The sequence below is a fragment of the Grampus griseus genome, assembly GCF_964374135.1.
Source record: "Grampus griseus genome assembly, chromosome: 8".
NCBI classification, from domain to species: Eukaryota; Metazoa; Chordata; class Mammalia; order Artiodactyla; family Delphinidae; genus Grampus; species Grampus griseus.
The window spans coordinates 18,438,317-18,582,495 of NC_139002.1; the positions used below are offsets into that span (position 1 = coordinate 18,438,317).

The following is a 144,179-nucleotide window of genomic DNA, read 5'->3' on the forward strand; positions in this document are numbered from 1 at the left end:
AATAAATAAATAAATTACTTTTTTTTATTAAAAAAAGCTTTTGCACAGCAGAGGAAACCATAAACAAAACAAAAAGATGACCCTCAGAATGGGAGATAATATTTGCAAATGAAGCAACCGACAAGGGATTAATCTCCAAAATATACAAACAGCTCATGCAGCTCAATATCAAAAAAATGAACAACCCAATTAAAAAATGGGTGAAAGACTGAAACAGACATTGCTCCAAAGAAAACATTCAGATGGCCAAAAAACACCTGAAAAGATGCTCAACATCACTAATTATTAGAGAAATGCAAATCAAAACCACAATGAGGTACCAACTCACACTGGTCAGAATGGCCATCATCAAAAAATCAACAAACAATAAATGCTGGAGAGGGTGTGGAGAAAAGGGAACCCTCTTGCACTGTTGGTGGGAATGTAAATTGGTAACAGCCACTATGGAGAACAGTATGGAGGTTCCCTGAAAAACTAAAAATGGAACTACCATACGACCCAGCAATCCCACTCCTGGGCACATACCTAGAGAAAACCATAATTCGAAAACATACACGCACCCCAATGTTCATTGCAGCACTATTTACCATAGCCAGACAAGGAAGCAACCTAAGTGTCCATCAACAGAGGAATGGATAAAGAAGATGTGATACATATATACAATGGAATATTACTCAGTCATTAAATAAAGAACAAATAATGCCATTTCCAGCAACATGGATAGACCTAGAGATTGTCATACTGAGTGAAGTACAGACAGAGAAAGACAAATATCATATGATATCTCTTACAGGTGGAATCTTAAACAAAGCGTACAAATGTTATTTACAAAACAGAAGTAGAGTCACAGATGTAGAAAACAAACCAGGGGATAAGAGGGGGAGAGATAAATTGGGAGACTGGGATTGACATATACACACTGCTATATATAAAATAGATAACTAATAAGGGCCTATGGTATAGGACAGGGAACTCTATTCAATACTCTGTAATGACCTATATGGGAAAAGAATCTAAAACTGAGTGGATATATGTGCATGTATAATGGATTCACTTTGCTTTACAGCAGAAACTAACACAACATTGTAAAGTAACTATATTGCAATAAAATTTTTTAATAAAAATAAAATTTCTAAAGATATGGTAAAGAGCTAATATTTTAAGAAATAAATAGCAGACTACAAAGCAAAAAGAAAGTAGAAATTATAAGTAGAAATTATATATATCCCCTGATATTACTTTTCTCTTCAAATATTGACACATATCTTCTCCTCTTTGTACAATACCTTCTTGAAAATGTCCTCACTACCTCCTCTTCTCTGTTACAACATATCACAGTTGGGCTTATGTTCTACATTGCTCTTGTTGAAGTCATCTTCATATTGTTCATCCCAATGGCCGCTTCTCTATCTTCATCCAGTTCAGCCTCTCAGTAGAATTTAACCAAGTTGAATAAACCTTCTTTATTTAAACCCTCACTTTCCTTTTTTGTGAGACATGACTCTTTCTGTGTTTTCCTCCGGCCTCCCTGGAGGCTCCCTTCCACTCTCCTTTGCTAATTCCACCTCTTGGCCTCTAAATTTGGAATACCCTGGGGTTCAGTCCTACCACCTGCTTTGTTCTATCTATGCTGTCATTCTGGGTGATATCCACTCTTGGGTTTACATACTACCTGTATTCAATGACTTCTAAATATGTGTCTCCAGGTCTGATCTCTCCACTGAGTTTAGGACTGGCATATCCCACTGCTTAGGACTTGCATATCCCATTGCTTACTTAACTCTCCATTTGCCTGTCTAGGAAGCATCTCAAACCCAACATGATCAAGATGGAATTCTTGATTTATATTCCAGAACACATTTGTCCCCAGTCTTCTCCAATTCAAAAAATGTTAGTAAGATCCATACAGTAATTAGAAGCTATCCTTGATTCATCCATTTCTTTCACTCATTCCAAAGTCCTGCCATATTTTCTTAAAATATATGTAGAAAATCTGTCTCTTCTTTTCTACTTCCATTGCCACCATCCTAGCCCAAGCTATACCACTTCTTTCCTGGATTTAGGAAATGACTGGTCTTTCTGCTTATAATCTTGGCACTTCACAAGTCAATCTCAACAAAGCAGCCAGATTGATCTTTTAAAATGGAAATCAGATTATTTCATATCCTTAGGTGAAATCTTTCAATGGCTTCTAAATTTCCTTCCAATGATCCACAACGCTGTCTTCTTGTCAGTCCAGTTTCCAGTCAACTATCTCCTGAGAGATCATTCTTCCTGACCACACAATACAGAAGTAGCTCTCTCCATCTCTCCATTAGTTAATTACTTGGCCATGTTCTCTTTTCATATGACTATGTATCACTATCCAAAATGCTCTCATTAAGTTAGGTCATATATGTGATTTTTACCTGTTCTACTCAATGCTAGATTCTAAGCTCCCTAACTGTAAGGGCCTTGTGTTGTTCACTAGATGCTTTGCCCACAGCATCTAGAACAATGCCCAGAATATATCAATAGCTCAGTTTATATGAGCTGAATAAAATAAAGATTCCTTTCACATTTGCCAGGGAGGAAGCGAGATGCAATAGCTGCTAGTATCCACCTATTTAGAATTAGGAAGAGGTTTATGTATAAAATGACACGGCATGTAATAGAGACATATTCTCTTTTAGGACAATAAATCCATGATATGACACAGAGCCTCCAAGATTCATCCGATCTGCCAAAGGCCATGAGATGTGTGTCCCAAAATATTTTGATGCTCTGACTTAGAAATGAAGAATTTAGGGACATAGATTGTATTTTTCACCTTTATCTATTGATGACTGCAGCCTTAAAAAGGAAAAGAGAATATGGACATATGAGTTGTACCCTTTGTGTTGCCAGAAAAGATTTGCTCCTTTGGAATATAAACAATGATATTGATAAAAGTGGTTACCGTAAAAGGCTTGACAAACTTAGAAAAACAAGAAAGAATAAGATTTGATCCCTGCCCAGAAGGTACTCACAATCCAACCGAAGAGCAGAACATGTATAGAAATACCTTACAGGGGGGACCTTCATGATGGCAGAGGAGTGAGACGCGGAGATCACCTTCCTCCCCACAAATACATCAAAAATACAACTACATGTGGAACAACTCCTACAGAACACTTACTGAACGCTGGCAGAAGACTTCCCAAAAAGCAAGAAAATATCCACATACCTGGGTAGGGCAAAAGAAAAAAGAAAAAAAAGAGACAAAAGAAGAGTGACAGGACCTGCATCTCTGGGAAGGAGCTGTGAAGGAGAAGTTTCCACACACTAGGAAGCCCCTTCACTGACAGAGACCAAGAGTGGGCAGGTGGGAAGCTTCAGAGCCATGGAGGAGAGCACAGCAACAGGGGTGCAGAGGACAAAGCAGAGAGATTCCCACACAGAGGATCAGTGCTGACCAGCACTCACCAGCCTGAGAGGTTTGTCTGCTCAACCACCAGGACAGGTGGGGGCTGGGAGCTGAGGCTAGGGCTTCGGAGGTCGGATCCCAGGGAAAGGACTGGGGTTGGCTGCGTGAACACAGCCTGAAGGGGCTAGTGAGCCACAGCTAGCTGGGAAGGAGTCCAGGAAAAAGTTTGGAGCTGCCGAAGAGGCAAGAGACTTTTTATTATCTTTTACCACAGCTGACCACTTCCTTTACTGGAACCTCTCACGTCTCTTAGTCTGTATTTTTATTTTAACATCTTTATTGAAGTATAATTGCTTTACAATGGTGTGTTAGTTTCTGATTTATAATAAAGTGAATCTGCTATACATATACACATATCCCCATATCTCCTCCCTCTTGTGTCTCCCTCCCACCGTCCCTCTCCCACCCCTCTAGGTGATCACAAAACACCGAGCTGATCTCCCTGTGCTATACGGCTGCTTCCCACTAGCTATATCATAAATATCATTTTATCTAGGCCACACAACTGTTAGAATAAAGAGAGAACAGTTTTTTGTTTTTGTTTTTTCTGCTTTTAAGGCTCTATCAGTACTGTTACTCAGAACTCAGTCAAAACTGAGTCCAGCATTTAAAAACTAACCGAATGCTGGGGGAGACCTTCAAGATGGCACAGAAGCAAGATGTGGAGATCACCTTCCTCCCCACAAATACATTAGAAATACATCTACATGTGGAACAACTCCTACAGAACACCTACTGAACGCTGTTAGGAAACTTCAGACCTCCCAGAAGGCAAGAAACTTCCCACTACCTGGGTAGGGCAAAAGAAAAAAGAAAAAACAGAGACAAAAGAATAGGGACAGGACATGCACTTCTGGGAGGGAGCTGCGAAGGGGGAAAAGTTTCCACACACTAGGAAGTCCCTTCATGGCGGAGATGGGGGTAGTGGGGAGGCAGCTTCAGAGCCATGGAAGAGAGCGCAGCAACAGGGGTGCAGAGGGCAAAGTGGAGAGATTCCTGTATAGAGAATTGGTGCTGACTAGCACTCACCAGCTTGAGAGGCTTGTCTGCTTGTCACTTGCTGGGACAGGTGGGTGCTGGGAGCTAAGGCTTGGGCTTCAGAGGTCAGATCCCAGGGAGAAGATGGGTTGGCTGCATTAACACAGCCTGAAGGGGGTTAGTACACCACAGCTAGCCGGGAGGGAGTCCGAGAAAAAGTCTGGACCTGCCTAAGAGGCAAGAGACCATTGTTTCAGGGTGCACGAGGAGAGGGGATTCAAAGCACCGCCTAAATGAGCTTCAAAGATGGGCATGAGCCACGTCTATCAGCTTGGACCCCAGAGACAAGCATGAAATGCTAACACTGCTGCTGCAGCCACCAAGAATCCTGTGTGCAAGCACAGGTCATTATCTACACCCCGCCCCCCAGGAACCTGTGCAGCCCACCACTGCCAAGGTCCCGTGATCCAGGGACAACTTCCCCAGGAGAACACATGGCATGCCCAAGGCTGTTGCAACATCATGCCGGCCTCTGCCACCACAGGTTCACCCCGCATTCCAATTATAACTACCGTACCCCTACCTACCCCCCTGCCTGAATGAGCAAGAGCCCCCTAATCAGTCACTACTTTAACCCCCTCCTGTCTGGGTGGGGAATGGATACTTGAGGGCAACATACACGCAGAGGTGGGGCCAAAACCAAAGCTGAACCCCAGGAGCTGTGTGAACAAAGAAAAGAAAGGGAAATTTCTCTGTGCAGCCTCAGGAGCAGTGGATTAAATCCCCCCAATCAACTTGATGTACCCTGAATCTGCAGAATACCTGAATACACAATGAATCATCCCAAAACTGTAGCGGTGGATTTGGAAGCAACTGGAGACTTGGGGCTTGCTGTTGGCAACTGATTTGTTTCTGATTTTTATGTTTATCTTAGTTTAGTGTTTAGCACTTGTTATCATTGGTGGATTTGTTTATTGGTTTGGTTGCTCTCTTCTTTTGTTTTTTTATTATTTTTTCATTTTAATAATTTTTTTTCAATTTATTATTATTTATTATTATTCTTTCTTTCTTTTTCTTCTCCCTTATCTTCTGACCCATGTGGCTGACAGGGACTTGGTGCTCTGGCCTGGCGTCAGGCCTGAGCCTCCAAGGTGGGAGAGCCAAGATCAGGACATTGGACCACCAGAGACTTCCTGAGCCCATGTAATATCAATCAGTGAGAGCTCTCCCAGAGATCTCCGTCTCAACACTAAGACCCAGCTCCACCCAACAGCCAGCAAATTCTACTGCTAGATGCCCCATGCCAAACAACTAGGAAGACAGAAACACAAACCCACCATTAGAAGAGAGGCTGCCTAAAATCATACTAACTTCACGGAAACCCCAAAACACACCACCGGACATAGCACTGCCCACCAGAAAGACAAGGTCCAGCCCCACCCACCAGAACACAGGCACCAGACCCCTCCACAAGGAAGTCTACACAACCCACTGAGTCAACCTCACCCACTGGGGGCAGACAACAAAAAGAAAGGGAACTATGAACCTGCATCCTGCAAAAAGGAGACCACAAACACAGTAAGTTAAACAAAATGAGAAGACAGAGAAATATGCAGAAGATGAAGGAGCAAGGTAAAAACCCACCAGACCAAACAAAAGAAGAGGAAATAGGCAGTCTACCTGAAAAACAATTCAGAGTAATGATATAAAGATCATCCAAAAACTTTGAAATAGAAGGGAGAAAATACAAGAAACATTTAACAAGGACCTAAAAGAACTAAAGAGCAAACAAACAATGATAAACAACACTATAAATGAAATTAAAAATTCTCTGGAGGGAATCAATAGCAGAATTACTGAGGCAGAAGAACAGATAAGTGACCTGGAAGACAAAATAGTGGAAATGAGTACTGCAGAGCAGAATAAAGAAAAAAGAATGAAAAGAATTGAGGACAGACTTAGAGACCTCTGGGACAACATTAAACACACCAACATCCAAATTATAGGGATCACAGAAGAAGAAGAGAAAAGAAAGGGTCTGAGAAAATATTGGAAGAGAGTACAGTTGAAAACTTCCCTAACATGAGAAAGGAAATAGTCAATCAAACCCAGGAAGCGCATGGAGTCCCATACAGGATAAATCCAAGGAGAAACACACCAAGACACATATTAATCAAACTATCAAAAATTAAATACAAAGAAAAAATATTAAAAGCAGCAAGAGAAAAGCAACAAATAACATACAAGGGAATCCCCATAAGGTTAACAGCTGATTTTGCAGCAAAAGCTCTGCAAACCAGAAGGGAGTGGCAGGACATATTTAAAGGGATGAAAGTGAAAAACCTACAACCAAGACTACTCTACCTAGCAAGGATCACATTCAGATTTGACAGAGAAATTTAAAAAACCTTTACAGACAGAAAAAGATAAGAGAATTCAGCACCACAAAACCAACTTTACAACAAATGCTAAAGGAACTTCTCTAGTCAGGAAACACAAGAGAAGGAAAAGACCTACAAAAACAAACCCAAAACAATTAAGAAAATGGTAACAGGAACATACATATCGATAATTACCTTAAATGTAAATCGATTAAATGCTCTAACCAAAAGACACAGACTGGCTGAATGGATACAAAAACAAGACCAATATATATATGCTGTCTACAAGAGACCCACTTCAGACCTAGGGACACATACAGACTGAAAGTAAGGGGATAGAAACAGATATTCCATGCAAATGGAGATCAAAAGAAACATGGAGTAGCAATTCTCATATCAGACAAATGGACTTTAAAATAAAGACTATTACAAGAGACAAAGAAGGACACTACATAATGATCAAGGGGTCAATCCAAGAAGTAGACATAACAAATGTAAATATTTATGCACCCAACATAGGAACACCTCAATACAGAAGGCAAATGCTAACAGCCATAAAACAGGAAATGGACAGTAACACAATCATAGTAGGGGACTTTAACACCCCACTTTCACCAATCGACGGATCATCCAAAATGAAAATATATAAGGAAACACATGCTTTAAATGACACATTAAACAAGATGGATTTAATTGATATTTACAGGACATTCCAACCAAAAACAACAGAATACATTTTATTCTCAAGTGTTCATGGAACATTGTCCAGGAGGGACCATATCTTTGGTCACAAATCAAGCATTGGTAAATTTAAGAAAATGGATATCGTATCAAGTATCTTTTCTGACAACAACGCTATGAGACTAGATATCAATTACAGGAAAAATACTGTAAAAAATACAAACACATGGAGGCTAAACAATACACTGCTAAATTACCAAGAGATCACTGAAGAAATCAACAGGAAATAAAAAAATACCTAGAGAAAAAATGACAATGAAAACACAATGACCCAGAACCCATGGGATGCAGAAAAAGCACTTCTAAGAGGAAAGTTTATAGCAATACAATCCTACCTCAAAAAACAAGAAAAATCTCAAATAAACAACCTAACCTTACACTTAAAGCAATTAGAGAAATAAAGAACAAAAAAAAACCCCAAAGTTAGCAGAAGGAAAGAAATCATAAAAATCAGATCAGAAATAAATGGAAAAAAAATGAAGGAAACAATAGCAAAGATCAATAAAACTAAAAGCTGGTTCTTTGAGAAGGGAAACAAAATTGAGAAACCATTAGCCAGACTCATCAAGAAAAAAAGGAAGAAGACTCAATCAACTGAATTAGAAATAAAAAGGAGAAGCAACAACTGACACTGCAGAAATACAAAGGATCATGAGAGATTACTACAAGCAACTATATGCCAATAAAATGGACAACCTGGAAGAAATGGACAAATTCTTAGAAAAGCACAACCTTCCGAGGTTGAACCAGGAAGAAACAGAAAATATAAACAGGCCAATCACAAGCACTGAAATTGAGACTGTGATTAAAAATCTTCCAACAAACAAAAGCCCAGGACCAGATGGCTCCACAGGCAAATTCTATGAAACATTTAGAGAAGAGCTAACACCTATTCTTCTCAAATGCTTCCAAAACATAGCAGAGGGAGGAACACTCCCAAATTCATTCTATGAAGCCACCATCACCCTGATACCAAAACCAGACAAAGATGTCACCAAAAAAGAAAACTACAGGCCAATATCACTGATGAACACAGATGCAAAATTCTTCAACAAAATATTAGCAAACAGAATCCAACAGCACATTAAAAGGATCATACACCATGATCAAGTGGGGTTTATTCCAGGAATGCAAGGATTATTCAATATACATAAATCAATCAATGTGATATGCCACATTAACAAATTGAAGGATAAAAACCATATGATAATCTCAATAGATGCAGAAAAAGCTTTCAACAAAATTCAACACCGATTTATGATAAAAACTCTCCAGAAAGTAGGCATAGCAGGAACCTACCTCAACATAATAAAGGGCATATATGACAAACCCACCACAAACATCGTTCTCAATGGTGAAAACTGAAACCATTTCCTCTAAGATCAGGAACAAGACAAAGCTGCTCACTCTCACCACTATTATTTAACATAGTTTTGGAAGACTTAGCCACAGCAATCAGAGAAGAAAAAGAAATAAAAGGAACCCAGATCAGAAAAGAAGAAGTAAAACTGTCACTGTTTGCACATGACATGATACTATACATAGAGAATCCTAAAGATGCTACCAGAAAACTACTAGAGCTAATCAATGAATTTGGTAAAGTAGCAGGATACAAAATTAATGCACAGAAATCACTTGCATTCCTACACATTAATGATGAAAAATATGAAGGTGAAATTAAGAAAACACTCTCATTTACCATTACAACAAAAAGAATAAAATACCTGGCAATAAACCTAACTAAGGAGACAAAAGACCTGTATGCAGAAAACTATAAGACACTGATGAAAGAAATTAAAGATGATACAGATGGCGAGATATACCATGTTCTTGAATTGGAAGAATAAACATTGTGAAAATGACTATACTACCCAAAGCAATCTACAGATTCAGTGTAATCCCTATCAAACTACCACTGATATTTTTCACAGAACAAAAAATTTCACAATTTGTATGGAAACACAAAAGACCCCAAATAGCCAAAGCAATCTTGAGAAAGAAAAACGGAGCTGGAGGAATCAGGCTTCCTGACTTAGACTATACTACAAAGCTACAGTAATCAGGACAGTATGGTACCAGCACAAAAACAGAAATATAGATCAATGGAACACGATAGAAAACCCAGAGATAAACCTATGCACTTATGGTCACCTTATCTTTGATAAAGGAGGCAAGAGTATACAATGGAGAAAAGACAGCCTCTTTGGTAAATGGTGCTGGGAGAACTGGACAGCTACATGTAAAAGAATGAAATTAGAACACTTCCTAACACCATACACAAAAATAAACTCAAAATGGATTAAACACCTAAATGTAAGGCCAGACACTATAAAACTGTTAGTGGAAATCACAGGCAGAACACTCTATGACATTAGTCACAGCAAGATCCTTTTTGGCCCACCTCCTAGAGAAATGGAAATAAAAACAAAAATAAACAAATGGGACCTAATGAAACTTAAAAACTTTTGTACAGCAAAGGAAACCATAAACAAGATGAAAAGACAACCCGAGAATGGGAGAAAATATTTGCAAATGAAACAACTGACAAAGGATTAATCTCCAAACTATACAAGCAGCTCATGCAGCTCAATATCAAAAAAACAAACAACCCAATCCAAAAATGGGGAGAAGACCTAAACAGACAGTTCTCCTAAGAAGATATACAGATTGTCAACAAACACATGAAAAGATGCTCAACATCACTAATCATTAGAGAAATGCAAATCAAAACTACAATGAGGTATCACTTCACACCATTCAGAATAGCCATCATCAAAAAAACCTACAAACAATAAATGCTGGAGAGGATGTGGACAAAAGGGAACCCTCTTGCACTGTTGGTGGGAATGTATATTGATACAGCCAGTATGGAGAACAGTATGGAGGTTCCTTAAAAAACTAAAATTAGGACTACCATATGACCCAGGAATCTCACTACTGGGCATATACCCTGGAAAACCATAATTCAAAAAGCGTCATGTTCCACAATGGTCATTGCAGCTGTATTTACAATAGCCAGGACAAGGAAGCAACTTAAGTGTCCAGCAACAGATGAATGCATAATGATGTGGCACATATACGCAATGGAATATTACTCAGCCATAAAAAGAAACGAAATTGAGTTATTAGTAGTGAGGTTGATGGACCTAGAATCTGTCATACAGCGTGAAGTAAGTCAGAAAGAGAAAAACAAATACTGTATGCTAACGCATATATATGGAATCTAAAAAAAAAAATGGTTCTGTAGAACCTAGGGGCAGGACCAGAATAAAGATGCAGACATAGAGAATGGACTTGAGGACACGGGGTGGGGGAAGGGTAAGCTGCGATGAAGTGAGAGAGTGGCATGGACTTACATATACTAACAAATGTAAAGTAGATAGCTAGTGGGAAGCAGTCACATAGCACAGGGAAATCAGCTTAGTCCTTTGTGACCACCTAGAGGAATAGGATAGGGTGGGTGGGAGGGAGACGCAAGAGGGACGAGATATAGAGATATATGTATATGTATAGATGATTCACTTTGTTATAAAGCAGAAACTAACAAACAATTGTAAAGCAATTATACTCCAATAAAGATGTTAAGAAAGAAAAAAAAAAACAGAACAAAAAAGGTACATGCACCCCTACGTTTATAGCAGCACTATTCATAATAGCCAAGACATGGAAAGAACCTAATCTTCCATCAATAGATGAATGGATAAAGAAGCGGTACATATATATCAATACAATGGAATACTAGTCAGCCATAAAAAAAAGAATGAAATAATGCCATTTGCAGCAACATGGATACAACTAGAGATTATTACACTAAGTGAAGTAAGTCAGAAAGAGAAAGACATATAACATATAGTATCACTTATATGTGGAATCTAAAATATGATACAAATGAACCTATCTATGAAACAGAAACAGAATCACAGACATAGAGAATAGACTGGTGGTTACCAAGGGAGAGGGATGGAATGGGAGGTGGGGTTAGCAGATGTAAGCTGTTTTATATAGAATGGATAAACAACAAGGTCCTACTCTATAGCACAGAGAACTATATTCAATAATCTATAATAAACCATAATGGAAAAGAATATTTTAAAAAGAATATATATAATATACATATATAATGGAAAAGAATATTTTTAAAAGAATATATATAATATACATATATAATGTACAGTGAATCACTTTACTGTACAGCAGTAATTAACACACACTGTAAATCAACTATACTTCAATAAAATTTTTTTTAAAAAATGCCCAGATAGAATTGTGGCTCACACCCCACTGACTACACATGGCTGGACAGAAATGTGGGTTTGCACTCCATTTACAGCTAGGGTACAACCAACTGCTGCCAGCTCTCAGGGCAATTGTCTTTCTTTCTCTTGGTTATCTTTGAATTTGGGGAAAGTAGTATGTTTTGCACCCTCTTTGGGAACACTTCTTATGTCCATGGAGTTGTTCAGTACGGTCAGGAGTAAATACTATTTGTCCTGGCTAAAACCTAACAAGATATTTGAAAGGATTTTTTAAAGTAGCTTTATGGTGAGAAGTTGGCCAATTTTTATTTTATTTTATCTTAAAATAAAGCCACCACGTGGCCTTGCAGGATCTTAGTTCCCTGACCAGGGACTGAATCCAGGCCCAGGGCAGTGAAAGCATGGAGTCCTAACCACTGGGAAATTCCCAGAATTTGACCAAATTAAAAGCTGATATTCAGAGCCTAATAGGAACTTTCCTTTTTGGCCATGCCCCTAATCTAAAATGAAACTACATGCCCAGAGGGAAAGAAAAACATTCTGAACCCTTTGTGGGAGGATTTACTGAAACATTACAAAGAGAACCTAGGAACCTTTTCACTTCTATCTTAGCTGAAGATCTTCGGCTAAATATAAAGAAGCAAATTGAAGATAATGTACTCTTTTTTTTTTTTTTTAAGATTTTTTGATGTGGACCATTTTTAAAGTCTTTATTGAAGCAATTACAATATTGCTTCTGTTTTATGTTTTGGCTTTTTGGCCTCGAGGCATGTGGGATCTTATCTCCCCAACCAGGGATTGAACCCACACCCCCTGCATTGGAAGGCAAAGTCTTAACCACTGGACCGCCAGGGAAGTCCCTCAACCCAATCTTTGAGGAATTAAAAACTGTCTGACAAACTGAAGACAACTTGTACAACTTGTCTTACAAATTGAGTCTTTAGAAGAACGAAAAATCTCCGCTATCCTTTTTTACCAATCCCCAAACATCCCGTCTTCATCTCAAAAGGCTTGTAGGTATTGAAAAAACTCAGGCTTTAGGAAACAAAAGCCCTTCTTGGAGAAACTTATATTCTTTCTCTGTGCCTTTGAGATATATTTAAATGTTCTACCCTGTCTTCTCTAGGAAATGAGGGCCATCTCTTTAAAATGCAAACTTCAGGGAGGTCATTCTTATCAGAAGGGGAAAAAAAAGAGAGAGAAAAAAAAGGCTATTTGGAAACTAGGTGAATAAAAAAAATCTTAAAAACCTTCATTACCAATATTAGTGAAAAGTTTAAGCCACCTGAGCAAGTAACCTGAACTTATTCTACCTGCCAGATACACAATTTGGATCCAGCTGTTCTTTTATAAACTAGTGAGTTTTGCATTATCATATATGTGTCATGGCTAAAATTTTTAAATGAAAGCTGTAAGATCTCTGCTTGCATCTGTCTGTATGTTTATGTATGTCTATGTATGCATGTTATAGATATGTGATATTTTTCTACCTCTGGGTGGTATTGCCAAAATGAATTTGTAAAGAGCTCTGTTTGATTGACTTAAATTAAATATACTCTCAGGAATATAGAAATTACTGAAATGTTTTTCAGGTTCATGTGATCTAGGATAATCTTTAGTAAATAAAAGCTAGTTTAAGTTTGTTGGTTTAATTAAAACAGGAAGTTTTCGTATTCAAATATAATATAGATATACAACTTCTATTCTACCTCGGTTTACTAAAAGTTAAATAAGCTCACATGATCTCTGTTACATAATTTGTCAGCAAGAAAGATAAGATGATGATTAGCATTTAATGTCACGTGAAGCTTTCATAAGTAATCTAAACATGATTGCCAAGAATAAGTAAATTAAATACATATAAAAGTTTATTAATGAAATTTTCAACAGTAATTATGCTTTATGATAAGTCTACATAAAAATTGTTTCTAAATCTTTTTAAAAACTTGAAATGTTAAAGTTATATTGAGATAAGTTAAATGATGACTATTCATCGAATAGCTAGATCATTTTCAACTAAGATAAAATACTGAAACATTAATTACTGAACATAGGTTTAACCACTTTTGGCTTCCTTTTACAGAGGAACTAAAGATATTTGGGTTTATTAGTAAACATGTTTTTTGAGGCATTGAAAAATTTACTATAAGGAAGAATATACATCCAGAAATTATTAAATGTATTTATAAATTTGGCAATTATCAGAATGCTAGCGTGACCAACAGTCCACAATTGCTAACCTCTTAGTTTCCACTTGGACTTAAGGACTCTAAGTGTTAAGAATTCCAATCAGGGGGAGATCAAGATGGCAGAGTAGGAGGATGTGGAGCTCACCTCCCCCCACCAACACATCAAAAATACATCTACATGTGGAAAAATTCTCACTGAAAACAAACTGGAGACTGGCAGAAAGACTCTTGTACAACCAAGGCTGTAAGAAAGATCCACACAGAGTTGGGTAGGAAGGGAAGAGAAGCAATCAGGTCAGGACCGGCACCCCTGGTAGGGGACAAAGATGAGGAGGGGGATTACACAAGCTCAGAGATCCTCCCTGAGGATCGAAGGATCTAAGGTAGAGACACATATTGGGCAACCCAAACCTGGGGGTTTGACATCAGGAAGATGAGTCCCCTTAGCTGGTTTGAAAATCAGTGGGACAAACAAGAGGGCTGTAAGAAACCTAGACTCTGCTCATGAAGAGCACACACACACTTGCTTACTCCCAAAACAAAGTGGAGGAAGCTGACTGAAATTGCACAGGACTCTGGCCAGTTTCCTACAACCACCCCAGCACAAGCCCCAGCCTGAGTCATGCGCCCACTCTAGCCCCATGGCAAAGCTCCACACTAGAGCAGCAGCTGTAGTGGCTGAGGGGAGTGTGCAGTTGTGAGGGACAGAGCTGGCTCAGACCCAGAATGGCATCTAAATGGGGCAAGAGTGGCCATTGCTGACACTTGTGGAGGCAGCACATAGGAAGTGGTCTGGAACTCTGACTGAGGCCAGGACTACCACAGCTCATGCCTCTACCCACACCAAGTGCCCACAGTAGCCCCTCTTGCTCCAGCATAGCTCACCTCTAGAGCAAGAATGCTGCTGCTGAGAATGGGGAGAGCACACACTTAGAGGGAATGGAACCACCTCAGACCCAAACCTCAAGGCATCTGCTCTAGTAACTAGGGAACAGACCCCACCCCTAATAGGGAGGTGGTGGCGACTGAGAAGAGGAGAAACCAAGGCTCACACCTAGCTCCAGTTCTAGTCCTTCAGTCTCCAGCCCCACCTCCTACCAAGGCGATAGCCGCCAGCATGCCCTGGGGGAAGACATGATTCATGCTTATGCCAGATCCAGCTCTCCAAACAAACTCACTGGGAACACACAGACTGTGTAAGGATGCTTCCACATAAGGATACTGGTTCAAGATCAAAATAGGTAATATTTGACCTAATGTCATAGAGAAGTTAAGCAAAATAAGAAGACAGAGGAATTTGTTTCAAATGAAAGAACAAGAGAAAACCCCTTTAAAAAAAACCCCACTAATGAAACAGAAATAATGTACAAGATAAGGAGTTCAAAGAATTAGTAATAAGAACACTAACAGAATTAGGTAAAAGTATAGATGAACACAGTGAGAATTTTAACAAGGAATTGGAAAATATAAAAAAAGAACCAGTCAGACCTGAAGAGTACAATAACTGAAATGAAAAACACACTGGTAAGAATTAACAGCCGACTAGCTCATACAGAAGATGCATAAGTGGTCTGAAAGATAGAATTATGGAAATCACCTAATCAGAACAACAAAGAGAAGAAAAAATTAAGAAAATGAGAACAGTTTAAGGGACCTGTGCCACATCAAGAATACTAACACTGGTACTGTAAGGGGCCCAGAAGGAGAAGAGAGAGAGAAAAGGATCAAAATGCATTTGATGAAATTATGGCTGAAAAGTTCCCAAACATGAAGAAGGAAACATATCCAGGTACAGGAAGCACAGAGGGTCTCAAACAAGATGAACCCAAACAAACCCAGAACACAACATATAATTAAAATGGCAAAAGTAAGAAATAGAAGAATTCTAAAAGTAACAAGAGAAAAACAAACAGTCACATACAAAATCAGCTGATTTTTCTGCAGAAACATGGCACGCCAAAAGAGAGCACCATGATATATTCAAAGTACTGAAATGGAAAAATCTGCAATCTAGGATACTTTACCAGGAATATTATTATTTAGAATTGAAGGAGAGATAAAGAACTTCTCAGACAAGCAAAAACTAAAGGAGTTCATCGATACTAAATCTACTTTAAGAGAAATGTTCAAGGGTTGTCTCTAAGTGGAAAAGAAAAGGCTACAACTAGAAGTAAGAATCTATAACACCGAGGACATTTAAGTCAAGGGTAGAAGAGGAAGAGCCCATCTGAAAAGATGCTATTTTCTCCCCAGGAGAAAAATAATGGGGGAAAAAATTCTTTTGTAAAACATTATCTCTGCCATCTTCAAGCCCCCTCACAAAAAATTTCAAAATGCTTTAAGTAAAATCTCACTAATACAGTCAAAAAAAAGAATCTATAGGAAAAGAAAAATCCCACTAGGAAAGGCAGATATATAGTAAAGCCTGTGGATCAACTACTTAAGTTAGTACAAAGATTAAAAGACAAAAATTTGTAAAATCAACTATAATTAAAGTAAAGAGTTAAGGGATAAACATGAAGATATAAAATATGGCATCAAAAACACAAAACATGGGTGAGGGGAGTAAAAATTATAGATCTTTTAGAATATGTTTGAACTTAAATGACTACCAGTTTAAAAGATATAGTTATAGGTTAACATATATTAAACCCCATGGTAACCACAAACCAAAAACCTATAATAGATACGTAAAAACTAGACAGAAAGGAACACAAGGATACCACTAAAGAAAATCATCAAACCACAGGGGAAGAAACTAAAACATGAAGAAAAGAACAGAAAAGAACTACAAGAACAACCAGAAAACAAGTAACAATATAGCACTAAGTACATACCTTACAATAATCACTTTAAATGTCAATGGAGGGACTTCCCTGATGGTGCAGTGGTTAAGAATCTGCCTGCCAATGCAGGGGACATGGGTTCAAGCCCTGGTCCGGGAAGATCCCACATGCCATGGAGCAACTAAGCCTGTGCACCCCAACTACTGAGCCTGTGCTCTAGAGCCCATGAGCCACAACTACTGAGCCTGCACGCCACAACTACTGAAGCCCACACGCCTAGAGCCCATGCTCTGCAACAAGAGAAGCCACTGCAATGAGAACTCCGCACACCACAACAAAGAGTAGCCCCTGCTTGCTACAACTAGAGAAAGCCCACATGCAGCAATGAAGACCTAATGCAGCCAAAAATAAATAAAATTAAATCTTAAAAAAATAAAACTCAATGGACTAAATGTTCCAAACAACAGACATAGTGTGGCCGATTAAAAAAAAAACAAAAAACAAAAACCCAAGACCCACGCATATGCTGCTTGCAAGAGACTCACTTCAGAGCTAAAGACACACACAGCATAAAAGCAAGAGGGTGGGGAAAGATATTTCATGCAAATGGAAACAAAAAGAAAGCAGGTATAGCAATACTCATATCACAAAAAATACTTTAAAAACAAAGACTATAAAAAAAGACAAAGAAGGGAATTATATAATGATAAAGGAATGAATACAAGAAGAAGATGTAACACTTATTAACATACATGCACCTAACATGGACCACCTAAATATATAAAGCAAATATTTACAGACATAATGGAGAAATTGACAATAATAGCATAATAGCAGGGGACTTTAACACCCCTAATTACATCAATGGATAGACCATCCAAACAGAAAATCAGTAACGTAACAGCAGTCTTAAATGACACGTTAGACCACTGGAGTCAACACACATCTACAAGGCTTTCCATTAAAAAATAGCAGAATACACATTCTTTTCAAGACCACATGGAACATTCTCCATGACAGATCGCATGGTAGGTCACAAAACAAGTCTCAACAAACTCTGGAGGACAGAAGTTATATCAAGCATTTTTTGCAATCACAGTAGCATGAAACTAGAAATTAACTACAGGAAGAAAAACGGAGAAAACACAGCATGGGGTGACTGAACAAAATGCTACTAAAAAACCCATGGGTCAGTGAAGGAATCAAAATGGGAATCAGAAAATACCTCGAGACAAATGAAAATAAAAACACAACTTTCCAAAATCTAGGGATGCAGCAAAAGTACTTCTAAGAGGGAAGTTTACAGCAATACAGGTCTAAGGTCTACGTAGAGAATCCTAAAGATGCCACCAGAAAACTACTAGAGCTAATCAATGAATTTGGTAAAGGTGCAGGATACAAAATTAATGCACAGAAATCTCTTGCATTCCTATACACTAATGATCAAAAATCTGAAAGAGAAATTAAGGAAACAATCCCATTCACCATTGCAACAAAAAGAATAAAATACCTAGGAATAAACCCTACCTAGGGAGACAAAAGACCTTTATGCAGAAAACTATAAGACACTGTTGAAAGAAATTAAAGATGATACCAACAGATGGAGAGATATACCATGTTCTTGGATTGGAAGAATCAATATTGTGAAAATGACTATACTACCCTAAGCAATCTACAGATTCAATGCAATCCCTATCAAATTACCAATGGCATTTTTTACAGAACTAGAACAAAAAATTTTTTAATTTGTATGCAGACACAAAAGACCCTGGATAGCCAAATCAGTCTTGAGGGAGAAAAACGGAGCTGGAGGAATCAGGCTCCCTAACTTCAGACTATACTACAAAGCTACAGTGATCAAGACAATATGGTACTGGCACAAAAACAGGATAGAAAGCCCAGACATAAACCCACACACATATGGTCAGCTAATCTATGACAAAGCAGGCAAGGATATACAATGGAGAAAAGACAGTCTCTTCAATAAGTGGTGCAGGGAAAACTGAACAGCAAATGTAAAAGAATGAAATTAGAACACTCCCTAACACTATACACAAAAATAAACTCAAAATTGATTAGAGACCTAAATGTAACACTGGACACTGTAAAACTCTTAGAGGAAAACATAGGAAGAACACTCTTTGACATAAATCACAGCAAGATCTTTTTTGATCCACCTCCTAGGGTAATGGAAATAAAAACAAAAATAAACAAATGGGACCTAAGGAAACTTAAAAGCTTTTGCAAAGCAAAGTAAACTACAAACAAGATGAAAAGACAACCGTCAGAATGGGAAAAAATATTTGCAAATGAATCAACAGACAAAGGATTAATCTCCAAAATATATAAACCACTCATGCACCTCAATATTAAAAAAAACAAACAACCCAATCAAAAAATGGACAGAAGACCTAAATAGACATTTCTCCAAAAAGGACATACAGATGCCAAGAAGCACATGAAAAGCTGCTCAACATCACTAATTATTAGAGAAATGCAAATCAAAACTACAGTGAGGTATCACCTCACACCACTTAGAATGGGCATCATCAGAAAATCTACAAACAACAAATGCTGGAGAGGGTGTGGAGAAAAGGGAACCCTCTTGCACTGTTGGTGGGAATGTAAATTGATACAGCCACTATGGAGAACAGTATGGAGGTTCCTCAAAGAACTAAAAATAGAATTACCATATGACCCAGCAATCCCACTACTGGGCATAAATCCAGAGAAAACCATAATTCAAAACGACACATGCAGGGCTTCCCTGGTGGCGCAGTGGTTGAGAGTCCGCCTGCCGATGCAGGGGACACGGATTCGTGCCCCGGTCTGGGAAGATTCCACATGCTGCGGAGCGGCTGGGCCTGTGAGTCATGGCCGCTGAGCCTGCACGTCCGGAGCCTGTGCTCCGCAACGGGAGAGGCCACAACAGTGAGAGGCCCGTGTACCACACACACACAAAAAAGACACATGCACCCCAATGTTCATTGCAGCACTATTTTACAATAGTCAGGTCATGGAAGCAACCTAAATGCCCATCGACAGACGAATGGATAAAGAAGATGTGGTACATATATACAATGGAATATTACTCAGCCATAAAAAGGAACAAAATAGGGTCATTTGTAGAGACATGGATGTATCTAGAGACTGTCATACAGAGTGAAGTAAGTCAGAAAGAGAAAAATAAATATCGTATATTAATGCATATATGTGGAACCTAGAAAATGGTACAGATGAACTGGTTTGCAGAGCAGAAATTGAGACACAGAAGTAGAGAACAAACGTATGGACATCAAGGGGGGAAAGCGGCGGGGGGTGGGGGTGTGATGAATTGGGCGATTGGGATTGACATGTATACACTGATGTGTATAAGATGGATGACTAATAAGAAAATAAATAAATAAATACATTTTGTGAGGATGGCCAAAAAAAAGAAACAATGTGGTATTAGTACAAAAACGTCATATAGATCAATGGAACAGAATAGAGAGCCCAGAAATAAATCCACACACCTGTGGTCAATTAATCTTCGACAAAGAGGCTAGAATATACAATGGAGAAGAGATAGTCTCTTCAACAACTAGTGTTGGGAAAGCTGTACAGCCACATGTAAATCAATGAAGTGAGAACACTTCCTCACACCATAAACAAAAATAAACTCAAAATGGCTTAAAGACTTAAATACAAGACATGATGCCGTAAAACTCCTAGATGAGAACATAGGCAAAACATTCTTTGACATAAACCATAGCAATGTTTTCTTAGGTTAGTCTCCCAAGGCAATATAAATAAAAGCAAAAATAAACAAATGGGACCTAATCAGACATATAAGGTTTTGCACAGCAAAGAAAACCATCAGCAAAATGAAAAGACAACCTACAGAATGGGAGAAAATATTTGCAAACGATGCAAGTGACCAGGGCTTAATTTCTGAAATACACAAATGCTCATACAACTCAGTAACAAAATACAAACGACATAATCAAAAAATGGGTAGAACACCTAAATAGACGTTTCTCCAAAGAAGACATACAGATGGCCAACAGGCACATGAAAAGATGCTCAACGTCACTAATTATTAGAGAAATGCAAATCAAAACCACAATTAGAAATCACCTCACACTTATCAGAATGGCTATCATCAAAAAAATCTACAAATAACAAATGCTGGAGAGGGTGTGGAGAAAAGGGAACCCTCCTACACTGTTGGTGGGAATGTAAATTGGTATAGCCACTATGGAAAACAGTATGGAGGTTCCTTAAAAAACTCAAAATAGAGCTACCATATGATCCAGCAACTCCCGTCCTGAGAATATATCTGGAGAAAACTATAATTAGAAAAGACACATGTGCTTCAATGTTCACAGCAGCACTATTTACAATAGCCAAGACATGGAAACAACCCAAGTACCCATCAACAGATGACTGGATTAAGAAGAGGTGGTATATGTATATAAAATGGAATATTACTCAGCCATTAAAAAAGAATGAAATATGGCCATTTGCAGCAACATGGATGAACCTAGAGAATATTATACTTAGTGAAGTCAGAAAAAGACAAATTTATATGATCTCACTTGTATGTGGTATCTAAAAAATAATACAAATGAATCTATACACAGAACAGAAACAGACTCACAGACATAGAAAACAAATTTATGGTTACCAAAAGGGAAAAAGAGGCAGGGGGAGGTATAAATTAGGAGTATGGGATTAACAGATACAGACTACTGTACATCAAACAGATAAGCAACAAAGACTTACTGTATACCACAGGAAACAATATTTGATACATTGTGATAACCTATAATGGAAAATAATCAGAAATATGTAGGTAGATAGATAGATATAACCTAATCACTTTGCTGTATACCTGAAACTAACACAATATTGTAAATCAACTATACTTCAATTAAAAAAATAAATACATAGAATTTTTAAATTATTTGAGGGAAAATTAACAAATTTATAATATTAGGCTCTACTACTTTTAAAAATGTTAAAGCTTTTCATTCAAGGTCTTTTAAAAATGTTCTTTAAAAGAGTTTTCAAAATGCCTCCAACAAGGTCAGAGATTATCTCCTATTGTATTTTCCAGTGATTATTACTGGTATAGATAAATGCTATCTTTACAAGTTTATTTTGTATCCAGCTCCTTTGTGACTCTGTAAATGCTAACAATTTGCTAATTCTGGTGGGGGTTTTTTGGTGGACAATAACAACATCTGCAAAAAATAAAATTAAAAAAGAAAAGAAAAATGAAAAATAAGACAGTTTGCTTCTTCCCTTACAATTCTCATACACTTGTTTGTTTGTTTGTTTTGTTTTATTGTTCAGGACTTCTAAAGTGGATAACATTTTTGTCTTATTCCTGACCTCGAAAGGAACTTGGGTTCTGTTCATTTTTATTTTTAATTATATCTCATTTTCTTGTTTCTTGTCCCTTTTGATTTACTCTATTGCTTTGTACCAACCACGTGGGTCTTATTGATTTTATTGCTGGGGTGCAGTGGACCTATTTTTTTTGTCTAAGCTTTACGTGTGTTCTAAAGTACAAAAGCGTTGACAACCACCAGTCTATAACCATTGTTCTCACAATTACCTGACTTGATTTCATGTGAGGCTTTTGAAAAACATAAACTCTCGGGCAAGGCATTTAGTGATTATGATTCAGCTGATCTGGGCTGCAGCTTGAGAATCCATATTTTTAGAAAAGTTTGCAGGCACTTCTGACTATCGATAAGATTTGGAAATTACTGAATTTGAGAACCTATAAAAACATGATCTAGTGCTAAAAGGATAAAAAGGAACCTCTAAGGTTCTAAAGATTTTTCAGTAAGAAGTTAACAGATGTTTAGGTGGTTTGGGGGAAAATGTGGAGGTGGCCAGCCATCCTGGAAGAGGTGTATTAATAAAGAGTGAGAACTGAAGGAAAGGAAGGTCAGCTCCAGAAAATAAAAACAGTTACTCATTAAAATGTATCAATAGAATGCAAAAAAGGAGTGGCAGGAACTAGAGAGAGTTAAAAAAGAGGTCATAGCATAAAGCCATATCAAAATTAGACTTTACCCTCAGGGTAATGAGAAGCCATTGAAGGGATTTAAGCAGGGAGGGACGTGAAGAGAGTTTTGCTTGAGAAGGACTGATTTAGCAACAATGGAGAAAATTAATTGGGGAGAAAGCGGAACTGAAGCTTTGACCCTTGGAATGACTTCTACAATTCAGGAAATAAACAATGGTGACTTGAACTATAATACAGTTGGGGAAGAAAAGACTATTAGACAAGGGTAAAAGATATACATAAGTAGAACTAACAGAAGGTAATGATGACTGGTGATAAGATGTATAAGAAAAGGAAGAGTAAATGCACTGGAATCAATTTATTACTCATAAGTATTCTCTGAGCTCTCTATTTTGGATTTAATATATTTATCTACAACTGTTCAGGCATTCTCAAAAACACTGAGGTTAAAGATAAACGTGTAGTATACATTTTATTCAAAATTGTCAGAGTTTAAATAAAATTGATGATAATATGTAAATAAATATTCAAACACAGAAGAAGTAAAAATTATTTGGACAGGTTCATTTCATAGTATGTCTCATTCCTTGCCCCTTCAGTTTGGTTCACTCTAACTTACCCATTTCCCTCCGCCACTGGAACAGCTCCACAAAGTCCCCATACCCTAAAACATCACCGAGCCTGTCAAAGTCACCAACAGAGACTGAGCTGAGAATAAAGGGGATCATGGATCCCAGCTGACCCCACCCAGACCCTTCACCCACGTGAGCTCCACCACCAAGCGCCACACACAGCAAAGCCACCCTCCTCAGCCCTCGAGACACATACTGCAGGGAGGATCAGCTAGACGTCCTGCTGGAGGTGAGGGACCACTTGGGACGCAGGAAGGAATATGGCGGGGGTTTCCTGAGGGCCAGGATGTCCTCCCCAGCCCTGAAGGCAGGCGTTTCGGGAAAGGTGACAGACTTCAACAATGGCACCTACCTTGTCAGCTTCACCCTGTTCTGGGAGGGCCGGGTGTCTCTGTCTCTCCTGCTCATCCTCCCCAGTGAAGGGGTGTAGGCTCTCGGGAGGGCAAGGAACCAAGGCTATGACAGGGTGATCTTCACGGGCCAGTCTGCCAGTGGTACCTCCCATGTCAATACTGTTTGTGCCCTGGTTTTAAATTCAAGTGCTGAACTGTGTGAGAACCTGGATACTCGTGTCCAAGAATTCTACTTTCTGACCTCAACACACACTCTGTGAGGCCCTGACTGACATGACCACCAGGAATGGAGAAATTTCTTATCTTACTGTCAAGGAAGAAGCTTTTTTTCACAGCTAAGTATAATTTTAGATACCCTGAGAGGTGCCCACAGGCAGAGCTACATTGCCTACCTCAATTAATATTGAGCATGGGGCTTCCCTGGTGGCGCAGCGGTTGAGAGTCCGCCTACCGATGCAGAGGACATGAGTTCGTGCCCCGATCTGGGAAGATCCCATGTGCCGCGGAGCGGCTGGGCCCGTGAGCCATGGCCGCTGAGCCTGCGCGTCCGGAGCCTGTGCTCCGCAACGGGAGAGGCCACAATGGTGAGAGGCCCGCGTACCGCAAAAAAATATATATATATATTGAGCATGACCCTCTCAGATGCCTCTTTAAGGTCTGATCAGGTATGCGGCATCTTCCTGAGCCCCCTGTTCATGACTCCTACCACCAGGGTTGGCATTCTCACTCAGATGTTCAATAAAAGAGGGCTGCCCAAGGTGAACTATATTATATATGCCTGTCCTCCATGATGACCGGTATTCTCAGATTCAGTCATATCTTTTACTGTAGACCTAGGTTTTACAAAATATGTTCAACGGAAAAGTATTCTGCTGTGTTAGTTAATAGATGTTACACCAGAAAAGGATTCCTTGATAAGTGTATGGTAACATCCATGCTTCTTCATCCCCCATATCATATTCTGTAGATTCTACCTCTTAAGTATCTTTTACATTTATCCATCTCTCTCCATGATTACTGCTCTTACCTGAGTTCAGATCATCATCATCATCTCATCTAGATTACTTGTCACAGATTCCTTTCTGCCTAGCCTACCCTCTCTAATCCATTGTCCACACTGCAACCTGAGTCATCTTTCCAACGATCCAACTCCTTCCTACTGGTCATCCCCAATTGATCTCAAGATCAGGTATTCTCAGATATTCTCAGATATCAGGTTGGAGGAGTCCTCCATACTCCCTGAGTTGTGATCTAGTGATTTTCGGAAGCCTCCAGTTGAACAGACCTCCATAAACTGGGGTGTAAGCATGTTTCTCATATCAATCATGGCAGTGTCAATGCCAAGATTTTCTCCCATTCCTCACAAACATACTTACTTCCTGGTCTGCCAGCTCTACCATAAGCTGCAAAACACTTCATGAGTCACTTTGGGAATTTACAAAGGATAACTTATATGCCACCACAAATCCCAGAACCTGTGGGCCAATCCCTGAGACAACCTATCAGTTCCAGACTCTTTGGCTACTTTGCTAACTTTCTGTAAGTCTCAATCCATTTCCTTTTCCCTTTCCATTCTTTTTTTCCCCCTAGGGATCCATTTTTTTTCCTGGGAATTCACTTTCCTTAAGCTTGGCCATAGAGTGGAATGCTAGGTTCTCAGCAACCCCTTTCTCAGCAGTTTTCTAAGTCAAGCTTACAGTCTCTTCCCCTTAAGCTTCCAAAAAATACGCTAAGAGGAAGTAACGTATGGATAGCAAACATGGAAAAATAACATGCATTTCAGATCTTACAGAGTTATCCAAGTGTTGGCTTCTGATCAATAGTCTTTGATTCCCTTCTGAAACAAGTAAAAGCACAGTTGGGTTTCTGTTCTTTCCCTTTGATCTCTGATGGTACCCCTCACCAAATCTCTTCCTACCCAGTAAGTGTCCTTATGCCTAAGTCCCAGTAAGGATGAAAATGTGTTGATCCCTTCCTTTCTCTGGATTGAACCTGAAGAGACATCCATAGTAGCGAATCAGGTACCACTTATATCCATTGTACTACCTGGCACCTGGGTCCCCATTCCCCTGTGTCCCCTTTCTGCCTGCTACCGCTTACCTACACATGTACACAGGACTGGAACAAAGAGTGAATCAAAGGGAGCGTAAGAGCTTTGAAGTAGGAGAGTCAGAGAGTCTTTCATCAACTGGAGGAAAGAAATGCAGTGTATATTTATTCATGCATCAGACTGAACATGACTTTCTGCCAGCCACTTTGTGAGGTATTAGGGACACAGCAGTGGACCAGGCAAATATATTACCTTCCTTCATAAAGATTACAACCCTCGGAAAGCAAGTTTCTAGGAAAAATGGAAGGTAAACATAGCAGAAAACATATATAAAGAGGGAAGCAGGAACCCTGTGAGAAGAGGTCTTCATGCCAGGCTAAGAAGCCTGAACTCCTTAGGTAAGTGATGGGGATTTTAAATAAACAACTTTAAAATAAAGGATTTTAAGCAGTAATGCAGTTGCATTTGCAATAAGAAAGGATGCTCTGGCAGTTGTGTTGAAGAATTTAGATGGGATAAAATTGAGACGGCCTGGCTAGAGGCTGACAGTAATCTGAGAAAAATACTGTATGAACTTGAATAAGTGATGTGTAAGTAGAGAGAGAGGAGGACTTTCAGATTAGATAAATACTTTGAAACTAAAATTCCAGGACACACTGATTGCATGTGACAGAAGAGCAGAGCTGCCCTGGACTTCAAGGTGCTCCCAGAAAGGTAAATAGTTTTCCTAATGCATATACAATGGATATACAATAAAAAATCCTAATTCATATACAATGCCCAATAGATACAATATTTACAACAACCATAATAGCTTGCAGTTGTAGAAAATTTTAAATTATCCTTCACTCACAAGCTTCTATTACCTGTATTGTGTCAACAGACAGCAGGGTAGTTTGTTGTCTTATATTTTTGAAGGTCCAGTATAGGAGTTGAAACGATGAAACATCTTAACCACATTGATGTCTCCTGATATAACAGTAAGTTTGCTTTGTCCTGTGGTAGGTGGTGCTTGGCATGGATCTTCTAAGAGACATTCTGACACAGAGGAGACTTTATCAGAATCAACCCTAGCAATCACGATTTTCCAGGAAAACCATTCCTAGCAGGGGTCTGTGGTGTCAATCACTGTGGATTTTAAAGAGAGAAATCAATTCAAGGAAATTATTTCAAACTCTTTTTATAACAGATTTCATCTCAATTTATCCCAAAGGGGAAAGTATTCATATCCTACATCCATATTTAAACCCAGGAATGCATCTCCTAGAGTCAGTGATTCTGTCTGGGGGACATTCTGTACAAATCTCTGATGGATACCCACAGCTTCAGAGTAGAAACGTTTTGGTTTAGTTAGCCGAATTCTCTGTGGGCATACCTTCCTAACCTTTAGTGGATGCACTTAGCAGTTTTATATGGAGTTTTCCGTTTCATTAAATGTGTTTTAGTGTTAAACACAAAGCCATGTTACTTATGAAAGAACAATGTTTATACTTAGCTTTAAAATAACTTTCTTTAAAGCCTAAGAGTTTACCAATAACAATCATTTTGAGATGTACCTCAACTGATTTATTGCCTAATATTTATTCATTTATTCAGCAAATGTTTATTGAGATTCTAACAGATATGAGGCGTTATGGGCAAATGGAGAAAAATAAATGTTCAGCAAGGCTGCAATCTGAAAGACATTTAACCTACCAATTCTATGAAGGAAGTAAAAAGGCAGAAGGGCTTATGATAAGGTGGTATTTGACTTAGCCCCAAAGGATATCTGTAGACAGGGAATGAGGTGAAAGAGAAAACTCATAAAGATCATGAGTAAGGTCGCCAGGTTTAGCAAATAATAATACAAAGTGTCAGTTCAATTTCAGTAATTCCTAATTTCTTATGCATATGACATGAGATAAAGGGAAAATATTGCACGAGGAATACTGACACTAAAAAATTATTGCTCCTTAAAAATAATTCAAATTCAATTTAGTATTCTGTATTTTTTTAATCTGATAACTCTACTCAGGAGCAAAATCGTCACGAACTTTGTTCAACAGCCCAAAGGAGTGAGAGCATTTGGTGGAATGTAGTGAAGCATGAGGCTAAAAAAAGGAAGAAGCTAAATCATGGAGGCTCTCAAGTACAAAGCTGAGGATTTTAGTGTTTATTCAGTAAGTTTTCGAAAGCTACAAAAAAAACAATGAAGGAAGAGAGTGATGCAATCTGCTTTGTACTTTAAAGAGCTAATTCACAATTTAACAAAATGTGCATGACCTACAGAAAGACAATTTAAATTGCTACTAAGTGATATAAAATAAAATTTATACAAATAGATGAAAAAATACTGTTTGTTTCTGGGTGGGATGACTTGATACTGAAAAAAATGTCAATCATCTCTGCGTTATTTTCTTATTGTTGCTGTAACAAAGTATCTTGAACAACAAAAATGTATCATCTTGAAACAACAAGAATGTATCACCTTGCAGTTCTGTAGTTCAAGAGTTCAACATCAGTCTCACTGGGCTAAAATTAAGGTGTAGCAGGACGGCATTCCCTTCTGGAGGCTCTAGGGCAGAATCAGTTTCCTTGTCATTTCAGGCTTCTGGAGGCTGCCCACATTCCTCGCAGCCCCCTTCCTCCTTTTTTACAAAGCTACAATGGTGGGTCAAGTCCTCACACCACATCTTTCTGACCCATTTTTCTGCTTCCCTCTTCCACTTTTGATGACTAAAGCCCCACCCAGATAATCCAGGATAATCTCCCAGCTCAAAACCCATACCCGTAATCATATCTGGAAGTCCCACTTGCCATGGAAGGTAACATATTCACAGGTCTCAGGGATTATAAAGTAGATATTTTTGGAGGGCCATTAGTCTGCCTGCCACAAGCCCTAAACTAATCAATAAATACAATGGAATCTTAAAACTATTACTAACATACTCTTAAAAATATTCAAGCCTATTCTAAAATTATCAAGTAAAATAAACATGTAAGACTGATCATAAGAGAATTTGCTATATATTTGAAATAGTCCTGCAGAGCGCTTAGTTTGACACTTGGCAAAAATGAATACCCTGACACATTAATATTATACAAGATATGGTTTATGATAATAAACTCAAAGGCTATCTTTCTCACCAAAGTATGCCAGTGCATTATTAGGATGGGTAGAGCAATGTTAAGTTTCCACGGTTATGATATTCAGCCATCCAGGATGTGATGATGTCAAACATCATAGAAGGTCAAACATGTCACATGGAAATTCCAACACAGGAATTTCATAGGATTATGAAAACTCTCTTTAGCAGGCCAAAATCTCCAGGACTTAACAACTCCTCCAGGTCATCAAGGAATAGCTAATCCAGAATTTTTCCAGTTCTGCAATCAGCACCATTTTGCCATTTGTCCAAAGGTTACATGCACAGAACAACCATGTTGATGACTATTATGTGGACATTGGCAACCAGAGACCACAAGGCCTACATGGGGCTAAGCACGGAAAGTGAAGCAGGTGGTCTCCCAATATCCGTTCCCCTCTCCCTCTTTAGTAATTGAACACCATAATTTTAGCTGGGTCCATTGTCACAAACTAAAGGCCACAGCCTTCTTTCAGCTAGTTAAGGCCATAACTAGATTTTTGCCAGGATTGTGAGTGGAAGTGATAAGGGAAACTTCTAGGTCATGCGTTTAAAAGTAAAACAACTAGCCCTCCCCTTCCTACTGGCTGAACTGTAGATATAATGGTAAGAGATGAAAGAGCCATGTTAGACCGTGGGATTGAAGTCATAGGTTAAGAACAGCACCTTAATTGTGGTGATGGCATCATGGGTTTATGCACATGTTCAAACTCATCAAACTGTACACGTTAAGTATATGCGTTGTTTTGTACACCAATTAAATCTCAGTAAAGTTGTAAAAGGAATAATAAAATTAAGAGTATCACACCAGCCCCCCTGAAAAAAGAAAAGCAGAACAAGCAGACAGAAGGAACTGGAATCCCTGACACCATGCAACATCATATTAGTCCTGGCTTGCTCACTATATGACTGTTATATGAGGGATAAATAGGTTTGTATTTTTAAGTCATTATTATTTTCTTCCTATCTAATACAGAATATGATATTAGTACAGAAGTGCTGATGTAAACAAAACAAAATACGATGCACTGGTCTAGTGGTAGGAGAGTGACACAGCAAGTGACGAGGAAGCATGACAGGTAAGGAATCTGATGATCTCTGTTACCCCATAGCAAAACTCTTGGTGCACTGCTACCTGAGATACATTGGAAGACAGACCATGTGCCAAGAGAGCTTGTAATTCTAATGGAACTCACTGGAAAAATCTAAGAATATTGGTTTGTGTTGCCTGCTGCATGTCACTTTTAGCAAAATCCTATTTAAAAATATGAATTCAAGTTAGATATTTTAAGCTTTTTTGAAGTTTTTAAAATGTGGATATGTTATTTTTAAGCTATTTTTAAAATGTTTAAAAATATTCCTATGAAAAAAACGTTCACAGAAAAAATAAATTATTGCTTCGTTAATTGAACAAGGGTAAGTGATTTTATACAAGGACACCAACTGTCAGACCAGTGATATTCAGGTTAGAGACCAAGGCCTAAGTCAGCACAGCATCAGCAAAGATGGCAAAGAAATGATAGAACTTCAAGATTCAGTTAATACAATTAAGATAAATGGATGTTTAAAAGGAAAACTCATTTACCTCCTGGGAGACTCTACCCTGTGGTAGTGGACGCACTACCTACTCAAAGTTGTAAAAAGTATGTAACTATTTTATATTCTTTTAGAAATTCAGGCTGGTATAAAAATACTTTTAATAAGTATTTAATAAGTATTAAGTATTTAATAAGTATTAAATTCAGGCTGGTATAAAAATACTTTTAATAAGTATTTAATAATACTTTTAATAAGTATTCTCTCATTTTGGCTGTTTTATTTTCAACTTCACTTATCTTCCTAGATTTGAGCCTTTTAATTTAGAATATATTGTATTCCCTCTCTCAGAAGAAATGTTGTTCCTGTTTATAAATTCCAATGAAAACTTTACATTTTGATTGACACTTCACACGTATGAACAGGTACTCTACCCTAGAGAGTAGGGAAGATCCAGTCAGAAATAATCTTGATGGGTGAGCATTTGAAATGGTAGGATATTCTTTTTAAAAATATTAATCATGTCCTTCTAGTTAGAAGGTTTATTTATTTTTTTATCAGCACTAAAATTTTTTATCTTCACGGAACTAGAATTTTTAAGAAACAATTTCCTCTGGATACAGAAAGACAGACACATTCCGAGTCAGTGGGGAAAATATAGCTACCCTTTTATCACTTTCCTATTCTGTGAAAGATGAGGATTATATCCCAGGAAACTGACCAGATATCAGCCATCATCATCAAAGAAACACAGCCATCACCACATTTGGCTAGCACTTCAGACCCTTCCGCGTTGACATTTTCATTCGCAGGGCCATCAGTGTCGGAAAGGCTATTGAATGACTATTCCTAAGAAGCCCGGACACTAAAATGATCCTTAAAACAGAAAACATCAGGGAGATACACATAGACACAAAGAGGTTTGGAGACATCCACGGTTAACATTCAATATCTTACCAGGAAGGACATTTTCAAAAATTTCAATGTAGGTGTCATTGATACCTAGGATAGCACCATTGCATATGGCACCAATAGTATCCACACACCTGATCATATGATTGGAAATCAGACTAATATGTACTTAAACTACATTTGTTAAAACAATATACAAAATCCCTAGGGACCAATCGGCAAATAATCCTATTTGTATTGTCAGAGAAGTTTTACTTATTTTAGGGACAAAGAAAATCAAATTTAAAAGATTCCATCTGGGCAGGGAGGACACTTAAGAACAAAGACAACCAATATAGGCTGCAAAGCCAGAAAAACAGACATGAAGAATGATTATGCCATGCCCAGAGCTTGTCTACATGTGAATGTTTTTATTCTGTAAGTAAAATTTGGGTCATGATTTCTATTACTTGTGGAGGAAAGCATCCTATCTGATACTTTAGTAGGGTAAAAGAGAATAAAAGTGATCATCATGATGGTCTAAAACAGGGGTTATCTAACTGTTTCTGTAAAGGGCTAGATAGTAAATGTTTTAGGCTTTGCAGGCCATTACCTCTGTCACAATTGCTCAACTCTGCCATTGTAGCATGAAAGCATAAATGTAGCCAAGACAACATGTAAACGAATGAGTATGGCTGTGTTCCAATAAAACGTCATTTATGGATATTGAATTTTGAATTTCATATAGTTTTATTCTTCTTTTGATTTTTGCCCAACTTTTTAAAAATGCAAAAACCATTTTTAGATGACGGGTCCCCCCGCAAAAAGTGGTAAAACGTATTTGACCTCTAGGCCATAATTTGCCAGCACCTAGTTTAAAACAAAAATCTTGATAGACTTGAACACAAATTCTTTGGAGGTTGAGGGGAAAACTAGTAACAAACTAGGAAGAGAAGAAAGCTCCCATAACTTAAAATTTATCTACCAGAAAACTACAATAAACATCACTTAGTGAATGAAACATAACAAACGTTTCTTACTAAGGTCAGGAAGAAAACATGAATGCCTGTCACTATTTCTATTCAACAGTGTCCTGGCTGTATGTGTCAGAAAGAACAGAAGTAACTGTTCTGGTTATCTGATCACTCACTTTAAGAAACATTCTCTTTAAAAAAAAAAATTCTCTTTAAAAAAAGAGCTAAATATAAAAATTTAGGGGCTTCCCTGGTGGCGCAGTGGTTGAGAGTCCGCCTGCCGATGCAGGGGACACGGGTTCGTGCCCCGGTCCGGGAGGATCCCACATGCCGCGGAGCGGCTGGTCCCGTGTGCCATGGCCGCTGAGCCTGCGCGTCCGGAGCCTGTGCTCCACAAAGGGAGAGGCCACAGCAGTGAGAGGCCCGCGTACCGCAAAAAAAAAAAAAAAAAAAAAAATTTAGAAGGTGACCTAATACAAGCTCAACATACAAAAATTAATAATTTCCCTCATAGTAGCAATAGATTAGAAAATATAATTAAAATCCCATGGTATCTTATGTTGTATTATATTTAATTTTAGAAATTTGGGACTTTTGACTTATTGTAAATGCATGTTTTAAAACCATCACTATTGTAAAACATAACAATATATTTAGGAGTGTACACAATACTTAAAAGTACAACTCAGTGAACTATCAAAAACACTGAGTAACCCAAAAGATAGGAATAAATACAACAATGTGTAAGATACACACACACACACACACACACACACACACATACCACTCTCCAGCCACAAATTGAAAGACTAAACAGACCTATAAATGCAACACAATTCCAAACAAAATCTGAACAGGTTGTGTGTGTGTGTCTATCTGTGTGCACATGCATAATTTGACAATATGATTCTAAAATTTCTAAGAAAGTTCAAAGGGCCAAAAATATCAAGATACTTCTAAAAAAAGAAGGTTACAGAACTTACTTTTCCAGATATCAATACTTATTTTAAAGCTATTTATAGAATTATGACAGTGTGGTACTGGTGCAAAGAGAAACATGACAAATGAAACAGAATACAGAGAACAGAACTCTTGGCTCCTGACAAATAGACCATTGCAGAGCAGTGAGGGAAGCAGTGAGTGACCCTTTTCAATAAATAGTTCTGGGAAAACAGGGTACCCATATGGGAAAAATAAAATTGGACCCCTACAGTCCTTGGGAGATCATAGACATAAATGCGAAAAGCAAAGCAATAAAGCTTCTCGAAGAATACATCTCACACTCTCTGTAGTAAAGAGCCACGTTTTTGGACTTCCCTGGTGGTGCAGTGGTTAAGAATCCGCCTGCCAATGCAGGGGACACAGGTTCAATCCCTGGTCCAGGAATATTCTACATGCCGCGGAGCAACTAAGACCGTGCACCACAACTACTGAGCCTGTGCTCTAGAGCCCGCATGTCACAACTACTGGAGCCCGCGTGCCTAGAGCCGGTGCTCTGCACAAAAAGTCACCGGGATGAGAAGCCTGTGCACCGCAACGAAGATTAGCCCCAGCTCGCCGCAACTAGAGAAAGCCCATGCGCACAGCAACTAAGACCCAATGCAGCCATAAATTAATTAATTAATTTTTTAAAAGAGCCATGTTTTTAAAAATATCCAAAATCTCAGATGCCTGACTCACCACATGAGTTCAATCACACCAGAACTATCAGCAAGATGAGTCCTCTTGCACGTTATGTAATGTCACATCACCATAAAAGTTTCTGAATGCATACTCTCAATCTCTGTACTTATCTCATCATGGACCAGTAAAAAAACAGTTCAGAATTAGCACAGGTCCTCAGAGCATAGTTTGATCAGCACAGTAATAAATAGTTCCTGGACTGTTGAAAATAATATAAGAAAATAACTTTATGACTTCCAGGTAGAATGTTTTCTTAGACTGAATTCCAAAGACACTAATCAGAAGGGGAAATACTGGTAAGTTTTAGTACATTAAAATCAGGAACAGCTATCAAAAGACACCATTAAGAGAGCAAAACAGTAAACCAAAAACTGTGAAACGACACTTGTAATACATAGAATAAAGTACTTTCTCTTTTCTCTGTGTCCAGATAACTTAAAACCCCAGATTGATAAGTCAGACTATGTAAAAATAAAAACATTTCACATTTCCCCCCAAAAACCATAAGCAGAGTCAAAAGATAAGTTACAGGGCTTCCCTCGTGGCACAGTGGTTGACAGTCCGCCTGCTGATGCAGGGGACATGGGTTCGTGCCCCGGTCCGGGAGGATCCCACATGCCGCAGAGTGGCTGGGCCCGTGAGCCATGGCTGCTGAGCCTGCGCATCCGGAGCCTGTGCTCCGCAACAGGAGAGGCCACAGCACTGAGAGGCCCGCGTACCGCAAAAAAAAAAAAAAGATAAATTGCAAATAGAGAAAAAACACTTGCAACTTACATCCTTGACAAAAAACTATTATGCCTATTATATAAAAAGTTCTTAAAATTGAAAAGAAAAAGGCCCAGATAGAAAAATTAGAAAAAGATAAGAGTAGGCAATTTAGTTGAAGAAATGAAAATGGCCCTTAAACACAGAACAAGAAATATATATCTAAACTACACTGAGATACCATTTCTCCTCTATCAAGATGACAAAAATTCCAAAGTTTGAAAACATATGATATTGATGAGACTGTGGAGAAACAGTCATTCTCAGACATCACTGATGGGAATTCAAAATGGTACAGCCCCGGTGGAGAGAAATTGGCAATATTTGGAAAAAGTACATATGTATTTACCTTTTGACCCAGCATTCTCAAAGACACTAACAAAACTATGAAACAACTCTACACAGATTATTCATTGGAGCACTGTTTGTGATATCAAAAAGTTGGAAAACAAACAAAATGTGCATCTATAGGGGACCAAACAGATTATGATACATCTTCTCAAGATAACACAATGCCACCATAAAAAGGAATAGGGAGAGCTCTACAAACTAATGTTGTTAGTCTCAGGATATACTGTAAATGAGAAAAGTTGCAGTACATAGTGTGCAACCTCTTAGGTAATTAAAAGGGAAGGATAGACACAGCTGTATTTGCTTATAACTGCAATAACAACAACAGAACCACTGGATGAAAAATAAAAAGTTAATCCATAAAGGCATGCAGAATTCAGAGTAGAAGGGACATGTATAGAAGCAAGACTCTCTTATACTTTGTTACATAGTTTTGGTTTTGGAACCATATATATGATTTATGTATTAAAAACATTAAACCAAAAAGAAAAAAATTCCTAAAAATGAAAAAATAAGTAAATAAATAAACCTAGCTGTAAGTCAAGTTGGTGACACAAAACTATGTTTTTCTGTGTTTCAGAGACTTAAGAACACAGCATTTTGACTGTATTTCCATGGTTGAATATATTCTAAGAATACATAGAGCTAGAAAAAAATCCCAAGTTTCACACAACAGTCTTTTTATTAGAACTAATACTGATATTATTATTTTGTAACTGTTTTTTACATTTTATTGGATAAGGCAAATTTTTATGTTAGTGATATCAGGAAATGGAGTTTTTAGTGAAAAAGAAAAATGCAAGTAAAAAAAATTAAAGACGTTAAAACAAACTTTTCAAAAATTGAATTGGAAACATCTGTATAAGTTCATGATTCTTTTTATTTTCAAATATACGTATTTCCTAGGTCTATCCAGTGAAAAGGCCCAGAAGCAAAAATAACCCATTAGCAATAATCACCCCTAGCACCTAGACTGTGGTCTCTAAGAAGCCTTCCTCACTAAAAGGAACCAGGGATCCTTGGAGAAAAGAGTTGAGTTTTCTCCAAAAATTTACATGCAGCCACTTGCAATGCAATCACCTTGTCTTTGATTTCCCTCCTTTTGATTATGCTAATGACACATACTGAGAACCTAAAAGATCCCCATCAAGAAGATATTGAGGGACTTCCCTGGTGGCACAGTGGTTAAGAATCCGCCTGCCAACGCAGGGGACACGGGTTTGAGCCCTGGTCCGGGAAGATCCCACATGCTGTGGAGCAACTAAGCCCGTGTGCCACAACAGCCTGCATGCTAAAGCCCGTGAGCCACAACTACTGAGCCCGTGCACCACAACTACTGAAGCCCTCACGCCTAGAACCTGTGCTCCACAACAAGAGAAGCCACCGCAATGAAAAGCCCACGCACCACAATGAAGAGTAGCCCCGCCTCGTGCACAGCAACGAAGACCCAATGCAGCCAAAAATAAATTAATTAATTAATTTTTTTTAAAAAAAGAAGAAGATATTGAAGCAACTGTAGGAAGAACGAGGTTCTGCTCTGAGAATCATTCATTAAATGAACACTTGTTTACTCAACAACTATTATATGGCGGCCTCGGGGTGTGGACGTAATGTTAAACAAGAGAGAATACCAGTCAGTATCAAACTATTGCAATACAGTGTGATACCTGCTACGAAAGGATGCTAGGGGAAACAGAGTCACCCCCCAGCATTGAGTCCAGAGAATGCTTCTGGAGGAAGTAATATCTGAAATAATACCAGAAAATGAGTAGAATTCAGGGACGCAAAAGAAGGGTTACAAAGGGAGCAACCTAGAGGGAAAGCGTTCTGGAAGGAACAGCATGTACAAAAGGGCTCATCTTCCATGTGCCTTAGTATGCAGGCCCTCCCTTGTCTGCTTTGTTTTCAAATAAGATGATTCGTAAAACACTGCTAGCACCTATATTAGGGCTACATGTATGGATCATCTTTACAACTGAAGAATTCCACAAAGATTTTTTTTTTTTAAAGGTTCAGGTTCTGCACTTTCTCAATAAAACCTCTCTCAGAATTCAGCCTATCCCAGGTCAGACCAAGAACATGGCATTAAATTGCCTGGTGATATACTGAGGGTGGGAAAGTTTTTTTAATTGGGAAAGATTTAATATTCCCTCAGTTGTTAACACCCAATTTTGTAACTTGAGAGACTAAAGTAAATGAGATGGATAGAGTTAAACTTACTTTGCCTTAACCTGTGTCCCCAACTAAATTTTATATTACTCTTGAGTAGAGATCTTGCTTTGAATGCCCCTTACTATGCCTAGTAAAGACAGATTCTAAAATGTCTGTTGAACAAATGGATAAATTGTCCAGTACATTTTAAAGAAATATCACAGTTTCTGAAATGCCTAAGAGTTTCAAAAATTTTTCAGTCTCCTCCCCTTGCGACCCAGCTCAGTCTTAGGGGATGAGGGTAACTATGGAATGGAACAGTCTCCTTCTAAACTATACATGCAAGACAGACTCCAGAGCTCCCTGAGCTGCCCTATAGGACAGGCTCTGGTTGATGTGACCAAATCTAGGAGTATCATGCTGCTCAGCCTCTGCACCATCCCCTAGGGTCACAGTCACATAAACGAACAACACCTGCCCCACCACTGCTACACACACACACACACACACACACACACACACTTGGAGGTGGGGCTGCAGTATGGTCAGATCACAAGCTTGAGAGTCAGATTGCCCGGACTTGTATCTTGACTTTGGCAGTTATTCCTCTTATGGCCATAGGCAAATTATTTAATATCTTCCTGCTTCATTTCCTAATCTATGAAATAACTATAAGATAGGACTTATCTCACAGAGTTGATTGTTTCCTCATATTCACAAAATAATTATGTAGCTGGTTAAGTCTTCATCGCCTCCCAAAATATTCTTCCATTGCTCAGGAAGAATTTAGATCCCACATCCAAATCAATTCAAACCTCAAGCCTTCTGGTGATTTCTTTCTTTCTACATACCAGGGACCTTCATATCTAATATATCTTGACAACACACTTTACAGGCCACACCTGGAATCTTGTTATCACCCAACTGATATCTCACACTTTTTAACCAGACACTTAATACAGGCATATCTTGTTTTATTGAACTTTGCTTTATTGCACTTTGCAGAGATTGCATTTTTTTAAGTTATTTTTTTTAACGTGGACCAAATTTAAAGTCTTTATTGAATTTGTTACAATATTGTTTCTGTTTTATGTTTTGGTTTTTTGGCCCCGAGCCACGTGGGATCTTAATTCGCTTACCAGGGATTGAACCCGCACCCCCTGCATTTGAAGGCGAAGTCTCAACCACTGGGCCACCAGGGAAGTCCAGATATTGCATTTTTTACAAATTGAAGGTTTGTGGCGACTCTGAGTTGAGCAAGTCTATTGGTGCCATTTTTCCCACAGCATTTGCTCACTTTGTATCTCTGCGTCACATCTTGGTCATTCTTGCAATATTTAAAACTTTTTCATTATTATTTTATTGGTTATGGCAATATATGACCAGTGATCTTTATGTTACTCTTATAATTGTTTGGGGGAACCACAAACTGCACCCATATAAGACAATGAACTTAATTGATAAGTGTTGTGTGTGTTCCAGCTGGTCCACCCACCAGCTATTCCCCTCTCTTCCTCTCCTCAGGCCTCTCTATTCTGAGACACAACAGTATTGAAATTAGGCCAATTAATAACGCCCCCCTGATCAGTCAGCAGCCATCAACGTCAGGGCAAGACCCCCTACCAGCCAAAAGATGACAACTCACTGAAGGCAAGATGATGGTTAGCACTTTTAGCAATAAAGTCTGGAGCCGCACAGGCTCAGTGGCCATGGCTCACGGGCCCAGCCGCTCCGCGGCATGTGGAATCTTCCCGGACCGGGTCACGAACCCGCGTCCCCTGCATCAGCAGGCAGACTCTCAACCACTGCGCCACCAGGGAAGCCCACAATAAAGTATTTTTTAATTAAGGTATGGACATTGTTTTTTTAGACATAATGCTATGGCACACTTAAGAGATGACAGTATAGTGTAAACATAACTTTCATATGGAGTGGGAAAACAATTCACGTGACTCACTTTAAGGCGGATATTCGCTTTGTTGCAATCTGGAATTAAATCCGTAATATCTCCAAGGTATGCCTATACTCTCACTCTCATTACACCTTGAACTCACTCACTAATCCAGTAAACAAAAATGTTTTGAAGCCTTTTATGTCCCAGGCACTGTTTCCTTGATTCTTTCCTTTCAACTCATAAGACTCTGCCTGGCCCCAATTTTCCTTTTCTTCCCAACATAGGTTCTGTAGCTAATTACTTGAACTGTTTTCTCCCCTAAATCCTCAAATTCATTGAACATGTTTTTCTGTTTGAAGTCTCAGTTTCCTAGAAGGAAAGCATATTTTAATTCTTAATTTATCCCTTGTACAGTTGCGTTTTTCTGAAGGTTAAAGAAATAATAAGCAAAATTGTTTCTCTAGATATCATACACTGCTGGAGATTACAAGTTAATTTGTATTCTCACCTTATACCACGTATCAAATGAATCTCAGGTTATTTATAGATTCAAACTTTTTTTTAAAAGTCTAACTATTACAACAAACACAGGGGATATAGTCCTTACGAACTCTTCTTTTTAAAATGTAGAAGACCAGCCTCAGTTAAACAAGGGATAAATGATGAAAAACTCTTACAAATAGAATGACAACAATTACTGAATCCACTAAACTATAGTACTGGCCAAAACCAAAACAAAACTAGGGAGATTATGGTGGAAAACCATAAATGTTGTGTGTTCTGACACACAAATATTATAAACTCTGATAACACAGAAATGTTATAAATAACAAAAGATGGAGGAGGGCAGGTGGAGAGATTTCCTTATCATTTTCAGTCTGGTATTTAAAGATACTTTTTAAAGCTAATAAGTACACACACATATATATACATAAATATTAAAAATATGTGTTTTAATAAACAAGTTATACATAATACAATTATATATTATATATGTATTACATATAGTACTTACATATACTATAGTATAATATGCTATACATTATAGATAATATATAATATATAATATTATATATATTATATAGTACTATATATATCATAGTATATATAGAATATTCTGTATACAGTTATACATATAATACATATAACTTTATTAAAACACACACTTTTAAGGAAATAGGGTGAACTCAAAGATAAATAATTTAAAGAACAAAAATACAGTAGTGGAGAGGAGAAAATTGGGGCAAGACAGTGTAAATAATTTTGGTCACTGCTTATGGTAGGGAGTCAACAGATATTGCTGAAAAAAGAATATTAAATGTGTTATGTAAATCTATTGCATGTACTTGTTATATTATATAAAGAAAATTACGAGAATGAAAACACAAACCTGGACTTCCTGGTGGTCCAGTGCTTAATACTCTGCGCTTCCACTTCAAGGGGCATGAGTTCCATCCCTGGTCAGGGAACTAAGATCCCACATGCTGCGTGGTGTGGTCAAAAGAAAAAACCCACAAACTTTTCCATATTTTAGGACATACACATAAAAAAATGCCCTTAAATTTCAACCCAGTAATTCCACTTCCGAGTAAATGTACAAAATGATTAATTTCCGTATTAGTAGAAAATGAGGAAAATCTGTACGTCCACCAACAGGTGATTGTTAAAGAATGATACATCCATTCAATGAAATACTTGGTGTCCATCTCAATGGATGACTGAAGCAGCTCAGTATGTGTTAAAATGAAGAGATATTCAGAATACATCCTTACATTAAAAAGCAAGGCACAGAACAATGCATATGTTACCATTTATGTAAAAAGAAAAGAGAATATATGTAGTGTGTGTGTGTATGTGCACACACATGTGTATATATACATAGGCTCTGGAAAGATATTTATAAAAGAGATAAGAGTGATTACTCCTGGGAGGAAAACTGTGTGGCAGGAGACAGGAATGAAAGAGGGAGGCTCCTTTCATACTTCTTTCCATTTTGTATCTTTTTAATTTTGTACCTTGTTTATGCGGTACCTACCAAAAAAACTTGACATTTCACTATTAAAAATGTTTATTTTTTTATTATGATTTTTCCTTTCATTTTATTAGGACACAGACATGGTGAAATATTTCTTAATACTTAATTCTTTCAATGTACTGTTGTAACCACTTCTTAATCAAAAGAATTCTTTTAATATTTTTTAATATCTTTAAATATTTTTTAATGGGCTTTAATAGCCTATGGAATAGTAGTGGAATAGTAATGGAACAATTGACACATAGGTTTTACCAAAAGCTTTCTGCACTTTAATTATGGAAATTCCTGGACTGGACTCTTTGGTGGTAAAATATTAATAAAGATATAAATCCAACCTTAAGGTTAACAGAGACAGGCTCAGCTGTGTACACAGAATATGTCTCAGTCTTTGTCATTTCAAGTTTGGTGTGAATAAGAGATGTCTCCCTTTATGCATCACAGAAATACCTTCAAAATGGTCTTACACCATGAAGTACCACTGGATCCAGCAGTTTCACCAACAGAGACTGAGCTGAGAATAAAGGGGATCATGGAGAAGCTAGACCAGCTGATCCCACCCAGACCCTTCACCCACGTGAGCTCCACCACCAGCGCCACACACAGCAAAGCCACCCTCCTCAGCCCTCAAGACACATACTGCAGGGGGGATCAGCTAGACGTCCTGCTGGAGGTGAGGGACCACTTGGGACGCAGGAAGGAATATGGCGGGGGTTTCCTGAGGGCCAGGATGTCCTCCCCAGCCCTGAAGGCAGGCGCTTCGGGAAAGGTGACAGACTTCAACAATGGCACCTACCTTGTCAGCTTCACCCTGTTCTGGGAGGGCCGGGTGTCTCTGTCTCTCCTGCTCATCCTCCCCAGTGAAGGGGTGTAGGCTCTCTGGAGGGCAAGGAACCAAGGCTATGACAGGGTGATCTTCACAGGCCAGTTTGCCAGTGGCACCTTGCAAGTCAATACTGTTTGTGCCCTCATTTTAAATTCAAGTGCTGAACTGTGTGAGAACCTGGTTACTCGTGTCCAAGAAGCCTTTTACTAAAGTCTACAAATAATAAATGTTGGAGAGGGTGTGGAGAAAAGGGAACCCTCCTGCAATGTTGGTGGGAATGTAAATTGGTACAGCCACTATGGAAAACAGTATGTAGGTTCCTCAGAGTTGCCATATGATACAGCAATCCCACTCTGGGCATACACCCAGACAAAACTATAATTCAAAAAGATACACGCATCTCAATGTTCATAGCAGCACTATTTACAATAGCCAAGACATGGAAACAATCTAAATGTCCATCAACAGATGAATGGATAAAGAAGATGTGGTATATACACACACACACACACACACACACACACACACACTGGAATATTAGCCACAAAAAAGAACAAAATAATTCCATTTGCAGCAACATGGATGGAACGAGAGATTATCATACTAAGTGAAGTAAGTCAGACAGAGAAAGACAAACACCATATGATATCACTTATATGTGGAATCTAAAATATGACACAAATGAACTTTTATGAAACAGAAACAGACTCATAGACAATAGACTTGTGGTTGCCAAGGGGAGTGCGTGGGGAAGGGATGGAGTGGGAGTCTGGGATTAGCAGATGCAAACTATTCTATATGGAATGGATAAACAACAAGGTCCTACTGTATAGCACAGGGAACTATATCCAATATCCTGTGATAAACCATAATGGAAAAGAATATGAAAAAGAATATATATATATATGTATAACTGAATCACCTTGCTGTAGAGCTGAAATTAACACAACATTGTAAATCAACTATACTTCAACAAAATTTTGTTAAAAAAGAAGCCTTTTACTATGTGAGGCCTCAACACATGCTTTGTGAGGCCCTGTTCATGTGACCACCAGAGACTCAGTCAAGAAGGGTAGAGACTTTTACATAGTGCAAGCAAGCTTTCACACTAATGTGCATTGAGACATTTTCCTATAGCAACCACTCCAGTCCTTTTAATTAACAGTGAGCGCTGCACTCTCAGTGCTCAAATACCTGTGGGTTATCAGTGTTATTCTCCTAAAGGCCACAGTTCTGTCAGGTGATTTTCTCCATACAGGTGGTTCAGGCCTGGGGATGGATGGTTCCCTGCCCTTGTAGGCCCCAAAGTACTGCATCATCCCGTGTTGGTTTCCTTAAATCTCGCCTTTATTAAACTCTCCTGGGTCACCAAGTTTGCGCCTGTCATGTTTCCTCCTGGGCTCCTGAATGAGCCAGAGGAAACTTCATGTGCAAATTTACTAAAAGGGCCTTTACAAAATTGAAAGAAGGTAATGCGGCTGGGGGTTAGACGAGGAGGAAGATGATGAAAGATGAGGAGGGAAGGTGGCTGGGGCCAGCCATATCATGAAGAATCTGTTAAAGGAGTTTGGATTTTATTTCAAGTGAAATAGGAAGATATCAAAGTGTTCCATGCAGGAAGATAGTCTTCTTTCTTATTAATCTGTTTATTAAACTAATACATATGCGTGGTCCAAGACATCAAATTGAGCTCACTGCAGCATCAATTGTACCAAAACCCAGCAGTTTCTACCACACTCTCCCCATCCCCCCATACAATCAGTCTGAATTATTTTAACTGTTTTAAACATTATTTACCACCATATTTTTTAGCTATTATGCTTATGTAGCTTGATCAACTTAATTTTCTAAACAAATCTCGACTTTATGAACAATCGACTCAATTTTCTGAATAAATCTCAATTTTCTGAACAAATCAGGGATTTTCTCAGGTAAAAGAAGCCCAGAGGCAAAGCAGGGATGACACACGACCCAATATGCCATCAAGACCCATCTGAGACCTTTCTGCTCTAACTCCCCTCATTAGCACATGACTTTCTCTCTCATCCTTGTCACCTCAGTGTCTCAAGATGGATGCTGCACCTCCAGCAATTCAACTGTATTCCAGGCAAGAAGAGGAAGGGCAAAGGACACATTTCAGCTGCATCTGCCACCCAAAGACTTCTGATCATGTGTCACATGTATCACTGGCTAGATTGATATAAAATGACCACTCTTACTGACAAGAAAGGCAAGGAAATAAAATTTTTTTGCTAAGCATGTTGCTACCATATGTTCTGTTAGGAGAAGAATGGACCCCAGGTAGGTCTCTAGCAGTGTTTGTAACACTGCTATGTCTTCCTTTTGCCATTTTGGCATTTTATATCAATTCCCTAGGTTGGTTGTAAAAGATTTCGTTCTCTTACATCACACTTGCACCACATTTTCCTTTACTACTTTCTCTAACTATACACAAGGGCTTTACTAAGTTAACTTAATAGTGTTTTGCATTGCTAATTAAATTTTGCTATCTGCTGAGCCAAGTAGTACACCTTCCTTACCCTCTCCAAAAAAACACAAATTTTTTGGTTTTACTGGAATTTCATTTGCTTTGTTTTCTATGTATTTATCTTTAATTTGTCCACATCCCCCATCATAACTGTCAAAATTCTTCCATTCTTATTTTCCAAAACATTGACGGCGTCAGATAAGGTTTCAAGTCTATCTTTATCCCTGCAGAATTCTTGCCCGGAGCCTTTTGCCACTTATTCTGGTTGGGAATGACTGCTTTCCACCTGCTATACAAGGAAGAAAATGACCTAGGAACTCCTCACCACTTCCCTGTATAGCATCTCCAGTCTCCTGAGTTTACTGCTCATTTGGCTTAAGCATATCTTTCAAAAACTTTCTTAGAAAAGAAAAATTTAATTTTTACTTCTTGCTTATCTAAAATTATCTTTATTCTACCTTGGCACTTTTTGGAAAGTTTGGTTGGGTTTAGATTTCTGAGTTGATTAATGATTCTCCTTCAGAATTTTAAAGTCCATTATTTTTCAGTTTTCTCTAACTACAGAGTTTGGTGCCATTATGATTCCTAATACTTGCTATGTCATCTGTTTTTCTCCTCATCTCTTTTCTTCAAATCATCTCTATACCCTGGTGTTGTGATTATTCAATTTAAGGTGGGTAGGAGTAGGGATTTTTTTCATTTATTGTGCTGGACACACCCTAGAACTTTTCAAACTGGAGGCTAGTACTCTTAATTTCAGAAATATTATATTTTCCTGGTATTTTCTCTATTTTCTCCTTCTGGAATTCCTAATAGTCTATTGTATCTCCTGGATTTACCTTGTAAACTTAAGTTTTCTACTGTATACCACTGTATCTTTTGCTATATTTTCTGCCAGATTTTCTTGATCTTATCTTTTGGCACTTCTGTTGTTGATTTTTTTTTTCAGTCACTATATTTTTTTTCATTTTAGAGCTCTTAATTGTTCTCTGGTTATACTTTTTCACAGCATCCCATTATTTCCTGGATGCAATATTTTCTCTTACATGACGAAAACATTCAGATTATTATTATGATGATATATTTTTTGAAATTTTATTTTATTCTTTACATTGTCCCTGTTGCTTCTGGATTTCTTTTATCTGTGTGATTATTTAGTCTCTCTTTCAAGTAGGAGGTATTCATCAAATACCTGAAATCCTTAGATGTCTGCTCATATCTTTTCATTGGGCACTTGAAAATCAACACGGATGCTCTAGTACATGGATGGGGCTGGTCAACAGGAACGTCTCACTGTGCAGTGATAAGGTGGCAAAAGGCCTATTCAGTGGACTACACACACACACACACACACACACACACACACACACACACACACACACACCAGTACCTGGAAGCTTTTCTCTTGGCCCGTCCAATTTCTCAAGAGAAAAACATCCCCTAATCTCTGAGGAGTCCAGCTCCTGTCCAAAATCCTATGTATGATCTTTCAGGCCTGACCACAGGTAACTGCAAAGGCTTTATCTGACAGGTCTCATGGGGAAAGCTGTCCCACTTCCCACACCAGACCTAGTACACAGCCAGTGTTTGGCAGCTTCTGGAGGTAGTTACAGTCAAGGACTCAGACTTCCAGCCGTGCTCTTTTGCATATCTTCACTTAGAAATGTGCCTGACAAATAGCGAGCACCCAATAATATTAGCTGAACAAATGAAATGTCTGCAAAGTGGCAGGCACCGTGCTAGGCACTGGGGATACAGTGATTGTACCAGCACCTGGCCTCATGGAGCCTATATTCTAGAGGAGGAATCTGAGGCTAACAGAGGGACCCTAAGCTCATCTGGATGTGTGGTAGGGGGAAGGGCAGTCATGGAAGCCTTCCTTGAGAAAGCAGTATTTGAGCTGAGATATAAAAGTTGGGAAGGTGATAGAGATAGGGATGGGGCAGAGAAAAAGAAAAGCATCTGAAAATCCATGAGGAAGGGTAAAGCATGTTGTGGCCATATCATAGTGCCGTATTATGGGAGAGAGTGATGTGAAATGGAGCTGGAGATATTGGGGCGGGGGGGAGGGGGAGGGCAGGTGGCAGTGTGGAATGAAAGTCACACCAAAGATTTTGGTCTATTGTAAGGAGATAGTAGACCATTGAAGGGTTTTTTGTGTAGGGAAATGGGGGAGGGGAACATAATCAGATTAGCTTTAAAAAAAAAAGATCAATCTAGCTGCAAATTGGATGACAGGTTAGAGTGGGTCAAGAGTATTTGTGATTTGGGATAGAAGAAAAATGTTCTACAGTTAGGTTTTAGAGATGGCTGCATATACTAAAAACTACTGAATTGTACACTTTAAATGGGTAAATATATGCTATGTGAATTATATCACAATAAAGCTGGTTTGTTGGGGTAATTTTTTTTTTTAAGTAAAGGAGGAAACAAGTTTTCAGGCTATTCCTGTAACCTGGATGATAGGATGATAATATAAGCCAGGGTGACACTGGCAGAAATAAAGAGGAGTAGGGAGATTCAGAAGATATTTAGTAGGCAAAATAAAAATGGACTTGTTTAATGGAGATGTTGACCGAAAAAAAATGCACAACCTAAAAGTTGAGAATTATGTTTTATTTGATGGACAAAACTGAGGGCTGAAGCTTGGAAGACAGTCTCTCAGATAGCTCTAAGGGACAGCTCCAAAGAGGTTAAGGGAGGAGCGAGGATATATAGGGGTTTTTGCAACAAAAACCAGGTAGTTGGAACATCAAAAGATTACTGTTGATTAAAGAAAACCAGATATCTCAAGTTAATGAATTTAGTGAGCTTTTTTGTGTATGGGAAGATGCAAGAGTCTGGGCTATTGAAATCATCCCTTTTATATGCACCTTAACCATCTAGGTAGGGCCAGTGCCCTGCTTTCCATCCTGACTTCCCTCAGGGCACACAGTAGGGGGCGGCTGCAGTGGCCTAGGGCTTTGTTTACTGATATGGCAGGCAACATTTTTCATCCACAGACAGGAGAGAACAAGAATATATTTCTAACCCTCACATATACGGTCAAATGATTTTTGACAAGGGTGCCAAGACAATTTAATGGATAAAGGACAGACTTTTCAACAAAAAGTATTGAAAAACCTGGATTCCGTACGCAAAAAGAATGAAGTTTGATCCTTACCTTAGACCATAGAAAAAAAATATTCAAAATGGATCAAAGGCCTAAATTTAAGACCTAAAACTATAAAACTCTTAGAAGAAAACAAGGAAAGCTTTATGACATTGGATTTGGCAATGATGTCTTGGATATAACACCCAAAGCACAGGCAACAAAAGCAAAATTAGGTAAATTTGACTACATCAGAATTTAAAACTTCTGTGCATCAAAAGACACAATCAACGGAGTGAAAAAGCAACCTATGGAATGGAAGAAAATAATTGCAAATTAAATACCTGATAAGGAGCTAATATTCAGAATGTATTAAAGAACTTCTACAACTCAACAACACAAATACAAACAACCTGATTTTTTAAATGGGCAAAGGACTTGAAAAGACATCTCTCCAAAAAAGATATACAAATGGCCAACAAGCAAAGAAAAGATGCTCAATATCACTAATCATTAAAGAAATGATTTAAATGACTAATCATTTAAAGAAATGTAAATCAAAACCACAATGAGATATCATCTCACACCCATTAGGGTGGCTGCTATAGAAAATTTTTAAAAACAGAAAATAACAAATGCTCACGAGGAGGTGGAAAAATTGGAACCCTTGTGCACTATTGGTGGGAATGTAAAATGGTGTGGCCACCACAGAAAACAGTATGGCAGTTCCTCAAAGAATTAAAAATAGAATCACCAAATGACCTAGCAATACCACTTCTAAGTATATATCCCCAAAAGAATTAAAAGCAGAGTGTCAAAGAGAATTTGCACACCCATGGTCATAATAGCTTTACTCATACCAGCCAAGAGGTGAAAGCAAACCAAATGTCAATCAACAGACAAATGGATAAACAAAATGTGATTGATACACACACACACACACACACACACACACACACACACACACACACACACACAGAGGAATATTATTCAGTCTTGAAAAGGAAGGAAATTCTGACACATGCTATAACATGGATGAACCTTGAAGACATTACGCTAAGTAAAATAAGCCAGTCACAAAAAGACAAATGCTGTATGATTTTACTTATATGAAGTATCCAGAGTAATCAAACTCATATAAACAGAAAGTGGAATGGTAGTTGCCAGGGGCTGGGAGGAATAGAATGGGGAATAGTTATTAATGCACATAGAGTTTCAGTTTTGCAAGACGAAAAAGTTTTGAAGATTGGTTGCACAACAATGTGAATATACTTAACATTATTAAGCCGTACACTTAAAAACAGTTAAGATGATAAATTTTATGTTTATATGTATTTTACTGCATTTTAAAATATATATATACTTTTATTTCTTCTAACACAGTAGAGACAATGTAATCTAAAAATACATCTGCTAGGACTTCCCTGGTGGCGCAGTGGTTAAGAATCCGCCTGCCAATGCAAGGGACGTAGGTTCAAGCCCTGGTCCAGGAAGATCCCACATGCCGTGGAGCACATGTGCACCACAACTACTGAAGCCTACACAGCTAGAGCCGGTGCTCTGCCACAGGAGAAGCCACTTCAGTGAGAAGCCCGTGCACCGCAACAAAGAGTGGCCCCCACTCGCTGCAACTAGAGAAAGCCTGCGCACAGCAATGAAGACCCAAGGCAGCCTAATTAATTAATTAACTAATTAAAAATACATCTGCTCAAAATACCCAGAAATTCTAGGTGATTTATAACATCTTTTTTAAATGAATAATCTTATAAAATCCCACAGAATTTCATATCATATATAACCTGGCAATTACCAAATTTATATATATAATGTGGACATTTCCTCTCATGTCTCCCAGCATCTTAAATTCAACTGTCAATCTACATCTCCATTTGTATGGCTTAACAGACATCTCAAGCTTATGATCTAAGTGTCCAAAACCAAATTCTTGATTTTCCTCCACCAAACTGTTCTATCCAGTCTTCCTCATCTCAGCAAATAGCAATACATTTCTTGCCAGTTGTCTAAGCCTAAAACCCTTGAAGTCTCTCCCATATATTCAATATTCAGTTTATTATCAAATCCTATTTTCTCCACCTTCAAACCATACCCAGAATTTTACCACTTCTCACCACCTCCGCCATAACCACCCAAGTGTACACCATCATCACCTCTCACCCACAATACTGCAATAGCCTTCAACTTTGTCTCCCTACTTCCATCCTTGGGCCCCATAGTCTATTTTCTAACTGCAACCAGACAAATCCATTTAAAATACAAATCAGATCACATTCGTGCATGTCATATCTTTGCTCAAAACCCTCCAATGATTTTTCATCTCACTGAGAGTATAAGCAAAAAATCTTGTCCTGACTCACAAGGCCTTACATGTTCTTGCCTCTCATTACCTCTCTGGCTTCATGTCCTGCCATCATTGTCCCTCATTCATTACCCTCCAGCCTCACTGGCTTTCTTATTTTCACTCAGACAGGAAGAAAGGGGCCTGAAATCCCTGCATAAGCCTAAACCTTCAAAGGGCTACTCTCAGAGAAAGGGAGAACTGGAAAAAAATATACCCATGAAAGATGACAAAGAAGTTTGTCTGTCTTGTCCTAGATTCTGATAGAAAAAGGGAAGTCTCCCTTTATGAGTTAGTAAGCACAGACCTGCCTCGATAAAGATCTGAAATTCTAATCCATACTACCTGTTCAATTCAGGAAACCTCAATCCAATAACTAAGTAAATAAATAAGCAAGTAAGCTGGGGCTAATTCCCTAGGGGAACTTGACAGAAACAAATACAAACTTTCTGAATTCACACACTCAAACCAAACCACACATAATTCCCATGGTAAATCTCACCAACCATAATATGATTCACAATCCAGATTTACAACAACACAAGAAAACCATCTAGGGGACTTCCCTGGTGGCGCAATGGTTAAGACTCTGCACTCCCGATGCAGGGGCCCAGGTTCGATTCCTGGTCAGGGAACTAGATCCCACATGCATGCTGCAACTAAGAGTTCACATGCCACAAATAAGGAGCACGGAAGCTGGGCTCCTTTTTTAATAGTCTCACCAATATAATGAGATCGTAAGTCTCTCCAAAAGCCTTCCCTCTGGTCCTGAACTGTAATGCACTTCATTTGACAGCTCTCTTGGCTTTCTTGGAGCTTCCCTGATCCATTAGCCCTGGAATAGATAAGGCACCTGCCTCCATGCCCCAATTCTCCCTAAAACTTTAAGTCACCGTACTTGAATAGCAAAACAGTCATCCAGAATCCAATTGTTTCCTACATAAAAAATCTCTTAACTACACCACAACAATAATAGATATTACGTCCTCCCAAATTAAAAAGAATGTCATTCAAAGATGATGTGAGGTTCATGTTCATTTCAATGCCTGAAGAAGTAACAGGCTAATTTTTTGTTTCCCTTTTTTGAAGGTCTAGTCTATACACTGAAATAATGGAACAGATTGAACCCACTGAGGTCTCAGCATGTAACTGTAAGTCTGCTCTTTGTTGTAAGAGGTGGTGCTTAGGGCAATGGTTCTCAAATTGACTGGACGTCTTAGAATCACCTGGAGGGCTTTTTAAAAAGAGATATTCTCCAGTTTTTACACTGAAAATTAGGTCTGGAATAGGGTCGCCAAATCTATTCTTGTTTGTTAACTCCCTGTGTAACACTGCTAAATTTTAGAACTACTGCTTTAGAGGATGACATTATTACTTGGCCTCAGTCCTGATCTGGCTCCAACATAATGGTCTTCAGGGTCATAAGTTAGAGTTGTTGTTAAAGATGGCAGCATATTCCTAAGCAATTCATGGGTCAAAGAGAATACCAAACCTGCAACTACAGAAACAGTCTAGAAAGTCTAGAAATAGACCTACAAGATACATTCAACTGATTTTCTTTCTTTTTTAATTTAATTTATTTTATTTATTTTTGGCTGCATTGGTTCTTCGTTGCTGCTCACAGGCTTTCTCTAGTTGCAGCAAGTGGGGGGCTTCTCTTCGTTGCGGTGTGCGGGCTTCTCACTGAGGTGGCTTCTCTTGTTGCGGAGCTCAGGCTCTAGGTGCGCAGGCTTCAGTAGTTTTGGCTCACAGCCTCAGTAGTATGGCTCGTGGGCTCTAGAGCGCAAGCTGAGTAGTTGTGGCGTACGGGCTTAGTTGCTCTGCGGCACGTGGGATCTTCCCAGACCAGGGCTCGAGCCCATGTCCCCTGCATTGGCAGGCAGATTCTTAACCTTACTGCACCACCAGGGAAATTCTCAACTGATTTCAACAAAGGCACCAAGATAATTCAATAGGAAGTGGATAGTTTTTTCTACAAATGGTGCTGGAACAACCAAAGAGCTACTGGGTAAAAAATAATGAATCCTGACTCTACACTTCATCCCAAAAGTTAACTGGAATGAATGATAGGATCAAAAAAAGCTAAAACTGTAAAGCTTCTACATGAAAATATAGAATATATTTGCAATATTCAGGTAGGTAAAAATTTCTTAAATGAAACACAAAAAACAATAACCATAAAAGAAAAAAAATTACAAGAAGGGAATTCATTAAAATTAAAACCTCCTATTCTTCAGAAGACACTGCAAAGAAAAGATAAACCACAGACTAGAAGAAAATATTTAGAATCATAAATCTGACAAAGAACTTATATCCAGAACATATTAATATAAAGAATTCCTACAACTCAAATAACTAAAAGACAATCCAATTTAAAAATAGTCAAAAGGCTTGAACACTTAACAAAAAAAGCTATATAAATGGCCAAGAAGAAGCACACAAAAAGATGCCTAATATCATTAGACAACAGAGAAATATAAATTAAAAACACAATGAGATTCTATTTTATACCCCCCAAAATGACTAAAATGAAAGACTGACAATACCAATTATTAGTAAGGATGTGAACAACTGGAGTCTCATGCATTTCCGGATGGAGTCTGTAATGGTACAACTACTGGAAAAAGATTGGCACTTTCTTTAAAATTAAGCATACATCTACCCCTTGGCCCAGCAACGCCATTAAGTATTTACCCAAAAGAAATGAAAACATATCCACAAAAAGACTTTTACAGGAATGTCCAGGCAGTTTTATTCATTATAGTCCAACATTGGAAACACCTCAAAAGTCCATCCAGAGGACATAGGATAAACTGTGGTACAAACGATACAATTTTTAAAACTCAGCAGTTTAAAAAAAATGTGCCGCTGATACAAGCAACAATATGGATTAACCTAAAAGTCATTATGCTGAGGGAAAGTACTCAGACACAGAGAGTACTACTGTATGATTTCATTCATATGAAGTTCGAGAATCAAAAAATGACTCTGGTGATAGAAATCCAAACAGTGGTTGCCCAGTGGGGGACTGATTGGAAGCGGGCAGAAGGAAAGCTCAAGGGAGGGACTCTGCATCTTGCTTGGTGTGTTGGTTACACAGACTTGTCAAAACTCAACAAACGGTACAATTAAGAAATGCATTTCACTGTACATAAATTTTACTTCAATAAAAAACTTATCAAATTGTACTATTCAAATATGTGCATTTCAATGTTTGTAAATTATACTCAGTTTTTACAAAAGTTAAAAATAAGTGCAGCTATAGAACATTACACCTATAAAAGCAACAACATCTACAAATCAAAATTGCTATGGTGAGGACAACTACATTCAGAAGAAATCTCACAGCCTTAAATATATTCATTTTTAAAAACAGAAAATGGAAATAAATTGGAAAAAATGTCAAAAAAGAAGAGAAACCTGAGCGATAAAGAGAAATGCATTAATAATGATGTAAAAATAATGATGTAGAAATTATTAGAAAACAAAAATAGATATGATAAATAAATCCGAGAAATAATTTCTTTGAAAATATCAATAAAATAGACAAAGCTTACAGATTTAGACAACAGAAAATATATTCAAATCATTAAAAATGAGAATCAGGCTTTATTCACAGATATACAAGTACCCTGTAATGCTATAAGAAATTTAAATGCACCACTCTAAGCTAAAAATTCCAAAAATAAGGATGAAACACAGGATTTTCTAAAAAACACAAAACCTTCCAGAAATGATTTGAGAAACTAGTCCATGTGGATACCAACAACCGTGGAAGAAATGGAAAATTTTGCCTAGGGAATAACTCCAAATGCATTACCATGTCTAGACAACTTTACTAGTGAGTTCTAGCACAGTTTCAAGGAAAGATAATTCACATATCACTTAAAGTGTTCCAGAGTACAGAGAAGGACGGCACACTGCCCAATTCATTTTCCCAAACCAGCAATAGTCTAATCCCCAAGTCCAACAAATAGAGCACAAAAATGTAAATCACAAACTAATCTCCCTATATAACATGCTAATCCAGTAGCATATAAAATATACCAGTCAGTTAATTAGTCACTTCAGTACCTCAGAAGATTAAAAATAGTTCTTTTAATAAATGCAAAGATTAAAAAATAAATGAAATATTAAAATAAATACAAAAGCTTCCTGACAATAGAGGAAAACCTCCTTAATCAATTAGAGTATAGTTATTGTATAGAGATAGCCAATATTAGAGTTAATGATGAAATACTAGAGCCCATTCCCATTAAATTTAGCAACAAGAGCAGTGTGCTGGTTATTATTTAGCACTTTCCTGGAAGTTCTAGCCAATGCAATAAAGGACAGAAGAATTCTTTTAATTGGTAAATTTTAGAAACATGGGGACAAATTACTCTCTATTTTCAGATCATGCTTCTTTAAATGGAAAACCTAAGTAAAGCAAATGAAAATTCACTAGTAGAAGTCATTAAGGTAATTAGTTTTAAAATATACAAAAGTCTAGAGAGCTTCAAGATAGGGGAGGAGTAAGACGTGGAGATCACCTTCCTCCCCACAAATACATCAGAAATACATCTACATGTGGAACAACTCCTACAGGACACCTACTAAACGCTGGCAGAAAACCTCAGACTTCCCAAAAGGCAAGAAACTCCACGTACCTGGCCGAGTGGCTGACAGGGTCTTGGTGCTCCAGCCAGGTGTCAGGCCTGAGCCTCCAAGGTGGGAGAGCCAAGTACAGGACACTGGTCCACAAGAGACCTCCTGGCCCCATGTAATATCAAACAGCAAAAGCTCTCCCAGAGATCTCCATCTCAACGCTAAGACCCAGCTCTACTCAAGAACCAGCAAGCTACAGTGCTGGACACCCTATGCCAAACAACTAGCAAGACAGGAACACAACCCTACCCATTAGCAGAGAGGCTACCAAAAATCATAATAAGGTCACAAACACCCCAAAACACACCACTGAACACTGTCCTGCCCACCAGAAAGACAAGATCCAGCCTAATCCACCAGAACAAAGGCACTACTCACCTCCACCAGGGAGCATACACATCCCACTGAATCAACCTTTGCCACTAGGGGCAGACACCAAAAACAACGGGAACTAAGAACATGCAGCCTGACAAAAGGAGACCCCAAACACAGTAAGTTAAGCAAAATGAGAAGACAGAGAAACACACAGCAGATGAAAGAGTGAGGTAAAAACCCACCAGACCAAACAAATGAAGAGGAAATAGACAGCCTACCTGAAAAAGAATTCAGAGTAATGATAGTAAAGATGATCCAAATTCTAGGAAATAGAATACAGAAAATACAAGAAACGTTTAACAAGGACCTAGAAGAACTAAAGAGCAAGCAAACAATGATGAACAACACAATAAATGAAAGTAAAAATTCTCCAGAAGGAATCAATAGCAGAATAACTGAGGCAGAAGAACAGATAAGTGACCTGGAAGATAAAATAGTGGAAATAACTACCACAGAGCAGAATAAAGAAAAAAGAATGAAAAGAATTGAGGACAGTCACAGACACCTCTGGGACAACATTAAATGCACCAACATTTGAATTATAGGGGGTCCCAGAAGAAGAAGACAAAAAGAAAGAGACTGAGAAAATATTTGATGAGATTATAGTTGAAAACATCCCTAATATAGGAAAGGAAGTATTCAATCAAGCCCAGGAAACACAGAGAGTCCCACACAGGATAAATCCAAGGAGAAACATGCCAAGACACACATTAATCAAACTTTCAAAAATTAAATTCAAAGAAAAAATATTAAAAGCAGCAAGGGAAAAGCAACAAATAACATACAAGGGAATCCCCATAAGGTTATCAGGTGATCTTTCAGCAGAAACTCTGCAAGCCAGAAGGGAGTGGCATGACATATTTAAAGTGATGAAAGGGATAAACCTACAACCAAGATTACTCTACCCAGCAAGGACCTCATTCAGATTTGACGGAGAAATTAAAAGGTTTACAGACAAGGAAAAGCTAAGAGAATTCAGCACCACAAAACCAGCTTTACAACAAATGCTAAAGGAACTTCTCTAGTCAGGAAACACAAGAGAAGGAACAGACCTACAATAACAAACCCAAAACAATTAAGAAAATGGTAAAAGGAACATACATATTGATAATTACCTTAAATGTAAATGGATTAAATGCTCCAACCAAACGACATACAGACTGGCTGAATGGATACAAAAACAAGACCCGTATATATGCTGTCTACAAGGACTCACTTCAGACCTAGGGATACATACAGACTGAAAGTGAGGGGATGGAAAAAGATATTCCATGCAAATGGAAATCAAAAGAAAGCTGGAGTAGCAATTCTCATATCAGACAAAATAGACCTTAAAATAAAGACTACTGGGCTTCCCTGGTGGCGCAGTGGTTGAGAGTCAGCCTGCCGATGCAGGGGATGTGGGTTCGTGCCCCGGTCCGGGAAGATCCCACATGCCGCGGAGTGGCTAGGCCCTTGAGCCATGGCCACTGAGCCTGCGCGTCCAGAGCCTGTGCTCCGCAACGGGAGAGGCCACAAAAGTGAGAGGCCTGTGTACCACACACAAAAAAATAATAATAAATAAAAATAAATAAATAAAATAAAGACTATTATAAAAGACAAAGAAGGACACTATATACTGATCAAGGGATCAATCCAAGAAGAAGATATAACATTGTAAATATTTATGCACCAACATAGGAGCACCTCAATATATAAGGCAAATGCTAACAGCCATAAAAGGGGAAATTGACAGTAACAGAATCATACTAGGGGACTTTAACACCCCACTTTCACAATGGACAGGTCCAAAAATGAAAGTAAATAAGGAAACACAAGCTTTAAATGATACATTAAACAAGATGGACTTAATTGATATTTACAGGACATTCCAACCAAAAACAACAGAATACACTTTCTTCTCAAGTGCTCATGCAAGATTCTCCAGGATAGATCATATCTTGGGTCACAAATCAAGCCTTGGTAAATTTAAGAAAATTGAAATCGTATCAAGCATCTTTTCCAATCACAACGCTATGAGACTAGATATCAATTACAGGAAAAAATCTGTAAAAAATACAAACACATGGAAGCTAAACAATACACTACTAAATTACCAAGAGATCACTGAAGAAGTCAAAGAGTAAATCAAAAAATACCTAGAAACAAATAACAATGAAAGCACAACAATCCAAAACCTTTAGGATGCAGCAAAAGCAGCTCTAAGAGGGAAGTTTACAGCAATACAATCCTACGTCAAAAAAAAGAAACATCTCAAAAAAACAACCTAACCTCACACCTAAATCAGTCAGAGAAAGAAGAACAGAAAAACCCCAAAGTTAGCAGAAGGAAAGAAATCATAAAGATCAGATCAGAAATAAATGAAAAAGCAATGAAGGAAACGATAGCAAAGAACAGTAAAACTAAAAGCTGGTTCTTTGAGAAGATAATCAAAATTGATAAACCATTAGCCAGACTCATCAAGAAAAAAAGGGAGAGGACTCAAATCAATAGAATTAGAAATGAAAAAGGAGAAGTAACAATTGACACGGCAGAAATACAAAGGTTCATGAGACATTACTAAAAGCAACTATATGCCAATAAAATGAACGACCTGCAAGAAATGGACAAATTCTTAGAAAAGCACAACCTCCCAAGACTGAACCAGGAAGAAATAGAAAATATGAACAGACGTATCACAAGCACTGAAATTGAAACTGTGATTAAAACTTTTCCAGCAAACAAAAGCCCAGGACCAGATGGATTCACAGGTGAATTCTACCAAACATTTAGAGAAGAGCTAACACCTAACCTTTTCAAACTCTTCCAAAATATAGCAGAGGGAGGAACACTCCCAAACTCATTCTACGAGGCACCATCACCCTGATACCAAAACCAGACAAAGATGTCACAGAAAAAGAAAGCTACAGGCCAATATCACTGATGAATATAGATGAAAAAATCCTCAACAAAATACTAGCAAACAGAATCCAACAACACATTAAAGGAATCATACGCCATGATCAAGTGGGGTTTATCCCAGGAATGCAAGGATTATTCAATACACGCAAATCCATCAATGTGATACACCATATTAACAAACTGAAGGATAAAAACCATATGATCATCTCAAAAGATTCAGAAAAAGCTTTCGACAAAATTCAACACCCTCCAGAAAGTAGGCATAGAGGGAACTTACCTCAACATAATAAAGGCCATATATGACAAACCCACAGCCAACATTGTTCTCAATGGTGAAAAAATGAAACCATTTCCACTAAGATCAGGAACAAGACAAGGTTGCCCACTCTCACCACTATTATTCAACATAATTTTGGAAGTTTTAGCCATCGCAATCAGAGAAGAAAAAGAAATAAAAGGAACCCAGATCAGAAAAGAAGAAATAAAACTGTCACTGTTTGCACATGACATGATACTATACATAGAGAATCCTAAAGATGCTACCAGAAAACTACAGGTGATCAATGAATTTGGTAAAGTAGCAGGATACAAAATTAATGCACAGAAATCTCTTGCATACCTATACAATAATGATGAAAAATATGAAAAAGAAATTAAGGAAACACTCCCATTTATCATTGCAACAAAAAGAATAAAATACCTAGGAATAAACCTACCTAAGGAGACAAAAGACCTGTATGCAGAAAACTATAACACACTGATGAAAGAAATTAAAGATGATACAAATAGATGGAGAGATATACCATGTTCTTGGATTGGAAGAATCAACATTTTGAAAATGACTATACTACTGAAAGCAATCTACAGATTCAATGCAATCCCTATTAAACTACCAATGGCATTTTTCACAGAACTTGAACAAAATATTTCACAATTTGTATGAAAACACAAAAGACCCCGAATAGCCAAAGCAATCTTGAGAAAGAAAAACGGAGCTGGAGGAATCAGGCTCTCTGACTTCAGACTATACTACAAAGCTACAGTAATCAAGACAGTATGACACTGGCACACAAACAGAAATATAGATCAATGGAACAGGATAGAAAGCCCAGAGATAAACCTACACACATATGGTCACCTTATCTTTGATAAAGGAGGCAAGAGTATACAATGGAGAAAAGACAGACTCTTCAATAAGTGGTGCTGGGAGAACTGGACAGCTACATGTAAAAGAATGAAATTAGAACACTCCCTAACAGCATACACAAAAATAAATTCAAAATGGATTAAAGACCTAAATGTAAGGCCAGATACTATAAAACTCTTAGAGAAAAACATAGGCAGAACACTCTATGACACAAATCACAGCAAGATCCTTTTTGACCCACCTCCTAGAGTAATGGAAATAAAATCAAGAGTAAACAAATGGGACCTAATGGAACTTAAAAGCTTTTGCACAGCAAAGGAAACCATAAACAAGACAAAAAGACAATCCTGAGAATGGGAGAAAATATTTGAAAGGAAGCAACTGACAAAGGATTAATCTCCAAAATATACAAGCAGCTCATGCAGCTCAATATCAAAAAGACAACCCAATCCAAAAATGGGCAGAAGACCTAAATATACATTTCTCCCAAGAAGACATACAGATGGCCAAGAGGCACATGAAAATTTGCTCAACATCACTAATCATTAGAGAAATGCAAATCAAAACTACAATGAGATATCATCTCACACGAGTCAGAATGGCCATCATCAAAGAATCTACAAACAATAAATGCTGGAGAAGGTGTGGAGAAAAGGGAACCCTCTTGCACTGTTGGTGGGAATGTAAATTGATACAGCCACTACGGAGAACAGTATGGAAGTTCCTTAAAAAAATAAAAATAGAATTAGCATACGACCCAGCAATCCCACTACTGGGCATGTACCCTGAGAAAATCATAATTCCAAAAGAGTCATGTACCCCAATGTTCATTGCAGCACTATTTACAATAGCCAGGACATGGAAGCAACCTAAGTGTCCATCAACAGATGAATGGATAAAGAAGATGTGGCACATATATACAATGGAATATTAGTCAAAGAAAGAAATGAAATTGAGTTATTTATAGTGAGGTGGATGGACCTGGAGACAGTCATACAGAAGGAAGTCAGAAAGAGAAAAACAAATACCATATGCTAACACATATATATGGAATCTTAAAAAAAAAAAAAAAAAAGGTTCTGGTGAACCTAGGTGTAGGACAGGAATGAAGATGCATATGTAGAGAATGGACTTGAGGACACAGGGAGGGCGAATAGTAAGCTGGGATGAAGTGAGAGAGTGGCATGCACATATATACATTACCAAATGTAAACCAGATAGCTAGTGGGAAGCAGCTGCATAGCACAGGGAGATCAGCTAGGTGCTTTGTGTCCACCTAGAGGGGTGGGATAGGGAGAGTGGGAGGGAGACGCAAGAGGGAGGAGAAATGGGGACATATGTGTATGTATAGCTGATTCACTTTCTTATATAGCAGAAACTAACACACTATTGTAAAGCAATTATACTCCAATAAAGATGTTAAAAATATATACATATATACAAAAATAACAATATTTTTTTCTATATACCACCAGTAATCAGTTAAGAAATTTAACAGGAAAAATGTCACATTTTAAACAACCATCAGAAATATAAAAGGCCTAGGAAACTTCTAATAAGAAATGTGAAACACCTTATATGACGAAAACTACCAAACTTTACCAAGGTCCAGAAAAGAAAATCTGTTTATTTGAATGTTTAATATCATAAACATTAAGGTAATCTTAATGAAAATACCAATAAAGTGTTTAAGAAGTTAACACAATAATTGCAATGTTCATTTAAAAGAATAAACAAGTTATAATTGGCAGAAATTATTTTAAAAGATGTATAATAAGATAATAAAAGATGTACAATATTTGTTTTACCAAGTATTAAAATGTACTATAAAGATACATAAATTACAATAATAGAGTATTACAACAGGAACAGAAAGGAAGAATCAGAACCAATTATATATAATAATTTCCCTCTGTGATAAAAATGCCATCTTGAATCAAAACAACGCTCTGTGGGAGGAAGAAAAGGAGTTATTCCCATTTAGCAAAGGAGAAAACTGAGCATCAGATAGTAAAGTAACTTGCTCTAAGTCACCCAGTTAGCACCCAGCTAGAAAACATTAACTGTGATTACTTCCTGGAGATGGGATTACAAATTTTTTTTTTCTACTTTGTGATGATCCCCTTCTATAACGAACAGAAATAATAAGGATGATATTTTTGAAATATTAAACTGATGTAAGTTTCATTTCCCATATGTTGTGTTATCCTGCCTAATCAACAGCATTCATTCAACATTTTGGGGAGAGAGAGAAGTATTGCTCAGGTTTGATCTTCAAACCAGAATTCTAGCACATAGGAACAAGAAAAGATCTGAAAGCTAGGTCTGGTTGTTTGTTTTTTGAGGGGACAATACCTCAAAAGTGTATTTAATATCTTTCATATATCAAGAGAGTCAAATCTGGCCAACTTGATCAGAGTCTTACAAAACCCATAGAACAGGCAAAAAAGAAGATATGGCATTCACATCACATAGAAAGGAAAAGTAGAAAGCCCTCTGGCCACTGGGAAAAGAACCTGGGAGAGGAGAGAGAGAGGTTATCAAGGAGAGTCCTCAATTCTGTTCCCCTGCCTCCCATATCTCCCACTGTCAAACCTTGGGTAAGGTTTGCAATAAAAATACTCCAGATAGTTTGAGGTCATGCCAAAAGCAAAGAGGAGACTTGAATTTCCTTTTCCATTTGGAACTTTGATAAAAGAAGGGCTTGCAGGTACCTTGTGCCAACATATAATAGAATGAAAATGAAAGGGGAGGGGAGAAGGGAGCAATGTTGCTGGGTCACATAAGGGCATCAGCATCAGTAGGAGTTAAGTGGGAGCTCAGGAATCAGTGGGTCATCTTGCACTTCCCTTGACTAGAAAACACAAGCTACATCGGCCACAAAGACATCAACAACAGCTGCAGAAAAGACAGAAGACGACTCTCAGAGATGAAGTGGCACAAATTACACATGGATCAGAGTTCAGTGGGAGCCAGCCGAGAAAGCCCTTTCTTAGGATAGAAATCTTTCCTTCTACCAGGAGGTCATGTAAGTGTCTCTGTGCCCAGAGAGAGGTAAAGAATGAGGAAGACAGGGCAATCAAGAGGAATATGGCAGGGAGAGGAATCCTCCAAGATTGTCCATTTATCAGCAAAATGGGGAAATCATCTGAAAGATACCATTTATCTGAAAGATACTAGAAGAGACATTGACCTGTGATGGGAAATTTCACTTTTGTCCCCTCAATAGCAGAAGCAATATTCATCCAGTCATAAAAAAGTTAGAAAGCTATATACTATTTTACATATCTGAGTTTTAGTTTATCAGCTTTGGCCCTGCTGTGTGTTTTTCCTAAGAATATCTAACATGTTTTTCTGCACTTAAAGTGTGCCAGGCACTGTGCTAACTGCTTTACATGCATATCATATTCCATACAATAATCCCAAGAGGCAGGTGCTATCATTATCCTTGAACTGCAGAAGAGCACACTGTGACTTAGAAAGGTTAAGTAAATTTGACCAACATTAGACCGCAAATAAGTGACAGTGAAGATTTGAACCCAATGCCAGAACCCTCTCAATACAACCTGTGTACCACTATTACACTCACTCTCTGGATGCTTAAAGAAACAGAATAAATGACTAACCCAACCAGCAAGAGGCAGAACTGGGGTTTGAACCAACGCAGTCTGCCTCAAGATACGCCAGTTTCTATTTCTTGAATAATTTTCAAACCATTTTAACAAATCTACTTATTGAAAATGTAAACTTTACTCTTGCTTGTATTACTATGGAAAACAGGGAATATACCAATTAGGGAATACATAGATTAGGGTAGTGGGAAATGAAAGAATAAAAAGGTAACAGAATATAAGTAAGTTCAGCAAGGTTTTATGAATAGAAACTTGGTGAAAGAAAGACAAACTATAGGAAGGAGTAAAATTACTGGTAGCTGGACATTGGGAATAGTGAGAGGAACCTAACTATTATAATCTAGCAATGCAAGATTACAACTAACAACTGGCTCAGTGAATGGGTAGGAGCCCAAGAAAGAATGCTGAAAAGTCCTTGTGGATTGTACATGCTCAGTTCTCACAAGACAACCACACTTCCTACTGGAAAGAAGCTTCTTATTTGTTTTTTTTATTGAAATATAGGTGACTTACAATGTTGTGTTAACTTCTGCTGTACAGCAAAGTGATTTGGTTATACATATATACACATTTTTTATATTCTTTTCCATTATGGTTTATCACAGGATATTGAATATATCAATAGTTCCCTGGGCAATACAGTAGCACCTTGTTGTTTATCCATTCTATATATAATAGTTTGCATCTGCTAATCCCAAACTCCCACTCCATCCCTTCCCCAACCCCTCCCCTTGGCAACAACAAGTCTATTGTCTATGTCTGTGAGTCTGTTTCTATTTCATAAAAGTTCATTTGTGTCATATTTTAGATTCCACATATAAGTGATATCATATGGTATCTGTCTTCTCTTTCTGACTTACTTTACTTAGTATAATAATCTCTAGTTCCATCCATGTTGCCACAAATGGCGTTATTTCATTCATTTTTATGGCTGAGTAGTATTCCATTGTATATATGTACCACATCTGAAAGAAGCTTCTTAAAAAATGACACACATGCAGAGGAGTGCTGGACAGCCCATGTCTAAGTGTTCAAGGATTCAAAGTACAAGGGTGGAAGGTATGGGAATGACAGACTGGACAACATGAGAGTATCTGGTATGCATTATGGGGGGAAGATAGCTGTGCAAGACCTTTGTAGTTGTAGACTATTAGCTAAGGCACCTTGCACCTGCTTTCAACAGGGATGAATAACTAAAGAAATGTAATTTGCTGTTATGTAGGGAGGATGGAAGGGAGAAAGAAGATTTGTAAATGTTCAAAGTACAGTTAAAACTAATGGAAAATGCTCCAACATCCCAAATAATCAGCATGTGTTGACTCCTTTGTTTGTAAGGAGGAGATTTCCTGGGAGTTACTGTCTGAAATCTTTTCATTAGAACTTAGGTAATGTCCACACTTCAGAGACAACTCTAGTTGCTTAACTCAGTTCATTAAATCACAATATTGACAAGGCAAGTGTCTTGAGTGTCCAGGTCAGTTAACTGCCTTGTTTCAGAGCTAAAGGCTGCTCTCCTAACCTCAGAGTCAATGGTGAAGAGTCTGTATAGTATTGCCTTTCATACTTGGATTCACACTAGGCTGTAGGCTACTTAAGAGCAGGAGATACTGTTTTCATCTCTGAGCCTTGCAGAACTATGGTGCAGGCCCTTGATAAATGGGTGAGGAAAGAGCAGGCATGCAGCCACCACTTGCCAATGAGCACAAATTGAGAGATTCTTTAATGTCTTTCAGCTGAAACCTGCACATAGCCATCCTTAACAAAGTAGCTGTGCTACGTTCCTCCACGTGCCGAGGTAGGAGAAATGTATGGCTGATGTTTCTGATACTTGCAAGTGTACAGGAAGGTCTGTAACAAAAAAAACAGCAGGGCTTGGCTTCCCTGGTGGCGCAGTGGTGGAGAGTCCGCCTGCCGATGCAGGGGACGCGGGTTCGTGCCCCGGTCCGAGAAGATCCCACATGCCGCGGAGCGGCTGGGCCCGTGATCCATGGCCGCTGAGCCTGCGCGTCCGGAGCCTGTGCTCCGCAACGGGAGAGGCCACAGCAGTGAGAGGCCCGCGTAACGCAAAAAAAAAAAAGCAGGGCTGAACACTGCTTATGAGGGGTATTGTTTTACCAAAGAGTGAAAAGATGGGGGGAAACAAAAGATTGAGATAAGTTCTCACCTCCCAGTGGTTGCCCTTTGGAAGGAGGACGGATTGCAGAAATTTGCTAACAGAAAATTAAATGTCATCAATGACTCTTTGAAAGGAAAACTGACTTATACCTCTACACCACAGGATTGACTACTTTCCAACAGTTTCTGAAAGTACGTTTCTTCTATCTTAATTTTAAAATTCAAGCATCATTTTTTGAATCTCTTTAAATGTGATCTTCCTATGCTAATGGTCTTATTTGGGCTCATCCGCCTTTTCAACTTGTGAGTTACTTTTAAAATTTCACTTCTCCTGTCACAAGGAATATTAAAAATATTCTTCCTCTTCACATGTTCTAATCAAAAGTTCTGTCATTGCAGTTTTAATTCATCTGAGCTAGAGATCTGCCCTTTTTAGGCAACATGCTCAAAATTTGATTATCTTGTCATGTGTTTTAAAACCTTACCAAAATCTGGGATGAGTTCCTTTTCTGTGCTGGGCTAACTTTGAAATTTGTTAGGCAATGAGACGGAAATTTCAGGACACCAATCAAAGGTTCACTCATTTCCAAGGCAGGACTACGCAACATTAAATATTACTTTGCAGTTTTCAGCCATCTGCCACAGTGTGACACCATCATCCCACCCCCACTGTAAGCTGGGAACTCACTTAGTACCAAGGGTTGAACAACCAAGTTCTGTGCACACGATAGGGTGAAGTTTCTGACTATTTTTGCTTAGGCCCTGGGGTAGAAATAAATGGTCCTTGGTGAATCCAATCATAACTCCAGAACCTCGTTTGAGGCAGAGTCCCTCACTGCCTCACATCAGTCCCTCACTGATCCTCTACTTAAACATTAAAATAGCAAGCAAGCATCATTTCTAGAGAGAGATTTCTCAAAAAAATTAGCAACTATTGTATATTCTCTTCTCTTGTTATAATAAATATCATTTATTTTCCTGAAAGGGAGAATACTGTTCTTAACTGACTTAAAATTAACAAGTCACAATTTGATGACCCCTTTTTTGTTGTTGTTATGTTAAGTATAGAGGAATAGGGTAGTGGGCTTCAGGCCCATAAATGATGTTTAATAAATATCTCTGAAAACATTAGAGCGAATACTTTAACCACTGGGTCATTGGATTAATTATGACTCTCAGTTGTTAATGACAACAGTCTACCGCTAATCAGTTTAAGTAAGAAAGGGTATTAAGTGGGATACAAGGATTCAAAGTGAGAGCTGGATCCACCACTCACACTGTGTCACCAGAGCTCATCTCTCGACTTTGCTTCTGGTTATGGGCTGGTTTCCTTCTTCAGAGAAGCCCTTCACCATGCAGAAAGAAAGGAGGCTGCCCAAAGACCCAGAGGCACATCCTTCTAGCTCATCCACTGCTACAGGAACAAAGGATTTTCCTCCTCTAACATCCAGGTACCTATTCCGGGCAGAAATCCGTACGGGCAATGTGCCTATCCCCAAACCAATCACTTGGCCCAGGGGACCCCTAGCCATGTGTCCACAACCCATGTGGTGGAAAGACAGGGCACCAGGCCTGACAGGTTGACAGAATGACAGCTCACCTGGTGGGATGAGGGGGGGACTAGTTGCTCGAGAAAGTTAAACTTGGCAGATATATGGCTACTACAGTCAAACGTTTTAAAGTGACAAATTCTATTCTTTTCTTTAAAATAAAAAAATATATATATGGTTTATTTACCATCAGTAACAGGTGTGTGTGTGTGTTTCTACCGTCATGGAAGTGGATTACTTAAGAAACGTGTAGGGACTTCCCTGGTGGTGCAGTGGTTATGACTCCACCTGCCAATGCAGGGGACATGGGTTTGAGCCCTGGTCCGGGAAGATCTCACATGCCACAGAGCAACTAAACCTGTGTGCCACAACTACTGAGCCTGCGCTCTAGAGCCTGCGAGCCACAACTATTGAAGCCTGTGTGCCATAACTACTGAAGCCCACGCACCTAGAGCCCATGCTCCGCAACAGGAGAAGCCACCGCAATGAGAAGCCTACGCACCACAAAGAAGAGTAGCCCCCACTCACTGCAACTAGAGACAGCCCGTGCACAGCAACGAAGACCCAACGCAGCCAAAAATAAATAAATAAATTTATTTTAAAAAATAAAAGAAGCGTGTACTTCTGATAAGGGGCTAATACCAAAATACATAAAGAACTCATACAACTCAACAGCAAAAAGAAAAAAGGAAAAGAAAAAAAAAGAAACAACCTGGTTAGAAAATGGGCAGAGAATCTGAATAGACATTTTCCCAAAGACAACTCACAGATGGCCTACAGGTGCTGAGCAGCACTAATGATCAGGAAAATGCAAATCAAAACCACCATAAGATACCACCTCACACCTATTAGAATAGCTATTATCAAGAAGACAAGAAATAACAAACATTGGCAAGGATATGGAGAAAAGGGAACACTTGTGCACTGTTGGTGGGAATGTAGCTGGAGGTTCCTCAAAAAATTAAAAATGGGGAACTCCCTGGCAGTCCAGTGGTTAGGACTCTGCTCTTTCACTGTCGAGGGCACGGGTCCGATCCCTGGTAGGGGAACTAAGATCCCACAAGCCGTGCAACGTGGCCAAAAAAAAAATAAAATAAAATAAAAATAGAACTACAGGGTACTTCCCTGGTGGTCCAGCTGTTAAGTCTCTGCACTTCCACTGCAGGGGGCCTGGGTTCAATCCCTGTTCAATCCCTGGTCAGGGAACTAAGATCCCACATGCCGCATGGTGCGGCCAAAAAAAAAAACCAGTAGAACCACCATATCATCCATCATTTCCACTTCCGGGTATTTATGCAAAGAAAACAAAAACACTAATTCGAGATGTATGCACCTCTATGTTCACTGCAGCATTATTTACAATAGCCAAGACATGGAAACAACCTAAGTGTCCACCAACAAATGAATGGATAAAGATGTGGTATATATAAAATGGAATATTTTTCAGCCATAAAAAAGAATGAAATCTTGCCATTTGTGACAACATAAATGGAACTTGAGGGTATTATGCTAAGTGAAATAAGTGAGACAGAGAAAGACAAATACTGTATGATCTCACTTATATGTATAATACAAAAGCAAAACAAGAAAAAAAAAAAAACCTGAGCTCATTTATAGATACAGAGAGCAGACTCATAGTTGCCAGAAGTGGGGGGAGGGGGGAGGGGTTGGGAAAAATGGGTGAAGGGGGTCAAAAGGTACAAACTTCCAGTTATACAGTAAATAAGTCATGGGGGTATAATGCATACCACAGTGACTATGGTTAATAGTAATACTATTGATATATTGCATATTTGAAAGTTGCTAAGAGAATAGATCTTAAAAGTTCTCATCATAAGAAAAAAAATTTTGTAACTGTGTATCGGTACAGATGTTAACTAGACTTATTGTAGTGATCATTTTGCCATATATACAAATATCAAATCATTACATTGCACACCTAAAACTAATATAATGTTATATGTCAAATATAACACAATTTAAAAATTAATTTAAAAAAGAAAGAAAGAAATGCCCTTTCTCTGGTCCCACTCCAGACACTGGGGATGGAGCCCAGCAACCTGTACCAGAACAAGGCTTCCAGGTGATTCTGACCTATGCTAAAGTTTGAGAACCACTGGCCTAGTTGCCTTTCCCATTTGAGTGAAAAGATTTTTTTTCAGTCTTTGGTAGTTAAGATCAGGGATTGCAAAATGTTTCCATAAAAGGCTAAATAGTTAACATATTAGGTTTTGTGGGCCAAGAGGCAAAATCAAGTTTATGTAGGTATTTATGTAATCCCTTAAAACAAAACAATTCAAAAATATAAAAACCATTCCTAGCTGGTGGGCTGTACCAGAGCAAGTGGTGGGCCTGGTTGAGAACTTTGAGTCAGGCAGATTTATAAAGAATATTTTTTTTAAAAAAGAAGAGAAATATGTACTTCTAGATGCAGAAAAAACATTCACATTCAGTGGAAAAGATAAGGACTTTATCACGCTGAATTTTTTCTCAGTGAAAGATAAACACATCACCCAGAAACTGACCTGAGAGCAGCAAACAATGCAGTCATCCTCATCCCCCTGGGCCGGAACTCCAGATCATTTCCTATCAGTGTTTTTATTCACAGGGTCAAAAAGCCATTGAGGGCTTCCCTGGTGGCGCAGTGGTTAAGAATCCGCCTGCCAATGCAGGGGACACGGGCTCGAGACCTGGTCTGCGAAGATCCCACGTGCCGCGGAGCACACGTGCCAAAACTACTGAGCCTGCGCCCCAGAGCCCGCGAGCCACAACTACTGAGCCCGCACGCCTAGAGCCCATGCTCCGCAACAAGAGAATCCACTGCAATAAGAAGCCCATGCACCGCACCAAAGAGTAGCCCTCACTCACTGCAACTAGAGAAAGCCCATGTGCAGCAACGAAGACCCAATGCAGCGAAAAATAAATAAAATTAATTTATTGAAAAAAAAAGTCATTGAATGTCTGCTCCTGAGAAGTCCAGACACCAAAGTGGGATGGAAAACATCAATGATGTGCATATGGAAGGAGAGAGACTTGTGACTTTTGAGGCTGTATTAACTCACTTATCCTGAAATGTATGTTTTAAGATCTCATTGTGAATGTGACTGATGCCTGGGATAAAACCATTGCATGTGGCACTGAGAATATCCACCCTCCGGATCGTGTGATTGGAAATGAGACTGAAATGTTTTTTAACTTGCTTTTGCCAAATTACAAATATAGAAAAATCACCAAGGGCCACTCTCCATAGATATCCACATGGATACCACACTCTCCCAGTTTCCCTCCCATCACTTTAGCCATTCCTTTCAACATCGACTGCTGGATCCTCTTCCTACCAAAATATATCCTGATATGGTTCATGCTTTGTTCCAGACCTTCTTCCCTTCTCATCTACAGCCTTTCTTTGGGGGATTTCATCTGTTCCATTCAGTTACCATCTATCGGCTGACTGCTCCCAAATCCCCATCTCTAGTATAGAACCAGCCAGAGCTCCTGAGCTCCAGACTGCTGCATTCAGCTGCCTCCTAAACATCTCCCTGTGGCTGTCCCTGTGTCTAAAAAATGAACTTCTCATCCCTACCCCTCAGTCCCAATGCTTTTCCTCCAATGTTCATTATCTCAGGAAATGATATCACCATCCTGCCCATTTCTCGAATATGAAATCTGGGAGTCATCCTTGATACCTCCCTCTCCTTCAGAATCTCCTTTCACATTTAAACAATCACAAAATCCTATTCTACCTCCTAAATGTCTCAAAACTGTCCACTTCTCTAAATGCCCACTAATCCAAGCCACCATCATTCTTTCCTTGACTACTGCAGTAGCCTCCTAACTATCCTACCATTCTTGTCCCCTCCCTCCACCAATCCATTCAAATCCAATTATGTCAATCTCTGCCTTTTAAAATTTTCAAAGGCGATGAAGTCCAGAGACTCTCAAAGGGATATGTTGGGACTAACTGCTCCAGAGTCCTACAGAAGAGCTCCTTAAAACCATTGGCTCTGAAGTTGTACCAAACCAAAGAATCAAAATCCCTAGGGATAGTCCCAAGACACTGAATTCTTAATCCCAAATCCTCACTAAAGTTTACAGGACCTCCATAATCTGACTTCTTGAGATCCCGGGCTAAGGCAGGCACTTTATTCACTATCCACTCTGTACCTCCCCTGGAGGTGTACTCAGGGCATTGATTCCTATGTGTTAAACTGATTCCCTGCCAGAGAGTAAGATCCAGGAGGGAAAGCACCGCAGCCGCCGTGTTTAGCACTTATCCCTAGTGCGCAGGACAGTGGGGCACATCTGCTGTTTAATATTCATTGCCACTCAAAATCAAAGAGAATTTAATGTAAAGGACTTTCTCTTTAGCATGGTTAGTTGAACATGCCTGAAAACATGTTCATTTGTTGATATAGTTCACAGGCCAAGAAAAGAAAGGGCTCAGATAACAATGACTGGAGTAATTAATTAGTGGCCTAAAGGAGAGAGGATAATCTTCAAAATCAAAGTAATTATTTGGAGGTTGACAACAAGCTCTTCTCCTGTCTCCAATGAGACCATATGAACAGAAATAAGCTTTGGACTATGTTCAAAGACTTTCTGATCCTAAGTACTGTAATGGCACATAGGGAAAGACACCTCCCCCCTCCATTTCCCTTTAGAAAACTTGTAATTATAAATTCTTTCTCTGTCCTTTTGAGAGGTATGTAAATCTTTTTAAAAGCTAAATAAGCTTCTCGCCAGGTTTACAACGCCGGAATGTCTTTCTCAAGGACCTAGGAGCCACCTCTTTGAAATGTAAACATCAACGGAAAGAACAGCCCACTCTCGCAGTCTCTATGAGAGTTTAACTTAGTCCTCTGGCTCCAAATTCTAACTACCTACTGTCATAGAGAGAAGAGAAGCTTCATTATTCTTCCAGATGAAGACAGTTAACAAACACAGATGGTCACCCCAATTACCAAGTGAATCTATGAGGGACTATTTGTGACAAATGGTGCTGTCATGTCCTCTTACCTGAGGACTGGTTACCATTTATCTCGAGAACATGGTGTAGAGGTACGTTTTATCTGCCTGGCTATATGAGAGGGTGAGATTTCCTTCTGCCTTTACATTCTCTTTAGCTGACTGCCTGTGATGTGCATCCCGTTCTGCTCAAACCCTCATTCAGTAATAAAACTGTTTCGTCTTCAACCTTTATGGAGCAGTTTCCTTCGGTGTCAAGAGATGCTGTTTTCAATTCTATTTCCCCAACAGCACCGATCACCAGCAAGACTGACCAAATGAAAGGTAGGGAATTTGTGTCCAAAAAGTTGTTTACCAGCAGAAAAAACAGCTAAAGCTGCTTGAACATTTCATCAGATCCTATTCACCTGGAGGACCCTGCACAGCTGAGTTTGGGTGAGATATCCTGCCCTTAAAAACCAGTCTTTCCGGGCTTCCCTGATAGTGCAGTGGGTGAGAATCTGTCTGCCAGTGCAGGGGACACGGGTTCGAGCCCTGGGCCGGGAAGATCCCACGTGCCACGGAGCAACTAAGCCCGTGCACCACAACTACTGAGCCTGCACTCTAGAACCTACGAGCCACAGCTACTGAGACCACATGCCACAACTACTGAAGCCCGCGTGCCTAGAGCCCAGGCTCCACAACAAGAGAAGCCATCGCAATGAGAAGCCCGCGCACCACAACAAAGAGCAGCCCCCGCTCGCCACAGCTAGAGAAAACCTGCACGCAGCAACGAAGACCCAACACGGCCAAAAATAAATAAATAAATAAAATTTAAAAAACAACAACAGTCTTTTCCACTTGTACAATACTTGCCCACTGTACTCCTGTCTCCACTGACTTCTCCCTCCTGGTCTCAGTATCCTTTTTTTTTTTTTTAACTTTGGCATATTAGCAATAGAAGGCTCAGGCAGGGCACACTCGGACCCAGACCCACAGAGCGGCAGATATGCAGCCTGAGGGACTTAGAGAAGGAGGATTTATAAACATAAATGAGGAAGTGGTTATGATGAAAAGGAGGAGACATCCCAGAGGGAGTAATACCCGCAAAAACGTCACATTAAATCGACTCTCGGAAATATTTCACAACACTGAAAGAGGAAAAGCTAAAATGTTGGAAGCTGATGTACAAACACAGATGAGAAGGCAAGCACTGTTCAAACTAATCTTGGTATGTTACAGTGAAACAAACACTTTTGTCTTTAATGTTTTTAATGTTTTAAATTACAATGTACTATAAATATTAGTTTTACTAACTTTTTTCACTTCCCAATACATTAATAAACAACAGAGCTAGTTAAAATAGAGAATGTTTTGGGCTTCCCTGGTGGCACAGTGGTTGAGAGTCCGCCTGCCGATGCAGGGGACATGGGTTCGTGCCCCGGTCCGGGAAGATCCCACATGCCGCGGAGTGGCTGGGCCCGTGAGCCATGGCTGCTGAGCCTGCGCGTCCGGAGCCTGTGCTCCGCAACGGGAGAGGCCACAACAGTGAGAGGGCCGCATACCGCAAAAAAAAAAAAAAAAAAAATACAGAATGTTTTGACGAAAATGTTGAAGGTCACATCTTAATCTTTCTCACTGATTTTCAAGATTGCTTTCCATGGCTTTAGTGCATGTGGTCTTACACTATCATGCAAACCAAGGACCAGCTGTATTTCTTATTCCTCATTAAACAAGTTAATACAAGTGCCTAAAACAGTGTCTGTCACACAGTAAGTGCTCAATAAACGTCACCTATTATTTCAAAGACATTACATACTGTTTATCACTTTGAATGTAAAACTTTATTTTTTTAATGTCTATGCTTCTTGCTCCTATTTCTCTCCTTCCATTCTCTCTTGAAACCATTCCAATCAAGCTTTTGTCCACTCCTCCACCAAATCTGCTCCCCTCAAAGTCACCAATCACTGCTGAATGGCTAAATCCAACAGTAGCTGTAAATCTTACTTAATATACTAGACAGCGGAATTTAATTCAGTTAATCACAAACTAGTTTGGTTTCTAAAGACACTTTCCTGGTTTCCTCCTACCATGTAGGCTGACCCTTTTCAATTTCCTTTGCTAGTGTTTTCTCTCTCTCTCTCTCTCTCTCTCTCTCTCTCTCTCTCACACACACACACACACACACACTCAACAAAGTCATCAGCATATTCTGTCAGCCTGGTACTTTCTAGTCATTAGAATTATCCCTATTTTATAGATGAAGAAACAGAGCCACAGAGAATTATGCACTTGTCCCAAGTCATGCAATTAATTAGCTGCAGAAATGGGATTTGTACCCAGGTAGACCAGCTTTAAGAGTTTTTAAATGGGAAATTTCCTCAATTCTAGACATCAAGGTTTCCCAAAAAACTGAGGTCTAATTTCAAGAGTGCTTTCGATAAAGACAAAAATAATCATTTTCTAACAGTTTCCTCCAACTAGACAATTCAGAAAGGAAATGTACACCTAACACAAAACAAAGCTTTGTAAACCAAAACATAGCTCTAACAGTCTGTAACGAAATTTCCCTTGCAGTTTTCTAACCTTTGTGTTTGTATATACAATTTTTAAAAATTGGAACTTTTTTGTTTTTTAAATTTGTTTTTTTTTATTCAAATGTATCATTACCCACTGTAATAGAGTGCCCTCAATAAAATTAAACTTCAATTTTTTAGGGAACCCTAAGGACTAGGAATAAGAAAATCTGCCATTTTAAAACTGTAAGAACTTTTTCCATTTCTCCAGAAATAGAGGATTACTTCACTTTTAACACACTGACTGTTTTGACAAAAACACTCTTTGGTTTTGCAAAGATGGGGCAAAGACCCTATTCTGGAAAAGGAAATATTGAGAAAATGAAAAGCTAAAATTGCTCAGTAAGGAGGCAAGAAAACTAGAAACACTTGATCTAATCTAATCTGATTTAATCACTGTCCCATTATTTCTGGGTGTCCCTAGACGAGATTAGCATTTGAATTAGCAGCCTGAGTAAAGCAAGTTGCCCTTTCCAATGTGTGCAGGCATCATCCAATCCATTGAGGACCTGAATAAAATGAAAAGTCATAGGAAGATACAATTAGCTCTCTGCCTGACTGTTGAGCTGGGACATTGGTCTTCTCTGCACTCAGAACTTACTGGGACTTACATCATCACTTCCCTGGTTCTTGGGCCTACAAACTCTGACTGGAACATAACAACACTGGCTCCCTGGTTCTCAAGACTTTGGGTCTGGACTGGAACTACACCACAGGCTTTCCTGGGTCTCCAGCTTTCACTCACAGGATTTCTCATTCTCCATAGTTGCTTGAGCCAGTTCCTTATATCAATCTCAATCTCTCATATATATCATCAATAAAAGATTTGAACAGACATTTCATAAAAGAAGATATATGGATGATAAATAAGCACAGGGAAAGATATTCAACATCATTAATTACTTACATTAGAGAATACAAGATACTACTACTGCTATGCTCTGAATGTTTGTGTCCCCTCAATATTCATATATTGAAATCCTAACCCCCAGGTGATGGTATTAGAAGGTAGGGCCTTTGGTCATGCTCAGGTCATGAGGGTAAAGTTTTCATGAATGGGAATAGGGCTCTGAGACCCCAGAGAACTCCCTCGCCCCTTCTACCACGTGAAATTACAGGTGAAAATACCGTCATCTATGAACCAGGAAGCAAGTCCTCACTGGAACCCAACGTTGCTGGAGACTTGATCTTAGACTTTCCAGCCTCCAGAACTGTGAGAAGTAAGTTTCTTTTGTTTATAAGCTACCCCGTCTATGGTATTTTGTATAGCAGCCCAAACACACCTATTAGAATGTCTAAAATTATAAAGACTCACCATAACAAATATTGGAGAGGATGTGGAGCAACTGGAACTCTCTTACACAGCTGGTGGGAATGTTATGTGGAACAGTAACTTTGAAAAACAGCTTGGCAGTTCTTGAATATTAAACATATCCTTACCATATGATCCAGCCATTTCACTCTCAGATATTTACCCAAGAGAAACAAAAGCATCTGTCCATACAAAGACTTGTTCATGAATGTTTATAGCAACTTTATTTGTAACAGCCAAAAACTGGAAACAACCAAATGTCCATCAAAAGGTGAATGGGATAAACAAATTGTATTATATCCACACAATGGAATACCATCTATCAGTAAAAAGAATGAACTGTTGATACATGCAACGACATGGATAAGTCACGAAATAAACATCCTGAGTGAAAGAAAACATAACCCCCAAAAAAGTATATATTGTATGAGTTCATTTACATAAAACTCCAGAATATGCAAACTAATCTATGGTGACAGAAAGCAGATCAAAGGTAGATAAGGATTGGAGGAAGGACCAGAAAGTGAGCGGAAGGAAGGATTACACATTATAAAGGAAGGAGAAAACTTGGAGCGAGAGACATGTTTATTATCTTGATTGTGATAAAGATTTCACAGGTATAAACATATATCAAAATTTATGAAATTACATGCTTTAAATTTGTGCAGTTTACTGTATGTCGATTATACTTCAATAAGCCTGTTTACAAAAAAAAAAACTACTACTATATTTCAATTACTTCCTACATGTCCAGCAGTTTTTGCTTTATATATTTCAGGGTCATATTACTTAGTGTTCAAAGTTTCATGACTAAAATATTTTCTTGGGAATTATACCTTTCCTTTAAAAATAAATTATCCTCTCTATAAATCTTCTTACCTTAAATTTTATTTAGGCTAGTACTAATATAATTGCTCCTCTCTTTAATGCTTGCACTTATCTCCCTTTGGCCTGGTCTCTCCATTAGATAGATGACATTGGGCAAGTTACTTATCTGCCTTAACGGTTGCCATGAGGATTAAATGAGTTAATATTTGTTCAATTATTTAAAATTTTCCAGGATTTTTCAATCTTGGCACTATCGACATTTTGGTCCTGATAATTTTCTGCTGTGAGGGCTGTCCTGTGCATTTTAGCATGTTGGGCAGAAGCCTTGGTGTCTACCACTAGATGCTAGTAGCAGCCTCTTCCCAGCTGTGACAACCAAAACTATCTCAGGAGATTTCCAAATGTCCCCTGGGGGACAAAATCACCCCCAGCTGAGAACCACTAATTTAAAACAATGCCTGGAATATAATAAAGGCTATGTATTTGTTACATAATTGTTCTGTGGCTTTGGCTGTGGCCTTCCTCCTAAGGCCACGGGGCACTGCACTCTGGAAAAGCCCAGCTGTATCAATAAGCAGCCCATTGCCCACATACTACTATGTTGATGTTGCCATGTTTATCCTGGGGCCTCTTGGTTTAACTGCTTTAGATGCTGTTGATTCATATCACAGTGTTTACTTTTTGTCCCACAGCCCTCACCTCTAGCCCTCACCTCTAGCTCTCACGCCTCTAAATGAGGGCTCTCAGTAGGGTTCTCCCATAATCTCCCTTCATTTCATGTGATACTGATGATTTTTTAAAAAGCAATATTACAGGCCATTTCTAATGTTTTCTTTCAACATAGTTCCTCCTGTATTACAGCAGATGGTCTCTAGTATCGGGGTATGTGGCTTTCTTCCCTACTTCCAGGGCTCTCTCGGATTTGTCCTCTTTTGGGGTCATCTTAAGTCAGTTTTGGGAATGTGGGGAAGCCTGTGGCAGAGTTTACATATTTCCTAGACCTCTATCCTACATAGATCTCCCCCCCGCAAAAAAAAAAAAAAAAGCCTCTTTTTTATTTTCCAAAGAGAAAAGATTTAGCTTTTCTCAGTCAAAAATGTAGAACAGATTGGATTTTAGTAGAAAAACAATGTGCTTAGAAACTCTTGGTAGGAATTAAACATGTTTAAAAAGAATCCTGCAGTTTTCTTTTACAACAATATAAAAATACTAGCAGTTCACAGATTTATTAATAAGTTAAATTTCTGAAGCTCTGACCTTTGCCAAATGTCAATGTTATTCTTTCACTATAGATAGCAGAGATGTTTTCCCTAGGATTGTTTGATAAAACGTGCACTGTATTTATGAAGTCACCTAAGATAAAATTTTGTCAAGGAGTCAGAAGGTCATATTTTCTTGACATGCTTAAATTTGAGGTCACTACTGTATCATAAGGAAGATTATATTTCAGTTATCTATTATCTGAAAGCTGTCTGAATAGATGTGATATTCACTTACTTACAGAATTGGAGAGGATCAGTGCTCACATTCTTTAACCTTCAACTCAATTCTGCAATCTGGGTTACATTATCTCTGCCAAATGATCATCTTCTCCCTGCAATAAAAGACTAAACTGCTCTACATGAAATAAGATGAAAAATGTGGGCATATGTCTTCCTGAAGAAGAGGAAGAAAAGAAAGGTAAAAAGAATAAGTTGAAATTAAAAAGTAAATAGCAAATGGGGTGGGGGGGGATTGCAACAAGGGATGATATCATCCTAAATACATAAATAGGTTTTTAAAATTAATTAAAAGAAAAACATTGCTTCTACAATACAAAATTACATGAACAATTCACACAGAATGACAATTGGATAATGTATGGATAGAAAAGTTAAACGTTAATTATAAAGAATAAAATATAAGTGAAAGATATGTAAAGAATAAAATAGGGCTTCCCTGGTGGCGCAGTGGTTGAGAGTCCGCCTGCCGATGCAGGGGACACGGGTTCGTGCCCCAGTCCGGGAAGATCCCACATGCCATGGAGCGGCTGGGCCCGTGAGCCATGGCCACTGGGCCTGCGCGTCCGGAGCCTGTGCTCCACAACGGGAGAGGCCACAACAGTGAGAGGCCCGCGTACCGCAAAAAAAAAAAAAGAATAAAATATAAGTGAAGGATATATATAATTCAAATTGCCAAAAATTATTTTTGAAAGATATTATTCAATACCACTCACCAAGGGACAAGGAAATGGGCACTCCCATACATTGCTGAAGGTAGTCTAAATTGACACTAAACAATAAGTTAAAACACAAAATATCATAGTCTATTCTGTAATATCATTATGGTTACGGTACTAAGAAACCTCAGCTTAACAAAAATAGAGATATTAAAATCAAGGCTATAATGGGGAAAGAGGGGAATGGACTGGAGAGTTTCAGAACTGCAATACCAAAATTATTTTCACTGCATGAAACTTCAAAAGATATTTTTATTCACCCAAGTACAATTTGTTATTTCAAGCTACAAATAAATTTATTCAATAAATGTCAAAAAATAAAATAAAAACTACCTTCATAGACTGTTTTCTATAATGCAGCACTGAAAGACTGAACAATCCAATGTACCCAAAAACTATAATCTACTAAATAATATTTGTTTTAAAGAGAACATTATGAGCGAATTTTAAAAAGACTTCAAGCTAGATAAAAGCACTACATGAAAAATTTGTGAGATGCAGCTACAGCTATATTTAGAAGGAAACATTTTGATATTAATAACTAATAAAACAATAATAAATAAAAAATGTAGAGTACTTTCTATACACGATGCATTTGTTAAAGTTTTCCTATTTAACTTTCTAATTGTATTTTGATTGTAAAATATATACTGGTGAAAATAAAACATACATATTTTTCAAAGAATATTCATTTTTAGAATGCAAACACCTAGGCAAAACACACAACTTATAGAAAGAAAATATTGCCAAAACCTTAGAAGCTTCCTGTGTGCCCCTCTTCCAATCACATCCTCTCCCTCCCCTATGAAAGTAGCCCACTGTCTTGAGTCCGACTTCATAGTTGTTCCACGTATGTATATATTACACTGCTTAATCTTGGCTGTTCTTTTAACTTTACCTAAATGGAATCATATTGCATGTATTCTTTTGTAGCCTGAATATTTTGCTCATCACTCTCTTTCAGCCCATCCATATTGCTGCATGTAGCTATAGATCTTATTTTCACTGCAGTATCACATAAACACACCGCAATTAATTATACATTCTACTGATAATAAACACTTGGATCGTTTCCACTTTAGGGCTTTTATGAACACCACTTATACTTGTCTTCTGGTGCATACGTGCAAGATTTTCTCTAGGTTAAAAATCTAGAAGTAGAACCACTGGATTTTAGGATTTGCACATATTTAAATTTACTAAGTAATGCCAAATGAGTCTCCAAAGTAGTTGAACCAATTTACATTCTCACCAATAGTGCCTGAGAGTTCCTATTGCACCATATTCTTTTTTTCCCAGTTTTATTTATTTAAAATGCATTTTTGGGACTTCCTGGTGGTCCACTGGTTAAGACTCCATGCTTCCACTGCAGGTGGCACGGGTTCAGTCCCTGGTCCAGGAAGTTCCAAATGCCGAATGCCGTGCGGTGCAGGCAAAAAAATAAAATTAAATTTAAAAAAATAATAAAATGCATTTTTATTGGGGTAACATTGGTTTATAACATTATATGTTTCATGTATACATCCCTACAGCTGCACCACATTCTTAATCCCAGGTATTATCAGACTTTATAATACTACCAATCTCATAGGAATGTTTTTTATTGTACTTTTAATTTGAATTTCCTAATTAATAAGGAAGTTGAACATATGTTTATTGACATTCAGATTTCCTCTTTTGTGAAGTACCTTTTCTCACGTTTTTCTCATTTTTCTATTAGATTCTTTCATTTTTGTTTATTTGGTAGGAATTCTCTATATATACTGGATATCAGTTTTTGTCAATTATATGATTTGTAATTATCTTCACCCAGTTTGCGACTTGTATCTTTACTGTCTTTATGGTAGCTTTCACGAAAAGAAATTCATTTTAACAATCTTTTCTTGTACGCTATGTGTATGTGTGTTTCTGTACACACACGTACACACACACACACACACACACACACATGACTGCACGTTATTTTATTTTGCTTTTGGCATGCATGCGTGAGGGTAGTCTTATTTAGGAAATTCTTCCTTATGTGGAAAATACAAAGATATTTTTTCTGGAATTCATTTGTGTATGGTATAAAGTAGGGGTCCTGTTCCATTTATTAGAATATGGGTACCCAATTGTCCCATTAATATTTATTGAAGGAAAAAAACTATCCTTTCAAACTGATTTGAAAACCATCTTGTTATATATCAAGGGTCTTTTAAAGTGTGGTTCTGCTTCTGGATTCTCTATTCTGCTCTTTTGGTCTATTTGTCTATCCCTGCAACAATACCACACTCAACTAAACTCAGTAGCTTTATCAGTCATTATATCTAAGAGGGCTAACTCCCCCACCTTATCATTCTTCTTCAAGAGTGGGCCAGGGGCCTCCCTGGTGGCGCAGTGGTTGAGAGTCAGTCTGCCGATGCAGGGGACACGGGTTCATGCCCCGGTCCGGGAAGATCCCACATGCCGCGGAGCAGCTGGGCCCGTGAGCCATGGCCGCTGGGCCTGTATGTCCGGAGCCTGTGCTCCGCAATGGGAGAGGCCACAACAGTGAGAGGTCCGCGCACCAAAAAAAAAAAAAAAAAAAAGAGTGGGCCAGTACTTAAGCCTTTGAACCTCAGCATAAATTTGAGAATCATTTTATCAAAGGTCTACAAAATAATAAGGTTGGGAGGCTTTCCCTGGTGGCGCAGTGGTTAAGAATCCTCCTGCCAATGCAGGGGACATGGGTTTGAGGCCCGGTCCGGGAAGATCCCACATGCCGCAAAGCAACTAAGCCCATGCACCACAACTACTGAGCCTGTGCTCTAGAGCTCACAAGCCACCACTACTGAGCCCACGTGCCACAACTACTGAAGCCCACGTGCCTAGAGCCCATACTCCACAACAAGAGAAGCCACCGCACTGAGAAGCCCACGCACCACAACGAAGAGCAGCCCCCACTCACCGCCAACTAGAGAAAGCCCGCGCGCAGCAACGAACACCCAACGCAGCCAAAAATAAATAAAAATTAAATTAAATTAAAATTTAAGAAAATAAATAAAATAAAATTCTATTACTATTGGCCTTGAACTAGCAATTTTGGTAGCAATTCACTGCCACTAAGAATAAGCAAAAGAAGAATAAAAAATTAAATTTAATTTAAAAAAAACCTAAGTGGTCAGCCATTCAAATAAACAGTAATGTGTTCCTATGAGTTACTCAACAGCTATTTTCCTATTAGGTTCTATGTTATATCCAAAACGCTATCACTTTGTAACAAAGAGAGGTCCATGTAATAAGACTTCCACACTGTAATCCCTAATCAATTCATCATGTTATATCCATTTCGCTTTATGAAAACATATATGTATCATGAGTAACCTTCTAGCCTTCTGAGGTCATATTTTCCTTAAGATCCAATGAAAGGAAATCAAGCCCCTTCTTTTATGATAGGAAGTTCAAGTCCCTCCTGTATGTTTGAGGATTCCCGTGAGGGACTTCTACGTTTTGGTTATTGTCACGTGTCACCTCTCACTGGTGACTGCTGTTCTACAGCTGCTCTCTGAGAACCACTGACCAGCTTATTGCTGCAGCTTTACCTGCTCACTTCTCTCAATTTTCCTTTGCTAACTAATGTTCATGCCAGACAGAAGGCTTTTAACAAATTTCACGGAAAGTATAAATTACAACACACAGAAGAAAACCTGAAATTATAGATTCATCATCAGAGCTCCGTCAGTTCATCAGCCAAGGGAGCTCCCTTTGGCCATTTTTTTTTCCCTTACATTCTCCTGGAACATCTATTCAGCTGAGTCCTTTCTTTTGTCTTCTAACTCTTTACCAGACCCAAGGAGACTACCAGGAAAAAATAAATTATTTGACTTCAAAATAATTCTCTGAATTCCACCCCCCTTCTCCAGAAGGTGGAGCTTCATCCTCTCCCTCCTGGAATGTGGGCTGCACTCAGCAACTATCTTCAAAGAATTTTGAGTATGGAAAGGGAAAGAGTAAAAACTCAAATCTAAGTCTCATGCACCCACTAGATACAAATGCAAAATTACATGGGAAACACAGATGGGGAAGCATACACTTGCTATACGATATTAAGAAATCACTGTTGAAATTTTTAGGTATAGTAATCATATCATGGTTATTGTTTTAATTTTTTAATAGATACAAATGCAAATTAAATGGGAAATACAGATGGGGAAGCATACACTTGCTATATGATATTAAGAAATCACTGTTGAAATTTTTAGGTATAGTATCATATCATGGTTATTGTTTTAATTTTTTTAAGAGTCATTACAGAGCTACATACTGAAATATTTACAAAAGAAATGACACACTGTTTGGGGACTACTACAGAATAATCTGTGAGGGAAGAGACCAGATGGGGGTACAGATGACATAAGAGTAGAGCAAACTGTTCAAGCTGGATGAAAGTCTATGGGGGTTCATTTTACTAGTCTTTTAATTTGTATTATGTCTTAAATTTTCTATTAAAAATTTAAATAAATTTCTGCTGAGATGTACCCTCCCTCAATGAGAACCATTTACATTATTAAACAGATTACTTTGTATCTCCATTTGACTTATTTGCATTCTGACTGCTTTTCTCACATTATTAAAAAATACAAGGGGCTTCCCTGGTGGCGCAGTGGTTGAGAGTCCGCCTGCCGATGCAGGGGCCATGGGTTCATGCCCCGGTCCGGGAAGATCCCACATGCCACGGAGCGGCTGGGCCCGTGAGCCATAGCCGCTGAGCCTGCGCGTCCGGAGCCTGTGCTCCGCAACAGGAGAGGCCACAGCAGTGAGAGGCCCGCGTACCGCAAAAAAAAAAAAAAAAGAATATTATAATCGTAAAACCATGAGGCATTTTGATGATCTTACTAAAGCCAAAGTCTGTTCAAAGATGATTTGCTGTCACCTTTGACACAATCTGCTACCAACTTTAAATATTTATGGCAGGAAAAGCACATTTCAAAGTCTGCCTCACTGAGCAGCCTGCTACATATATAAATACAAAGGAAAAAAGGACAGGCATCAATATACCAATGGTGGTCTTCTCTTTACAGTGTGGTTATTTTCTACAATATTCACTTGTTATTTTATAATCAGAAAAAAAAACTGACACACAAAACAAACAAAAAAATACATACAAAACGAAAAAGAAAGATTGTGCAAAACAAGATAATGAGAAAGGAAGCCTAGAGGAAGCAAATCAGTGACCCCAAAACTACAGAAAAATCCAGTGTTATTCTAAAAAGATCTAAAAAGTATTCTTCGTTGTGAAGCAAAGATATTTCATTATCAAGCCTCAAATGAACCCATACAGAATATTCCTCGAGACTTTCTTGAGCCTATTCTAAATTTACTGAGTAGGCTTCTGATTACAAACTCATTTTCCCAGTGCCCTGATGCTGGAGAAAGGGCTGCCCCATACAGCACACGTTAACATGGTATTTTAGTTATTAGTAAAGGAAACCCCCATGAAAACTGATCAGCATTCAGAATTACACATCAGTTCCTAGTGTGTTTGTTGGGAATAAGTTCCTCCTTAAGGGACTGGTATAATGCTGATGTACTGATGAAACCAAATTTCTGGGCCCGGAACACGGAACCTAAAGCTTGAGCACCCAACTGAGATTCTGCTCCAGAGTCTCTGAGCTGATCAGTTGACCATAACCCCCAGTGATATCCACCTTTCACTCATGATCACCCTCCTTTAGTCTGCAATAAGGATTTGCCGTAAAAATCTTACAGTCATTCATTCACTCATTCACTCAGCACTTACTAGGGCCCTATTAAGAAGAACCTAGGGCATCCCTGGTGGCGCAGTGGTTGAGAGTCCGCCTGCCGATGGAGGGGACACGGGTTCGTGCCCTGGTCCGGGAAGATCCCACATGCCACAGAGCGGATAGGCCCGTGAGCCATGGCCGCTGAGACTGCGCGTCCGGAGCCTGTGCTCCACAACGGGAGAGGCCACAACAGTGAGAGGCCCGCTTACCGGAAAAGAAAAAAAAAAATGACTGGGCTATCATGTCAACCTATTTCACGGAAGACTGTAAAAGAATAAGAAGGCAGAAGGATATAACAAGGTACTTTAGAACTCCTAGATTAGTAGAGATGAGAGTGTGTATACGAAAAATAAATGAATGATTTAGAACAGAGAGAACACAACCAAGATGAGTGAAAATATAAAACTATACACAGTCTCTAGTAATGAATTCCACTGCTCAATATGAATTGTGAGCTGGTGAGATGGAATGCAAAGTGGAAAAAGTTCTTCCACAAAAACAAAATAGGACTGGGTTCCAGGACAGCCTAGATTGGCCGTGAACCTAGATTAACCAAGAAGTACCCTTAACTCAGAATTCAGAAACATCTCTCCCCCAACCCACATGGCTAAATTTGGAGAGAAGCAGCAGGCGGCTAGACGCCCCTCAGGGATATTAATTTGTTAAATTTCCCTTGTCTGTAAACAAAACCAGCAATTCCTCATACCACGCTGATGCCGACATAACAGAAAACACCACCCTAAATTACTGGCTTCCTGCTATTCCAAATCAGAGAAACAAAGTGACTCACTTCTCCCAAGGGCACAAACAAGGGTCCCAGATTCAGCTCCTCCAAGCTGGCTCCCATTACTCCTTCGTCCTAAGACAGGATCATTCTGAAAATAAGTCGTGGTCAATTACGCGTCCTTTTTTGTGGTAAAATATACATTACATAAAACGTACGATTTCTGCCATTTTTAAGTGTAGAGTTCCGTGGCATTAAGTACATTCACATCATTGTGCAACCCAAATTCTGCAACTTAATCCGGGGTCCCCAAGGATTCTTTAGGCTGTATGTTTTCATTTGCACAAGAATATAGTTTTGCTCCACACTCCACAACCTTCCCATTTTCTAGGGCTCATTCCTAATGAGGGACTCGTATTTTCCATACCATAGAATGCCAGTGAATTCCATTATAACCCAGGTGCAAAACTTAACCGATTAAATTATCCTTGAAGACCAAGTTAAGTCTCAGGCCCTATGCATTCAACTTGGCAAGCTGAAAGCAACTATTGCATCTGCCTGCCTTCTAGTGGAACGAAGACTTAAAATCCCTTCTTTTCTGCAGACTTTTTAACGTATATATTAACAACTTTATTGAGATACTGGTGACATACAGAAATGGTATATTTAAGGTGCACAACTTAATGTTTTACATATAGATAGTGGAAAAATCACCATCAAACTAAGTAACTTATCCATCACCTCTATATACCTCTACATAGTTACCCTTGTGTGTATGTATGTTGATTTAAGACCTATTCTCTTAGAAAATTTCAAGTATTCCTCTACTCAATAGGGAGGGGTCAAAAGGTAAAAAGAAAAAACAAAAGGAGCCATATAAAATTAAAGACTTCGCTCAAATAACTAAAACTCAATTAATTTTCACAGTAGATATACAGCATCTATCAATAGATATATAGCATAATAGCTTTTGCTTCATCAACAGATACAGAACGTAACAGCTTTTGCATGAACTTGCTACATACGGCTTATCCTTGCAACCACCAACTTTCCACCATCCTTGCCGCTTATTAATTGTTCAAGATAGGCATTCAAGTGTACCTAGGACTTCCATAGACTATCACAAGGCAATCAATATGTCAAATTTTATTTAATGACAAAACTGCACTTGACCACTATAACTAGCTATTCCTTATTTTTTCTTTAAGGCCTATACATGTTAAGAACACCAGTTGTGCCAAAGGAAACTGTCAATTTCCCCATGAACTTGTCAGCTGGTTTATTAATAAAGGGATATACTGTTTTGTAAATGAGGAAACACAGGTGTCTCAAGTTCCATTCTTATCTCCCATGGCTAAGCTGCCAAAGAGGGTCTCTCTTGCCCACACGCTCAGTACAACGGCTAGATTATCATGAACACTAAAGGACTACTGACTGGAGATTATCATCACGGTCCTGGTTCATTCACCTCCCGAGTTTCATGCAGGGGAAGTACATCTGGATGATCCTAAGAACACAGCTTGCAGGATAATTACAGCACAGACAGAAGAACCACCAAATGAAGAGCCCCAGCAGCGCGGGAGTGGCAAGCTCTGCTAAACAAACATACTGAGCATTTTTAAGGCTGTAGTTATATTTAAACCGATTTGCATTACAGTTCATTTCACAGAAATTACTTCCTAGACTCAGGACTCCCTTGTGAAATAGTTACCAGCACTACAAATTTAAATTTCTTATTTTGAAGCAGACCAATAAATAATGAACTAATCACTGAACCATCATGTCTTCATACAGACCTACATCAAACCAGACTGGCTTATCTCACAGGTTGCCAATTATTTTACTAAAAATTAACACATGCCCCATTAGGGGATAACAGAGAATTCTGCTACGTAACGAAGCTACAGAACACAGGATTAAAAAAGCAAGCTGGCCGTTCCTGTGACACAAGATTCAAAATGAACACCAGGAGTTAAGATTCTCGAGAGAACTAAACGGTAGGGCTCAAACAGTGAACCTGGTGAATAAACAGGCCAGCTGGGTGGGAGAAATCCCATGACATTAATAGTAGTATCTGCTTCCTCTGAACCGCTTTCTCAAGCCTAGAGTTTTCATATCTCTTCTTACATTAGAATTGATAACATTCCTCAGAGCCAAGTGAGGACAGAGACCATCTTGTCAAATTCTAGTTAGAAGCACTAAGACAGGTCAAAGTCACGCTGTTGGTGAGGTTTGTAACAGTCCTCAGCATCACAGTCATGGGCATTAAGTGAACACTGATTTAAGATAGAGGCCCAGGCACCATAGCTATGGACCAGAGCAGCCCTTCCCAGAGATCCTGGCCTGAGTCAACCCATCACCATCATGCATCAGCCATCATGACAAGGTACCCACTGTGTACCAAGCACTGAGCTCAGAACTATGTGTAGTATGTAATTTAATCCTGACAATTCTTTGAGTTAGGTAGTGCCATTCTCACTTTAGAGAGGAGGAAAGCGAGGCTTCGAAAAGTGAACTTGCCAAAGTCACTCAGTATGTCACGGAGCTCAGATATGGACCCAGAGTTTGACTCAAGAGCCCTGTTCTTAACTACTATAAAATCCTGTCTTCCAACCCGCTGTAGTTGGTACCTGAGCTAAAACCCATGCCACTCTGAGAAGTCGAAAAAGTACTGGTCAGAAAAGTCAACAGACTTAACTTTTTTCATCAGCTCACGCTTCCTACACTTGTGAATTTGAGCCTTCATTTACTCATTTAGAGAAGTACCACTAAAGCCTCTCTCCACTCATAGGTTGTTGTATAAGGTTAAACAACGTAGTCAACGAAATTATGAGGTAATTCTAATCTACAGTCCAGTGATTTCTGTCTGTAACTCTCACATTAGGATCACACTGCTATGTTGATATAATGGCCATATGATCGAGTTAGGATGGAATCTGAGATCAGCACAGAAGTCTTTTAGTCCAGTGGTTCTCTAGGAGACGTGGGTCACCTGCAGGCCCTGCCCCATTCTGATTCCTTGTTTTAGGGGGCATCTCTGAAGGAGATTTGTTGTAGAGACAGATGATCCTAATGGACCCTCTGGCTGAGGACTAAACTATCTACTGTGCTCTAAAGTACATAAACTTAGGAGTTAAGATATTCAAACCAAAATCCTTTCTCAAATAATTGCTGACCATTAGACCTAGGGCAGCCAACTATTTACATTCTACAAACCTAGCACCGTGGCTGCCTTGCGGATAATATCTATTCAATAAGCCTTAAGTTATTACTACAGAATCACTGTCTGGTGGCTTACTTGAATTTCTTGAATATAGCAAAGAGTAGCTATTCCAGAGCTCTGATAGTTCAGTAACTATAACTAACAATGAGCCCAATTTGCTTCTCTGAGCCTATCTCCAGTTATTCTATTCTTGACTTGTAAAGCAAAACAGAATAAGTTCGCTTCCTATTTAACATAAGGAACGTAACCCACTCCTAATGGCATTATGAGCATTTAAACATTAGGCATACCACCTACAAAAGAAAAATTAAAAAACATCATCTTCCAGTCATTAAACTACTAAAGAACAGATGGTACAAAAAGGGTTGCATTTCAATAGAACTAGCTTTATTTTTTTTTTTTAAACAAAAGAAATGGTCTAAAAGCAAATACAGATATGTACCAAGGGATGGATGTGATCTGGTACTTACAAAGGAGCTGCTGTGTCATAAATGAAAACAGCATGTTAGGAGAAAAATAATTTCCAGGTGCTGTGTGCTTGAATAATCGGGAGATGCAAGTGCACTGAAGGAAGGTGCTCTGCCCAAGCAGTCAGCGTGAGCCCAGGGGAAGGAAAAGAAAAACCACCAGAGGTCCTTCCAGAGAACTACATGGTGGCAGCATGAGAACTGGCATCAACTCACAGTCTTCTCATTTTCCCCATTTTCTATAATTTTCCTCTTCTTCTCATCTGTTTTTTTCTTGAAGATGTTATTTCGGTAAAACTGAAGTTCTCTGATGCTTTCACTAATGTCATCAAGTGCCCTACAAGCAAACATACCACGCAGAGTTGAAACGTCCGAAACCCAGAGGAGATGGTCACCATTTGGCAAAGCGTAACTTTTTATAAATAACTTAAGAACAATAAGAGCTACTGTAAATGCAACTATCTGACATCATCAAGAAGTGGAACATTTCAGCATAGCAAACTTAAGTGCTTTGTTTTTTAAAATATGATTTAAAAAAAAAATTCTAAACTATAACAGATTAAAGTTTACCAAACTGTTCCATAAGATAGTGAGGTGTTCCACAGGGAAAAAAAAAAAAAAGAATTCCGGGGTCAAATCAATTTAGGAAAACCTAGATTAAACATTTCTTCTTTTGAAGTTTTTTGCAAAGCATTTAATGTACTGATGTGTTGTGAATTCCCCAGAGGAGGTTGTACTATATACACAGTATTTCTAAAACTTAATCGACCACCTGTGTGGAATGCATATTAACAGCTCATGGCATGGAGTTTGGGAAACACTGCACAATACTTAATGACGTCCTGCACAAAATATAATCACGTACTCGAACGTAACTCGTGACTCCAGCATCATAATGAACATCAATTATCAGACAGTATCTAACCACAAAAGAGGATCTACCTCCTCTCTCGTGGTGATTTGTGCTATAATCAGTGGCAGGCTGCCTCCATCTAACAGCCTTTCTTCTCCTCCAACACGCTGTTTCTCATCTGTCGTAGTCTGAGAAATCAGGTAACCAAGATTATTAGAATAGTGTGCAAGTAAATCAATCTGCTCTGATTGTCAAGGGCCTCTTCCAGAGACCAAACTGCACAAACTTTAGTGCAAGAGCTTTAAGACAGTTATTTCTGTGGTTAAGGCAACAATTTTGCTTTCTTCCCAGGTCTCGAATAACCGACGGAGAGCTGAAGCTGTCAAAAATACAGCCTCTGGCTAAATCAAGGTACACCACATCTCAGCCACAATACTGAAATCCAAAAAAAGATCTGAAAACCCAAGGTTCTTCTATAGCCCACTATGTGGCAAAACCCGACCAACCTTGATGTGAGGCTATTTATAGTCATTAGTTATGCCATTTGGTGTGAATATCTGTACATTTCACTGTAGAAACAGCAATGTGTTCGATTATGAGGTGCTTCCTCAGGCCTTGCTAGGGGTATTACTACCTTTCTAAACCCAGAAAAATCCTGAAATCCAAAACACATCAAGCCCCAACTGCTTCACAAGAGGTATCCCAGACCTGTGTTATTGTGCTGTAGTCCATGAAAGCCCTATGAAAAACATTAATGCCAGGCTCTGTAGAGCAGGGACTTGGTCTTCCTGTTTGGCTAGAACTGTACACGGTACACAGTAGGGGCTCGGTACATGGCTGAAACAAATGCCAGCTGCTACATCTCCCACCAGGTTTTATGTCCTTCCTCAGAGACTACAACACCAAAACGTGAAAGAGGACTCTAGATACACAAGTTCTTTAAATTCCTTGTGTACTTCAGCCTAAGGTTGCAGACGTAGAAAGAAACAATCTGAAAAACTACAAAGTGTCTAAGTGAGGCTAACTGTGTTGCACAACTGTACACAAAGTGTTCTAATTTTTAACGACTACAAATCCATACGCTTGATGGGAAGAAAATTATACTGCTCATTACTAGAAAAATTAGACCACTTCACATACCTACAAACTAAGTTATCTACAAGTTTCAAATCAGCAATAAAGACATTAAGACCATACATATCTCACAATGGCATGTTAGAACACTGACCAGAATTCCTGATAATCTTAGCAAGAGAAGGTTACCTTTATGTAGTTGTCCTTTACTTTTCCCCCAAGGGAACAGAGACATTATTTCAAGCAGTCAGGAATTCGGGAGTTATGTGCGTGTCAGACGGCCAAGCACTTGGAAGGACCCAAACTCACCTGTGAGAAGCAGCCTTCTTTGGTGCAAATTCATATTCTTCTGGATACCAGCGTCTACATACAGCAAAAATGGAACTCTCAAAGGAAACTGTCTCAAATACACTGAATAATTACGTCCTTCAAGTAGTTTAATAACTTTGTAAAAGGCATTTGGGTTGTGACTATCGAGTTACCTCCCTGTCTGGGACTCCACCTTCCTCCCTTTCCTCTCTTCATACTATAGGTTCTCTTTGGGCAAGATCAACAATGTATAAGATAACTAAAGCTGCGCACTCCAGCCCAGCCCTCTCCTGCGCTTCTGTCATGGATATCCAACTGCTGACTGGACATCTCCACCTAAAATCCACCAGACACTTCCACCTCCACACACACATACGGTCATACTCATCGTCCTCAACATCTCCCTTCCCCCATCGGCCAAATCTACTCTTCCTCTTATTTTCCCCTTTATCTCTGATCAGTTCCATCATCCACCTAACCACCCAAACTAGAAAGGCGAGGAATCACTTTATACCTCCCTCCTTTTCCTCATGCCCCCATTCAAGCGCTCAATGCCGTGCTACTGACCCTCTCAAATGCTCGGCCTCTGCTCTCTGCCGCCCACTGCCATTTCCCTATAGCTCCTTCTTCTCTCTCCAAGATGGTGCAGGGGTCTTGCTCATCTCCCACCTCTTTTCTTACCACCTTCTAATCAGAATGATCTAATCACATCACCTTTACCTTCCGGCTCCCGCCTATCTTCATACCTCTACCCATTCTCTGGAAAGCTCACTCCTCACCCTAAATACCTGGAAAACGGCCACTCTTCCTTAAATCTCAACTTGAAAGCTATTTTCTCCGGGACGTTTTTGCTAACTCCCTATCTCCCTCACTCCAGCTGTCTCTGCTCCTTCACTCGTGCCCGCAATATTCTACCCGCACTTTTCCCTAAGAGACGTCATCACACAGTACGCTTCTCAGGTGTGTTTTTTACACATCTGTCAATTCACTGGACTCTAAGCACTTGAGGGCTCTGCATCTGTATGTTCCCAGCACATAGGCCAATACGTGGCGCAGAAACTGGGAGCTCAATAAATTTTCCAGATTAGTGAAATTTATACGGAAGATTTGTGATGTTCTTTCTCCCAATTCTCACCAGTTCAAGAGACAATGGGATGAGGAAGTTATACACCCACCTGGCCCCCTCAGTTCTACACCTTCATTCAATTACTCTACAAATTCTCAAGGAAGACATGCTAAATGAGGCAGTTGAATGGATCCTAAATACAGCCCTTACCTGCACAGCTCTTTAACAGTGCTCACGTCAATTATTCTATAATGAAGATGTTTCATGAACTGGGGCATGTATTTGTCAAGAAACTTCTTATCTGCATGAACTGAATTTCCTAGAAAGACACGAAGCATACCGCATCTGTGTATTTCTAGTAGTATACAAAAGGACATAAAAATTCATAAACTGTATTTAATTGGAGGTGATTGTTTTAAAGAATTCAAACAATTCCTCAAAGCATCTCAAAACTTCGAAATTAGGTTTGAGGGTATCTGATTAGATTACAAGTGCAGATTTCAGAGTATTTAGACAGTTTAACTCATAATAAATTTGTAAATGGCCTCTTTATGGACAAAAGGATGAATCTAGCATTCCACATACTTAAAATAACGCTCAAATCTGTAACTTCTTTAGATAATACCACATGCACAAATTTTCTCCCAGTATCACAAAATCTACACCACTAACACTAAAAGTTTAACTGTAGATAAACTCATAAGTAGATAAGCATTTATTTACATTTCAATTTCAATCAACCATGACCACATTCATGTTTCCACACAGTAATTTATATTAAAAACACTAAATTTTAGATAAGAACTTTAAAACAGACACCAGCTGCATTGGCTAGGGGGAAAATTTATACAATACATGCTATAGTACTTAAAGTCAAAACTTTTTAATGACTATTTAAGGAAAATGTTAGTTATTATACCAGCTTACATATACAAATACAAACACACGACCACAGGACATTAGCCTCCCTTTGACAATGGCAGTCCTTTCAAAATCCTAGCAGAACTGGCCTAGTTTCTTTAAAAAGTCAATGTCACAAGGGGAAAAAAAGATAGGTGCGCATTTTAGATTAAGAGACTAAAGCGACATAATAACCAAATGAAATGCGTGAGTCTTGACTGAATCCTGGTTAAAAAACAAATAGACATTTCGGATGTGGACTAGGTATCAGATGATGTTACTGAATTGTTTTTAATCGTCTTAAATGTGACAATGATATTGTGGTTACTTAAGAAAATGTCCTTATTCTTAGGAAATGCTGGGTGATCTATTTAGGGATGAAGTGTCATGATGCCTGCAATTTACTTTCAAATATCAAAAAAAATAGACAGATAAACATGGCACGAGGTGAACAACTACTAGATCCAACTTTTCTGTATATTTGAAATTTTTCCATAATAAAAATAGGTGGAAATTTTTTATTGAGTTAATCTGGGCATCCCAGATCTCATGTCAGGTTTCGGGGCATTTTCCCCGATATTCATGTATAAATTATCCAAGGAAATTTGAGCAACAAAAGTAAGATGGATAATCCCAATCAGGGTTAAGTGGAAGGCACGATGATCCTGGCTGATCGTTCTGGAACCGCAGTCTCTTGAACCACTACGATGGAAGACTATCTACAAGGCAGACATAGGACTGGATTTTACCTGCAAGTGGACAGAGCCCCGGAGGAGTCTGCTGTCGTACAAAGGACAGAAATTCATACTCTGCCTGCTGCAGTGTCATTGTACTCTCCTTCACTGCTTTGGTTAGACCAGACTGCAAGAGAGAATCCCCAGCCCCACCAAGACACATGAAGTCAGTTTTCAAAGGCATCCAGATAGGAAACTTCACTTCTAAAATGGGCAAATATAACCACAGATGGACCATTTACAGAGCTCAAGTTCACACTGAAACTGCCATCGTGGCACCGATTTTTTTCTTAAAGAATCCAAGTCAAATAAGCTATGTTCCTGATTGTTAATAGCATTTCCACACAGTCAGAAAAGATGGTGCTCAAAGTCCAAGGATATAACCTCTGGGAAGAAACAACTTAACAGGAGAGCGGCATTCTCCCTTCTCTGAAAGTTGATGTCTAACCTTATCCAAAAGACTGACTTGAGCAATACTTGATAATCCGCAATGTGCTCGTGACAGACTGAATGCAGAAGAGGAAAAAAGAGGACATTCAGGAGAAGATGGTCTCGAGAGGTCCCAAAGATGAAAAGTGAACAAGCAAGCAGTTTCCCAGGCTTGCCAAGCAATCTTCCTCTACCCCTTTTATGGTAATGTTACCTTCCCATGATGCTCCTTACACCAGTCTGACATGCTGTCCAGTAACTCATCTGGCTGTTTTATAATCAGGTTAGGACCCTGTGGATAGGAAAAGCTGTTAGTCATCCAGAATCAATGGGGATAAGCTTGGTTTCTGAGTTTAACTGCTTTAAGAATTACATATATATACTAGAAAAGGGAAGAAAGGTGAGGGACTTTGTTAACTCTAAAAGTGGTCCTCATTCATTCCAGCACTATTTATGAGAGCAAAAAATAATGAACAAACACACACATAACACAGCCGAAAACTGAAATGCATATCAACAGAGGACACAGGTATCCACCAAGGGTCAGCAAACTATAGCCCCAGCCTGTGGCTTTTTTTTTCTTTTAATTGCCAGCAAGCTAAGAATGATTTTTACATTTGTAAATGGTTGTAAAACAAACAAATATGGGGCAGAGAGGTACGTGGCACTCTAAGCCTACAATATTTAATATTTGGTGTTTTTTAGAAAAGGTTTGCCAACCCCTATGAAAAGTGTCTATACTGCCAAGTGAAAAAAGCAAATTGCAGAACAGTGTATGCATGCTTATGAGTTCACTTATACTTGTTTTAAAAACAACACACATTGGGCTTCCCTGGTGGCGCAGTGGTTGAGAGTCCGCCTGCCAATGCAGGGGCCACGGGTTCGTGCCCCGGTCCGGGAAGATCCCACATGCCGCGGAGCGGCTGGGCCCGTGAGCCATGGCCGCTGAGCCTGCGCGTCCGGAGCCTGTGCTCCACAACGGGAGAGGCCACAACAGTGAGGGGCCCGGGTACCGCAAAAAAAAAAAAAAAAAAAAAAAAACACATTTGTATATGCATAGAAAATACTAAGAAAATACATAAAAGTTGGGAAGTGGGATGAGACAGGAGAAGAACAGCACAAAAAAACCAACTTACTATACATAATATTTTGCATAAAGCTATACTGTTTACTTTTAACAGTATTTTCACATTAAAAAGTTCAAAAAGTAATTGGTGACATGTGAAAGATTGAAAAAAAAAAGTGATGCTGGAATTCTCAGCTCCACTTAATAGAACATTCAACTGTGAGTCAGACAGAATCCCAGCAGTAGCAGAAGCTCAACTTGTGGCATTAAAGCAAGTCACCTTTGGCTTAGTTTTACCTTCTGTACCATGGAGATAACAGCCCCCGCAACCCCTTCCCTCACAGGGATGTTAACAGGATAAAAGAAATTACAGATATGAAAGTTCTTTGAACTCTCTGGGGAAAAAAGATTCTCTAAATTCAAGGTATGGTTACTACTAAAGCGGTAAAAGTACCTTGCAATTAGTGAGAGGAATGGCAAGAATTTGACTAAAATATGCCTGACAACTACAACTAACAAGGAGTTTTAGCCAAACAAGAAAACTGGTGACAGCAATCTCCATGAAGAAGAAAAAATTTGCTCTGATAACCTATGTTGTTAGGGTTTTTTTGTTTACTGAAGTATAGTTGATTTCCAATGTTGTGTTAATTTCTGCTGTACAGCAGAGTGATTCAGTTTTACATACATATACATTCTTTTTTATATTCTTTCCCATTCTGGTTGATCTCAGGACATTGAATATAGTTCCCCGTGCAATACAGTAGGACCTTGCTGTTTTGATAACATATTTTTTAAAAAACCGAAAACCTCATATTGCAAAACACAATTCTACCAAACCATGATGGAAAAAGCCAACGACTATCAACTTAAGGCTATTTAACTTACTCTAGATTCCAGTTTGGCACACTAAGCTACTTACAGAAAAATTTCCAGGTGGGATGTCTGTTCTTCTAGCATAAAACATTTTCCTCAGACTCGTATACAAGAATAAAACATATATTCCACAGAACTGACACTTCAGTGCTAACTGCCCCTAAGCAATTTTTTCTTTTTAAACATCCTTATCCTCAAAAGAATAAAGATGCAGACACAGAGAATGGACTTGAGGACATGGGGAGGGGGAAGGGTAAACTGGGATGAACTGAGAGAGTGGCATGGACATATATACACCACCAAATGTAAAATCGATAGCTAGTGGGAAGCAGCCGCATAGCACAGGGAGATCAGCTGGGTGCTTTGTGACCATCTAGAGGGGTGGGAGGGAGACGCAAGAGGGAGGAGATATGGGGATATATGTATAGCTGATTCACTTTGTTATAAAGCAGAAACTAACACACCATTGTAAAGCAATTATTCTCCAATAAAGATGTTAAAAAAAAATCCTTATCCTCATTAGACTGGGTCTATTTACAAATGCCACCCTCATGTGCAGCTGTGTGACTACAGACCCCAATTTCCTCCAGGGTACATATCAACTAACTGGTCCATTAAACTGTCAGTATTTCACATTGTATCAACAGTCTAAGGGAAAAACTCTTCTTCAGACAAGGGTAAGCAGGGCTGGTAAATAAACACACTTCTCTTCACTATTCATATCTAGGAAATTCCAAGTGACAGGAAAAAACAACCAAACCTAAAACTCAAGGTTTATATAAAAGTTATTTTGTTTGTTTTGTTTTGGAAAAAAAAGAGGTAGTTGCTACAGTGAGATACAAAGTCTCACGATTCCCCTCCAGCTGATGTATCAGGAGGTACTCCAAGATGTATGCCTGGTACTCCATGAAAGTAGCAATTCATCTAAAATGGTTCCTCCCCTCTCTTACCTAACCAGGAAAATAAGTAGAAGTCTTAACTGTAGACTTGTGAAATTTATCCAGTGCCAGTAGCACATCGATCCGACCCTCTGGAAACTTATTTTAACAAAACTGTCTTTCCCCAAAACATCCCTGCTGTGTTCCTATTCTAGAGTTTCTCACCACCTCCAAATACTGCTGACAGTTAGTCAGGGCCCAGGATTTCACCCTCTACCAATCAGACGTTCTCATATGCTTATTAAATGCTTTGTGAGTGGCCAAAAGGCAACAGGTGTGTTTTATTTGTTCTGCTTAATGTTTCAGTTAAAAGCAGCATGTTAAAACCTTAATCATGCCCAATATGTCAACAGGAGGATAGTTTATGATTCTGTATCAACAGAAATTCTAAAATCTTAATATAGATCTAGACGAATCACAGGTCCTAGCTGAAAACGTAGAAACTGGATATATGGAGTTATAAGCTAAGCTATATATAAGCTAAGATGATAATATAAAGAAGTCAACTTTGGCATGAGTCACCAATCCTGGTGGGACCACAGTCGAGTGTCTTATTGGTTGGGAGCACTTTGCTCAGACTGCTTGGGTCGAACTCCTGGCTCTCCCAATCACTAGCCAGGTGGCCTTGGGCAAATTACCCAACAACTGAATGCCAAAGCGTCTCTCTATACATAGTGAGTATAACAGTACCTACCTTATAGGTGCTGTGAGGATTAACAGTGAATACATGGAAAGCACTTAGAACTGTGCCTGGCACACAGTAAGCTCTTAGCAAATGATAGCATTTATAGTTCCTAATTTTGGGCAGTACTATAGAAAAATACTAGGCTCTGAGATGGATTACTCTGGTTCTAGTACCAAGCCCACCATGACCTAGAACATTATTTTGGACCTTAATCTACAGGGACCTCAGTTTTCTTATATTTTAAATAAAGAGATGGGGGGGGGGGTGCACCAATCTTTAGATTTCCAAAGTACACTCTAAACAGTATGGTTGTATTACAAGGCATAACCTACTTCAGCCAAAATGTTGAGATCAGAGTCAGTTATCAGACAGGCCATCTCAATAATCTGGTCCTTCTCAATGTCCAATCCTGTCATCTGCAATAAAAAATACATCACACACACAAAACCGTCTTTCTGGCCTACTGTATCCAAGTTTATTTAACAGGGCATCCCTCAATCACATTCAATTTATATCCCACAGCCAGGATAAAAGAGACAATAATGCTCCTTGAGCAAGTCCTCAAGGCACTCATTATGAGTTATTTATTCAATAAACATTTACCAAGGGCCTGCTACATGCCAGGCATCACAGTCCTACTCTGGGGCCGATGCAAAGTAAGCAAAATTGAGTGCTGACAGCGTTCAATTTTGGAAGAGTTAGATAACTAACATCACTACATCTCTGCAGAGTTTACAAAGTTTTTATGTTAATTGCACCACTTGATCTTCATCACAATCTAGTGTTATGATCCCCATTTCATATATGAGAAAACTGAGGCTCAAGGGAGAGGGGAGTCCTTGGCTGACTATGGAAAACCTAAAGGGATCAGAACTGGGTTGTAGTCCCAACCCCGACCTTCACTAACTGCGCGACCTTGAATGAGCTGAGTCCTCTCTCTGGGCCTCAGTTTTCTCCTTTAGGGAACGTGGGGTAAGGCTGAGTCATCCCCGGGGTCCCGTCTAGCTCTAACAACCTAGGGTTCTGGGAGACTGGGGAACTGGGGTCTAGCACAGCCGCTGTGCGCACCCCTGCCCCCGTGACCCTGAGTCCATCAGAGGGTTAGGGAGGTCCACATCTGGGCGGAATTGGGAGCTAGGGCAAGCCATATGGATGACTCCACCCTCTGGAAAAGAAACCCCACAGTCCGGCACAGTCCCCAACACCCGCAGGACTCCTGCCCCCCCCGACCTGCCCCGCGCCGTCCACAGCCGGGAGGCGCTCACCTGCCACACCTGAGACCCAGACACTGCCACTCTCCCCGGACAGGCTCGGCTACTCTGTCCCACGCGCGAAACCTCACTCGCCTCCCCTCACGCCCCACCGCCCTGACTTACCTCCAGGTCTACCCAGACCATCCGCTGAGCCATGCTCTCCCCCACCGCCATGGCTGCGCCAGCTTCACGGACACCCCACGCCCCGAACGGCCCTCGAGTCCCACCCACACCTCGCAACAGCCTGGAACCCAGGGAGCCGCCTAGCATCACCCGGCACAAGCCGCCACGGCCCCAGCCTCTCAGCCGGCGCTGGCGCAGGCGCGATGGTCACTAAACGTCGCAAACCCGCGGGGAGGTGCAGGAGCAAAAACCTCAAGTCCCAGCATCCAGTGCGCCGGCTGGCCCTGAACAGTCCGGCTTAGCTGCCGAATGGGATGATGGGACTTAGAGTCTTGCCTGCTGTTGCGCCTGATATCCCCGCCCCCGCCACGTGTTTTCGGATGTTACTGGACGCGCATGTTTTTCAGAACTAAGTTTATTCGTTTTTAGGAGTTGTTTCCTGAATTTGGATTAGTTGTAAATCGCCTAGTTGAGGAAGAACTCTCTTAGTTTGTTAAGTCGAAAGAGACCTGGTTACCTTTTTTTTAATGTATCTTTTTTTCTTTTTTTCCCCATTCTTTTTAATTACTTGCAACTCCACACACTGGGTATTTTTCTCATTTACATGAAACAGCAGGGCGGTGTGCTTTTTTTCAGTCCAGAAGACCATTTCCACTATCAACAAGTCCTTTAGAAATCCTTAAATGAGATCTTATCCAAGAGATCACTTAGCACGCTGTAGGTGCTGACTAAAAAGTCCCTTTCCTTCATAGGCAAAGGGTTACTTCTTATTCCTTACACAGGGGCTTGCCGTGGTCAGTGTTTCAGTTCAGCTGTTAGATGTCAGTGGTAATGACTTCCTAGTCCACCCTTACAAGTTTTCAAGGTTAAATCTCGTCCGTGTATAACGAATCTATGCAGCAAATTAAATTAAAATGAACTAAAAACAGCTTTGCTCGCTCTGCAATCTGCTTTGGTTTTGATCAAAGTATTTTTAATCCTCCACTAACAGCTATAGTTTCCATTATTTCCACGAGTAGAGATGGCCACCAACAAGATCTTTCGACCCTGGAGTATCAAATTGCATTGAGTCTCTTAAATCTTTGGCTATTCAGTGGCAAGTCGGGGTGCTGAGTGCGACATTGTCACAAACATTTGGTCTCAGCCTGGAATTATACCCTCTGTGTATTTTTCTGAAAGCCGTATTGCCACTAATTACAGAGCTGGTGGTCCATCGTATAGTAATTCACACCTCGTGAGCTGGTTTTGTGAGAGAGAAACTTTGTTGCCTAGTAAGAGCTGTAAGAATAATGCAGTGTCCTGGATTTCACCTTCAACTTCTCAGGTATACCCAGCCCACCACCTTCCAGGTCACAGAGGAAATCTCTTCTAAGTGTCATCAAATCGTGTGCAGTTTTATGTATACACACACACACACACACACACACACACACACACACAATGGTATATATTCTAACTGCACTGCCTGATGAGTCACATTGTTTTGCTTTAGCTTTTTACTCACTTGTGGCCTACTTTATAAGAAATAGTCTACAAAAAGTAAAAAAAAAAAAATTAATAAAAATTTAATAAAAAATAAAATAAAAAAAGAAGTAGTCTACATTTCTTCTGTAGTTTTTTCTTTGTTTTAAACTTGATTCATAGAAAGTAGAATCAGTTGAAGTATATAAACTTTTATCAATTGTGCTTTTTATCCTCTGGAAGCATTGATAAATTTTCAAAGAACACCTTTTGTTTTCAAAGTTACTACTGGAACATGGATCAGTTTTATCACAATTTACAACTTAGGAAATGCTATTTACATTAAAGAACTTGTTTCCTGAAAACATGCTCGTAATTTAAAAATATTGGGGAGTTAAAATTATGTGTGGACTTCTTTGAAACAAGTTTTCATAGTAATGTACTTTCATTTTAACATAAAGACACACTTTAAATGAATGGTATTATAATGTAAGGAGATTTATAGTTTATTGGATTTTGTGTATAATAACATTTGATTGGTAATCTTAAAGGTTATTGTCCCAAAGCAGAACAATGTACGCATCAAATTCACAAATCGAAACCATGTAAATAAAAGGGAGGACAGGGAGTTCCCTGGTTAGGTTTCTGAGCTCTCACTGCCATGGCCCTGTTTCAATCCCTGGGCAGGGAACTGAGATCCTGCAAGCCGCGTGGCCAAAAGGAAAAGAGGGAGGGCAGACAGAAGAACATGGGGCTCTAGAATCTGAAAGCAGCCTTGTCCCACAGTGGACTCATTTCGTTCCCTTTTCCTTTCACAACAGAATTTATCTTAAAACCACACCACTCTGCTCAGAGACTTTGCTTTTTCAATTCTGTCATGAACCTATAAAAACTGCTTTTGTTAATTAACAAGGGTAAAATGCCGATAAATTTTGTTCTCTAAAATCATAGGCTATGAGAAACTTTGCTGTTTGAAGTCATTTCAGAGAGAACAGCTCCTCTTAAAGAATCTGGGCCATGTGTGTCACTTTGATACAAAGAAACTACCTCGATTTCCAACCCAGGGGCAGAGATTCAGATAAGAGGTTTCCAGACACAGCATTCCACATTTATCTTAAATTTATAGTTTCTAAGGAAACGGGACCTGAGTCAGCTTTTCAACACTGCTGGTAGTCAGACTGTGATGTTTCTGGTCCCTCTGGGCTTAAGGTCACAAGGGCGGAGGTGAGCACAGCAGCTCCGCTAGACCCCCACTTGCCCAGCCTCAAGGGCCCCAGGTTGTTAGAGCTAGATGGGACTCTGAGGATGATTCAGTCTTACCCCACATTCCATAAAGGAGAAAACTGAGGCTCAGGGTGAGAGAGGATTCAGCTCATTCAAGGTCATGCTGTTAGTAAGGATCTGAGTTGGGACTACAACTCAGTTCTGATCTGTTTCTAACAAGACATGGCCAAGGCTACATAAACCCTCCCCTTATTTAAAGATCACTACTTCTTTTTTAAGCGTTTGTGTTGTTGTTTTTTTTTACTTTTTGTGTGTGTGTGGTAAAATATACATACATAAAATTTCCCATTTTAGCCATATTTAAGTCTGCAGTTCAGTGGCATTAAATGCCTTCATATTGTTGTGCAACCATCACCACCATCCTTCTCCAGAACTTTTTCATCTTCCCAAACTGAAAATTCCATGCCATTAAATACTAATTCCCTGTTTCCACCCATGCCCCTCTCAGCCACAGGCCACCACCATTTCACTTTCTGCCTCTGTTAATTTGACTATTCTAGGTACCTCATATAAGGGGTATCATACAATATTTGTCCTTTTGTGTCTGGCTTATTTCACTTATCATAATGTCCTGAAAATTCATCCAAGTTGTAGCATGTGTCACAATGTCCTTCCTTTTTAAGATCAAATAACATTCCATTGTATATATTTACCACATCTTGTTTATCCACTCATCACTCAATGGACACTTGGGTTGCTTCCACCCTTCGACTACTGTGAATATTTACATGGATTTTAATTTTATTTTTTTATTGCTGCTTTCTTACCCGGACTTCCCCAGCCCTGCTTTGATTCTCTCACCTCCTGGGCAGAGATTACTGTGATAATCAAACCAGAGGTAACCCCTACTTCCCCTGGTTCTTCTTTAGAATCATCCAAGGCCTATTTTCATTTATTTATTTATTAATGTTTTATTTATTTTATTTTATTTATTTTTGGCTGCGTTGGGTCTTCGTTGCTGTGCGCGGGCTTTCTTCTAGTTGCAGCGAGCGGGGGCTGCTCTTTGTTGCGGTGCATGGGCTTCTCACTGTGGTGGCTTCTCTTGTTGTGGATCACGGGCTCTAGGCGCATGGGCTTCGGTAGTTGTGGCGGTGAGCTCAGTAGTTGTGGCGCATGGGCTCTAGAACACAGGCACTGTAGTTGTGGTGCACGGGCTTAGTTGCTCCGCGGGATGTGGGATCTTCCCAGACCAGGGCTCGAACCTGTGTCCCCTGCATTGGCAGGCGGATTCTTAACCACTGCGCCACCAGGGAATCCCCAAGCCCTATTTTTAAAAGTCTTTCCCTACTCCCTCTTAGGAGAGACCCCTGGTTCCTCATGTTGATTGTTACAGCAAGTTCATAAACCTAATGTTGTTACAACCTTGTCCCCAGTGAGCTTTATCTGATATGCTTTATCACCATCCTATTAAACTTGACTTTAATTTCCAGAATACAATAATTTTTATACTTGTAGAGGACTAGCACAGAGCCATATAGTAATGGTAGTAATACTAGTTAGTAGTCATTCTGGCTGTTTCTCTTTGCATCCGAGCAAAGGTTAAACAAAACCCACCATCACCACCATTATTTCTTTTTGCCTTTCTCCCTTCCTATTTCATGTTATCAGTTTCTCCAGGTTTGGGGTTGGTTTTCTCCATGAGCTTTGTAGGCAGTGGGTCCTGGAGGCTATTGGACAACAGAGACTCTTTGGTGAGGGAAGGTCTGGTATCCTTAGGGGCAGCCCTGGCTGGTTGCCCAGCAGCAGTGCAACTGGGGACCAAAGAGGGTGCTCTGTGGTCCCCCCACCAAGGCCAGTCTCCTCACCCTGCTCCTGAGCCAGCCCTTCCTGATTAGCATGAATAATCTGATCCTTGCTGGTTATCTAGGGTTTCCTCACACTCCCTGAAAAGTACCTTCTGAGATGTTTTGGCCTCATCCTCCCAAGTGCCATAAAAGTTAATAGATTTTTCATAGATATCTTGAACTCTTAAAAAAAAAGAACAAACCTGCAAACTGTCCTACAGTTTTTAAATGTCCTATAAAGCATTTTTAAATAGGCAGTAAATACCTCATGAACACTTGTTTGGTGATAGTATCTCTTCTTTTCCTGCTTTGTGATACTTTGTCTTGAGAAATGTTGACATCATGTTCACTGCTGATAACTGATAACTGTTGTTTACTTCCTTCTGGTGATATTGGGGAGGAATAAAGGATGCTAAATCTTTTGCCTTTTACACTCTATCACTGTAAAAAGTTCAAGCCAAATATAAAATATGCCTTGTAGGTCTTCCCTGGTGGCACAGTGGTTAAGAATCCGCCCGCCAATACAGGGGATACGGGTTCGAGCCCTGGTCCGGGAAGATCCCACATTCCGTGGAGCAACTAAGCCCATGCGTCACAACTACTGAGCCTGTGCTCTAGAGCCCGCGAGCCACAACTACTGAAGCCCGCGTGCCTACAGCCATGCTCCGCACCAAGAGAAGCCACCGCAATGAGAAGCCCAAGCACCGCAACGAAGAGTAGCCCCCGCTCGCCGCAACTAGAGAAAGCCCCCGCATAGCAACAAAGACCCAACGCAGCCAAAAATAAATTCATAAAAAAAAAAATTACGCCTTGTACAAAATGGACACACTATAGGTTTTCATGAAATTTGATGTTCATCTTACCTCAATGTAGTCCAATAAACATTTTGTATGATACATGATATTTACTACTGAATACTTAGTACGTATCAAACACTGTGCTAGAATGCCAGAGGAAAAATACATTTATTAAGCTGACATTATACCAGACACTAGAAGTATTTAAAATATTAATGGTTCATTTTAGGTTTAGAGTTGTATTTTTCTTGTTGTTGTTTTAATAAATTTATTTATTTATTTATTTTTGGCTGCATTGGGTCTTCGTTGCTGTGCATGGGCTTTCTCTAGTTGCAGCGAGCAGGGGCTACTCTTCGTTATGGTGCACGGGCTTCTCACTGCAGTGGCTTCTCTTGTTGCAGATCATGGGCTCTAGGTGAGTGGGCTTCAGTAGTTGTGGCACGTGGGCTCAGTAGTTGTGGCTTGCGGGCTCTAGAGCACAGGCTCAGTAGTTGTGGTGCACGGGCTTAGTTGCTCTGTGGCTTGTGGGATCTTCCTGGACCAGGACTCGAACCCGTGTCCCCTGCATTGGCAGGTGGATTCTTAACCGCTGCATCACCAGGGAAGTCCCTGTTTTTTAGTTTTTGTTGTTGTTGTTTTTGCAGATAAGGAAACAGCTTTAATTTTTCCATCTGTAAAATGGATGGTATGAAGACTAAATAAACACATAGAGAATATCTAATACATTATACAGTAGGTGCTCATTTAATGTATTTTTGTACAAAAATCAGGAGATACAAAATTTGATACAAGGGAGATCATGCCAATGCTTTAAAGAATTAGAGAGTCATACTGGGATATAGGGGAAAAGGATTCATTTTGACCAAAGAGGTGCAGGATGGAAATTGGATTAGATCCTGAAAGAAGAGAACTTTGACAACACATATTATGGGTAAGAAAATCCCAGAGAGATAGAACATCTTGGATCTAAGCAACTAGAATGGTTAGCCCTTATAGTGAGAGAGAAACCAGTTGAAGAGAACAAATTACAGAAAGAACAAGTAAGAGTTGATGAGCTCCATTCTGGAAAGGTTGAAGTTTCACTTTGGACAGGTTCAAGTTGCAATTCAAGGGATACAACTAAGTAGAGATATCTAGCAAGCTGCTGGGACAAGGGCAGGGATAGAGACCTGCACTTGGAGGTCATCTACTTAGAGGGAGTAGCTGAAGGCTAGGGGAGAGGAGATTGCAAGTTGTCTGCAAAATACCTTAGGCCCATGCCAACCTTGAGGATTTTAAGTTTTTGCAAATTTAAGAATCTAATTAGCATGTAAAGAGGATCCTCAGCTTGATTTGTGTATGTTGGCACCTATTGAATAAACTGGTGTAGCAAACCTACCAGAAGTTTGTTTCTTGGAAGGGTAAGGAGTATCCTGGGAGAGAAATCAGCTAACAGAAAAAGCAACCAGAAACAAAGAGTACAGTGCAGCACAAAAGCTGACAAAGTAAGAGGAAGAAAAAGAAGAATTCTGACAGAACAGCAACTATCAGTAGTAGATTTGTCTCCTGGCTTATTCCCTACTTGACTCATGTCTAAAGAACAGAGAGGTATTCTAAAATAGCTTTTTCAATGAAAAGCACATTAATAATGGTATCACACAACCCTACTTGAGCTCTCTGCTAGCACACACACACACACAAAAAGCAAAACTGAAGCAAGACAGTTATAGAGATGGGAAGCAGAGAGGAATGTTTCTTCTCACTCCTGATATTTCCTTCCATGTGGAGGAAGTACCACTGGCATAACAGTTCTGGCCTCTTGTACCCAGCCTCTCTTATTTCTCCATAAAAAGTGGGGTAAAATTTCAAGATTTAGGACAGATGTTAGACATGCACAGCCCAGCACAACAAAGGCAGTATTTTGGGAGTGGGTGGACCTGTTTAGGAAGCCTTGAAATACCTAGGTAGGAGATTTTGCAGAGAGCTGAGGTCCCGTGTTTCTCAGGCAGAGAGCAACAGAAAATTGTTTCCTTCTGTCAGTGTGACCTCATTTGCACCCATACAACAGTTGAGATTTAACCGCCTCCCTGTGGTACCAGTTGACCTGGTGATCTCTGTCTTGATAAAAAGCTTAAATCAAGTAGTAATTGTCATTGCAGCCAAACAAACAATTCTATAATTTTGAATAGTCCAATGTCAATGCCACATGACTGGACAAAAGACTATGAATATGAATATTCAGTGTGGGCCATGTATAATGAAAAAGAGAATAGGCTTTGGAACCATACTAGCTGAAATTCAAACCCAACCTCAGCTCACTTCTATCCATACATCCTTAAACAAGTTGACTCTAATCTCTCTGAGATTCATTTTCCTCCTTAAAATAGTAATAGCAGGACTTCATTAAAGAATTACTACAAAAGTTTGAGGTAACATGCATAAAGGCAGCACAATGCCTTGCCCATGGTGGGTGCTTAATAAATAGTATAAATAAATCATTGTTATTATTACTTAATAAGCCCACTCCACTCACCATTTATAAGCATGGATCATTTCTGATCATGTAGGCAGTGTTTGAGAAAACAGATTGTGGCAGAGACTGATCGTTATCTAGCAAATATGCAGCTATCTTTAGAAGCATCTCCATTAATAACACGTTTCTTGGTTTTAACAGGGCACTTTGCCGTCCTTGTGGCTGGGTATAGACATGTGACTAAGTTCTGGCAAATGATATTATGGAATTTCCAAAAGATTTCTTAAGGGAATTGATATGAGTTGGAGGTGTTATTTTACCCTTCCTGGTTACCTGGAATTTTGATGTGGTGGTGAAGGCCCAGGTTCTCTCTTGGAACATGATGTGATCTTGAGCATGGAACTAGTGGTGAGGATGGTGAAATAGAGAGATGGGAGCCACCTTGGTCTCTCTATGCATGGTGACTTAAGGGAACTTCCATACTAACTAGAAACTTGGTATAGGTGAAAGAAAAACCCCTATTATGTTAAGCCACTATTTTTGAACCTTTGTTTTTTTGTAACCTAATGTAATCCCCGACTCTTACAGAAGAAGTGGTGGGTAAAGAAAGGAATTTAGAAAGACAGATAACTGTTGGTCAAAATGATAGGAAGAGGTTCAAGAAAATGCAGCATTACAGATGCTGAATAAAATTATTTTAAGATAGGACCAAAAAAGAAGATTAATGTAAAATTTTCTCTGCCATTTGAGCCATTACCCCTGCCCCTTTAGTGTGCACTATGCATCTGCATTATACATTAACCAGATCTCCTTAGAAGACACAGGAATGTCTACTAGCCAAAAAAAAAAAAAAGAAAGAAGCAATTTTCTCCTAGTGAAACCATGCACCTCAGACTGGGACTTGAACCGATGAGGCCAGGACTTGAACCCGGCCAAAACCCCATGGTCTTCCAACTGAGATCATACACTTGGTTTCAGGACTTAATGAAGCTCAGGTTCCTGATGTCTCATCGCAGAAGGAATTCAGTGAGAGACAAAGTGATAGGTGAGAAGTGAATTTATTTAGAGAGAAACACTCCACAGACAGAGTGTAGTCCATCTCAGAAGGCGAGAGTGGCATCAGGGTATGGGGTTGTCAGTTTTCATAGGGGTGGGTAATTTCATAGGCTAATGAGTGGGAGGAGTATTCCAGCTATTTCAGGAAGGGGCGGGGATTTCCAGGAATTGAGCCACCGCCCACTTTTTTATCCTTATGGTGGGCCTTAGAACTGTCATGGGACCTGTGGGTGTGTCATTTAGCTTGCTGATGTGTTACAATGAGCATGTACTGAGGCTCCAGGTCTAGTTGAAGTTGACTTGTCTGTCATCTTGGACCCATTTGGTTCTAAGCAGTTTATGTCATGTCCTCAGACTATGTCATTCTTTCAAAGGTTGTGCCCTGCCCCCTTCCCTCCTGTTTCATTAGTGCCAGCAAGGTAATGTTACCAAATCGAAGCTTGTTGAGGCGAGGAATAGCGACTTTATTCGGAAAGTCGGGCATCCAAGAAGATGGTGGACTAGTGTCCTAGAGCACCATCTTATCAGGGTCTGGATGTTAGTTTCTTTTATAGAGCAGAGATGGGGAGGAGGTGAGGAAGTAAAGTAAAAAGGCCATAAGTCTTGCAAAATACTCCTGGTTTTGGCCAGCCTCAGGGAGAGCATGTGTTATTTCTTCTTTTCTGCAGCCATTTACAGGTGAGCAGGGTCAGGGTGTTTCTCTGTGAGCTGAACAAAGGCACTTTAGTTTAACATTCAGGCAGAGGGGCAGGGTTCCCTGAGGCAGGCCATTATGTATGCCTATAGATATAGACAGAATAAAAGCAATGGAAAGCAAAGGTCAAAGTAAAAGAAACGGATCCAACATGGAGTCAGATTTTGTTCTTCCCTGTTACAGTAACTCCTTAGGTGATAACATTCCTTCCTTAATCCTATAAGGGATCACAATGATCACTACTCACCTTTTTGGACTATGTAAACTGTCAATATATTACTTTGACATATAGTCCTTTGATGTATATCCGTTTGTCTCAAAAACTTATATGACTGTGCTTTGACCTCTAACAGGTGGAACAGTCCTCAGAGCTTTCTGAAAGACTGTATCCTGGGTTATAATCCTCAGGTTGGCTCAAATAAAACTATTTCTTTCTTAGAATGACTCGATTAATTTTTTTCATTGACACAGAAAATAAAGGAAGAAAATTTTGAATGAAGGTGTGAAGCCATTGGTATCAATCTCGGGATGAGGTCTGCAAGATGTCATTGTATTTGGTCATTAGAGCACAAAATTCTGCTGCAAACTTGAGAAACAAATAAGAGAATCTGAAAGTTGAGAAAGTAGGTAATAAAGGCCCTTTCTTGATATCTTGTAGAGAATGGAAGAGAAGTAGTAACAGAGAAAATGGGTTTGTTTAAAGAGTACAAGCTGATAGGAAAAAGGTCAAGAAGTTAAAGGGAAGGAGGTGGAGAAAGAGGTGAAGCTGAGAAAAGGATACAGGCAAAAGATTCTGGGAGAACAAAACATAAAAGCACAGTTGTTGAGATGAGCCTTAGAATGATCATTTTAACAAATGAAATCCTCTCCTTTGAATGAACACTGTTTTTCAAAATAATTCAATTGTCCTGACAAGATTTTTCAAACACAAGTGCTGACAACAGTAATTTTATTTCTACATGGTAAATTAAGTACCATCTTCAAACCCTTGCATTGAATTTTAAATACCCATAACAACACAGTATTTAATTTTGAAAGGGGAGAAATCTTGCAATAACAATAGCAACAACAACAAAACTTCATGTGGAAATATAATTGTTGGGAATATTGTATCATTAGCTTAAATCAAATGGCCCTTCCATTTTTTAAAATTGTCATTAACAACAAATAAACTAATATATCAGAAGTATATTCATGAAATCAGACCCTCTTCAGAGCTTATCATTTACTTTTGAATTTTAGTCATCTTGTACCACAACTAAAAATTTTAATGACCTATTTGTTTCATCTAATTGCACACATTTGATTTTCTTTTACAAAAATTATCAAAGTGATACTGCTAAATTTATGCATTGCTTTTGTTAGGGGAACCATTGACTGAAACCGCCTGCCCTGGCCAGGCACAATAGTAACCACTTGCATGAGTCATCTTACAACAGGATGTCCTGGTGAGGAATGAGGAACTAACAAGCTACCACCAACCAGAAGAATTCAGGAAAGGTCAAAAAGAGAGAGGAGACGCCAGTCCGTATGTCCTACCATCCTCCCAGAATCCTTCTCACTGGAATCTATCTTGATTAAGCCATGTGCGCACCACCAGGAAGGATCCTGAGGTGGAATGATTGGCCAGAGACAGCCTGGAAACGAATCCCATTACCATAAAACCCGAGACTGAGAGCAACGTGGCAGAGCAGTTCTCCTGGGTTCCCTGACCCTGCTGCTCTCCGCCCGGGTGCCCCTTTCCGATAAAGCCTCTTGCTTTGTCAGCACATGTGTCTCCTTGGACAATTCATTTCTGAGTGTTGGACAAAAGCCCACTCTTGGGCTGTGGAAGGGATCCCTCTTTCTGAAACACTTTAACTGCAATCTCTACAAATTCCTCAGTACTATCTTGTTCTTGGCATTTATTGTATCTATTTTGCTTCCTATAAAAACAATAAGACATATGTACTGTATGTACTTCACATTAGAGAACACTTTGATTACTAATCCCAAATATCTAAACAGAAAGACATCTTCCATTTCCTAGCAACTAATTTTGCACTGACCCTAAACTAGCCTTTGCATTCCATTCTAAAGGGAAAAGAAATAGACTAAAAAATTAATATATTATTTTCACTTGTATTGGCCACATCTAAACTGTTGTTTCTGTAACAGGGAAGAGCTAAATCGGACTCCATGCTCGATCTGTTTCTTTGACTTTAACCTTTGCTTTTCGTTGAGAATCCGCCTGCCAACGCAGGGGACACAGGTTCGAGCCCTGATCTGGGAAGATCCCACATGCCGCGGAGCAACTAAGCCCATGTGCCACAACTACTGAGCCTGTGCTCTAGAGCCTGCGAGCCGCAACTACTGAGCCCATGTGCTGCAACTACTGAAGCCCGCGTGCCTAGAGCCCATGCTGCACAACAAGAGAAGCCACCACAATAAGAAGCCCACGCACTACAATGAAGAATAGCCCCCTCTTACTGCAATTAGAGAAAGCCCATGTGCAGCAATGAAGACCCAACACAGCCAAAAATAAATAAATAAAATATATAAATTTATGAAAAAAGAAAAAGAAGTAACTCCTTAAAAAGAGAAGGGATAATATTTTAAAATATTAATGGCAATCTGAAACTAAAATCCACGTGATTGTGATAAAGCATTGGAGTTGGTCTGTATGCTGGTAGTGAGAGAGAAGCACCAAGGAGAGTGGCAGTATATTAAGGGTGTTTTCTTGGTGGGGTGCAGGGGAGTCAGAGATAATACTGTTGTGGTGGTGTTGCACAGGGTCATCTAAGCTGGAACTATGGTCCCCAGAATTCCGGTACATGTCTAGTTTCCATTTAGATTTCGCATTGTATAGTCAAGAATTTGACTGGCCTTTGGTCCTGGTTTCTGGGAGGGAATCTAGATTCTCAGAATTTCCCAAGGGATAGGTGTGTCTTTGTTATTCATGGCTGTCGAGCCCCTAGATAGTTCCCGGATGGGGCTGGCCATTACTGGAAAGATCAACCATGTGGTTAGAGGGTTAGGGCTCTGAGCCAAGTCATACCAATTCTACCAATTCAACCTCCATGGGGTGGGGGGCGAAGGTTGGGGGTTGGAGATTGACTTCGATCACATGGCCAAGAATTCAAGCCATCATGCTCGGGTAATAGAATCCCAATAAAACTCTGGACTCGAAGCTTGGCTAAGCCTCCTGGCTGGTAATACACATTGATATGCCAGGAGTGTGACGCTTCCTGACTGCCTGGGGAGAGGACACAGAAACTTCCCATTTGAGACCCTCCCAAGGCCTACCCTATGTGTCTCTCCTTTTTTGTCTGGTTTTGATTTGCAGCCTTTTGCTATCACTGTGGCCATAAGTATAGCTCTTTCTTGAGTTCTGTGAGTCATTCTAGTGACTTATCAAACCTGAGGGGGTAGTGGGAACCCCCAAATTTGTAGCCAGTTGTTCAGAAGTGCAGGTGGCCTGGGAATCCAGGAGTCGCAGCTTGTGTCTGAAGTGAGGGCAGTCTCACAGAGGACTAAGCCCTCAACCTGTGAAGGTTAGCCTAACTCCAAGCAGTTAGTCTCAGAATTACAATGCAGTTCACAACAAGAGAAATGTGCTGGAGATCCAGAAGTCATAAGGGAAGCAGCAGCCATATATTCCACACTGTGGAAGCTTGGTGGAGGGTGCCGGGCACTGTGGTACCTCATGCATGTTGTTGCTGATCTCCTGGCTCACCTTGTTGGTGTGGGGCAGCACCCAGCCTGCAGGCTTCAGGTCATACAAGTCATCTAAGGTAGAGAAAGACAGACAGATACAGGCTCCATTATTTTTCCCCCCAGCAGTTTCCAGTTTGTCCCTGCTCCTGTTCTTGTTCAGCTTTCCTTCCCAACTGCTGGGCTGGCTAACTTATAATGACTTCAGGCCAATACCAGAGGCAGGCAACAAATTGTTCCACCAGCAATCACAATTGCGTCAACTTGAATCCCTATAATAAGTTCCTTATTCATTAATGCTCTTACTTCTGCCTCTCTGATTTTACCTTGACTGCCACAGCTGTTTCAGTCTATCCACTGATAGAAAATTATAATTTTAAATGTGATTGTTGAGAACTTAAGAAGAAGCACTACAGGAATAGAAACACTAGTGTTGTCAATCCTGACTTCATGCTACAAGCTTTAAAAAAAAATGCTGATACCACTCTCCTCCCCGGAGATTCTGGGGTAAAGTTTAGATGTTAAATTGTTTTCTGAAAGGTTCCTAGGTGATCCTAGTATGCATCCAGGGTTATGAAATGCTGCACTAGAAGGAAGAAAAAAAGCAAAGGAAAGGTAATCAATCTTACACACACACAAGGAAGTATAACAGAAATAAATCAAAACATATCTTAATACGAGAGTCACTCCTAAAATCAAGAAGTATTAAAAATTAACTAATAGACTGACATAGCAGGCAAATAATAAAAATAAAGATGTGATATAGTAATATAATAGATAGAATTCATAGTTAATAGCATGAAAATGGATCAAGGATATTTACATTGATAAAAGTTATAGTACGGGTAAAGAAATGTCGTGTTTCTCTTTCTATCTGGCATAGCTTCAGGGTACATAAAACAAAAACTGGGAGACCTACTCAGAGAAAATAACAAATTAAAATCATCTCTTTTAGAATTTAAAGATCAAGAAGAAAAAAAACATACAAGGTTTGAAAAACATAATTAACAGGACTTACCTACCATATTAGAAGCATGTTTAACTTTAACCCTACACAACTGATGTTCTCTATTCTTCCTGTAATAAACATCAAAGTCCCTGACATGCTGAAGGCTGGAGGCTAGTAAGCTACTCCTGTATGTCCACCCATGCTTGTTCTTTTTTTTTATCAGATCGTGTTACCTCCCTGCTCTCTGGTACTTCATCACTGTCTGGTATTCTTTTTTTTTTTTTTTTTTTTTGAATTTTTGAATTTTATTTATTTTTTATACAGCAGGTTCTTATTAGTCATCAATTTTATACACATCAGTGTATACATGTCAATCCCAATCGCCCAATTCATCACACCACCATCCCCACACCCCTGCCGCTTTCCCCCCTTGGTGTCCATACGTTTGTTCTCTACATCTGTGTCTCAATTTCTGCCCTGCAAACCGGTTCATCTGTAGCATTTTTCTAGATTCCACATATATGTGTTAATATATGGTATTTTTTTCTTTCTGACTTACTTCACTCTGTATGACAGTCTCTAGATGCATCCACGTCTCAACAAATGAACCAATTTCGTTCTTTTTTATGGCTGAGTAATATTCCATTGTATATATGTACCACATCTTCTTCATCCATTCGTCTGTCGATGGGCATTTAGGTTGCTTCCATAACCTGGCTATTGTAAATAGTGCTGCAATGAACATTAGGGTGCATGTGTCTTTTTGAATTATGGTTTTCTCTGGGTATATGCCCAGTAGTGGGATTGCTGGATCATGTAGTAGTTCTATTTTTAGTTTTTTAAGGAACCTCCATACTGTTCTCCATAGTGGCTGTATCAATTTACATTCCCACCAACAGTGCAAGAGGGTTCCCTTTTCTCCACACCCTCTCCAGCATTGAGCTCTTCCAATCTGTTGAGTTGTTCCAATCCTGCTTATGCTAGCTTTTTTTTTTTTTTTTTTTTTGTCTGCGTTGGGTCTTCGTTGCTGTGCATGGGCTTCTTCTGGTTGCGGTGAGCACAGGCTATTCTTCGTTGCAGTGGCAGGCTCCTCATTGCAGTAGCTTCTCTTGTGGAGCATGGGCTCTAGGCGCACGGGCTTCAGTAGTTGTGGCTCATGGCCTCTAGAGCTCAGGCTCAGTAGCTGTTGCTCACGGGCTTAGTTGCTCCTCGGCATGTGGGATCTTCCTGGACCAGGGCCCAAACCCATGTCCCCTGCATTGGCAGGTGGATTCTTAACCACTGCACCACCAGGGAAGTCCTATGCTAGTTCTTATTAATATATGTTCTTAATTTAAATATTATATAAACCAATAAAATATGAATGTGAAAAATAGTAGTTGTTTCTAGAAAACTAAGTTGAATATTTTGAAAAGATCCAGTAAGGATATATCATTATAAAAACTTCCTGTCAGATTAAGTGTGTGCAAGACAACTGTAAAAAAAACAAAAAAAAAAGGATGTGAATTCTAGAAAACTTGAATACTTCACAAGTGTCTTTCAGACATCTATGGAACCATCATGAGAGCTGGGAAAAGAAACATCAAGCAGGCATCACTTTGAGCAGGATGAAACTGACAGGCAGGAGGGTCAGCCAGGAATGATGGATGTGGTTTCAGATTCTCTCAGCAGCCCCTGGAGAGCTGGGCCTGGGCTGTGGGTTCAGTCCTGCTAGCTCACTGCCAGGCAACCTAGAAAAATCCTGTGATCATCCAGCTAGTGAACTGGTTTGTCTCTCTACAAGTTTTTATCACACAGGCCACATTTTCTGTTCACAAGGCTATAAAATTAGAGGTCACAATAGAAGCATGGAGAAAAAAGTCATTTAGAAATAACTAAATAGAATCTAAGTAATTCAAGTTAGAGGGGAAAAAAAAATCAAACATAAAAATACAGACCATTTAAAATGAAGAATGGTCACTGCACTATATATCAAATCCCATGGATTAACTTACACTTCCAGTCAAGAGGGAGTAACAAAGATTAGAATTACCTTTCTGCCTGAAACAATCAATAGACAAGCAAAGACAATGGACGTCAGGTACAAAGGACAGAGATCCCTGAGAAACAGGAGATGAGTGGGGTGAGCTCTATGATGGCTGCAGCTTACTGCCTTGAGAAAATTTTCGGGCTGCAGTGTAGTAGGGGGGCAGACAGGCAGAGCTTGGCAAACTCCAAGTTGAGGAGGTAAAGCTGAGTGTTCAGGGAAACTAAGGTCACTAGAATGTCCATTACACAGTACTGAAGAGGATTAAGTTGTACTGAGAGAAAACTAGTGATCTGCAGAAAGTTTCCTCCAGTATTCATGGGAGTACTGACCAGCATACAGGTTTGAAGAAAGTACCCAAGCCTGGGGAAAGAATTGTCCCACAGAAGTATAAGTAATACTACCCAACACTCACATAAGACCAGGAACGGTATCTGCTATCACTGGCCAGACTGAAAAACTTCCTAATTCATGAGGTACCTAGTAGAGCATTAAAAAGCGTCTTGCCTCAGTAATGGGGTGAATTAACCCTAGACATAATATTTCTCAAATCCTGCCTAACAAATCTTAAAAGCAAGTCCTGAAGTGATGCAACTGTTAACAAGTAACTGTGTCCCAGAATAAAACTCAAGAATATTTATAGAAATACGAAATACCAAGCATGCAATATGGTAAATTTCACCAATGCCTAGCATTCAATCAAAATTACAAGGCAAGCAAAGAAGCAGGAAAATACATCCAATAAGGAGACAGTATATCAAAAGGTATTAGAATTAGCAGACAAGAATATTAAAAATTGCTATAACTTTATTCCATATGTTGAAAATTTTAAGTAAAAGCAGTGAAGATATTAAAAGATCCAAATCATGTGTTAACTAACTCCATGGGGGGAATCCTTTCACAATGTGTGTGTGTGTGTGTGTGTGTGTGTGTGTGTGTGTGTGTGTGTGTGTGTGTGTGTGTATAACCATGTTGTACATTTTAAATATCTTATAGTTTTATCAATTGTACCTCAATAAAGCTTACCAAAAAAATGAGAAAAACAGAGATCCAAATAAAACTTCTAGAGAGAAAAACTACAATGTCTAAGATGAAGAGTATATTTGAACTAATTGCTGATTAGACACTGAAGAAAAAAAGATTAGTGGACTTGAAGACATAGCAACAGAAACTATCCAACATGAAACACACAGAGAAAAAATAATCTAAAAAAGAAGCAGCATATCAGTGAGCTATGGGACTATATCAAGCAGCCTAATTAGAGTTTCCAAAGAAGAAAAAAATGGGAACACAAAAGAATTTTTTTAAATAATGGCCAAAATTTTTCCAAATTTAATGAAAACTGTAAACCCACAGATCTATGCAGCTCAATGAACCCCAAAGCAAAAGAAACATGAAAAAAACAACATTAAGGCACATTATAATCAAATGGCTCAAAACCAGCTAGAGAAAATTGACACATTATGTATATATAATGTGTGCATGTTCACAAATGACTCCAAAAGCACCACCAGTCTTTTGATTTTGGGGTTACAAATATAATTCAGTGAGTAGGGGAATTCACAAATAAAGCCGCAAGTAATGAAAATCTAGTGTATAGCAATACAATGGAATATCATTTGGCCATAAAAAGGATTGAAATGCTACAATATGGATGAATCTTGAAAACATGATAACTGTGAGAAGCCAGACACAAAAGGACAAATATGAATCTGCTTAGATGTCCAGAATAGGCAAATCCTTTTTTGAGTGTTTTATAGATGACATTTATCAGTTTGAGAAAGTTCCTTTTCATTATTACCTTAACTGTTTTATCATGAAGTGTGCTGAATTTCTTTAAATGCTTTTTTTGTGTCTATTGAGATGATTCTGAGTTTTTTATTTATCTTTTATTCTGTTGATAGGGTGTGGTATATTAATTGATTTTAGGATGCTAATCCAATCTTACATTGCTAAGATAAATCCTTCTAGGCCATGTTATATAATCCATTTATATACCTCTGGTTGTTTTGTTTGCTATTTTATTAAGGATTTTTGTGTCTATATTTATAAGATATATTGCTCTGTGGTTTGATTTTCTTATTATATGTTTTTCTGGTTCTTGTGATGAGAGTAATACTGGCCTCATAGAATGAGTTGTGAAGTGTTTCCTACTCTTCTATTCTTTGGAAGAGTTTCAGAAAAATTAGTATTCTTCATTAAATATTTGGTAGAATTTATCAGTGAAGCCAGCTGGGTCTGGGTTTTCTTTTTGGGGTAGTTTTTGAGTACTAATTCAATTTCTTTGTTATGTCTATTCGGATTTTCTATTTCCTCTTGAGTCAGTTTCAGAAGTTTGCATCTTTCTAAAAACTTGTCCCATCATCTAAGTTATCTAATTTGTTGGCATGCAGTTGTTCATAGTAGTCCCTTATGAAAGAGTCCTTCTTTCATATATGACAGCAGATTTCTTATAGGAAAAAATGCAAGAGGACATTTTAAAAATATAGGCATACTTCATTTTATTGCACTTCACTTTATTGCCCTTTAAAGATATTGCTTTTTTTTTTTTTTTTTTTACAAACAGAAGGTTTCTGGCAACCCTGTGTCAAGCAAGTCTATTGGCACCATTTTTCCAACAGTTGCTCACTTCATATGACTCTGTGTCAAATTTTGGTAATTCCCGCAAGACTTCAAACTTTTAAATGACTATTATATTTGTAATTAGTGATCTTTGATGTTACTATTGTCATTGTTTTGGGGTGCCACAAATTGTGCCTATATAAAATGGCAAACTTAACCGATAAGTGTGTGGGTTCCAAATGTCCCCTAACCTCTCTCTCTCTCCCCCCCCCCCGTCAGGCTTCCCTATTCCCCAAGACATAACAATATTGAAATTAGGTCAATTTATAACCCTACGATGGCCTCTAAGTGTTCAAGTGAAAGGAAGAGTCAAACATCTCTCACTTTAAATCAAAAGCTACAAATGATTAAGCTTAGTGAGGAAGGCATGTCTAAAGCTGAGATAGGCTGAAAGCAAGGCCTCTTGCGCCAAACAGTTAAACAAGTTGTGAATACAAAGGAAAAGTTCTTAAACGAACTCCACTGAAAACATGAATGACAAGAAAGCAAAACAGCCTTATTGCTGATATGGAGAAAGTTTTAGTGGTCTGGATCGAAGAGTCAAACCAGCCACAACATTCCCTTAAGGCAAAGCCTAATCCAGAGCAAGGCCCTAACTCTCTTCAATTCTGTGAAGGCTGAGAGAGGTGAGGAAGCTACAGAAGAAAAGTTTGAAGCCAGAAGAGGTTGGTTCATGAGGTTTAAGGAAAGAAGCCTCTTCATAACATCAAAGTGCAAGGTGAAGCAGCAAGTGCTGATGTGGAAGCTACAGCAAGTTATCCAGAGGATCCAGCTAAGTTAATTAATAAAGGTGTCTACATGAAACAGCAGATTTTCAATGTAGATGAAACAGCCTTATATTGGAAGAAGATGCCATCTAGGACTTTCATAACTAGAGAGATGTCAATGCCTGGCTTTGAAACTTGAAAACACAGGCTGACTCTCTTGTTAGGGAATAATGCAGTTGGTGACCTGAAATTGAAGCCAATACTCATTCACCATTCTGAAAATCCTAAGGGCCTTAAGAATTATGCTAAATCTACTCTGCCTGTGCTCTATAAGTGGAACAACAAAGCCTGGATGACAGCTCACCTATTTACAACACGTCTTACTGAGTATTTTAAGTCCACTGTTGAGACCTACTGTTCAGGAAAAAAAGATTTCTTTCAAAAGGTTACTGCTCATTGACAACGCAACTGGTCACCCAAGAGCTCTGATGGAGATGGACAAGATTAATGTTGTTTTCATGCCTGCTAACACAACATCCATTTAACACAATATCCATTCTGCAGCCCATGGATCAAGGAGTAATTATGACTTTCAAGTCTTATTATTTAAGAACTACATTTCGGGACTTCCCTGGCAGTCCAGTGGTTAAGACTCCATGCTTCCACTGCAGGGAACACCACTTCGATCCCTGGTGGGGGAACTAAGATCCCGCATGCCATGGGGCACGGCCAAAAAAACAACAACAAACAAATAAAAAAGAAATACATTTCATAAGGTTATAGCTGCCATAGACACCGTGATTCCTCAGATGGATCTGGGCAAAGTAAATTGAAAACCTGGAAAAGCTTCATCATTCTAGATGCCATTAAGAACATTCATGATTCAGAGGAAGAGGTCAAAATATCAACATTAACAGGAGTTTGGAAGAAGCTGATTCCAACCTGAATGAATGACGGGTTCAAGACTTCAGTGCAGGAAGTAACTGCAGATGTGGTAGAAATAGGAAGAGAACTAGAATTAGAAGTGGAGCCTGAAGATGTGACGACATTGCTGTGATCTCATGATAAAACTTCCACAGATCAGGAGTTGCTTCTTATGGATGAGCAAAGAAAGTGGTTTCTTGAGATGGAATCTACTCCAGGTGAAGATGCTGTGAAGATTAATGAAATGACAACAAAGGATTTAGAATATTACATAAAATTATTTGATAAAGCAGGAGCAGGGCTTCAAAGGATTGGCTCCAATTCTGAAAGAAATTTCACTGTGGGTAAAAATGCTATCAAACAGCATTGCACGCTGCAGAAAAATCATTCGTGAAAGGAAGAGTCAATCAGTGCAGCAAAACTTCATTGTTGTCTTATTTTTAGAAACTGTCACAGCCATTCCAACCTTCAGCAACCACCACCCTGATCAGTCAGCAGCCATCAGCATCGAAGCAAGACACTCCACCTGCAAAAAGATTATAAATCGCTGAAGGCTCAGATGATTAGCATTTTTTAGCAATAAAGGATTTTTAAATTAAGGTATGTACACTGGGGTTTTTTAGACATAATGCTATTGTACACAATAGAATACAGTATAATATAAACATAACTTTTGTATGCATTGGGAAACCAAAAAATTTGTCACTCACTTACTGTGATATTCAGTTTCTAGTGGTGGCCTGGAACCGAACCCACAATATCTCCAAGGTATGCCTGTATTAAAAGGGGAAAAGAAAAAACTGTCAACTTAGAATTCTATACCCAGACAAATCATATTTCAAAAACAAATGTGAAAGAGGCGTTTTCAGACATAGACAAGCTAAAAGAGTTCATCACCAGCAAGACTGCACTATAAGAACTATCAAAACAGGTTCTTCAAGCAGGCGAATACCAAATGGATAAATGGAGCCACACAAAAGGATGAAGAGCTCCAGAAACGGTAACTTTGGGAAAATGCGTTAAGATTTTTTTCTTATTTAAATCTTCTTAAAAGAAAATCAATGTTTTAATACCAACAGTAACAACAAAAAAAAACCCAAAGAACAAACAAAAACAATTCTGTGTGGGGTACGTGCATACACACACACACACACACACTCACACACACACAAATATAAAGTGTATAACAGTACAGTCTAGCAAGCTTGAACAGGGTGTGGGAGGGAAGGTAAAATATATCAGGCGCTAAAACTGGACTATAACTCGAGAGAGAGGTTTACAAAAATTATGAGAAATACTAGGTAAAACTCTATATCCATTAATTTGGAAAGACAGAGGAAATGTTGATTTTTAATAAAGATATAAATTCAGCTGGCCCACAATGAATGGCCGCCGCGGCTGCCGCTGCTGCTGAAGCGGAGGCCGCGGGGACCGTAGCTCCGGCGCAGGAGGGCGCGCCCCGGGCCCAGGCCCGGCCCCAGCCGCCGCTGCGGAGTTGGCCGGGTGTCCCCGGAGCGCGGCCACGGCTTAGCCGCCGCCTCCATAGCCCAGACGCTGCAGATGCAGATCCCGAACTTCGGCCACAGCATTCTGGAGTGCCTCAAGGAGCAGCGGCTGCAGGGCCCATACTGTGATGTCTCGGTGGTGGTCAAGGGCCCTGCCTTCAAGGTCCACCGGGCCGTGCTGGCCGCCAGCAGCTCCTACTTCCGGGGCCTGTCCTACAGCAGCCGGAGTGCGGCGGTGGAGCTGCCGGCGGCTGCGCAGCCCCAGTCCTTCCAGCAGAGCCTCAGCTTCCGCTACACGGGCCGGCTGAGCATTAACATGGGCGACCAGTTCCTGCTCATGTACACATCGGGCTTCCTGCAGATCCAGGAGATCATGGAGCAGGGCACAGAGTTCTTCCTCAAAGTGAGCTCACCCCGCTGTGACTCCCAGGGCCTGCACGCCGAGGAGGGTCCCTCGTCCGAGCCCCAGAGCCCTGTGGCGCAGACGTCGAGATGGCCGGCCTGCGGCACCCCACTGCCCCTCGTGTCTCGCGTCAAGACGGAGCAGCAGGAGTCGGACTCTGTGCAGTGCACGCCCGTGGCCAAGCGGCTGTGGGACAGCAGCCAGAAGGAGGCCGGCGGTGGCTGCAGTGGCAACGGCAGCCGCAAGATGGCCAAGTTCTCCGCGCCGGACCTGGTCGCCAACCGGCCGCCCCAGCAGGCCCAGGCGGTGGCGGCGGCACAGCGCGCCAGAGTGGCTGGGGGCGGCGGAGGGGGGGGGGGGGGAAGCCGGCGGGGCCCGTGGCGGCAGCGGCAGGCGGAGTGGTGAGTGGTTCCAGCACGTCGGAGCGGACCAGCCCGGGCATCTCAAGCGCTTACACCAGCGACAGCCGCGGCTCTTACCACGAGGAGGAGGAGGAGGACGCGGGCGAGGAGGGCACAGACGAGCAGTACCGGCAGATGTGCTATATGTCCGCCACGTACCGCATGATGAATGTAGGCCAGACCGCCGAGAAGGTGGAGGAGGCCCTCCCTGAGCAGGTAGCCCACCGAGTCCCGGAATCACATCCGAGTGCGGCAAGACCTGGCGTCTCTCCCTGCTGAGCTCATCAACCAGATCGGTAGCCGCTGCCACACCCCAGGCTCTATGATGAGGGTGACCCCTCTGAGAAGCTGGAGCTGGTAACAGGCACCAGCGTGTACGTCACCCGGGCGCAGCTCATGAACTGCCACGTCAGCGCGGGCACGCGGCACAAGGTGCTGCTGTGGCGCCTCCTGGCCTCCTTCTTTGACCGGAACACGCTGGCCAACAGCTGTGGCACCGGCGTCCGCTCTTCCAGGAACAGCTCTAGCAGCAAACCACTGGATGGTCGCGTCCTCCACGCTGCCAAGTACTACTGCCAGAACTTTGCTCCCAGCTTCAACGAGAGCGAGATGAACGCCATCGCAGCCGACATGTGCACCAACGCCCGCCGAGTGTGAGGAAGAGCTGGACCCCCAAGGTCAAGCTGCTTATGGCCGAGGGTGACACCTACACCACCTTCGTCAGCTACACAGGCAAGACAGAGCCGGACATGAGGGGTGTGGAGCACGGCTTCGAGACGGCCAGCCATGACGGCGAGGCTGGCCCCTCGGCCGAGGAAGCCGTCCAGTACCCCCCCACCGGACTCTCCCTCGGGGCCGTCACACTCCCCCTCCTGTCACACCCGCCCGCCATCTTGGGCACGAGCTACTGTCTGTCCTTCCCCAGGACCCGCGGGGGGCACTGCATGCTCCGGCCCCTCTGCCCACCCCCCACCCCCCGTCCCACCCCCCGTCCCACCCCCTGACCCCAGTCCGATCAGGGATCCGGGCTGGGAGAGGACGGCAGGTGGTGCGAGATCTGCGTTGCCTTCTCTAGCACACACACTCGTGCACAGTCGGGGGGCTCTTGCTCCCCCTCTTCTAACCCCGAGCAACTGTCTCCCCACTCACCAGGCCAGGCACAGGGAGGGGTTGGCCTGGGGGGCTTGGGAAGACCCCCTTCCCAGGCGCTGGGCCACCTAGCCAGAGCATTCCTCAGCCTCTGCCCCCCTGCAGCCCCTTGGGACTCACAGGGGCCCCGGGTTCTCAGGACCCCTCCCGCCACCACCTCCCAGTGCTTCCACGTTCCAAAAGCACCTTCCTGTCTCCCTCGTCTGGCCCTGCGCCTGGGGGCTGGGGTAGGCGCGGACATGAGGACTGCCCGTTTTACAGCTGAGGAAACTCGGGCTCAGAGAAACTCCATAACCGACCTAAGGTGGCGGGCGGTGGCAGGCCCAGCGCCCTTCTCTTCCCCCACCTGTGCTCAGCCTCTCTTGCCGCCACCAGCCCCCCGGGGCCTGAGAGGGGCAGGTCCTGAGAGGGGGGCCCTTGGGGTCAGACCGAGAGTCTCTGAGGATAGAAGGAGAGGTTTCCGGGGCTCGCAGAAGCGTGTGGGTGTGCGTGTGTGTGTGTGCGCGGGCGTGCGTGTGTAGAAGTTTTGCTTTTAAACAGATGAAGACGTGAGAGGCAGTAGGACCAGGGGTGGAACCCAGGGGAGCAGGCTGGGGAGCTGCTGCCTTTCCCTCCCTTCCCCACCCCACCCCCGACCCCCCAAGGCAGGGCTCCCAGCCCCCAGCCCCTGTACATACTTTTTAAAACATGTTTTTAGCTAATGAAATATTGAAGTGTAAGATTCCTATTATTTTTCAAACCAACGGGACCGTGTCTGATGTCCCCTTCGGTCCTCGGGGCTGTGGAAGGCAGGACGGAGTGGGGAGCCGGGGGCAGGCTGAATGTGCGCGTGTGTGTGGAGTGGGGGCGCGCGTTGACGAGGGGGGCCCCCCAGGCCCCGCTCTGCCTGGGCTCCCGTGGGTCTGGCCGGCTTCCACTCAACCCCAGGGCCTCCCCCCAAGGGCTACATTGCAAGGTCCGGTTGGCTGAGTCCAGCTCCTGGCAGGGCCGGGTCCGCTTCATGGTTACAGATCGTTTGCCGAATCTTCTTTTACCATTCCTCTCTTTCTATCCTTGCCTAGCTCCGCGAGTGGTTTTGTGGATTTTTTGAGTTCTTTGTGTAAACTTGGAGGGTTCTTTTTGTTTTTTAACCGCCCCCCCCGCACCCCTCCCCACACACGGTGGATGTCATTTCTTTGCAGTTCACATTTTTGTCTCCAGCCCTGGTTCTCAAGGCCTCTGTCTCCGAGCAGTCTGACTAGCCCATTGCTCCCAGCAGCCTCTCTCTCTCCAAAGGCAAGGGGATTACAGGAGGTGGGGTGGGGGCCAGCTGGACCACTGGGATCTGACCTGGAGGCCTGTGCCCCCCCTCCCAGGAGCCCCTGCCAGCCTGCGGGGAGCGGGTCCTTCCTGACATCTGCTTGCTGCAAGGGGCAGGTTCAGTACAGCGGGGGGCCCTGGCGCTCTGCTTTCCTGGCCCAGCCCCAGTACCTTAGCCCTCAGCCGGCCCGAGGGCGTGGGGCGGGGGGGTGGGGGTCGACAGCCCCAGCTAAAGCACGAGCACCTTAGTCGCACCTCCCCTGCCCCCTCATCCTGGCCTTGACACCGCACCCCAGCGTAGATCCCAAAGCACAACATCCTGGTCACTTGGCAAGCTGCCGGGCCGACCAAGGCCGAGGGGTGGGCTGGGGCTCCAGCCAGACCCCCAAAGGAAGCAGGAGTCCCCAGGCGCTCCCCTCCTTCCAGGCCTCAGCGGGGGCCAGCTGTGTGGGACTGGGGTCTTCTCCCTCCCCACCCCCTTGTCCTGGGCAGGCCCCTGTCCAGCCCCTCCTGGCCTTGTCCTCGGGTGGGGCTTGCCCCGTCCCTCCTCCGAGCCCCTGCAGCACGGGGTTGGGTGGCAGAGCGCTCTTGTTTCAGGGACTCCAGAAGGTGCCCCTGGCTACCTGGACTGTGTGTATAGGTCTGGGGAGGGGGCGGGGGAGAGGGGCGGGGCAGGGGCGCAGGGGAGGAAACTCCTCACCAGGAGAGCCAAAGACAGGGTTGTGCCTTACCCCAGGAGCCACCCCTGTGCCCTCCCGCCCTGCCCTCCTCGCTCTTGGGCGGCCTGCTGCTTTTCCTGCTTTCCCTTCCCCTGGCCCTGCCCTGCCCTGAGCTGCATGGACCCCCACCCCCGGGCAGCCAGGATGGAACATGAATGGAGAATCACTGACCAACGCAAAAAAGACTCTGGGGGCCCCCCTCCACGTCCCCCAGCCGCCCGTTCACCCATGTCTCTTTCACGAAGCACAGATCACCCGCCTCATCCGCGGGGAGTGCCAACACCCTCCCTGCCCTGGGCCCAGCCCCTCCTCCGGCCCATAAGTGAGATTAAACATTAACTACTGTAAGAAGAGGAGCCGCCCTGGGAAATGTGAACCATGAGAATATCAGTGATACTGATGAGAATAAACTAAATGCCTTTGTAACAAAAAAACAAAAAAAGATATAAATTCATTCTACAAAACTAACAGAACCACAATTCCAAAACCCAACTAAGGTAAACAATTATTTTAAGAAAACCTTAATGAATACAGATCCAATAACTTCTTAACAACCTGAAAAACAAATAGAATTCTAGAGGGTATTAGAGGCACAGTATGTTGTGATACAATTTTTATAATAGGATGCAATGATGGTTCAGGGTTCGGAAATCTATACCAAAGACGTTTTCAGTGTTGAAGCCTCCTTTTTTCAATTATTTGACAAACGTTCCTTCATTTATTCAGCAAAAATTTACCATGTATTATATATATTCCTATGTATAGGAATTCAGTGGTGAAAAAATGAGGTCCTGGACTTCATGGAGACATCTAGAGAGATACAAATAAAAATAAAATTTTAATACAATAAAAAGGCTGTAAGAGAAATACAGGGAATACTATAGGAATACATAAATTAGCACGCAAACATTAGGGTGCTGTTGGAATAACCCTGTTGCAATGGTGATTGCCCATTCTAGGATGGTGGCCGTGGATACAGATAAGATGGGCCTACACAACGTAATCAGAAAGTGGTATAAAATTTTCTGATGATTGACTAGATGGAAAAGGGTGGAGTCAGAGATTCTTTGGGGGGATCTTAATGTATTATGTATAAAAGGGTAAAGAAAGGGTCAAGTAAGTTCAAAAAATACTGTTAGGTATAAACATTGCTGCAGCACTTGTCAGCTTTATGGCATTTTCTCATTAAGAAAGTCACGGTGTTAGATAGTACATAATGTTTACATTTGACTACAGAACCCTGTTATTTTTGCAGAACACCTTGTGAGAGTACTGTTTCATGGAACACACTCTGGGAGAAACTGCTTTCCATAAAAACAATCTCTTCCTTTCTACTCCTGCAGCTCTCAATACCTCGGTGAATTGTCTCACCAGCTATATTCAATTCTTTGTGGCTGTCTTGTTCTATCTCTTTACACAGTACATATACTCAGTCTGGTTACTTTCAACTGGATGAGGGTGAAGTGAAAGATTCACTGGAACCTCAGAAGGGGTGTCCCAAAAACCATTAAAAAAGAAAAAAATTATTCTGGACCAGGGTCACCTGTGAATCAACAGGAACAGATCTGAGCCACAGATAAGTTGCAATAAAGCAGTATTAATCTTTGTTAATATCTACAAACGCTACTGAGTAAATTTTCATATAGGTCAGACACCTGAAAATAACAGGCTCGTTGGAAACAAATCCTTCTACTATGAAACTGCTTAAGCAAACAGAAACTTGATTTGAACGCTCTGTGCTGAGTAATTGGATAGCTAGCTCCATTTACCTGGACTCAGAAAAGCTGCATGCATTTAGAAACAGAGAAAACCAAATGTACAAACTCCTAGAGACTAGGGAGAATAACTTAATTAGTTTACAGTGCTCAGAAACATAAACCATGTGTTACTGAAAATCTGATTCTAAAATATAAGTTTGATATGTTCAAAAGGTATATTTCAGGATACTCTAACACCACGCAATCACTGAATAAATGTATGCTGCTAGCTTTTTGTGTACAATGTTAGTGATGTCAAAAAAAAAGACACACCCCTCCTTTTTGTTTTCAATATATTAAAAAGCAACATAGTACAAATGTTGTAGTTAATATTAAAAAGAATCCAAATTTTTCAAGGAATTAATTTTTATAAACAAGTTCTACAATGAAAGGGAAACGGCATATTGATACATAAAAGTTTTGTTAAACAAGATTTTAAAAATTTTAAATCAAAGTGTTTTAGACTAAATTCTTTCAAATGTTCAAACAAAAAAGAACCCTGTACAATCTCCATAATAAAATGTGTCCTTGCACTTTGAAAATGTTAAAAGTTTAGAAATTTGAGTGATAAGAGGCATCACTTAAAGGTTTCATGAACCTTTTTTCCCAAAAAAGAATACTTTCAGTAAAACATTTTACTATTTTATCTGACTATGCATTTACATTTTTGTTCTTCCAGAAAAAGATTTACATTAACACTGTATTTTTACTGTAAAAAAAATACATTTAGAGATATTTAACTTCCTGAGTGACTTCAGTCATACATCGAACATGTTTGTTTTTTTTTTGTGTGTGTGTGGTATGCGGGCCTCTCACTGTTGCTGCCTCTCCTGTTGCGGAGCACAGGCTCTGGACGCGCAGGCTCAGCGGCCATAGCTCACGGGCCCAGCCGCTCCGCGGCATGTGGGATCTTCCCGGACCGGGGCACGAACCCCTGTCCCCTGCATCGGCAGGTGGACTCTCAACCACTGCGCCACCAGGGAAGCCCATTGAACATGTTTTAATGAGCAAATTCTAAAATTTTACAATGAAATAGCATGTGTAGATGTATACTTGTATGCTCACTTACAGTAAAACTCAAGATCATGTCACAGAACTTACACTTAAGTTCTCTAAGTTAAATAATATGATTTATCCCCAAACTTGACCAAAAGGTTTTCTCAAATATTAGTAAAATGAATCACTGAATTTACATTTTCTCGTTTAGTAACAAAATACTGAGTCATTTCAGACTATCAACTTGAATGTTTTCCATTATATACACCGAAAATCTGATTCCCTAACAAATTTCTTGTAATACAAAAAGGTAACAGATAATTAAAATATTTGCTTCATAATACAATTAATCCAAATAATACATCCCTTCCTCAATTGTCTAAAATGATTAGGAATTGTGCACTTTCTTTAGCATAAAACCCTTTCCTCTTCTTAAAACCCTGAGGTGAAAGGTTATTAATGTAATAAAACTAGAACCACAATTCTCATTTCTGTATTGGACTGCAATTAGGTTTTAAAAATTTTATAAAGAAATGTGCCAACTTGTAAAGCTGCTCTATAGACTTTTTTAAAGAAAACATTCCCAGAAACAACTTAACAAAAAGGGCCTAGAATGACACTATGAAAACATCCTTTTAACACTTGTTAGTGTCGAGATGAGCGCCATTTTCCATCTCTACCACTGTCTCTTCTGTTATCATAGTCATGGCTCCAGCCATCGGGATTTCTCTCTTCATAGAAGAAATCATCTCTGCTTCCTCTGTAATGATGGTCGGACCCATGATCAGTGTAACGCTGTTCACGGCTATAATGTCTATCCACTGCGTAGGTATGAGAATTCTGTCTGACTTTTCGCTGTGATAATGGTGTATCTTGGCGCCACTGGGAGGTTGAAGACCGGTTAAAAGTGTGATTATGTGACTGAACTGATGGGGAAAATCCTGATTGATCCAGATGTGGAGAACCAAATTTCCCTCCATATGACATCTGTCTCAAGACACTGTTCATCTGAGCGAAGAGAAAAAGAAGGAAATGTGTTAACCACAAATATTTCTAGATAGCAAAGGCAACAGATATCAAGCCATGGTCAAACGAACACAATAATGGCAAAGCAAAATCATTCTTGCCTAGCTGAATCTTAAGGTAAACACAACTAAAGTAGTACCATAGCTTCATTCATTCCAATGCACCCTACAAATATCTGTACTACCACTCTTTGTCCTCCAGAATATAATTTAGAAGGGAAGAAGTAATACAAAACGACTATAATGTAAATCACTGTATGATGAACACATTAAAAGCAAAAGCGCAGTATCTTTAGGAAGGATTTAATGAAGGCGACATATGATCTGAGTATTAAAAGTATGGATGTAATTTTTTTTTTTTGGCCATGCCGCACGGCTTGCAGGATCTTAGTTCCCCAACCAGGGATCGAACTCACACCCTCGGCAGTGAAAGCGTGTAGTCCTAACTACTGGACCACCAGGGAATTCCCTGGATGGAGTTTCTTTAAGGAAAATATTTTAAGGGAGAGTTATGTCACGGAAAGAAGACTGCACAAACAAAAATAACAGGGAAACACAGAATAGTTCATAGAATAGCAAGTAATTCTGGCTAAGACAGGTTATAGATCTCATGAGCCATGACTAATGGATGGTAAAGCTAGAAAGGTTTACTGGAATCAGATAATGGGAGCAAAAACACAAGGCTAGGGCTTCCCTGGTGGCGCAGTGGTTAAGAATCCGCCTTCCAATGCAGGGGACACGGGTTCGAGCCCTGGTCCGGGAAGATCCCACATGCTGTGGAGCAACTGAGCCCATGCGCCGCCATAACTACTGAGCCTTCACTCTAGAGCCTGTCCTCCGCAACAAGAGAAGCCACTGCAATGAGAAGCCCGCTAGCCGCAACTAGAGAAAGCCTGCACGCAGCAACAAAGACCCAATGCAGCCAAAAATAAATAAATAAAATACGAAATTTATATTAAAAAAATCACCAGGAAGATAAGCAAAACAGAGTTATAATAGTAATTTTGAAATGGTGTGTGAGATGGACTAGTGAGAAGAAAATAGATACAAGTACTAAGTGACTAGACGAGTGGTTCCCAAATTTTGCCTGTGGACAGACATTAGCTAATGATGATTTTTTTTTTAATGGTCTACAGCAAAATAAGAAAAATATATAATATGTTTATAAAAGTTGATATCTCTTTATATTGGTTTCTCAATTTTATTTTATTTCACTTATATTTTTATTCTGTAGACCTGTGCAATACAAAAGCCTAGGGACCACAATTCAAGATTGTGATTTGGGCAAAGAAGATAAAAAGGAAGAAACAAATGTAAGAAAAAGAAAAGAATGAAGGATCTGAGACTGATCAAAGACAAAGATGCAACAGCAAAAGATACTTAAGATTTTATCATTGGTGATATTATTACAGAAAAAAATGGCATGTTCACAAGGGAGGTGGTCTAGAAGACTGTAGTATATTAACGTATTAAGTATTAAAGACAGTACGTGATGAGAAGTTACTCGGCACAGGTTGCAAGAACATCGGAGAATAAGTATCCAATATTTGCAACACACACACATCACACCAACAATGGTTAAAGAAAAATACAAATGTGACAAGCAGTTCTTCTTTTTATCTTCAATCTTTTAAATATATATTTCAGCCCAGTGAAAACTAAAATGAGTGATCTACAAAGATCATGCTAGTCTAACTAAAATTTAAGAAATGAACTTAAGAATTAAGAATGAATGTTTTAACTAAGTACGAGTTTTTTAGCAACTCGAGTTGAACAATCAGCTTACCACTGCTTGTCTCTGAAAATTTTCTGAAGAAGAAAAAGATCTTTGAATTATTGGTGTTGATGGAGTCATGTTATCCACTGTCCTTTCGTACCTGTGAAAAGTAAGAAAACCAACATATAATCATTCATTCAGTAAATGTTTACTACATACCAATCCTGAGCAAGACACAGTCTTCAAAGACAGGAATGAACAAGACCAACAAGGTATCTGTTCTCATGGAGCTGGGGTAAGGATTCAGACAAGACAATTTCACATGGATATAAAGACATAGTAAGAAATGACTAAAGAGCAAGTTGAGGTGAGAGAGATAGGCGGTTCTATTTTAGCTTGACTGGTCAGGACTGGCCTTTCTAAAAAGGAGACATTTGAAGTTACAGCTGAACAAGATTACCTGGAGGCAACACACTCCAGCTGAGGGAAGGACTAGTGCAGGGGGAAGCAAACTATAGCCTGTGTGCCAAACTCAGTTTGTGTAAACAAAGTTTTACTAGAACTTAGCCAGGCTCTTTTGTTTTGGTATTATCTGTGTGGTGCTACAATGGCAGAAGAAACTAGTCCTTTATAGAAAAAAAAAAATTGTGTCAATTTATAGAAAAAAAATTGTCAATACCTGGGCCAGTAATACAAAGGCCTAGACTGAGAACTAAAATGAAAAGGATTTGATCAATTAGACATAACAGGTGCGGGAACCAGAAGAACTAAAAGATAAAAATCTAGATTTTTGGCTTGAGCAATTAGGTAGACCTCTACTGAGATAAGAAGAAAGAATAATAGGTTTGGGGGAGTAAGGAGTTCTGTAACATAAAAAGAATATTAATCTTAAGGACTTAAACCTTATTCCTCACTTCCTATAGAGGTAACTTGCTCTACAGAAAAACTCAGAAAGGTTTTAATTTTATTTTAAAATATGCCTTTGGAATCAAATCACCAAGATTTGGAATTAAATCACCAAGAATCAAATCATCAAGATTTATCTTACAGTTTAGATCTTTTTATTTTGGGTTTTCTTCTCTTTTTTAAGCAGAACTGATTTTATTTGTATGCTGTAAAGAAAGCTACTTTTTTTAAAAAGAACTTCTATTCTTTATATATATGTATATAAATATATATATATAAAATAAACCCGTGCCCCCTGCAGTAGAAGTGCGGAGTCTTAACCACTGGGCCGCCAGGGAAGTGCCGTATTTGGGTTTCTCAAATCGGATTACGTACCTGTATGCTAAGGGGATAAAAAGTATAATTTTACTTACAGAGAGTATAAAAATCAGGTACACTCTAGTGTTTGATTAAAACTACAGTATTTACTTGCATATTTCTTTCCCCAAGAATTTCTAAGAAGGGTTAAAAACTCTTTTTTCCCCTCCACCTAAGATACCTTTCAAGAGTCCATAAAAGTGGTTAGAGATGCTTCGAATTCCAACTACACTGAAAAGCATTTAAACACAATTAACTTCAGCTGGCAAGAAAAGACTCTAAGAGGGTACCCTTTTCACATTACTGCTCTCTTACAATTTTCACCTTCCAAACTCTTCATATCCGCCCACTTCTCTCCAGCTCTTGGCACCACCCTAATCCAAAGCAGCAACCTCACTCCCATAGCTTCCTTGCTACTAACACCAATACCTTGCTACCAACAGCTTCCTAGTCACCCTTGTCCCCTTCAATCCATTCTCTCCCAGTACAACCAACTAACTCATTAAAATACAAACCTGTTCCTCTTACTACCCTACTGAAAACAGTTCAATGTCTTCCTACTGTTCTTAGGGTGAAATTCCAAAATCCTAATTATGGCCTATAAGAAAGACCCTGTAACTTCTGCCTCTATCTACTTCAACAGTATCATCTACTACTCTCCATTTTCTATTCATTATGATCTAGGTACACTGCCCTCTTTCAAGTCCTCATTCACTTACCTCTCCTTGTTAAAACTTTCTAGAAACTTTCTACTCGTATCATGGTGGGTGTGCTCAATCACACTGCCTGGGTTTGAAAACAAGCCCACTGCTTATGAGCAGTTCACGCTTGAGCAAGTTAACCCCCAACCTTCATTTTCTTCATACATAAGGTAGAGATAATAATAATCCTTGCCTCATAAATCTACCGTGAGGAATAAATGAGATCATAGGTGCAAAGGACTTGGTGAAGAACCCGACAGGTGACAGGTATTTGTTAACTCTTTCTTGAATGAAGCCATAAATTGATAAATAGCTCTATGGACATACCGGGAAGAAAACGTCCCTGGCAAAATATCAGCCTCCCCAAAGAAAATTATTAGTAAATATAAATATGGTACCTCTTCCAATCCTCAGTAGCTAAGAGGTATTTCAGAGATCATTCAAATCAACTTCTTTTCCTTACAAATGGAAAGACAGGGACATAGACTAGCTCAAGATTACACAATTGGTAGAGACAGATCCAGAATCCGATTCTATGAACTCTTAGTCCAGTAGTCTGTTTACTAACAGGTATTTTTAAACTGCAAGCAACAACCATTTAGTGGTCATAAAACTAATGTGATTTTTTGAAAAATAAAATAAAATAGAAAATAGAGGATACTACAAGTAGTAAGGCTAAGTAATGTTTTGAGAAATTTCGTCTCAGTTATATACATGTATGTGGGTATGGGTATGTCTTTACAAATGAACATAAATATAGTTATGTACGTATCTATTTTAAGGGAACTATATATAATGGGCCTATAGTCCCCTTAAAATAGATACATATATAACTATAATCCAACATAGCAAATATAGCAGAAGAATAAAGAGGTAGGAGCATAAAGAAAGAAACCAATCACTCATTATGCATTTTGAAGTCACTGCCTAAAAAAATTCCTGATAAATGATTTTAAAAATAGGTGAGAAATATTACCTGCTAGGAGATGTGGAAGTAGGGCTTGAACTTCCAACATGATGCTGGGGATATGACGAACTGACCTCCTGTGAGGCATGGCTACTTCCTAAAATGAAACAATTTGAGAAATTCTTATTGATAAAAAACTTAATTTGAAATTTTGTATCCCTCAGCCCAATCACTCCGAAAAAGGTAGACATAGGCTAAAAGTGAAAACCTCAAATTTCAGTAAATTGCTTTATAGTTCATCAGAGTGAAAACTGTTAAGTGTTTAATACCAAATATACCCAAAGCAAAGCGTTCCAAATAAGGTACTTTCCAATGTATAAATACCCAATCTGGCCATAGTATTCTGATCCCCACACTAAATTGTAAGAATGACTACAAGGAAAGTTTCATCCTTACATGGTCACACATCAAAATTTGTAAAAGTAAATTACAAAGCAGTCAGGAAAAGTATTTTCAGGAAATAATCCTTGTGCTTTTAGAGTGTGAACCCAAACTCAGTCATTTTAATAATAAGGTTTATGTTCTTTTCACAAACCCAAACTGAAATGTTAACTCTCATTTTAAAAGTACAGCTTTCAAAATCCATACTGTCAATGTTACCCATTTTCAGGGATATATAAAGTTTACTATTCATAAAGCTTAAAGCATTTTCATCCAAAAATAGGTTCTTTAAATAACAAAATTAAAAACAAAGCGGCAAACAACCTCTCTCCTAAACATCATCAGTGAATAGTTACCTGATCTAAACTGAATTTTGATGGGCCTTCCAAAAAGTTTGATTCCGTTAAGCAGATTCATGGCATAAGGAACAGATACTTCATGTTTGAAATTCACAAACGCAAACTGCTTTGGTTTACCATCCTTATCTTTTGGAATTTTCACTTTTATTACTGGCCCAGCCTACAGACAAAAAAAGTTTTCAGAATTTCAGTAAGGCAGTTTCAGGAAAATAATCAAATTTTACAAAGTTTAAAAAATTCAAAAATGTAACCAGGGACTCTAATTTTAAAAATGGATACACTCGGATTTCCATCTCGGTTAAAGATCCTATAGATATGACCGAAAATTAGATTAACTTACTTGGAGGGAGGGAGCCCATAAGGAACCGGAAACCCAATCACCGACTGAATTTACATTTCACAGCACTTTATGACTTTAACAAGGCCACCAACAACCATCATTATCCCACTGCGTGGAAATTAACCTTTATCAAGAGAAAGTAGTTTTCTTGGACTAAAAATTCACTTTTGTATCGACTAATCAAACATTACCAGTTGTTGAAAGACAGAACTGGAGGGAACAGGTTTAACGCATCTTGATACAGATTTTAATACATAAACACTACAGTACCGCTCTCCTACAGAGTATTTATGAGTCTGTCTTTGCTGCAACTTCGTAAGAAACTTAAGTGGAAAACGGATACTAAGAAAGAAATTGAAATAAAATTTACAAGCGGAAGATGAGAAAAGCAGGAAGAGGAAAAGCACAGCTCAACGAAGGACCCACGCGTACGAGGTCGCTTAAGAGCACTGACTCTTTACCACGTGAATGCCCGACAGAGGACCCTCCATCACCTTTAGTCGTTACTTCGGCCTGAACTAACCAGGATCCTTCTAATAAAGCGACACGTAGCGAGCGCCTCCCTTTCTAAGCGCGACCCCCACCTCCAGCCCGCCCACCTGTCCGGTGCCGGGACGAACCGTGCCGCTTGAGCCAGGAAAGCGGGGATGGCCATTGGGCCGGGCCCTACCCGGGCCGGAAAACGAAAGGGAAAGGCTGATCCCAGCCGCTTACCTGGTGGAAAAGCTCGAAAAGGAGCTCCTCTGTCACTTTCGTTTCAAGGTTGCCCACAAAGAGAGTACGATCCGCTTCCGCTGCCGCCGCCCCCATCTCAGCATCGCCCCCTCCCGAAAAAGGCCGAAGGGTCGCCGCCGACGCACCCACTGCGCACTCTCAGAAACCCCACGTCCTCGCGCTCCCAGGCGTCACAGACGTAAACGTCAATCACGTCGGCTCTCAGCGGCGTCAACGTGCGCTGACGGACTGCGCATGCTCGGGAGGAGAGCGTTGGGTTGAAGTGGGTCTTTGATCTGCAGACGCTCAGGTGATGGCTTCCGATGAAGTCGGTCTCAGTATTGGAGACCGGCTGGACTGATCAGTGGAGCCGCGAAGAGTCTGCCTTGACCGTGGGACGTAACACAGATACTGCGGGCAGTGTTTGAAGATGGCCCTGAACTATGTGTCCCTGTCTGCCGGCGATCGAAGAGGCCTGGTGGCCTACCGCTCTTCCCACGGCGACCTCAGCTCGTCGGTCTTAGCGTTGGCGATGGTCTCTGGAGACAGCTTCCTCGTTACCAGTCCCGAGGAGATTCTTCCAGAACCTATTCTTCGGTCCACTGTGCGGCTGAGCTTCCGGACCGAGAGCCGTCGGGCGCCTGGTGGCGGAGGGAGCACGACCCGCTTTACAGAGGGAAGGGAGCAGGAGGCGCGGAGCCGAAGCCGCCAAGCCAGATTCTCACCTTACCCGGGCCGTGGGGTTAAACTCGACCTCCTAAGAAGTGTCCTGCAACAGCGTCTGGTGGCACTCGGAGGTGTTAGCGCAGCCCGTCTTTCAGCTTAAAATGAATACCTCTTCTCCGCCCCTCAGCTTGTGAACAAGGCTTCTCTAAAATACACTTTTGGTGCAACCGAAGTCTTATTTTTAGAGGACGTCTTTTCAGTTTAATATAAAAATGCGTGGTAGTCCTGTTACTCTAGCCTAGCGCAAAGTAAAATGTTTACAGTTACTTGATTCAGATGGTTTTAAACAGCCATGATGATGAGATCGGAAGGGAGGAGCAGCAGAGATTTTTTTTGAGGTAGTCACAAAGGATGGGATCATCCTTCCCAGAGGTCAGTAATCCTTTTATCCTCCCAACAATGTATCCAAATTTGTCTTGCTTTCCACAAGTCTTACACCTCCTCCCTGGCAGATTCTCCTACTTTGAGACTTATATTTCCGAGTTTCCTTACATGCCTACCCTTCTACCTCAGATTATTCCCTCTGCCTTTACTTCTGTTGGTTTATTACTGTGGCGTATCCTCCCACCTATGGCCCAACACTTCTATCATCTTGTCCTTAAGACTTCTTCCATTCCCCTCCTCCACTTTTTCTTAAGGAATATCTACAAACTTCAGTCTCTACTAAACCAACAAAAGCAAAACCTAAACCTTGCTCCTCTCTCAAATTATTAAACCAATTTACATTTCTTTATTTGCCAAAAGTTCCAAATGAATTTTTACACTTATATTTGTCACTTTATTGCTCACATTCAATCCCAGCTTCCTTAATCTGAATCTTGTCCCAAACTATAAAAAAATTGGAAACCTTCATCTTACAGTTTCCTCTTAGGAAGCTGCTCATCTGTTCACTCTAGCATCTTCCTTAAACTTTCTCGTTTGTCTTTTGCCATTCCACTATTAAATAGTATTTGAAGATCTCCTCAGTGCTAAGCACTGTGGATGAACTTTACATAGCCCTGCTATCAAGGAGATCAAGGAGTGTACTCAAGATGGAGAGGCTAATAATCACCACACTGGACTGTTCATTAGGTGCAGTGATGAAAATAAACCTTGGTTGCCATGGCTCTCCGTAATACTGCACTATCCTGGTTCTTCCCTTATCTGGCTGATCGCTCCTTATCTGCTCATAATTTTGTCTTAACCATACATTCTCCAAGGTTTAAAGGGTGGTATTGGGAGAAATCTAGTGGGTTTTGTAAGTGGCAACTCTTTATGTAAGCAGGCAGTGTAGCTTTTTCCCAGCGGACTGGGGTCTGTAATTACGTTCAGATAAGCAAAATTACCACACACCAAACAATTGAATTGTGAGAACTGCATTTTAAGAATATTGACAAACCAGAGAGCTTCTGTAAGAGTGATCAATAGAGTGAGAGGTCTGGAAACCAGGTCAAAAGAAAATCGTTTGAAAAGATAGTAGCTATGCATAATATGTGCAAGGCAATGTGCTAGAGGCGATTATTCATTGTTTATTCAGATATTTATTGAGCACTTACTCTGTGCCTGCTAGTAACTGTGCCTCCTAGTAACTATGTTAGGCACTTAGAATAAAGTGGTGAACAAGATAGATACGGTCTCTGCTCTTATGGAGCTTTATGTATGTCATCTAGTTCTCACAACAGCCCATAACAAAAGTATTATGCTTTCATTTTTTTGCCAAGAAACCAAGGCACAAAGAGATGAAGTAAACTTTCCAAGGTCATACAGCTAGATAGAGCCTTGTAGCCATTCAACCCAGGTTGCTCATTTGAATCACGAAACACCAAAAATGACTTGAGTGACTTTTCTCAATTCTCGCAAAGATAGTAGCTAACTAATGCTATTCTATCAATAGATATCTGAAAAGAAGTTAATTCATAATATATGGATTCCTTAGGCTGGGTGTGGTTGAGAAAGAATCCCAAACCTACATGCTAAGAATTTTAGATTGGGAAAGAATAATAAAATTAAGGCTGAAGGTAAGAAGGATTTTCATAAAACTTAGAGATGCCTGATGGTGGAAAATACCACCTCACAGGGTAATAACTCTCCAAAGTTCACGTAGAGGCTAAATTCTGTCAAGTATGAAATAAGACTTCTTATTTTATAAGATGAAAAGTTATAAATGACTTCTTCAGTTCTTTCCCATTTAACCTTTAATTCTATACCTTAAATCATGAACTTGATTAAAATTGAAAATGGAGAATTGGGGGGATGAGAAGTGAAAAATGAGGTATACATTTTTGTATAGGATGTATACATCCAATACATAGGATGACCATATTTACTGTGTAAACCAGGGCACTTGAGAGGGGAAGGCAGGCTATCAATTAATTATGCTTAGGCAATAGGCATAAATAGGGGCTGCCCTAGGCAGCCACGTTAGATCATATCACCCTAGGAGATGGTACAACATTAAATACACCTTTGAAGCCATATTCCTTAGCTTCAGGGAAAGAAGGCTGAGATTTGTAAACAAAGGAGCAAAAGTTTGGCATAAACGTGCACAAAAGCACACAAGAGGAAGAGGATCCAGTGGGAGTGACTTGATTTCTGTTTGTTCTCACATAGGGTCATCAGGAGTAGGGCTTTGATTGAATAATAAACAGTGTATATGTGCCAGAAAGAAAATGATATGAAAAAAATTTGTTTGATGAGAACCTTGTTCACATTAATGCTCCATCATTTTATTTTTTTTGGCTGCAGCACGCAGCATGTGGGATCTTAGTGCCCCGGACTGGGATCGAGCCCTCGCCCCCTACAGTGAGAGTACGGGATCTTAACCACTGGGCCGCCAGGGAAGTCCCGATGCTCCATAATTTTAAATCTGAGCCGATGGATGTCTAAATTCTCCTTGTTCTTAACATCTGCACTGGTGTCCAAGTTACAGCATCTGCCTAGAGTCACAAAGACTATTGTGGAAGCAAGGACCAACATAAACCTCTTTAAATGAAACAACTAAGTTTTCCCAAGAGTAGTCCATGTTATTAAAAATCCATGTTAGTGTACAAAATTACTTTTAATTTAATATCACTGCTTAAGTATAGCATGTTGTCATTCTAAAATAGATGAATTTTCTAAGACAAAAAATAGTCCCCCAAATTAATACTTCCATAAGTTTTTAAAAAGCCATGGTAACTTCCTTTTTGTTCTAATTGGCCATTTTTTTTATATCATACTAAGCAACTGACTAGTATGTGTCAAAGGGAAGTCCTATTAGTATATTTACTTCCTCTATTCATCAGCTCTAAAACTCTTAAAAAGAATGCCCATTTGGGGTATAGAAAAAAAGGAGGCCAAGGAGATTTTCCCTTAATAGCCAGATTTGGTGCTAAGCCTAATTGTAAGAGGGGTAACTCAGCAGGAAGAAAAGAAAGAAAAGGAGGAAAGTCCTATGGGAGGGAAGAGTAGGTAGACTTAATGGTGAGGCTCAACTGTATTTCGAACAAAATTGTGTCGTTTATTCCTTTGATGAACCTGTCTAGATCCCACTTAGGTGCAGCTTTTGTCTTCCTAATTTCCATGAAAAGTACTCTCATTTTCCTAGCCAACCAAATGTGTAAGTTTGAGTATCTACAACTTCATACCACCTATTTCCTATCTTTATCGCCTGTGTCAATTCGATTGCAAAGTCCTGCTCATTTTATCTTCACCAATGTATTTATGTTATGTTTCCGTATATACTTTCATCACCTGGACTGTATTTACCTGGACATCTATCCCGTTTTGTTTGCTTCTGTCTCTCTGCATCCTAAATATATATAGCTCCAGATCAATAAGCCCAAAGCATCTCTCTCTGATCGCATAGTTAAACTATAACTTTACAGTACCATAAACTCTTCCAGTGTTTCCCATAGTATATTCCATAGAACCTCTACTAGAAATACAAGATACTCTTTGGAAAAAAGACGAGGTCGATAAAATTGACAAATGCATGTTTTATCACCTTCTTAGGGTGCCATAATGTGTAATAACATGTTAAAGGGTCTGATAATTCCTTTAGAAAAGGAAACCTGTGTAACTTCATTTTAACCAATGATTCACAAATGTATTTGTCCATAAATTAAAAAGTTTTGCATACTGCCTATCTTCCTGAGGAGCCTCAGTTCTACAGAAACAATTAGAAATGCTGCGTGCCTAAGAAGCTCCATTGGCTCCCCACGTCAGGTATTAGAAATGGATTTTTATATGGTGTGGCAGAATTTAATAAGTTTCCAGAATGTTATGAGTTATGCAAGTGGGTTGGTTTCCTCACTCATGATTTGACAAAGTTCAACCCCATCTTTATTCCACATGGTTTCTGGTACCTGTCTATGTCCTTGGCGATTAGGTGGGAGGATGGAGGCAAGCGTGCAGCTGCAGATTCCCAGCCACTGAGGATCAAGGCTGGCTTTGTCACTAAGGAAAGGCGTTAGGAACTTCCCCTGATGAATACGGGTAGGTGCAGTTATTAAGTATGCTAATAGTGTAATGTTAAAAAAATAATTGTTTACTTGGCTTTTATTTCACTGGAATATCTGAAGGCAGCCCTACTTCAAAATACACTTCTTCTGAATCAGAGGGGAAAAATAATTGTCTTCATCTTCCCAGAGACCTGAAAGTAACTGAAGCAGTGCAGCTTTAAAAACTGCACACTCTATAAACAGACTTTTAAGACTTTCCATAATCTGACCAAGCTATATTGCCAGCCTTCTTTCATGTTCTTAATTCCCCCGGTGGCTGCTGCTCTTTTCTGCCTCTGTGTCTATGCCTATCCTAGACCTTTTAACTAAGTTGCTTGTCCTTCTCATTTTCTGCCAGTTAAATTTTTATCCATCCAGATTGGTTAAAGTTTTTACTGTTGCAAAAAATGGACTGTATTGACTCACAGAACTGGTACAGTGTGGTGACTTCTGATATTCTGTCTACCCAACAACTAGTTATCCTTCATCTGTAGGAGCACCTTGGTTTTTCCTTTCCTTGGAAACTTCTGCCTCATCCTCTGTTCATGTATTTGGGGTGAGGCTTCACACCTAACTCCAGGGATAGAGGTATAATCTATTTCTTACCTCCCCTACTACATTGTCTGAGGGCAGACAACTTGCCTAAATTTATCTTTGTATTTATTCGTACCTATTAAGTGCCCAAAGAGTAGATATTTCATAAATGCCTGTTAAATGAATGAATGAACTTCACAGATAGGCTATTTCTCCTTGGAATCAAAATCGCAAAATGGAACATTCCAGGAAGGCAAGTGCAGGAATAAGAGTAATTGTGATAAGATAAAATAAGCTTTCTTCAATTAAAAAAAAAAGCCATGCCTTTGTAGCTTACCTGGTTTTATCTTGTTAGACTGAGAACTACACTCTTTTCACTTTCTGTATTTTAATTGGAGGCCAAATGTGAATATTATTCTGACCTATAACTATACCATTTATTTAACCATTCTCCAAGAGCTGAGTATTTAGTATTGTTCTAATTTTTCACTATATTAAATAAACACCTCAGTTTATAAGTAAAAAAGTAATAAGTTTTGTTTAAAAGTGTGCTTTGATTTGAAATCAACCTGCCTCTAGGAACATAACCTAATACAAGATGTGGACAAATATTTATGCACATAAATACTTAATGTATTAATTTTTTCCCTACCTATAATTTTTTTAATTAATTAATTTTAAAATTTATTTATTTTTGGCTGCGTTGGGTCTTTGTTGCTGCGTGTGGGCTTTCTCTAGTTGCTACGAACAGGGGACTACTCTTCGTTGCCATGCGGGCTTCTCATTGCAGTGGCTTCTATTGTTGTGGAGCACAGGTTCTAGGCGCATGGGCTCAGTAGTTGTGGCTCGCGGGCTCTCGAGCACAGGCTCAGTAGTTGTGGCACACGGGCTTAGTTGCTCCGTGGCATGTGGGATCTTCCTGGACCAGGGCTCGAACCCATGTCCCCCTGCACTGGCAGGCAGATTCTTAACCACTGCACCACCAGGGAAGCCCCCCTACCTATAACTTTTAAAATAGGGAAACTATGTGTCCAAAATAGATGACAGGTAAAGGAAAAAAAAGAAAAAAAAAAGAGTGCTTACTACATGCCAGGTCGCTACTGATTATTTCCACAAGGATTATTTTATTTAATCCTCACAGTCATTCTATGACAGGGATTGGCAAACTTTCTATAAAAAGCCAGGTAGTAAATATTTTAGACTTTGTAATCCAAGAGGCAAAATTGAGGCTATTATGTAGCCTCAATTATGTATGTATGTATTATGTAACAAGAAAAATTTCTGGAAAATTTGTATTGATGAATTTCAAAATATAATAATTGATACAATTTTTTGTAATGCTAATGTAACCGGGGAGGACCCTATGGGGCCTTCCCAGGACAGACTCCTCCCCCATATCCTCTGCTTTAGATCCTCTCTGAAGTACCTAGATAATAGTAACTGATGCATACTTCCTGAGTTGTTTTACAGATGCTAAAACCACCAACAAATGGAAGAAATTAACTACTTGATGATCCTGAGCCCCAGACCTACTGGAACCTAAGGATTGGTAACGTTAACCCCTGTGACACAGCCCTGTTACCACATCATAAACCAATCAGAGCATTGTGCACGAGCTGACCACATACCCTGTGACCACCGCCCCCCTCACCTGGCCTTTAAAAATGCTTTGCTGAAACCCTTTGGGGAGTTTGGGGTTTTAGAGCTCAAGCCACCATCCTGCTTGTATTAGCGCATTTACGATAAACGCTGCACTTTCCTTCACCACAATCCAGCGTCAGTAGATTGGCTTTACTGCGCACAGGCGAGTGGACCCAAGTTTGGTTCAGTAACACTAATACTGTTAAGGAGAAGATGGAATTCTTTTTGCTTAACTGGAATTCAAAGTTGGTATTCCCTATCATCAAAATCAATAGCAAATGCTCATCTGAAAATGCTGATTTTTAATGAAGTTTATGTATTTTATCTTTGAAAATATCTTTGAAATTTTCTTTTCATGGGTACTGCCAAATACTGATATCGGTCCATGAACATATGGTTTTAATTGAGCATATTCATTGCTTGGAAGGCATTTATACAATTCTATTAAATTCTGATCTTTGCCTTTAAGCATGTCATTACATTGTAGATTAATTGCTTTCAATTGAAGTTTAGGTGGAAGCTCCTCAACTGCACAGTTAAATGGATTTTGAAATACGGGCATTTTCTTTGCACTTAGATCTAGGTCCCGAAAGACTGTTGAACAGTAGTCTGAACTCAGAAAATATATCTACTGCAAATTTGTTTGGATATGGAGATCTTACTTCTTAACTTATTAACAGCATAGTAAAGTATATAAACCAGCTTGAGATTGCATGTGATTCAAACAAGGTTAGTTGTTGAAATGAGTCTACCACAGTATAGGTATGGTGTAGAAATGCTGTTTGGCTTTACAGCTTTACGTTTAATTCATTGAGAAACATTATCAAGCCTGTAGCAAAAGCTAATTTCCAAAGCCATTTACAGTTCGATAACAGTGGTCTAGGGCAGTTCTTCTAACCACTTAAAAATGTACAATCCATTCTTAGCTGGAAGGTTCTATAAAAATTGGCAAAGGGCTGGGTTTGATCTTTGAGCCTTAGTTTGCAGAGAATTTTAGTAACTGCCCAAGGGCACAAAACTGTTTAGTGGTAGAGTGGAGATTCAAGTTTGACCAGGCAGCCTGGCCTCAGAGCCCATACTCTTGGTGACTATGCTATACTACTTGTGGTAAGGTAGCCAGCTAGCAGCTGGTGGCCAAATCCAGAGGGAAGTTTTCTTTAGCTAGCAGTTTGGGCGTTTTTTCCCCTTTAAAATATGCAATAATACGTACAAGACAGTGTAAGTAAAATGCAACCAATACCCATGTGAATGAAAAACGTTGCCTATCATATCAGTAAACGAAGGATGTTACGGCCATCAGGTCACTGCAGCCACACTGAACAGTGAGCCCTAAGGGAACTCAGCGTGGAGACAACCCAGCTGCCTACTGCCAAGTCTTTAGCCATTGCAGCCCCCTAACGGTGCACCCAGAGGAGCCTCAGGATGGGAAAGCACGGGACACTGGCCCTAGATAGCCAAGGTGCATATCAAAGGAATGTTTTCAGTGAGCCCAGACTCTTACATCTTCCCATACATAGAAAAGTGCTAAATTCACTAACTTGAGATATCTGGTTTTCTTTAATTAACAATAATCTTTTGATGTTCTGACTACCTGGTCTTTATTGCAAAACTCCTATGTATCCTTGCTCCTCCCTTACCTCTTCAGAGCAGTCCCTCAGAGCTATCTATCTGAGAGGCTGCCTCTGGGGCTTGAAGTCCTCAGAAAGTCTGCCAAATGAAACAATTCTCAACTTTTAGGATGTGCATTTTTTTCAGTCAACACCTGGGTGCTTACTACCCAACTTTAAATATTACCCCGCTCTTAAAAATCTCTTCTGTTTATCTCGCTTTGATAACCTTGTGCTCACATCACTTCCTCCCACCTGACATAATCACTGTCCTGAATTTGGCGTTTTGCATTCCCTGCTTTACTTTTTAGAACTACTTTCATTACATGTGCATGTCTAG

General features: G+C 39.9%; 3 protein-coding genes and 4 pseudogenes across 7 annotated transcripts; 5 read left to right on the forward strand and 2 right to left on the reverse strand.

Moving 5' to 3' along the window:
• Window positions 1-22,935: 22,935 nt before the first annotated feature.
• LOC309825647 (NXPE family member 1-like) lies at window positions 22,936-24,125 on the forward strand (annotated as a pseudogene). Its single transcript has 2 exons — window positions 22,936-23,066; window positions 23,401-24,125. The product of its transcript is annotated as an NXPE family member 1-like (transcript).
• Window positions 24,126-24,415: 290 nt separating this feature from the next.
• On the forward strand, window positions 24,416-31,596 carry LOC309825648 (NXPE family member 1-like; annotated as a pseudogene). The gene is made up of 3 exons: window positions 24,416-24,451; window positions 30,397-30,604; window positions 31,059-31,596. The product of its transcript is annotated as an NXPE family member 1-like (transcript).
• Window positions 31,597-41,695: 10,099 nt separating this feature from the next.
• On the forward strand, window positions 41,696-69,616 carry LOC309825651 (NXPE family member 2-like; annotated as a pseudogene). The gene is made up of 4 exons: window positions 41,696-42,251; window positions 43,057-43,136; window positions 66,156-66,290; window positions 69,453-69,616. The product of its transcript is annotated as an NXPE family member 2-like (transcript).
• Window positions 69,617-88,328: 18,712 nt separating this feature from the next.
• REXO2 (RNA exonuclease 2) lies at window positions 88,329-98,925 on the reverse strand. Its single transcript, XM_082659926.1, has 7 exons — window positions 98,727-98,925; window positions 97,683-97,766; window positions 94,003-94,080; window positions 93,375-93,486; window positions 91,936-92,044; window positions 90,660-90,713; window positions 88,329-88,760 (listed from the first exon to the last, which is right to left on the reverse strand). The coding sequence occupies exons 1-7, from the start codon at window positions 98,871-98,873 to the stop codon at window positions 88,631-88,633; spliced, it is 714 nt and encodes a 237-aa protein (XP_082516052.1). The 5' UTR covers window positions 98,874-98,925; the 3' UTR covers window positions 88,329-88,630.
• Window positions 98,926-120,560: 21,635 nt separating this feature from the next.
• LOC309825652 (nucleus accumbens-associated protein 1-like) lies at window positions 120,561-122,488 on the forward strand (annotated as a pseudogene). Its single transcript has 2 exons — window positions 120,561-120,669; window positions 120,722-122,488. The product of its transcript is annotated as a nucleus accumbens-associated protein 1-like (transcript).
• Window positions 122,489-126,698: 4,210 nt separating this feature from the next.
• On the reverse strand, window positions 126,699-135,046 carry RBM7 (RNA binding motif protein 7). The gene is made up of 5 exons (XM_082660856.1): window positions 134,872-135,046; window positions 133,815-133,977; window positions 133,087-133,174; window positions 130,216-130,306; window positions 126,699-128,412 (listed from the first exon to the last, which is right to left on the reverse strand). Exons 1-5 carry the CDS (start codon window positions 134,965-134,967, stop codon window positions 128,050-128,052), a joined length of 801 nt encoding a protein of 266 aa, XP_082516982.1. The 5' UTR covers window positions 134,968-135,046; the 3' UTR covers window positions 126,699-128,049.
• A 98-nt stretch (window positions 135,047-135,144) lies between these two features.
• Window positions 135,145-135,732, forward strand: LOC309826641 (uncharacterized protein C11orf71 homolog). Its single transcript, XM_082660920.1, has one exon. It carries the CDS (start codon window positions 135,302-135,304, stop codon window positions 135,695-135,697), a length of 396 nt encoding a protein of 131 aa, XP_082517046.1. The 5' UTR covers window positions 135,145-135,301; the 3' UTR covers window positions 135,698-135,732.
• Window positions 135,733-144,179: the final 8,447 nt, after the last annotated feature.

Bases quoted from the DNA above. Each gene is read 5' to 3' on its own strand.
- REXO2 (XM_082659926.1), bottom strand. From the start codon at position 98,873: ATGCTAGGCGGCTCCCTGGGTTCCAGGCTGTTGCGAGGTGTGGGTGGG. The intron at 92,045-93,374 runs GTAAAATCCAGT...GTGTCTTTCTAG, and splicing joins GGGGCTCTGTCCACTTGCAG to GAAATTCAGTTCATGCAGAT. The intron at 90,714-91,935 runs GTAAGGGCTGTA...TGCTGTATGTAG, and splicing joins ACTGTTAAAGAGCTGTGCAG to ACGCTGGTATCCAGAAGAAT.
- RBM7 (XM_082660856.1), bottom strand. From the start codon at position 134,967: ATGGGGGCGGCGGCAGCGGAAGCGGATCGTACTCTCTTTGTGGGCAAC. The intron at 130,307-133,086 runs GTAATATTTCTC...TACTTTTCACAG, and splicing joins ACTTCCACATCTCCTAGCAG to GTACGAAAGGACAGTGGATA. The intron at 128,413-130,215 runs GTAAGCTGATTG...CTCTTCGCTCAG, and splicing joins ATTTTCAGAGACAAGCAGTG to ATGAACAGTGTCTTGAGACA.
- LOC309826641 (XM_082660920.1), top strand. From the start codon at position 135,302: ATGGCCCTGAACTATGTGTCCCTGTCTGCCGGCGATCGAAGAGGCCTG.